Genomic DNA, 139,790 nt, shown 5'->3' on the forward strand with positions numbered 1-139,790 from the left:
CTAGTACATAATACTATACAAATGCTAATTGTTTATTATTATTGTTATTATTATTATAAAATGAAGAACAGGGGAGTGTTGTGGTTTTCCTGGTGTCACATAGTTAAGTGTGTGAGGAAGGATTCCAAACCAGTTTTTCCTACCTCCAAGTTCAGAATTCTATATGCTATATAATTGAATTTTTTGTACACATGAACATTCAAAGACCATCTAGGAAAGTTTTACAATAAATAAAATTTGTATTTGTAAAATGGTAGAAAAATTGCTTTCTATGTATTATGTCACTTGTGATGAGGTTACTAGCAGAAACAAATGAGAAAATAGTACTCTAACCAAGGAAATCAAAGAGATCTTTTTAAGTAAACATGTTTTCCCCCAAGTCTATCACTACTTCTCATATTCATTTATCTAGATATAATCTGCTCTCAAGTCCTAACATTTTAGAGATGAATGCAGATTTAAGTGTTTTGAAAAAATACTAAAAAGAAATATAATGTTAGATCAAAGTAGCATCTGAGCAACTGGATACCCAAAAAGAAATTTGTCTGAACTTTTAGCCATCTGAGTCAGTTTCTGATGATTTACACAAGAGTTGCATTATAGAGGTACCAGTTGCATCCTGTATTTCATTGTAGTGGGCAATTAATAGTAGTCACTTTTCTGTCAGTTCTATGTCACCTTCCATTTTTCTCCTGGTGATAATGGGATGATATTCTCTGTTTTAGACTTTTTACAAATACTCTAAGAACACTTGTCTTTCTGAATGATGTTTCTCATCATTCTATTTTAATTCATCAAACAAGTATTAATGGAGCATCTTCTGTCTCCAGGATTCTGTTCCTACTTAGGTTTCATGATATTATGAGATACAAAGAGATCTTAAAGGAGGGAAAGGCACCCACATGTGCAAAAATGTTTGTGGCAGCCCTTTTTGTAGTGACAAGGAACTGGAAATTGAGTGGATGCCCATCAATTGGAGAATGGTTGAATAAGTTATGGTATATGAATGTTATGGAATATTATTGTTTTGTAAGAAACGACCAGGAGGATGATTTCAGAGAGACCTGGAGAGACTTACATGAACTGATGCTAAGTGAAGTGAGCAGAACCAGGAGATCATTGCACATGGCAAAAGCAAGATAATACAATGATCAATTCTGATGGATATGGCTCTCTTCAACAATGAGATGATTCAAACCAGTTCCAATTGTTCAGTTATGAAGAGAGCCCTCTATACCCAGAGAGAGAACTATGGGAATTGCTTCTCTCTCTCTCTCTCTCTCTCTCTCTCTCTCTCTCTCTCTCTCTCTCTCTCTCTCTCTCTCTTCTCTCTCTCTCTCTAATTGGTTTTGATCTGATTTTTCTTATGTGGCATGATAATTGTATAAATATGTATACACATATTGGATTTAACATATTTCTACCATGTTTAACATATATTGGACTACTTGCCATTTAAGGGAGGGTGTGAGGGAAGAGGGAGAATTGGGACACAAGGTTTTACAAGGCTAATGTTGAAGAATTTTCCACACATATGTTTTGAAAAATTAAAAAAGCTTTAATAAAAAAATAACACAAGATGTTATGGGATAGACTTCTCCCCTAAATGATCAAAAGGCAAGGAATCTGAGATAGGTATCTGAAAAGGACATTAGACTGGGGCTAGTTTTGCTAATAGTCTCATAGTCAAGACTAGAACTAAGGAGTCCTGAGTATAAAGCCTTGCTTAATTGTTTAATACTAAGTAAGTCCTTAAGTGGGAGCTAGGTGGCACGGTAGATTGAGGATTGGGCTTTGAATCAGGAAGATTCATCTTCATGAGTTCAAATCTGCACTCAGACACTTAACAGACCATTTTTATCTTGATTGCCCCCAAAGGGAAAAAAATAAACAGCAATAACAAAACAAATTAATCTTTCTCACCTTTAGATCATTGAAAAAAATTAATTTCAATTGGAATTTCCGGCATAGAATCAGGTCACAGAGTATGAAATTCAAACATTTCCTGGTTTCTCTGAAATTACCACTAGAATATGATGATTTCTTTATTCTGTCAGGAATAAAACTACCTTTGTCATATATCATAGGACAAATCACCCTCTTATCCCCTGGAATACAATAACCTAGGTCCATTCTATCTCCTATAAACTAGGTCACTTGAGAGAAATGAGTTAAAACTCAGGAGGAATGATTTATACTCTTAAGTTTGCCATTAATTAATCATGAATTCCAGCAAATCATTTCCCCCCTTTTCTCAGTTTCCTCCTCTGTAAAATGGTTGGATTAAATGATTGCTAAAGTCTCTTTTTAGCTCAGACAACCATCTTTAATCTTCTAAAATATCTTCTACTTCTAACAATCCATATTTTGTGGTCTAAGGCTTTCTGTGTTCAATGTTTTAGGTCATGCCCTCATCACCTCATACCTAGGAGATTTTAGTGGTGTTTTCACTAGTCTCCATGTATTTATTTTCACTATTTTTATTTTACACATAGCTATTAAGGTAGTTTATCTTATACATAAAAATGACCATGGTACTCCAGTACTCAACAAATTCCAATGACTCCTTTTTATCTCTAGAATTAAAATGATTTCTATCATACATATATTTAAATAATTCATAAATATACATACAAACATATGCCCACATGGGTATATAGATATAGATATATAGATATTAAAGCCCTTTACAATTTGGTTGCAACCTATCTTTTTAGTCTTATATATTCTTTCCTCTCTGCACTCTATTGGTCTAGTCAAACTGGCATTTTCTTTGTTCCTTGCACATGGCACACCAGCTTTTCTCCTTATGCCTTGGCTCTAGCAATCTCCTGTGTTTAGAATGTAAGCAAGTTAACAACATTTCTTAAGTACCTGCTCTGTGCCAGGAATTGTGCTAAATGCTGAAAATACAAAGAAGGGGAGAAAAGTTGGATTTGGTAGTCTGAGGCCCCTTCCCATTGAAGATAATCTATAACTTTGGGACAGTTTTCCAATATCTTCAACAAGAGTTTTTAGTAGGAGAAACACTATTTTCATTTCCCTTTAAGTTGATCCACTGATCCTGGAAAATTAGTTATCAGTCCCAAACCACCCTTCTGTCAGGAGGGCTCTTTTCAACCTCTGCTAAGAACTATTTTACTCAGAGGATGATCCAGATATGGTTCCTCTCTTTACAGAAGCAGGGTGGACCTTGGCACCCCAATCCATTCCCACCTGTTTCTTTGATTAATGACTTGATACTATAAATAAACAGAGGCATCAAATGACTTCCTTTTGTTGAGAAGCTCTCCCAGCTGCTGACAACCACATCTGCTCTAAGCTGGAAGAAAAGCAGGTTTGGTTGAGAGCCATAACAAATAAATCAACCCATTCTTTAACAAAAGCAAAACAAAAATGGTCACTTGATGACATTGCCCATGGGCGCCAACTCAAGGGATACAGAAGGCAGAAAATGCAACTGAAATGCTGAATCCAAAGACCTTTTAGGCTATGATATTATTAATGATTATCAGTTACTATTTCCTCTCACACTCTAAGTCCTAGTCTAACTGTCCAATTTTGCTATTTTTATAAGTAAATGATACCCCCTTACTCTCCACTTGTGGATAGACTACCTCATGGGATCTTAGGTTTACAGTCGGAAGGGACATTAGACGATATTGACTCAAATGCTCTCATTTGACCTAAAAGGGAATTGCGACCTGGGGAAATTCAGTGACTTAGAGAAAAGAATGGTCTCGGTATATGGTGGAAGATGATGAATATGAAGTCAGGTTGGGGGGGGGACTTAGTGATGATGAAGAATTCTGTGTTTTGGCTTGAGGGGGAGAATGAATACAGAAGGAAAGGGGATTCTGGAAGGTACCATGTTAGTAACTGCAGCCTCAAGGGGTATGCTTGCCTTGGACTCCATCCCCATAATGGTCATCCTGCCATGTGGGGGAGTACATGTGTGGGTATTTGTCACTGTCAGCGTTTATGGTTTGGTTATTGGTACCTCCTACACAGTTTATGCCAGTGTAAAACAAACAACGATGAAAGGTAGGAGATCAAATTCTGTCTAATTCAACTTACTTGAATTAGGGCATAGTTGAGCATGCTTCCATTTCCTGAAGAAGAGAGCTGGAGGCTAGGTGGGTGGGTGGGCATTAAACAATTTACTGTTAGCCTATAAGAAAAGTTTCATTTAAGAGCCTGGCAAGATGTCAGTTGCCTGTTATATAAAGCTCCACAAAGTTAAATCAACCAGAAGGTTGATTACCAAGTTCTTTTTGGAGGGGAGGGAGAACACAACATCTTGTCAAACCAACTTGTTATTTTTATTGTCATTGTGATTATGAGCAAGTAGGTAGCATGATGGATAGAATGCTGGTTTCAAGAATTGTAATCTTGCCTCTGACAGTTATTAGCTCTGTTACTTTGGGCAAAACATTTAATCTCTCTCAGCCTCAGTTTCTTAATTTATAAAAATGGGAATAACAATAGCCTCATTCTCACAAGGTTGTTAAAGCAAATGAGATGATTCATCTAAAATACTTTGCAAATTGAAAAACATTCTATAAATGATAGTTATAATGATAATGTCTTGCACTGTGATTTACTCAGTGTAGGGAACTCTTGAAAAGGAAGATCACAGTATCCACTCTGCAATCTATGATCTTAATGAATTGATTGGGGCAATGAGAAGTTACATGTCTTTCTAGTATGTGTCATGGGCAGAGGTGAAAACCAGACTTTCTTGATATAGAGGTCTGTCCTCTAGCTTCTGATTGCTAACTTCCTTCCTAACAATCTCCTGAAACAGTGTGTTATTTATCCCCATTTTACAGATAAAGAAACTGAAGTTAATAGAATTTTAATGATGCGGGAATGGTCAAAAGACTAGTATGCTCAAAGGTAGAATTTAAAATAAGGTCCTACCCTAGTCAACCAATTGAAAATACATTTTTTTCTTTTTTTAATATTTTATTTTCCCCCAATTACCAAATAATTTATTAAGCAATTACTGTGTACCAAGTATTTCACTAGACCCTCTTTCTACTAGACCAAACCAAAGGGCAACATAGAATGGAAGAGATCAACTCTGTACTAGTCCAAATGAAAATACCAAGAGGGGATGTGCACCAATAGTATTAAGGAATGGTTATTCTTCAATTCAGCTTGACAGTGTTTCTTGAGTGTCTTCTATGTGCATGGCACTGAGCTCAGCACTGTGAGAATAAAAAGATGAATAAGGCACGGTCTCATTGCCAAATTGCTTGTAATTCAAGATAAGCAACCAGCAACAAGAAGAGGTCACTGTACTTTGGAAGACATAACATATTGATACATTTTCTGTATATAGCTGGGACAGTTGAGCCCTGTCTCCATTTGGCTTCTGAATTATAAACATTCATGTGGGAACTGGAGAAAGTCCTTTTTATTTGAGGGGGAAAATCAGGGAGGAAATGCCACATTAAATCTCTTTTTTCTGCTTGGTGGTCTTGGCTTAGTTAAAAAGGCAGAGAAAATCACACGCAAAGTATTTCCCCCTCCTGAATTTCCCTGTATTGTGTATTCAATGATTTTTCCTTGGCTCAATTCAAGTTGATTCTGTGAGACTATAGCTACTACAGACTTAGTGACATGATGAGTTGAGGCAATTATTCATTAAAATTAAAGAAAAAAACACCCAAACAACCAAAATACAAACCATCCTCCAATCACCTAGCTATGGAAGCAAAACAGGATATTCTGGGTTTAAATTGAGTAAACCTGCTGTTTACCCTTTTAATCAAGTTTAATCAAACAACTAACACTCAAGCTCCTCATTCTATTTTACTTACATGGGAACCATCTAAATAAAGTGGTGCTTCCATCCTAATAATGCTATCTGATTGATTTATGAAGAACTGTCATATCTATAAGCAATGTAAACTGGAGGAGGGAGAAGTGACGTATTGGAAAGCAGTTAGGAGAAAAAAAAATCTCAATAATTTTGAATCCTTGATCATATAGAATAAAAGAGGTAGGTAGATGGCACAGTAGTGTAGAAGGTCACAGATAGTGGGGGAATTCTAGATGAGGTATACACCCAGAGGGAATCTGCTACCAATGTCTGCTTCTGCTCCCCATCTCCCCTAAGGGCTCTGAGCCTTCCTGAGAAGTTAGGTGCGGTGACAACCTGTGTTGTAGTTGAAGCAGAGTGATACTAGATGGCAAAGAGTTATCTACATACAATAGCAAGTTGCTTTTTGAGCAGTATACAGTTAGCCTATGTGCAATGTTGCTTTGGTTATATAAGGATATTAGAGTATATAAGGGTGAGAGAATTTGGAATAAATGGACTCCATGTTTTGACCATCCATGTGAGTCTTGCCTCATCCCTCCTCTTCTAAAACCAAGGACTTGGGCTGGTACTGAGATCCTCCAGAGAATTAGTCTGAAACAACAGAATACAGCAGAACTGGGCTTGCAATCCAGAAGATGTATCATTTTAAGTTCAAATCCAGCCTCAAGCCCTTACTAACTGTGTAACTCAAGTGTAATCACTCTGTTTACCCCAGTTCCTCAGGGTATCTCAGTTTCTGTAAAATGAGCTGGAGAAAGAAATGGCAAACCACTAAAGTATCTTTTTCAAGAAAATCCAGTTGGGATCATGAAAAGTCAGACATGACTGAAAAATGACTGAATAATAGCAACATAGAATAAGAAGCTATTTAATAAGCATAAATGTTAAGTCTGATACCTAAGTTTAAAAAAAAACACTTTCTCAGGCTCAAGATGAAGGAGGTGGTTTTATATAACACTTTATCTGAAAAAGATCTAGATGGCTTTTTTGGTAGACTGTAAGATCAACGTGAACATTGTGATGTGGTTCTGGAAGCAAGAAGATGGGCAGAGTAAACTGGACTAAAGAGGTGATAGGTTGCCTGTTCAGAGGGCACCTGAAACATTTGCTGCAGTTATGGGTACCATTTTTTAGGGAGAATATAGCTAAGTTAAAGAATAGTCAGAAGATGGCGCATTCAAAATAGTGAGGGAGCTCAACATTCTGCCATATTGGGATCCACATAAGGAATTTGGAATGTTTAGCATAGAGAAGGGAAGAATTATGTAGGACCTGAGGGCTTTCTTCAAGGGCTTCAACTGGGCTGCTTAGCTCTGGTAGCCTTGGTACATGAGGGTAAGACTAGAAGAAGCAACTGCTCATTATGAACAGGAAAATGCAGGCTTCTAAAAGTGAAAAGTGTCCAAGAATGAAACAGACTCTCTTGGAAAATCATGTGAGTTTTCCTGCATTGAAAATTTTCAAGTGAAAATGACATAACCATATAAGGTGTGTTGTGTTCTAAGACACTTTTTCTAGATGATTTGACATAATTTCTAATAGGAGATTCTAGTTGTATCTTTGTTCCAAGGCTGAGCTTTTTAAAGAATAAAGTTGGGTTTTTTCTGATAGTCTGTTGAAAATTTGCTTTTTACATATATGCTTTTAAGTTAGTACTTATTAATTTATCAAAATCTAATAAACATTTATTACATACTTACTATGTGCCAGGCATTCTGTCGGCTAAGCCCAACAATGGAAAAACAACCAATGCATGTTCTCAAGAAACTTGCATAGCACGCAAGCAATTCTATTACTTCCTTCTTCTGCATCAGATACTTTGTTGAATACTAAGGTTACAAAATCCAGAATGAAATAACCTTGACCTGGAGGAGTTTACATTCAAACAGGGAAGACAGCAGGTAAATATATCAGAACACATTAAGCTCTTAACCACATGTCAGGCACTGTGATAATAGTTAACATTTATATAGTGCTTTAAGATTTGCAAAGCATTTTATAAATATTATCCTATCTGATCCTGAAAATAACCCTGAAAATTAGATGCTATTATTATTCCCATTTTACAGATAAGGAAACTTAGATAGAATTGGAGTGACTTGTCCAGGATTACAGACATAATAAATATCTGAGAGCAGATCTGAAGTCAGATCTTCCTGATGCAAAGCCTGGTGCTCTGTCCATTGCACCTCCTACTTATCCTTTTCTTTTCTATATATTCATTTTCTAAGGGTATAAAGAGAGGGAAGAACAGTACTCTGACTTAAAAGTCTAATGGGAAAAGCAACATCAAAATAATAATGTACATATATACATATGGGGGCAGCCAGTTAGTATAGTGGAGAGAGTGCTAGGCCTAGAGTAAGAAAGACTCGTATTCCTGAGTTCAAATCTTGCTCCAGACTCTGATTAGCTCCGTGACTCTGGGCAAGTAACTTATTCCTGTTTGTCTCGATTTTCTCATATATAAAATAATCTGCAGAAGGAATTGGCAAAATATTTTAATATCTTTACCCAGAAAACCTCCAAATGGAGTCACAAAGAGTTGGACACGACTGAAAAATGGCTGAACAAAAAAATAGAGACATAGATAGGACATACATAAGTAGTAAGCAAGATAATTGGAGGAGGAAGTGTAACAGCGTTTAAGAGAATAAGGAAAAACTTCATGTAGAAGTGGATCTTGAGCTTCATTTGGAAAGAAACCAGAGAATGAAAAAGGCTGAGGTAAAGAGAGAGGGCATTCTAGGTATTGGGTCCAGTCAGAGCTAAGTTTCAGATTCCAGAGGGAGAGTGTCGTGTTTGTGGAACAAGGGCAATATGGATGAATCCATGAGTATTGGAGGAAAGTGACATGAAAGTTCAAGTAGAAAGATTTGAAAAAAGATTTGAATACCAAACAAAGTTTACTTTTGATTCCACAAGTGTTTGGGAATCAGTGGAATTTATTGAACAGATAGGTGTCATGATCACAACTGTGCCGTTAGGAAAGTCAGCTTGGCAATTATGTGGAGGATGATTTGGAGATGGGATGATGCTCTCAGAAAGAGGACTAATTAGCAGACTATTGATAGAGTCCAGATGAGAAGACATGAAGGTCAAAAGAGGAACTGTGAGAGAGAGATTGTAAAAATAACATTGACAAACATTGATAAATGGTTTTTGAATCCCCCCTCCCCAATAATGATTCTTCAAAATACTCTAGAATTCACAAGAGACTTTAAAGATGATCACCATTCCATTCTCTCCCCTTCCCCACTAAAGAATAGTGGACTATTCTTTAACTTATTTATATTCTCCCTTAAAAAAGAACTTTACTGCTCAAGTTCTTTGAGAGCAAAGAGATAGTTTTGTTTTCTCTTAGATATTAATGCATTATTTCAGGTTATCATCCAACTACTTTAAATGTTACCTTGTTTCTATTTATGTAGATACAAGTAGTCTCCCCATTAGAATATAAACTCTTTGAGGGTAGGAGTCTTTTTTATTTTGTCTCTATCTCTAGAGTTTAGCATAAAAACTGGTATAAATAAAGTGCTTAAAAATGCTTTTTGATGGATTGTTTTTGTCTCTTTATCCCCATAGCTCAGGTACACTAAGTACTCAGTTCTTATTGAATTGAACTATATTCTAAATTTCAAGTTGTGAAGTTGGGGAAATTGAGCTCTAATGAAGCAAGAAGAGGTTTAATAATGAAGATGTTATTTTGGGACATGATGCCTAGGATTTAAATTAAAAAGAAGAGGATAGCCAGATTTGGTAGAGAGCAAAAGTCAGGGTCACAGTGAATGTCATTTTGTTCCTATATGATTGGACTCTTTGTGTGGAAAATACCATCCATTATCAGAGGCCAGGGCTAGTCCCTTATTTTCAGGGCAGGTAGCTGACTGCTCAGAACATCAGCTTGACCAGAAGTTTCATTTTATGGGGCACCAAGGATGTTCATTAATTCATTCTGCTTCTCCAATCAGTGCAAACTTTTCTGCAAAGCTAGAAAGAGATAGCAGAATCAGAGCTAATATGTTACTTTTAAAAATATAGACTTTAAAAGCAAAAGAAGTACACTTGTGATTCTAAATTCAAAGGCAGAAATTTTTTAATATATTTTATTTTATTTTATAATAACTTTATATTGACAGAATCCATGCCAGGGTAATTTTTTTTTTTTACAACATTATCCCTTGCACTCGCTTCTGTTCCGATTTTTCCCCTCCCTCCCTCCACCCCCTCCCCTAGATGGCAAGCAGTCCTATATATGCTAGATATGTTGCAGTATATCCTAGATACAATATATGTGTGCAGAACCGAACAGTTCTCTTGTTGCACAGGGAGAATTGGATTCAGAAGAAAATGAAAAACAAAAATGCAAATACTTCACATTCATTTCCCAGTGTTCTTTCTTTGGGTGTAGCTGCTAGTGTCCATCATTTATCAATTGAAACTGAGTTAGATCTCTTTGTCAAAGAAATCCACTTCCATCAGAATACATCCTCATACAATATCATTGTCGAAGTGTATAATGATCTCCTGGTTCTGCTCATTTCACATAGCATCAGTTCATATAAGTCTCTCCAAGCCTCTCTGTATTCATCCTGCTGATCATTTCTTACAGAATAATAATATTCCATAACATTCATATACCACAATTTACCCAGCCATTCTCCAATTGATGGGCATCCATTCAATTTCCAGTTTCTAGCTACTACAAAAAGGGCTGCCACAAACATTTTGGCACATACAGGTCCCTTTCCCTTCTTTAGTATTTCTTTGGGATATAAACCCAGAAGTAACACTGCTGGATCAAAGGGTATGCACAGTTTGATAACTTTTTGGGCATAATTCCAGATTGCTCTCCAGAATGGTTGGATTCGTTCACAACTCCACCAACAATGCATCAGTGTCCCCGTTTTCCCGCATCCCCTCCAACATTCATCATTATTTTTTCCTATCATCTTAGCCAATCTGACAGGTGTGTAGTGGTATCTCAGAGTTGTCTTAATTTGCATTTCTCTGATCAATAGTGATTTGGAATACTCTTTCATAAAGGCAGAAAAATTTTGAAAAATTATTAAGCATCCATTCTGTATAAAGGACTTCCTTCCATTAGACTGTGAGCTTCTTCAGGACAGGGACTGTCGTTTACCTCTTTTTGTATCCCTGGAGCATAGAATAGTATCTAGCACATAGTAATCATGTAATAAATATGTATTAACTAGCTGCTAAATACTAAACAGTTCCGGTCCTGTTCTTGGCTTTCCACAGGTAATAGAAACAGAATAAACTCAGGCAATCAATAATCATTTATTAAGCACCTGCTATATGCCAAGTGCTGGAAATATAAGAAGAATGGGAAAAAAAAGAATCCTTAATCTCAAGGAGCTCCCAGGTTAAAGGACCATTCACAACTTATGATATGAGGGCATTTTTAAGATCATTTAATAGAGGATTTCTTGAACTTTTTTCACTTGCAACCCCTTTTCACCTAAGAAATTTTTATGTAATACTAGGTATATAGGTATATAAAATAGGTACACAAATCAAACATTTACTGATAATAAATCATAAATTTGTGAATTCCACATTCAGTTGTGAAACTCCATATAGAGTTATGACCCACAATTTAAGAAGTTGGAATCTAACCCTCCCCCATTTTTTTTTACTAAAAATTAAATTGAGACCCAGACCAGAGGAGAGGATTGCCTTAAGTCCTATGGCTAGGTAGTAAAAGACTTGGACAAAAACCTAGTTCTATCTTTTATACCAATTTTCTTCTCGCCACTGAAGAAAGAAGAGAAAAATTCTATTGGTAGCTAGAAATAAATGCAATTTTAAGCAATTAGTAAACTGAGCTTGCAGAGACTCAAACATTCTTGGCTTTTGAGGGAAAGACATGACATAGGGAAGCTCAGTTGACATGATATATTTGATCTTAGGTCTAACATTCAAGAGTTTCATGAAATCATTCTGGAAAAAAATTAATTCACTTGGCTATCAATAGTGTCAAGACAGCTTATAAATGAGTGATAAAGGTGATGGGGCTGTAGGAAAGGATGATGCATTTGTGTGTTAGGGTCGTTTTGTAGAATTGATGGTCAATGCTGGGATGTTGGCATTCCATCAGCTGTAATTTGACAGTTTCACTGGGGGAAATACACTATGTACCTTCTCTGTGAATCCAAAGATAATGGTGGGTGGAAAAGTGATGTGAACATCTGTTATTCTAGCTAAGATGTGGATGATTGCAAGTATTGACGAGAAACCAAATGAAAGCTAAGGCTGAATGAAGGTAAAATGTCAGGTTGAGACAATAACTTGATATTCCAATCTTGATAGGGAAATATAGATGTCAGTCAATCAATCTGAATGAGAGATTTAAGAGAGAATCAAATTGGTAGGCAATAAAATATGCCCAAAGGATGTCAGCTTTCTTACAGTGGCAAAATGATGTTTATTATTCAAAATGACTTGTGGCTAAGAGCTCCTGTTTAACACCAGCTAGTGGTGGGTAAAGAATTATTGAGAAATTTTTCATTAATTTCCCACTCTAGCCTTCCATACTGTTGGACCGCATTACATAAATGATGAGATTATGGCTGATTGAACACAATGGGTTGTAAATGTGGGATATAATGTGTTTCAGACTCTTTCAACCTTACTATCATCCACTGGCCATAGATGACAGAATAAAGAATGTTCCTGCAGAATCTCAGTCTTCCAGCTGCCACAAAGCCAAAAGACCAAAGAATCCTGCACATGGCCCCAGTCTGGGAAATATTCCCTCTTCTCCTCCAATCTACTTCATTTGATCAATGTAGAATCATAGGTTTATGTAACAAATTGGGAGGCAATAAAATGTGCCCAGAAGAAGGCAGCAGGGTTGGAAGGGACTTTACAGAGATCCAATTCAATCCCTTAATTTTATAAATTTTATAAAAGGAGTCTCAGAGATAACAGGTGATTTGCCCAATAGCAAGGACAGAGTAAAGATTTGAACTGAGGTCCTATAAGTACATATCCAGAAGTTTATCCCCTTGTTCTCTAATTCCTTATTAACAATGCTGATGAATTAACATTTGGACCGTTGTATCTAGGGAAAGCAGAAATCCTGCTAGCTTAAATTAGAATAATGATCCATCTACAAAAGATGTTCTATCACATTATCTGACCTCAGAGGCCAACAAGTCTAACTGGTACCTAAGAAGGAATTACTTTAACTTTAGTTTCTTGTTTCCCTCCCTCTCTCTCTCCCTTCTTCCTTCCTTCCTTCCTTCCTTCCTCTCTTTTTCTTTTTCTCTTTTCTTTTTTTTTCTTTTCTTCTTCCCCCAAAATAAATAGTGAAGTGCTACAGAAGACCTTAGGTCAAATCCTGTCACAAGTTATGTGAAACTAGGCAAGTCACTTAACTTTTCTCTCAGCCTCAATTTCCTCATCTATAAAGTGAATATAATAATAGCACCTACCTTCCAGGGTTATTGTGAGGATCAAATGAAATAACATTTTATAAAGGATTTTTATAAAACTTAAAGCATGAAATAAATCCTAGCTATTAATGTTTCAATTTTGAATCCTTTGTGTCTTATGAGGTTCTTTGAAACAGAGGAGGCACTTAAATGTTTGTTGAATTTCTTGGACCAAATTGGAATTGTCTTTGATAAATGGACATCCAGCTTTTTCCCTGAGAGTTTCAAATGATGGTCAATCTATTGCCTCTTGAGATGGCTCATTATGCCTTTTTGGAAAGCTCTGACGATTACTTTTCTTTATTTGGATGAAAATTGGCTCTCTACAGTTTTCACTTGTTACTGATAGATCTTTCTGATATCTTGTATCACGCCAGCAGCCACGTAGAAGCAGTCTTGATGTCACGTTCTTGAGTGGCTGTGACACTGAATTCTGAGGATCTCTTGTCAGTGGAGCCCAGTCTTTTAGCATGTTGGGAAGACCTGGAGCACAGACCAGTCAGGGATTGTATGTCCATTACCAAAGGATCCATGTGCTAAGTTTCAAGAGACTCATCACCAAAAAAATTTAAAAAAAAAAAAAGATCAGAGTGGGTCTTGACCAAAGTAATTAATGCTGACTGTCTACTAACCAATAAATTGGTTGCATGTTTTCTGTGGTCAGTGGAATAACTCTCCACTGGATGAAATTATGTATAGTTGAAGGTTAGAAGTTTCAGTAGAAGTAATGAGCACATTGGGAAGACGGATGGTTGTTTTTGTTGAATTTTCCACTCTTTCTTGAGCATCTGCTATATGCACAGCAGTGTTGGGGAATTAAGGATGAACTTTTCAGTTCAGTTCAATAAGCACTAATTAAGCACGTATTATGTGCTGGGAATTTGTATAAGAACAAAAATGAAATGGTCTCTGTATTCAAAGAGCACATATTTTTAAACAAGCTTTTATATAGCACCTACTATGTGCCAGGGATTAGGTTAAACACTTTACAAAAGTTATCTTATTTTCACAACAACCTGGAGGGAGGTGCTATCTCTATTTCTACTAATAAGGAAAGTGAGACAGATAGAGGTTAAGTAACTTGAAGAATCACACAGTGAGTATCTGAATGTCTGGAATCAAATTTGAACTCAGATCTTGGTGACTCCAAGCTTGGTGATCTCTCAACAAAAATATTCCCCCCTTCCAACAAATACAAAAACAGAAGTTTTGCAATGTTGCATGTATATGTTTTGTAAATAAAAAGCTATAATTTTAAAAAGGGGAAAAAAAAACTATACCACCTAACAGCCACTATTTGGAAAGAAACAACATATCCATAGAAAGATAAATATAAAATGTGTACTAAATAATTGGTCTGAAGGAGATAGGGAAAAGCCACTGAGGGAATCAGCAAAGGTCTCTGAGACTTGAAGGAAACAGATTTTTTTTTTAAGTATTAGATAAAATCATAGTAGGTGTGCAATTATTCCTGACCTGTAAGTCTTTGAGGCTGACCTAAATCCATAGTTATTTTCATTCATTGACATGTGATAATATTTTATTTAATGTACAGAGTTGTGTTTTATTGTAATCTGAGTAGAGTTATGAAAAATTAGTTTTTCCTTAAAAGAAATGATCTTTTTTGTTCTTGAACTTGACTTGTCGAGTTTTGTTTTTTTTTTTTTTTTGATGGAAGGGGAAGAATTTCCAATAGATGTCAAATTTTCTCTTCCTTGTGGGTTTCAGGTTCATCCATCTGAATGCCACGTCTCTCCTCAATGACTCCAGCTCTTCATCTTTTGAAGCCTGTGCTCTAACAGCCACCTACCCTGTTCATTTCCGGTTGCTGTACAGCTTGCAATAAACATGGCCCTCTCATTTCACAGGCTCTGTGAAAAGCCTTTATATTCTCATAACTTGCAGCCCCAGCTCCGATCCTGTCTCTGCCTTGTCTTTGATGTAATGAGTTCTGGCTGGTTGGTGCCAGCCTGCTTCATGTCTCCTGTCATGGTTTCTTAGCTGTATTCTATTCTCTTGACTGGGTTTTTTCCCCTAGGAGAGTCATTGTTTTTTGTTCATTTTAAACACAACCTTTTGAAACTGTAGCAGCCTAGATTTTAAGATTCCCAAAGCCAACTTGGAAAGATATGATGAAGTTTGCCTCCTGCTGCTGATGAACTCTTGCTGTTTCTTGGTCCCATAATGTTGGAGGGGTGGTCATAATGGGCATAAGAGGGATAGTTCTTTTATTTATTTATTTTTTAATTTTGTAAACCTTGTTTCCATCTTGGAAATGGATTCTTCTGTAAAATTTTAATAGGGGAGCTTTTAAATACACAAGTTGATCACCAAACAAGCATTTATGAAGTGCTTAATAGATGACTGGCTCTAAATTCTGGATGTGCACACAAAAAAGTCAAGAGCAGTCCCTACCTTTGTGGAGTTTATATTTAAATGGAAGATATAACATGAAAATAATGAGGATATATACAAGACATGTATAGAATAGATGGATGATAACATGAAAAAGAAGTTCCTAATATGATGATAATAATTTCCTAATATGAAAAAGAAGCTGAGGAAACTTGGAAAGTCTTTTGGTAAAACATAGGCTTTGAGATGAGTCTTGAAGAAAGCTGGGGAAACTGAGAGGTGGAGGTGAGCTGGACAGAGCATTCTAGATGTGAGGGATGTTCAGTCCAAAGGCACCAAATGGAGTGGTATGTGTAAGGAAACAAAAGCATGAAGGAAATAAAGGATAAGGGGTAATAAAGAGTCACTGGAGGTGTGTGTGTGTGTGTGTGTGTGTGTGTGTTCAATGACATGGAAATGAAGCAAGATGCCTAATTAGGCATCTTAGGAGTTTTCTGCAAAAGTGCAGCTGAAAAGTAATGGGGTCTTGAAATATGATGGTGATGATATGAGTGAAGAGAAGGGGATGCCTGGGATATTTGCTATAAAGGTACCAATTAGATACAGAGAGGAAGGAGTAGGAGGAAGAGTAAGGAATCGAGGATATTCTCAGGTTTAGCCTAACCATTTATAAAAAGAATAAAGGCCCAAATTGAGCTGCAAGAGGATGTATATGTAACCTGTTTAGGGGGTGTTTCATTTTATTAAGAATCTCTGCTACTTAATATATGTATGGCCTTGGCTAAATCCCTCAGTAACATGACCAACAATCACTTTGGGATGGATAGTCTAAAAAAGTGGTGAGCACATAGTATTGTTCAATTGTTTTTTGATTATGTTCGATTCTTAGTGACCCCATTTGGGGTTTTCTTGGCAAAGATACTAGAATCGACTGCCATTTTCCTCCAGTTCATTTTACAGAAGAGGAAATTGAGACAAACAGACTTATGCAACTTGCCCAGGATCACATAGTTAGGAAGTGTCTGAGGCCAAATTTGAATTGAAAAGAATGAGTTTCTGATTCAGCACTGTATTCACTGTACCACCTAGCACCTCTGGAACACAGTGAGTGTTTAATAAATGCTTACTGATCATTGATAATGGCATAAATGCATATAGGTATTTGTTTGCATATACATATATATTTTTACACAAATAATGACAGTTTAGAGAATGATGGATGTAGAATTACCTCTGGATTTAAAATTTGCCTCTGATTCTTGTTTGCTCTGGTATCCTGGGCACACTGCTTAATTTCTAAGTGCCACAGGTGCCTAAGACTAGACATTGTGGGGAAAAAAAATATGGCTAATCTGCATTAGGGGGTTTCTTTATTGGGAGGCAGATCCTTCCTCCAATGAAATCATGGGTTTTGACAACAAAATAACAACCCCCCTTCCAACAAATACAATGAATCTTATGAGAAAATCTCTCTTTCTCCTCTCTTTCTCTTTCTCTCCTCTCTCTTCTTCTACCTCCCTTCCTCTATCTCCCCTTCTCTCTCTCCATCCATTCCTGCCTTCCTCCTTCCCTTCTTTCCTCCTTCCTTCTGTCCCTCCCTCTCTGTCCCTGCCTTCTTCTATTTCTCCTCCCTTCCTCTTTCTCTCTTCTTCCCTCCCTCCCTCTCTCTCTCTCTCCCTCTCCTCCCCCTTTTCTTTATCTCTTTTTGTCTCAGGTTATTCCAAAAAGCCTTAGAGTACTTTTAAATTTTAATAGCTTCTGTGAAACTGCATATATGTATGTGTATGGATATTAACAATCCTCTATATGTATAATGTATTGTGTAATATACATATAAGTTCTCTATATGATTATATACATACTTGCTGTTCACATTTATCATTTATAATTTGTTAGCCTCCAGGCACATTTAAAAGTATCAGAGCATAGATGAAATGCCTTCTCCACTGCACTAAGTGGTGGTATTTGGCCAGGTCTACACATTCAAAGCAATGTGGGAGATAGACACAATTACCCTTGCTAATGCTTGAATGGTCTGTGTAATTGGGACCCAGGAGTGCTGGCTGTGGAATGCTGTTTAATGCTATCTGCTTCTGCCCTGTTGTTGTCATTTGTTTGGAATATCTCACTGTATTGTAATTAATGATTTGCTTGCACCCTGAGGCTTTCTTATGAAATGGCACCGTTTTGCAAATTGAATAGCAAATAATTAGGTAGGTGATCTTGTTTATGAATAGGATGCATACAGATACTTCTGTGTGTATTCAGCATTATGTGTTTGAACCACATGTTCTCAATTTATCAGGATAGTTACAGGGTTATCATTGTGGAAAGCTCGTTTTTTTGCAGAAAAGATAAACATTAACAGAATATTTTCTAATCTGGAGCGCCAGAAGCAGTAGGGAGGTATAATGGAATAAGAGCTGGTCCTGGAGGATGGGATGAGTGAGTTCAAATCTGCTGTAGTGTTCCATTTAATTCAACAAACACCTACTGTGTGTCAGGCACTGAGGATCTAAATTCAGAAAATCAATAAATAAAACAAACAAAATCCCTGCCTTCCACAGGCTTCTATTTCATCATATTATTAGTTAATTGTGTTACATAAATCTCTGAGCTTCAGTTTACTTAACTGTGAAATGTGAAAAAAATGAAATAGGATAATAATATATTAATTTGAAAATAATTTACATTTTCACAAATTCTATAAAGCTTGCTGGCTGCCTGCTCCTCACAACAACTGATACTGCAATTTGATAGTATTGCTGTAAGAATAAGGAAGATGGGACTCCATGAGGTAAAGTGACTTTCTCTAAGTGAGAGAAGAAAGGAGAGAGGGAGGAATAGGAAAGAGAAGGAACAAAGGAAGAAAGAAAAAAGAAGCAAGGAAGTGAAGAAGGAAGAATGGAAGAGGAAGAGAAAGAAAGGAAAGAAGAAAGAAGGAAAGCAAGAAAGGAAGAAAAAGCAAAGAAAGAAAGAAAGAAAAAAGAGGAAGGAAAAGAAGGAAGGAAGAAGAGGAAAGAGACAAAGGAAGGAAGAAAAGAAGGAAGAAAAAAATGAAAGGGACATATATTAAGAACTTTCTATGTTTTAAGCAGTGTGTTAAATTTTAGGAGTACAAATGCAAGCAAGTGAGACAATCTTTTGCTCTTGAAGGGATAGGGGAGGGAGAAGGTATATGAGAGGACAGGTGGCCAAGGAACACAAGGCATATGTGTATAGGGCAGATGGCAAGATTCCTGAGATGAATACACTATACAACATGGACTGAAACTCTGTAGATAATAAATTGCATATACGTGAACTCCCTCATCTATTAGGGCAGTTCAGCCCTGGACAAAGTTCCAAAATTGATTAACTTCCCCAAGGAAGGATAGGATGGATCCATAGATTCTGGAGTTTGGTTTCAGAGAAGGTTACTCTAAGTTCAGAACAGGGTGCTGCAGTAAGACAAATGGCAAGTTGTACAGCGTAGATGAACATAAACATATGTTTTGTATCTGAAGTCTCTTAAATTTAAAATCTAGTTCTCCATCTCTTCTGTCAAGGGATGAAAGCAGCTGGTAAACCCTAAAGTGCCATAGAAATTATTATTAAAGACAAAGTATTCATGGGCAAATATTAAAAGGATTAAGGCTAAGGAAGAACAATGAGGCAATATATAATTTAGAAAAAAATTAGCCTACTTGGGGTAGGTACACAACCCCAGGGGGAAAAGAATAGCAATTAGAAAATCTCACTTTTAGATCTCCTTCTGTCTCATAGTGGTTCTTTATCCTTGGGCAAATCTCCTTCCCTTTGTGAGCCTATGTTTCTGCATTCATAAAAGGATGAGCTGATCATGGACTCGATATTCTTTTGAGTTTACATTTGCCTAGCATTACCTATGCTAGACAAAATGGTACAATGGGAAAAAATCTGATTCTGGACTTAGAGGTGATAACTACTTGCTTTAAAAGCATTTATTAAATGCTTACTGCATTCTGAGCAAAATGCTAAATTCTGAGAAGATGTAATATTAACTTTCAAGAATTAGATCCTAATGGAGGAAGAAAACTCATGAAAGGAGGTCAGAGGAGTTATATTCAGAACCCATTTCTGATATCTTTTATGTGATTTTGACCACTGGCACTTAATTTCTCAGCATTTCAGTTTCTTTATCAGCCAAAAACAAAAAAACAAAACAAAACAAAAAAACCTCATCTCAGTGGACTTGAAGATCCCTTTTAGCTTTCAATCTGAGATCTCAAAAATGAAAGGGAGTTGGATCTCAAAGAGATCATAAAAAAGGGAAAGGAACCCACATATGCAAAATGTTTATAGCAACCCTTTTTGTAGTGGCAAGAAACTGGAAACTGAGTGGATGCCCATCAGTTGGAGAATGGCTGAATATGTTTTGTTATATGAATATCATGGAATATTATTGTTCTATAAGAAATAATCAGCAGGATGATTTCAGAAAGATCTGGAGAGATTTACATGAACTGATGCTGAGTGAAGTGAATAGAACCAAGAGTAAATTGTACACAGCAACAACAAGATTATATAGATGATCAACTCTGAAGGACTTGGATCTTTTCAACAATAAAGTGATTCAGGCTAGTTCCAAGGATCTTGTGATAAAGAGAGCCATCTGCACCCAGAGAGAGAACTGTGGGAAATGAATTGTAGATCAAAACATAGTATTTTTACCATTTTTTTTTTTTTGCTGTAGTATGCTTGCATTTTGTTCTCTTTCTCATTTTTTTCTTTATAATCTGATTTTTCTTGTGCAGCATGGTAACTGGAAATATGTAGAGAAGAATTAAACATGTTTAACATATATTAGATTACTTGCCATCTAGGGGAGGAGGTGGGGGAAGAGAGGAAGAAAAAATTTGGAACACAAAATTTTGCAAGAGTGAATATTGAAAATTATCTATGCATATTTTTGAAAATAAAAAGCTTTAATTAAAAAAATGAAAAAAATGAAAGGCAGTATTGCACAACAAAATGAGCCCTGCATTTAAAGTCACAAGTTCTGGGTTCAAATCCTACTTCTAACATGAACTAGCTATGAGACCTTGGACAAATCACTTAACTGATTCACTTTCCTTATTTGTAAAATTAAGAGCATGTAGTGAGAGAAATCCCCTGTTAATTAAATTAATTAGTTAAAAATTAAATTAAATTACAAATCAAAATATAATTAGCAAATGTTAGCAAAGTAAATAAAATATAATAAAACATAGATAATGTTAATTTGTGGTTTTCTTACTATGTTGCCTGTAGGTGTTTTTTCTATTTGATTTTGACTCCACTGACTTAGATGAATTAAGTTCCTTTAAAGATTTAAATCTATTGATTGATATCAGTTCCGGTGAATTTGTGATGAAGAGAGCCATCTATACCCACAGAGAGGACGATGGGAACTGAATGTGGGTCATAACATAACATTCTCACTCTATTTGATGTTATTCACTTGCATTTTGTTTTCTTCCTCATTTTCTTTCCTTTTTGATCTTATTTTTCTTGTGCAGCGAAAGAATTTAATCTAACTCTTTCCAACTCTAAACTCTGTGCATTATGCAAAGTAGTCTCTTTATACTCCAAATGTAAACAAAATATTATTCCCTTCTGGAAAAAAAATGAAGTCTTGATTTGATTAAGAATAGCATCATTGAATACTTGTAGTGGATGCTTATGTTTAACAGATGGTTCATATCCTCTCTTCTCTCTCTTGTCCCCCACGTAATGGATTCGATTGGAAGCCTCTCTGCAGAGGGATAACCACCTTTTCTCTTAGCCTGAGTGAGAAGGCACTTCTTGAGCCAAACACAAAGCCCGTTATAAATAGGCAGTAATGACGATACTGAAGTTAAGGAGATTTCATTCCATTAAAAACTTCACTCAGAAATGTAGAGAAGTGCTTAATAATTAATGGATATGATTTAAGTCCATTTGATACTGATGACACTTTTCCTATAAATATTACAGGAACATTTAAATTTTTATCTCCCGTAATTCTAATGAATGAATTTTCCTGACCCTTACTGAAAATTATACCTGTAAAGTCGGCAATTTACTGATGATTGCTGGGGCTATTAAAGAGGCTTGAGTTTCAAAACATTTTCACTTCATTCATGAGATTCCTGTAATACTTTGGAAGCCAAAGTTTAAAGCTGGGTATGGTAGAGCTGATTCTACTCTGAATGGGATTAACCCATCCAAGCCTAAAGGAAAGTGCTTAAAGACAATACACTAGGTCTCTGTTCTGGTGCTTCCTCTTAACTATGGAATCTTGGTTAAGCAGCTCCTTTGGGCCTTAATTTCATCAACTATTTAAGAGGAAATAGCAAAAAAATTAAATAAATAAAAGAGAATTAGCAGATGGGTAAATGAGGGAAAGAGATGACTGTCAATTCACTTTATTTGATATAGTGGCAAACAAAAATGAATGATTGAATGAAAAAAAGCATTTGTTAATTGCTTGGTATATGTTCTGTACTATGTACTGGAGTTTACAAATGTCAAAGTAAAGACTCACCTATTCTCAAAGAACTTATGTTCTTGTTCAGTCATTTTCAGATATGCTTAACTCTTTGTGAATCCATTTGGGTAATTTGGGGAAAACTTACATGGGGGATTGCAACAAGGCTCTGATGGTTTGGTTTGTAAAATTATAGGCCAAGCAAATGGGGTTGTCCTGGGGAAAGATTAATATACCTTATCTAGAATCAATGAAAAAATTTCTTTGACCATAGCTTCCTGGTTCTAGAACTAGGGGGAGGAGGGAACTAGAAAAGGTAATGGTGGCCAGGGAGTTGTGGAAGAGATGGCCAGAGACCAGGGAGCATGGAGATTATCTAGTTAAATTATTTCATTTCACATTTGAGAAAACTGGTTTTGCTACCTAAGATCAAACAGACAAGAATTAGAATTCCTCTGAGGTCTCTTTTTTCTCTGAGATTTTGAGTTTCTGTGGACATTGGCCTTGGTGTTCAATCCAAGCAAATAGATGTGTATTAAACATTTGATAAGTGCAATTGCACCAGTTATTGAAGATATAGAGAAAAAAGTTATTCAAAGGTATTTACCCTCATGGAGCTTCCTTTCTACAAAGCTGAAGTGATGCCAAATATAAATACTAGATAATTTGAGGATAGAGGAAGAAAAGTAGATAATATTTTAAAATTGCCAAGACTCTGACAGAGCCTCTAATCTATTTGGATCATTTTACTTATGAGGAAATTGAGGCGCAGGGAAACAAAATGACTTGGGGAGATGGTAACACATGAATCAAGTTACAGAACTAGGATTTTGATACACTGTCTTTTTTTTTTTCTAATTGATCATGATATCCATTCACCATACTTTTTTTCCCTTGGAAAATGTAGGTGATTTTTATTTCTTTTCTTTTAAATTATTAAAACTTTTTATTTTCAAAATATATGCACAGACAATTTTCAACATTCACTCTTGTAAAACCTTGTGTTCCAATTTTTTCTCCTTCCCTCCCATCCAACTCCTCTCCTAGATAGCAAGCAATCCAATATATGTTAAACATGTGCAATTCTTCTATGCATATTTCAATACAAATCATGCTGCACAAGAAAAATGAGATCAAAAAAGGAAAAAAATGAGAAAGAAAACAAAATGCAAGCAAACAATAACCAAAGAAAAATTAAAATATTGCATTCCCATTCAATCCCCACAATCCTCTCTCTGGGTGCAAATGGTTCTCTCCATCACAAGACTATTGGAACTGGCCTGAATCATTCATTGTTGAAAAGAGCCACTTCCATCAGAACTGACCATCATATAATCTTGTTGCTGCTATGTACAATATTCTTCTGGTTCTACTCACTTCACTTAATATCAGTTCATGTAAGGTTCTTCAAGCCTTTCTGGAATCCCACTGATCATTTCTTATAGAATAATAATATTCCATAACATTCATATTGCCCAACTGTCAATCATCCACTCAGTTTCCAGTTTCTTGCCAATACAAAAAGGGCTGTTATGAACATTTTGGCTCATGTGGATTCTTTTTCCTTTTTATTATCTCTTTGGAATATAGATTCAGTAGAGACACTGCTTGATGAAAGGGTATGTATAATTTGATAGGTCTTTGGGCATAGTTCCAAATTGTTTTCCAGATTGGTTGGATCAGTTCACAACTCCACACAATGTGTTGGTGTCCCAGTTTTCCCATAAACCTTTCAACATTCATCACTATCTTTTTCTGTCATCTTAGCCAACTTGAGAAGTGTGTAGTGGTACCTCAGAATTGCCTTAATTTACATTTTTCTGATCAATAGTGACTTAGAGCACCTTTTCATATGACTAGAAATGGCTTCAATTTCTTCATCTGAAAATTGTCTGTTTATATCCTTTGACCTTTTATCAACTGGAGAATGGGTTGTATTCTTATAAATTTGGGTAAATTCTCTATATGTTTTAGAAATGAGGCCTATATAAATTTTCCCCAAATTTACTGCTTCCTTTCAAATCTTATCTGCATTTGGTTTTGTTTGTACAAAACCTTTTTAACTTAATGTAATCAAAGTTATCCATTTTGCATTCCATAATGTACTCTAGTTTGTCTTTGGCACACATTCCTTCCTTCTCCATGAATCTGAGAGGTAAACTATCCTATGTTCTTCTAATTTATTTATAGTGTCACTCTTAATGTCTAAATTATGAACCCATTTTGACCTATCTTGGTATAGGGTGTTAAGTGTGGGGTAATGCTTAATTTCTGCCATACTAATTCCCAATTTTCCCACCAATTTTTGTCAGATGGTAAGTTTTATTTGGATTTACCAAATACTAGATTACTATAGTCATTGTTTCTTGTGTCTTGTGAATCTAACCCTTTTAGCTGATTGACTACTCCATGTCTTAGCCAATACCAAAAAGTTTTGATGCCGCTGCTTTATAATATAGTTTCAAGTATGGTATAGCTAGAACACCTTCCTTTGCATTTTTTCATTAATTCTCTTGAAATTCTTGACCTTTTGTTGATCTAGATGAACTTTGTTATTATTTTTTCTAGCTCTGTAAAATAATTTCTTGGGAGTTTGATTGGTATGGCACCAGATAAGTAGATTAATTTAGGTATAATTGTCATTTTTATTATATTAGCTCATCCTACCCATATACACTTGATATTCTTCCAATAGATTAGATCTGATTATTTGTGTGGAAAGGTATTTGTAATTGTGTTCATATACTTCTTGACTTTGTCTTGTCAGGTAAACTCCCAAATAGTTTATATTATCTACAGTAATCTTAAATGGAATTTTTCTTTGTATCTCTTGTTGCTGGACTTTGTTGGTAACAAAGAAATGCTGGTGATTTCTGTGGAATTATTTTGTATCCTGCAACTTTGCTAAAGTTGCATCCACCATACTTTTTGTACAAGGTGACATCAAATTTGATCTTGAAAGGAGTTAGGGATTGTAAAAGGTGGAGAGGAGGAAGGAACACTTTGCAGGTCCAGAAGCTAGGTTGGGCAAAGGCAATGAATTTTGATTACCTAAATTATGTGGAGGGGAGATCAGGTTAATTGTTGCATAAAATGCTTGAAGGAGGAGATCTGGGATGAGTCCAAGAGACATAAAGTAGGAAATGAAATAGTAAGTTTGGGCAAGAATTGATCCATTTGTTTGCATCACATCATTTCTGAAGGGAAGTTAATATGAAATAATATTGGAAGGACAAGCAAAAGACAAATTGTGGAGGACTTTAATTTTCAGATCGAATTATTTGTATTTTACTCTGTGGCCTATAGGGGACCAAAGGAAGACTCTAGAGCAGACATCTGTCTTAAGAACAGACATCTGTCTTAAGAATATTAAGTCATCAGCTTAATGTCAGATGATAGATTGGTTAATGTTTATTGATTATGTCCCTTCACCAATCAATTGACATTTACTGAGCATTCTTATATGCCAGGTACTGTGCTAAGCATGATGATTGAGAGACTACTGAAATGGTGCAGGTAAGAGGTGATAGGGACTGAGTGCATAGAGAGGAGATGGACTCAAGGTATTGTTTTAAGTGTAGAATTAATAATACAGCAATGAATTTGGTATGGAAGGGAAGGAGGGAGAGAGAAGGTAGAAGACACCACAATTGGGAACTTGGGTGACTAAAACAGTGGTTATTCATCAGCAATAATATGGAAAATTTCAGGAGCTATGATACAGTGGAATTTTTTTTAGTGGTGGAATTAATGAATTGTGATTTGAACATGTTGTATTTCAGATGTTGATGGGACATCTGGGTAGAGATGTCTTGCAAGTTTTGCAATGTGGGATTGTAATTAATATCAGTGTCAGGTTGTCTATAAACATACACACACACACACACACACACACACACACACACAGAGTTTTTCTCCTTCTGCTTTGAACTCAAAATGCTATGGGATTCAGTATTATATATTATACACTATGGTTGAGTAGTCTGAGGGATCTCCCTAACGATTTCTTGAGGCAGGTAATTCCTCAGAATACTTTACTCTCATCGAGGGTAACATGAAAGATCCTTTAAATGAATGCTTCAGCTGGATGATGCAGATGGCATCTTAATTCCATGCCAGGTGTCCTTTAGAAATCACAACATTCTCCATTTCTTTTGTCAAATTTAGAAATCTGAAAGTTGTTGCTTAAAAAACTGTTTTGATATGAGATGACAATCCTAGGAAGTTAAGGACAAAAGCTGGAATGAGCACTCATTTTATCCATTTAGTTCTGAATTGGTTTAGCACAGAGCCTAGCACATAGTATGTGATTAATACATGATTGTTGTCATCTTCAAAGACCGATTTTGATTTTAAGAGGTCTCTTCATGATAGTGAGATTGCCTGGGAATCAGTATACCCAGTTCTGCCAAATTGATAGCTCTGCTTCTAGTCAAACCTTGGAAGCCATCATTGGAATAGTTTTTGCAGAGGGTACTTGTGACCTAAGCCATCACCTCATCAAGTATTAGTTGTGAAAGTGTAGCCTGGCAACTCCCTTTACAGCAACTGAAGCCCCCACTTCCTCAACAGCCACAGTGACCCCAAGAACCAAAACAAAAAGTTCTCACCCAAGTCCTTGGTATTATTAAATGGTTCAACATCAGAAATGAATGTGATTTTTATCAATATAAATGATATTAAATATTGTGAAAAGTCACCAACTTTTGCCTCTGTATCCCAAAGGCTATTGGTCTTGTCCATCTGACTTACAGCAGGACCTTCTTATATAGTTTGGATAAACTTCTAGATTGTTCTGGACCATAATAAGAAAATCTGAGAAGATCACTATCTCAGAATTTGATCCTTCTCCCTATATTTGAACTTTAAGAAAGCAGGAGCTATCTTTGTTTTCTATTTGCATCTCCAGTACTTAGTCCAATGCTCTGGAATTGGTAAATAACTAAAAAAATCCCTATTCATTCATGCGTTCATTCACTTACTCACTCATTCATTCATTCATCCAGATAAAATGTGGAGCTTTTGAAACCTTAAAAGCTGTCTTAAATGGCACCTTGGTATAATGGAAAGAGTACATTATTGAAAGTACTTTGGTTAAAATCTCACCTCTGGCACTCACTACCTTTGTAATCTTGGAAAGTCATTTACCTTTCTTGGAGCCTCAAGGGATAGACTAGATGGACTCTTTTGCCACTTTTAGCTTTACAATCCTATAATTTTTGGCGGGCATAGGTAAGATGGCCCTGCTGGGCATTAACAAAGTTTTCAGAGTTGTTTCTCAATACAGCCTAAAAAAAACTTCTCCTTTGTCCTTGGCCATTCTATAGGCTGCCAATGCTGCCCAGCTCCATGCTAACTCTTCTTTGCTCTTTGCAGTCAGTAAAAGGCTACCAGCAAAATATTCTCAGAAATCCTAATTTCATTTGAAGCTTCCTTATTGTTAGGTTGGCTCCTTCTACCACCTGTAAATGCTTGTTTTAATTTTGTATTGCTAGTCATGGGTTGTTACCTCTCTTTCCTTTAGTTGCCTCCTTCCTGCTTTCCAGATACATGTGTGGGACCCAGACTGTCATCCTGATGGAACAGCTCATGTTTCCCACCCCCATATGCTTCTGAAGTCAAATCAGGAAGTTTTGCAAAAAAAAAATGGCATTAATTGGCCGAGGTTCATTGTGCCCTTTTCTACTTTCCTTTGAAATGTTGTGATATGTCACCATTCACACTATCAACTAGACCCATTAAACATAAATCCTTCCAGGTTAAATATTGATGTCTTTTCTGAATAACCTTTTATTTTAGCCTTCCTACTTTAAAAACAGTTCCTTGTCATGCATACCTAATTTAAAAAAATATCAACAATTGTGGATATAGCATTTTAAGATGTGCCAAGGAGTTTACCTATATTAACTTCTTTGAGTCTCAAAGGTAGATACCATAGGTATTACTTACTTTTTGGGTGAAGAAACTAAGGCAGAGAAGCTATATGCATATTTCTCATAAATAAGAGGCAGGCTCAAAGGATTATAACTATGGAGCTAGAAGGGCCTCGACAGTATTTTAATTTAATCTCATTTTACAGATGTGGAAATTGAATTTTTCAGGTGAAATCATGATGACGTGTTATGAAAGAAGCAGCAGGATTTGAACTCAGGTTTTAGAATGAATTCTAATAACTCTAGAGCTGAATATTTCTTTAGACGTCATACTTTTACTGATGAAAAAACTGATTTATAGAGTTTAAGTGACCTAGACAAGATCATAGCTATAAAAAGTAAGAGAGGTCCTGTGACTACAAGCAGAACATTCTTTCTAAGACCAGTGCTGTAATCATTGCTCCAAGCTGCCTCTTTGACAGAAAGAGAAGAAAAACTTTGTTTTTTAAGCAAGGATGCCATGCAAACCTTGTGAGAAAATCCAATTCTAATAGAGTAGAAGGTTCAATATTCATATATATAGATTTTTTTTTCATTAAAGAGCTAAAAACAAAAGGTGGTCATGGGATTAGAATTAAGTGTGCCAGAGAAGATCGGGTTCACCTTTTGTAATGTTCAGGGCAATCAGCAGTGGAACAATCTATTTGAAAATTGATATGTTGGGAGAAAAAAATCTATATGATGGCCTCAGAATGCTTTGTAAGTGAGGCTATAAGTGGTTATACTAATATGGTCTGATGCACTCTCTAATCAAACACATTACCACATTATTCTCTGTAGCCCAGAAAGTTTCCTAGCATGTAAGTGGTTTTTAAATACACAGATTAAGTCCCTGTCTTGGTTCCATTTCATCATCTCCCATCATTCTAGGATGGTGTGTTAGTTCTCACTGGGACGCCTGGTTGTGTTGTAAGTAAGTGATACACTATTGGATCAGAGATAGTACATCTGCTGTAACAAGGTGTTTACCTTGTAATCTTTGGCGCTTAATCAGAAATCCTGCTGGATTTTTATCTTTGTGAGGAGGGATTTTGTCTCAGTGGAGATGGAAGAAGGCAAGTGGTAGGGAGGATACTCGCTTTGTTGGATAACAAATGGAAATATTTTCTCCAGAACACTCAAATGATTTTGGTGAAGATGACTTAAAAGCATTTTCAACACATGTCAAATACTGATTTATGGCTGAAACTTTATACCTACTTATATTATACATGAATTGAGACTAGTATCATGTGAAAGGTCCTTGGTGAAACTTGAAACTATTTGAAACTTTAAAGGTAAACCTTACTTATCTAGTTTCAGCTTTAGTTTCAAGTCAGAGTCTCAGACAATAGCTGGAGAATGCCCAGATGAACTTTGAATTTGTTGAGTCCTTCTGGACAGAGCCCAAGGGAATATTTGTGATCTTCCATAATTCTGACTTGAAACTAAGCGATGAGTTGGAAGAGCCATAAATAACTTGAATGACATTCAGTAAGGACCAATGCTCAGATAAAAATGAAGAATGGGTGGCTATGCAGAAATATGGCAGAAAGAAATATGGAGGCCCCAGATTAGGAGTTAATCATCAGTTAGTGTTGTAGCTCGATTGTTTAAAAAGTGGACATGATATAATGTTTTTAACTCAGGGAGGGGACCAGAATGGATAAGTCATGCACTCATTTACAGTTTGCATTGGTCACAATCTGTTCAATCTAAGATAAGACTTTACAGATAAGGTGATAAAATAAATATGGAAACTATCCCAAGGAGACCATTTAAAAAATTTAAACACTAAACCCAAAATGTGAACAGAGAATACATAACAGAAAATACAACCTTTGAGTATGTAAATTAAAGTAAAATAGTCATTTAATTTCTGGAGAAAAGTTTGGCCAAGACAAACTAATACTTTATGAATTATATTCAGGTTCCCCTCCTCTTTTCCTTTATTTTTCTTAGGAACAAATGAAAAGTAATTGATGGGAAAAACAGAAGTAAGCTTGATATAAGATGAAACTTTCCTCATAATTAGAATTTTATCCAATAGAGAACAGGCTACTTGAATTATAGATACAGAGCTCTAAATGTTGCATAGTTTAACAACCATGGTCCATTTTTTTTCCTGAAGTTCAGTTAATGTTAACTTTTGAAATTATCCGTGTTCTCCCTCCTTGATGTTGGTCATAAAGATCTTTATGTTCAGAGTTCATGAGATGGTTGTATTTTATTTAGCATAAATTGAAGAGAAACTTTCATTAATTTTTGCTAAATTGGATAATTGTAGATGCCTCTTAGATGAGATCCATGACTGCTCTTGACTTTAGCCCATCAACATAGAAAAAAAAATAATTAATAAAACAAAATAAGGAGATGAAGAATGCATACTATGGTATGTAGCTGAGAAGGTTAGAACTGGTTTAAGATATGTGTGACTACACTTTATTACTATATCACTTTGAAACTCATTTTCCTCACTCATACAACTATTCTTAAACTGACTATGCTTATAATGCTTCTGTATTATACTACATCTACATCTGTATCTATATCTATACCGACAACTACATCAACACCAACCTTTTGGGCAGATCTTGCTAGCGTATACTGAAATAATCGTAGTCAAGGGGAGAGGCTCAATATTTTGAACAATCATAGGTTCCCTGAAACAAAGACCCATTCTTTTAAAACAACACTTTTTGGGCTGCTAGTTGGTATGGTAGATAGAGCACCAGCCCTGAAATCAGGAAGACCTGAGTTCAAATCTGACCTCAGATACTTAACACTTCCTGGCTGTGTGACCTTGGGCAAGTCACAACCCCAATTACCTCAGCAAGCAAACAAACAACCCCGCCAAAACCCCAAATCCCACAACATGTTGCTGATAAATTGTTATATTGTTTTGGAATTGTTCAATTAAATTAACATTGAATATTCTGAAATATATTATGATAGAAAATCACAGTTTCCAAAGCATTTAAAATTGAGTGTTAGCAAAAAGCAATAAAAATATTCAGAGTAAGTATGTATCAAGTATTCAACCAAGAATTATATATGTGAAGTGAATAAATTATTTCATCAGAGATATAAATATATCCTGGAAAAGATCACATGATAAGAGTAAGGGATAACCAAAACACAGCTAGCTCTATTGGTACCTGCACAATATCAAGAAATTTAAAAGACTCTTAATCTGTTGAATAGGTTCCCATAGAGAATTTGTGAAACATCTTGAATGATTGCTCACCAGCTATATACTAGACTGGGATGCTTTTAGATCAAGTTTCCCCATGGTGTGGACAGGAAGAAAAAAACTACATTGAGGAAAATGCTATTTCTGTCATACCATATTGATACAGTAGCTATGATTCTACAGTATACATATTTATATGTGATATTTATTAAGCATTTCAAGATTTATAAAAACATTCAGCGTTTAAGCCTCAAAACAACCTCCTGAACATAGATGCTATCACCACTTCCATTTTATAAAGAAAACTGGGACTGAGAATGGCTAAGTGACTTAAGTCACAATGGTAGTGAGCATGAGCTACTCAGGATTCTATTTAGTTTCTTTAATCAATATCCAGTGATCTATTTAGTCTATTTCATCAATATATTTTAATGATTTTAAATTATTTTATATATCATTTTTATATTTTATATATTATGTATAAATTACAAATAATAATTTAAATAAATTTAAATAAATAAATTGACGAAATTCAATCCGACTGAATTCAATCCAATTAAGTGAAACGCACTGCATCGAAGGCACAATATCAAACAAAACTAGTTCCTATCTTCAATGAGCTTGTATTCTACTAAATGAAAGGAACAGCACGTAAACCTATAAATGTATACGTGATCATTTGACACAATCACTTGAAAAGGAGGGAGGGAGCTTTGACAATTAGGGGGTCAGGGAATGCTTCTTACAGGTGCTAACACACAAGCTCAGACTTTATATCCATTAACTAAAATTAGGAGATGTGGGCTAATTGTTTCAGTTTATCCCACTCCAGCTCCCTTCATCCCAATCTGGTTGCTACTTGGGGGAAATAGCACAGGCTCTGCTGCACCGTTAAAGTTACATGCTGTCAAACATCTATAGCATCCATAAAGGTCGGAAGTGGGAAATGTTAAACCGACATTTCTTTCTGATGAGTGTGTAGGTGCTTTTATTGGGAGAGAATGTCAGGTAAATAGAGGGAAAGGTTAAAAAGAGAGCTATTATTTCAATAGATTGCACAGGGTAAATATCTTGGTAAATCTTAATAGACTCATGCTACGTTCTGACACAAGTGGAGTTAAGCTGCCAGGAGAGAGACACAGAACTTGGGATAAGAGGAGATCTTGTCTTGCTATCTTTCTTCTTGAGCCATTAACCCCATCATCAGATGATGTTTGACTATTGTTGGAGTGAGGGAAATTGCCATGGCCATTCTTTATACCCTCTTAGCTTTATCGATGACTGGCAGGGCCCAAAATGAGCTGCCTCGAGTCTAGATTTCTTTATCTACAGGAAGCAATAGGTTTTGAATTACTGCTGTAAGAGATTGTCATCTACTGTAATCCATAAGAAGGTTGAAGAATACCTAGCTGCTCTCACAATGCACTATAATAGAGGGCTGCCATCAGAACTTGCCTCGCAAGGTGGATGTGTTGAAAGAACTGCTTAAATAACATTAGAGTGGTAGGAGGGAGGAAGAGGCAAGCAGTCTTACCTACTTAACTTCCCAGGTCAGAGGCGAAGCATTTTAAATCAGGCTAATGATTACCCTATAATCAGAAGCCATGATATCTGGTAAGTAAGAGAATTTAGTAGCACTCTTTTAGCCTGAGCAAAAAATAGCTTAATAGGTTCTTTTTGGAAACAGATGGTCCTGGGGTCAGAATCCTGACTTGATAGGACAAATCACTTTATTACTTTGAATCTCATTTTCCTCACTTGTAAAATAGGAGCATATGATAGTATCCGGCTCACAAGATTGTTTCAAGTTTTGAACGAGATGATGTATATATAACAAGTTACTGGATAGAGGGGGTTATTTCTCAAAATATGCGGAGAGAACTCTTGAATGTTACCAAGCAATGTGGGAGCTTTGGTCATTCTGTTTCTAGAAGTAAATGTTAACATGAAATATAAGGATCTAGCCCTGATACAGAGCACATAGAGATATTTTGTGACTATTTCCCACCTACTCACTATATAGTAAAACAGAGTGGCAAATAAATAAACACATAAATAAAATGAATCAATGTTTAAGCAAAAATGGAGAAATGCTCTCAGCTTTTCTTGCTATGTGACCTTGAGCATATGGACATTTAAAAAGAAATTCTATTTTGTTTTGTTCTTTCCTGTTGTCCTTTTCCTACTAGATTAGTAGGGGAGATGTAAGAACCATATAAGTTTGGAAAAGGAACTACCAGAGAGAAAGTAATAAGGAGGACTGGTAGAAACTGCCATATTTCTTTCAGATAAGTGGGGTGAGGGGTTAACATGGCCCTGATCGCTAATCTTGCATAACCTAGCTAAGCAGTGAATCAGCCTGGCAGCCAGGAAATCATGTCCTGCAAAAAAGGGGATATATTTAATCAATTGATAGCGTCACATCTGTAAATGAATTTGGTGGAAAGAATGTTTGTATTAAATGCACTGATTAAAGAGGTATATGGAAGAATGCATTCTCCGGATAGCATTTGTATGTCTGTGTTTGTTACACTTTCTTTAGAAGTAGGGTTTTCTAAAAGCTTATTGATATTATTTCCTTATCGATTACCATAGACATATAAATTGGTTAATAGATACTGAAGCAAAAATACCTAACAGGTACTAGGACAGATATTAGAGGAATGCACTAAAATGGGAGCTTGAGCCAGTAGCATTAAAAGAGTTACATTGGCCCTCAGGGATACCCTTAGAAGCCAGAAGGGAAGATACAGTCAATCCTTTTCTGGGGACCCAATGTACTCTGTGTGTCTTTCCCTCACAGAAGGAAATCTCTGTGTATATGAAGTGCTTTGCTCATCTTTTTTTAAAAATATTTTGTTTTACAATAAAAAGTCGAGAATCTCAAGGGAATTAATGAAAAAAAAAATCAAATGAAGGTGGTCTAGCTGTACCTGATCTAAAATTATATTATAAAGCAACAGTCACCAAAACCATCTGGTATTGGCTTAGAAATAGATTAGTGGATCAGTGGAAAAGGCTAGGTTCACAAGACAGAATAGTCAACTATAACAATCTAGTGTTTGACAAACCCAAAGATTCTAAATTTTGGGATAAGATTTCATTATTTGATAAAAACTGCTGGGATAACTGGAAATCAGTATGGCAGAAATTAGGCAAGGACCCACACTTAACACCACATACCAAGATAAGATCAAAATGGGTCCATGACCTAGGCATAAAGAACGAGATTATAAATAAATTAGAGGAACATAGGATAGTTTATCTCTCAGACTTGTGGAGGAGAAAGAAATTTGTGACCAAAGATGAACTAGAGACCATTACCGATCACAAAATAGAAAATTTTGATTATATCAAATTAAAAAGCCTTTGTACAAACAGAACGAATGCAAACAAGATTAGTAGGGAAGCAACAAACTGGGAAAACATCTTTACAATTAAAGGTTCTGATAAAGGCCTCATTTCCAAAATATATAGAGAACTGACTCAAATTTATAAAAAATCAAGCCATTCTCCAATTGATAAATGGTCAAAGGATATGAACAGACAATTTTCAGATGAAGAAATTGAAACTATTACCACTCACATGAAAGAGTGTTCCAAATCACTATTGATCAGAGAAATGCAAATTAAGACAACTCTGAGATATCACTACACACCTGTCAGATTGGCTAAGATGACAGGAAAAAATAATGATGAATGTTGGAGGGGATGCGGGAAAACGGGGACACTGATGCATTGTTGGTGGAGTTGTGAACGAATCCAGCCATTCTGGAGAGCGATCTGGAATTATGCCCAAAAAGTTATCAAACTGTGCATACCCTTTGATCCAGCAGTGTTTCTATTGGGCTTATACCCCAAAGAGATACTAAAAAAGGGAAGGGGACCTGTATATGCCAAAATGTTTGTAGCAGCCCTGTTTGTAGTGGCTAGAAACTGGAAAATGAATGGATGCCCATCAATTGGAGAATGGCTGGGTAAATTGTGGTATATGAATGTTATGGAATATTATTGCTCTGTAAGGAATGACCAGCAGGATGAATACAGAGAGGCTTGGAGAGACCTACATGGACTGATGCTAAGTGAGATGAGCAGAACCAGGAGATCATTATACACTTCGACAACGATATTGTATGAGGATGTATTCTGATGGAAGTGGACTTCTCTGACAAAGAGACTTAACTGAGTTTCATTGGAGAAATGATGGACAGAAACAGCTACACCCAAAGAAGGAATACTGGGAAATGAATGGGAACTATTTGCATTTTTGATTTTCTTCCCGAGTTATTTTTACCTTCTGAATCCAATTCTCCCTGTGCAACAAGAGAACTGTTCGGTTCTGCAAATATGTATTGTATCTAGGATATACTGCAACATATTTAACATATATAGGACTGCTTGCCATCCTGGGGGGGGGAGGAGGGAGGGAGGGGAAAAAACGAAACATAAGTGATTGCAAGGGATAATGTCGTGTAAAAATTATCCTGGCATGGATTCTGTCAATACAAAGTTATTATTAAATAAAATAAAATTAAAAAAAAATAAAATATTTTGTTTTATTTTATAATAACTTTATATTGACAGAACCCATGCCAGGGTAATTTTTTTACAACATTATCCCTTGCACCCTCTTCTGTTCCGATTTTTCCCCTCCCTCCCTCCACCCCCTCCCCTAGATGGCAAGCAGTCCTATATATGTTAGATATGTTGTAGTATATCCTAGATACAATATATGTTTGCAGAACCGAACAGTTCTCTTGTTGTACAGGGAGAATTGGATTCAGAAGGTAAAAATTACCCGGGAAGAAAAACAAAAATGCAAATAGTTCACATTTGTTTTCCAGTGTTCTCGCTTTGCTCATCTTAAAGTGTAGGAATGTCAATTGTGACTTTAAAAAATGAAATCAAAGTATGTATTGTAAATAGGGTATGAGAAACTTGAATTTTGGGGAAAAGGTAAGTTATGAATTGAGTGCTAGAATTCACCTAATCTAATGCTCAGAGCCTTACTCTGCCTCCTAGGTATCCAGTTGGACTTTAGCAGAAAATACCTAAATTACCGTATACAATCTGGAAGTCTAGCTACATTCTGAGGCAAGCAGGGAGGAGCACTGATAGGATCCCCTAGTCCTTAAATGGGCCTTTTGTTTAAGTGAACTTTATTACCCTTATCCCAGGTAGAGATCACTAGTAGAATTCTTAGCTGGATTTTTTGCAAAATCATCATAACCCCTAAGTTATTGGATCCAATCAGAAAGCCAGGTTATGATGTCAAATCCTGGAGATTATCTATAAGAGATCTTTTCTAATATTGTAGATCCCCGCTAACTCTTTTTAGGGTGCTAAATCTCTTTTGGATTAGCCTGCCAGTAAATGGCATATTTATTTTTCATACTTCTTTTCTTTCATACTACTTTTGGGGTTAGTTTGCTTGCTAAGTATCAAATAGCTAATACTTATAAGGACTGGAAATTTCTCCTAGGGTTAGCTCTGTAATCCCCCTTTTGCCACATCTTAATGGTGTCTCTGCTAGGGAATGTGTCTTTCCCTTTTTTAATTGCTAGAACCCTTTTTCCTTAATAAATATTATTATGGATTTAACTCATTCTTAACAGCATAATAAAAATCATTGCTCTTTGATTTGGAGGCTGTCTAAGCCTTGAGATGACTTGCAACAATGGCCTGTAACCCCAAAATATTTTTGGCATATCATCCCATACTTCATCATTTTGGTGGCCTGCTATGGGGAGAATCTGTACACCCTCATATCTCAACAACCTGAAGCAACAATTGCATCTGATGCTATAAACACAATGTGAGATGTGGCAAGAAGGAGTAAATGCACTTCAGGCATGAGAGATGGTTTTTTATAAATTCATGAAGGCGTGACATGAAGGGTCATTCCCCCTGGGAAAAGCTTATAATCCAGTTTGGCTGCAACATAAAGTTCATAAAGGAGAGAATGTGTAATACGACTGAAAAGGTACCAAGAGCCAGGTAGTGAAGAGCTCAGAAAATCAGGCTATCTGCTCTGTATTTTCACTTTTCTGCTTTTCCAGTTTTCTTACACTTTACTCTTATCCACTTACTCTATGATCCAATGACACAGGTCTCCTTGATGTTTCTCCAGCAAGACAATGCATCTCTCAACTAGTCATTTTCATTGGCCTGAATTCCCTCCTTGTCTCCTTTTTCTGGCAAGTCCAACTAAAACCACATCTTCTGTAAGAAGCCTTTAAAGATCCCAGTAAAGCTAACACCTTTTTTCTGAAATATCTCCAGTTTGTCCTGTATATATCTTGGCATTCCTGGTTGTTTCCATGTTGCCTCTACCACTAGTTTGTGAACTCTTAAAGGAGAGAGATTGCCTTGCTTTCTTTTCTTTGCATCCCTAGGTGTTTGTTAGCATGGAGCCTCATATCTAATAGGTGCTCGATGAGTTCTTGAACACTTGATTATTTCTCTGTGATATTCTTTACTATAGACTATTACTCTGGAATACCTGCCCTTCTCCTTTTGACAAATTTCTTCTAGTGTTTCCACTTTGGGGAAGGGCTCATGCTAGCCAATCTTCATTCCTCTCTTGGCTTCTGAATCTGGACTTCAATTCTATGCTCTGTCTCTTGGTATTTTCACTTTTCCTCTGTCTTCCTCTACAATTCAGGTTTATAGTTCTCTTTTGTTTATTGTTTTCCCTTATTACAATGTAAGCTTCCAACACTTGATACCACAGCTGGTACTTAGGAAAGACTTCATAAATGCTTATTGCCTTGTCTATGTAATACTGTGTACCTGTAATCTTCCTTCTCTTCTTCACAGAGAGGAAAGAAATATATTTCATCATCTGTTTTCTGGGACCAACATTAGTAATTTCATTTCATCCGGGCCTAATTACATTTTTGTATTGTTTTCATTTACATTATTGTAATCTCTGTAGTTCTTCCTGGTTCTGATTTCTTCACTCTGTATCACTTTTCATCATCTCCTGTTGCATTCATCTGTCCCAATTTGTTAAATTATTCCCTAGGTTACAAGAATCTATTTCATTTTCAATTTTTGACCTAACACAAAGGGGGCTGCTAAGGATAGGTTTGTGTGTGTGTGTGTGTGTGTGTGTGTGTGTGTGTGTTTCCCCAACAACTAGTCATTTAGCCCCTGCTAAAAGAGCTTTAGTGTAGGAGACTCTATTCTAGCCACAGGCAGCTTATTCCAATGTTATGCAACTCTAATTGTTAGAAAGAATAACAGTCAGGCTGATCAATAGTAAGGCTTCATACCTTGGGAGAAAACAGATCAGAATTCAGAGTGCTCACTAATTTAAAAAGTGAAAAATAGAAATGTAATACCAGCGACATGATGGATGCCTTGTTGAAATATCATGATAGATGGAAAGACAAACATAAATTCAGGATGTTGTACCATTGCGCCTGGGATATTTATATGCGTGTACTCAGAGGTGTGCTGGAATCCATTCAAATTGGCTCTGAGAGTCAATTGTTAAATTTTCACTGTGTGCATTTATAGCTTAGATATCAGCAAATACTATAGATCAAGATTTAATCTATTATTTTATTGATTTTCTAGATTTAATAAAGTGATTGAGAAATAATAATGCAGATTAAACAGAAAACTTGTTGTACATACATTGTTTCTGAGATTTGTGAAACATTTACTAGCTGACCTCTGGGTATATTATACATCAAAATCATTATTCTCTAGTAGATGACTTACAGGATTTAGAGAACACAAATCTCATTTCAAATCTTGACTCTGATATTTTCTATATGAACTTGGGAAATTCACTTAAGCTATGTGTTTCAGGAAATTCTTTAAAGCTTATTTCTAAGTTACAGGTAAGTTGTAATTGTGTTATTAGAGAGAACTCCTATACCTGAAGTTCCCTACATTAATGAAATCAAAGACCTTTTATCTATTTGTCTTTTTTTTTTTTGGTAAGGTAATTGGGGTTAAGTGACTTGCTCAATTAGTAAAAGTTTAATTTCTGACATCAGCTTTGAACTCAGAACCTCCTGACTCCATAGCTGGTGTTTTATTCGCTGTGCCATCTAGCTGCCCCATCTATTTAAGAAGAGTGGCCATCACTTAGACTTAATCACTTACCTCTGCTCCAATTAGCCCCTCAAAATGCTGTCCAATACCTTGATGGCTTTGGCAAGTGAAAAAATTCTTTTGATTGATTTACACTCAGTCAATAAAAGTATGGGCTATTTTTCTTCACATCCTCAACACCTAACACAATACCTGATACATAGTAATAAATGTTCTGCCTGATTTATAATCACTGTTTGTTGAATCGAAAAATTGTGTTAAATCGTGTTAAAATTAAGGCAAGAGAGAAAAGCAGAGTTCCATATTAGGCACTGGGAAGAACACCCACAAATGTGTTCTCTTTGGTAGTTTTGAAGTTTTCTTCCCTGGGAATGGAAACAAAGATCCAAACAAAGGATAATACTCATAAACCAACCACTCAACCACAACAGGACAAAAAGGAGAGGAAAAAAAGGAGTGTGGGATGGAGAAATAGAACTTTCTTTTGGAAGACCAGTTCTCTGATTCTATAGTATGTCTAAGAAGGGTGATGTGTATTTAGGAAGTTTTAACAGAGGAAACAAGGAAGGTCACACTCCAAAAAGGTAGCATGCTACAATCATTTAAAAGAAAAACAACATATCCACAAAAAAAAACTGGCTGAACATGAGGTTGGAACAGCTGTTTGTTAGTCTAGTTGAAATTCTTTCATCCACCCATCCATTGTTCTCTTTAAACAACAGAGACGTGATGTGAGTTTATTCACCCTAATGAAAAGGGTTGAGTTTCTCCCCCTATAAATTGTTTTCAAAAGCCTTGATGATTCATAAGATTTGCACAAATACATTTAGAACTGGAAAAAAATTAAAAAAAGAGATGTGTAAGGCATTTGGAGTACAGTCTGCCCCTGGCATTATATAAAGGGAGAGTGTGTGCTAAAAATATTTTTTGTATGCATTTACGACATTTACCCTCCTCATTACCAGCCTCCCCCGACCACCCTTAAAAAAAAAGATCTGAAAAAGGAACTGTCTGTAGGGTGGGTGGGAGTGCCAGCCTGCCTGGAAGCAGGGGGATGTAAGACATGACCTTTCAAAGTTCCTTTCAGTCCCATAATTCCATGGGTTTATCTAAACACTGTTTATGAAGGCGTATAAAATATGGATGAATGTTAAAGTTCTGAAAGCAGATGAGACCCACCAACTCGCATCTTGTTGCAAAAGAGAAAATTGAATTGCTACCTCCATCTCCTGCCTTTCTCATTTATTTCATTCAGGGATGCGGGGGATGGAGTGAGCATCAATTCACAGATGAAATTCAGCTTGTAAAATAAAAAGCTGGTGGCCTCAGCTCTTTTCCCCTGCAGAAATCTACATTTTTTCTTTCAAATTATCTGGCCAGGTTGATGTTCTACTGGAAAGAGAATTCCAAACTTCTTTTCTTCAGGCAATTTCTTCTCAATAGAGCTTTTGAATGGAAAGACTCAAAGGTTACCCTATGCTCAACACCCACACTTATCCCCCAGCCTTTTTGTGGGATCCCAACTACTTTAGCTCTCTTATCCAAATTTTCTATCCACAGACCCAGCCTATATCTTCCACTTACACAGTTAATTCTGAATCAATTCAACCTAATTCTATAAACACTTATTAAATGCTGTTAATTCCTTGAAAGCAAGGACTGCCCCTTTTTTGTATTATCCATACTTAGCCACTTTTCGTAACTGCTTGTTGACTGACTATGCACCCAAAGATTTTCTAGACCTTGGAAGAGATCTGAAATGTTAGATAAGACCTTCTCCTCTCCTTATAAATCACTTGATGAGATGTATTAAGCTTTTCTATGCTGTGCATTGGGGATATAGATTCACAAGTATGTCTCACAAAAATTACATAGCCCATATACTCAATAAACTTATATTCTACTGAGGAAACACAAGGAATACAAATGAAAATGTTTTCAACATTACATGAATTAATTATTAGAAGGAAAGACAACTAATATCCATGAGAATAAGCTAAGACTACCTGCATGAGGAAACATGTCCTCTATGCTTTGAAGAAAGCTTAGAGGTTCTTGAATCAGAGATGAGGAAATACTTTTCAGCTCCCTGAAAAACATTTGGATCATATTCAAAAAGTAGTAAATCAATTGGACTCGAAGAGAGAACGTTACATGGAATTAACATAGAAAGGCAAGTGGGAATCTTGTGGTAGAACATCTGAAATTCTCTGCTGAGGATTCTCTTTGGCCAATGAGAGCCATTAAAGATATTTAAGTAAGGAGAAACAATGTCAGATCAATGTTTTAGGATATATAAGTAGGGCAGCTGTGTGGAGATTGATTTGAGAAAGTGAAGAGAATATGTCCTTGTTATGATTCTTACAAGGTACTAAGACAGTGGAATTGATAGAGACAATAATTATGTAATTTAGTATGGTTCAGTATGATTGATCTGATCCTACAGGGAGATGTTATGGGCCAAAACTTGAAACAAAGTACTAAGTGGAATTGAGGAGATAATGATTAAATCTAATTTAGCATTGATTTAATCCTACAACAAATAATGGTTTCCTAGTGATGTAATGATTGGAGTATACTCAGTGCACAGCATATAAGCAAGAAGCTCTCAGGGCCAGACACAGAAGCCCACAAGCCCACTCTCGGAGGCCAAGTCAGATTCATTCCATATTCTATCTTTGTGCTGGCTGGAGACATTCAGAGGAGGAGAGGGTGAAGCTGACAGAGGCAAAGGACTAGCGGCAAGAACTCTTGGAATCAAGGAGAGAGATAGGCCTCCAAGAAAGCTAACTGGGCCCAAAAAAGGAGACAATAAAGGATTTGGACTTTAACTCCTGGCTGCATTTGAGGTGATTATTATACTGAACTGAAAGGAAGGCTGCCTCCAGAAGCCCCCCAAGAAATCTGCTCCCAGAGAATGTTATATTTTAGAGAAGAACATTGCATGTCCTTGAGACTTGAAGGAACCCAGAGGAGCCTGGAAGTAGGGAGGAGGAGGTAGAGCATTATAGGCTTGAAGGACAGTCAGTGAAAGGACAAGAAATTGGAAGATGGAGTGTCTTGTTCATGGAGGCCAGTATCACTGGATCAATAAGCATATCTATATGTGTGTGTGTGTGTGTGTGTGTGTGTGTGTGTGTGTGTGTTTGTGGCGGTGAAGGTGTAAGAAAACTGGAAAAATAGAGAAGAGACACATTATGAAGAATTTTATGATTCAGAAGATTTTATATTTGATCCTGGAGATGATAGATAGCCACCGGAGTTTATTGATTTGGTGTTGATATGGTTAGATCTGTGCTTTAATAAGATCACTTTGGGTAGCAGAGTGGATGATGAGCTGAACTGGAAAGAAAGTACTAAGTGGAATTGAGGAGATAATGATTAAATCTAATTTAGCATTGATTTAATCCTACAACAAATAATGGTTTCCTAGTGATGTAATGATTGGAGTATACTCAGTGCACAGCATATAAGCAAGAAGCTCTCAGGGCCAGACACAGAAGCCCACAAGCCCACTCTCGGAGGCCAAGTCAGATTCATTCCATATTCTATCTTTGTGCTGGCTGGAGACATTCAGAGGAGGAGAGGGTGAAGCTGACAGAGGCAAAGGACTAGCGGCAAGAACTCTTGGAATCAAGGAGAGAGATAGGCCTCCAAGAAAGCTAACTGGGCCCAAAAAAGGAGACAATAAAGGATTTGGACTTTAACTCCTGGCTGCATTTGAGGTGATTATTATACTGAACTGAAAGGAAGGCTGCCTCCAGAAGCCCCCCAAGAAATCTGCTCCCAGAGAATGTTATATTTTAGAGAAGAACATTGCATGTCCTTGAGACTTGAAGGAACCCAGAGGAGCCTGGAAGTAGGGAGGAGGAGGTAGAGCATTATAGGCTTGAAGGACAGTCAGTGAAAGGACAAGAAATTGGAAGATGGAGTGTCTTGTTCATGGAGGCCAGTATCACTGGATCAATAAGCATATCTATATGTGTGTGTGTGTGTGTGTGTGTGTGTGTGTGTGTGTGTTTGTGGCGGTGAAGGTGTAAGAAAACTGGAAAAATAGAGAAGAGACACATTATGAAGAATTTTATGATTCAGAAGATTTTATATTTGATCCTGGAGATGATAGATAGCCACCGGAGTTTATTGATTTGGTGTTGATATGGTTAGATCTGTGCTTTAATAAGATCACTTTGGGTAGCAGAGTGGATGATGAGCTGAACTGGAAAGAAACTAGAGGGAGAGAACAACCAGAGGTTATTGGGATAATCTAGCTATGAAGTGGTGAGAACTTGTAAACAAGATGATGATAGAATTAGATGAAAGTTGAGGGAACATTAGAGATGTTCCAAAGGTTAAAACATTTCAATTTGGCAACATGTGGGATAAGAGGAGGGAGAAAGAGGAAGGATTCAAGGATGACAAGTTACCAGACTGGATAATTGGAAGGATTGTGATGTCCTCAATTGTAACAGGGGAATTTTGAAGAGGGAAAGAAATGGAAGGCTGAGATAATGAATTCAATTTTGGATAGGTTGAATATAATATGTTTTTGGGACAATTAGTTCAAGATGTTCTATAGGCAGTTGGAAATACGAGATTGGAGGTTAGGCTAGAGATTAGTGCTGGATGAATAGATCTGAAAATCATTTGTATAGAGATGGTGGTTGAATTCTTGGGAGTTGATGGAGATTACCAAGTGGAGAATATATATACGGAGAAGAGAAGGGGGTCTGATACAGAGCATTGGGGGATTTTTATGGATAGAGCCAGGGAGACTGAGGAGTGGTCAGACAGATGGAAGAAGAAAGATAGTATGGAAACCTAGAGAAAAGAAAGCATCAAGGAGAAGAGGGTGATTGACAGCAGCAAAGACCAAAGAGGGGGTAGGAAAAAAGAGAAAGGCCATTGAATTTGAAAATTCAATAATAATAAAGAACAATTTTGCTCCTGAAGCAGGAATAAGGAAGCTTTTCCCTCTTTTCAGTAGAGGGAGAAATACTCTGTACACTGTCAAGACAGGTTACCTTGAATAAACATAGGATTCAGTTTTGCTGAAATATTTTTCCTTTTAAGAAAGGAGGACTCATTTGGTGGGTGAGGATTCTATGTAGAAATGACTAAAATATAAATAAAATAAGAAAACAAAACTTGTTATTTAAATAATAAAATATGTTAAGAAAATATCTGCAGAACAACAAAATTATATGACGATCAGTTCTAATGGACGTGGCTCTTTCCAACAATGAGATGATTCAGATCAGTTCCAATAATTCTATCATGAAGAGAGCCATCTACATCTAGAGAGAGAATTGTGGGGACTGAATGTGGACCGCAACATAGCATTTTCACTCTTTCTCTTGTTGTTTGCTTGCATTTTGTTTTCTTTCACAGTTTTTTTTCTTCCTTCTTGATCCTATTTTTCTTGTGCAGCAAGATAATTGTATAAATATGTATACATATATTGGATTTAACATATATTTTCACATTTTTAACATACATTGGATTACCTGCCATTTAGGAGAGAGGGTAGAAAGAATCTGGAGGGGAAAAATTTGCAACACAAGATTTTGCAAGTGTCAGTGTTGAAAAATTACCCATGCATATGTTCTGTAAATAACAAAAGCTTTAATTAAAAAAAAAATACTTGCACTGTTCTCCTCATCTCCTCTCATTTCATTTTTAATTTTTCATGGCTTCTTTCTTAATAATGACATAAATAAATAAATGACAGCTTCTTTCAGTTTGTGTTCCCTCTGTGGCCTCAGTGCTCCTTAAGTGTGAATATCCAGGGAAATGTGTTCAGTCTGGATTGCCTCCTTTATAGCATTCTTTCCACTAGCCCCAAACTGAAGGACAAAAGGCCCAGCTCATTCTTGCAAATTGTCCTCACTTTTGGAAGCTGTCCTGAATCCTATGTACTATGGTTTCATTTATATTCACAGTTTATTTTTGAATTTATTAGCATCAAAACATCATATGTCTTGGAAACCTTCCCTGAAAAAGGAATAGGAATTTCGTGGTTCCCCAACCTGCTACCCATTTTAGTAATTGTAAAGGCTTTACATGCCTGAAATAACCAGGCTGTTGTATTCCAGAAGCAATGGGTAGTGTTATACTTAGTATTGACACGTAACTGAAGACAAAATCTGCTTTTGAGCTAAGAGAATTCTGTGCCACATGCTCAGGACTAATGTAAGAAAAGAATAAAATCCCTCAAGTAAAACTCTTATTTTCTACTTTTATCCCCATGTTTAATTTTTTTTAAATGAATGTGCTCTTTAGTTGAACATGTTGGGTGACTAGACAGATTGTCTGGTCACTGAAACTGCATAGATTTTTTTAATAGAGAGGAAATGTATAAGGTATGAAGTTAATGAAGGAAGTCTATATCAGAAATAAGGAATCCATGATAACCTGAAAACATGTCAAAAGAAAAAGCGAGATAGGAAAAGGTTAGGGATCAAAATCATCGGGTGGGATCTTCCCTTCAATATAAAGATGATAATTTGCCCACCAGTGCTCCTTTGGCTCATGTCTTCTCACAAGCTCACCACCGCAATATGCAGGAGACCTTCCTTGCTTTCTTTTAACATCATGAGAAAAACAGCAGAATATTCAACCTGTTCAATAAATACCAAAATATTCATAGAAGTTCTTACCAGGATTGCAAATGACTCAAAGTAGGTACCCATTTATAGGAGCATGATTGCACCTACTCTGGAGTATGAAATATACTATTGTTTTGTAAGAAAGTTCATATGTGAGGATTTCAAGGAAATATGGGAAGCCTGCATGAAATGACCCTCAGTGAAATGAACAAAATTAGGAGAACAATACACACAATGATCCGAGTAACATAAATGTTTCTTGTTGTTCAGTTGTGTCCAACTTTTCATGATTCCATTTTGGGGTTTCTTTGCAAATATATTAAAGGGGTTTACTATGTTCCTCTGCATATCGTTTTGCAGATGAAGAAACTGAGGCAAACAGGATTAAGTGACTTGCTTAGGCTTATATAGCTAGTGAGTTTCTTAGGTAAGATTTGAACTCAGGTCTTCCTGAGTTCATGCCAGAACTCTATTCTGCCATCTAGGTACTCATCATAAATGAGAGTAATTAAAAATAACCAGACATTGGTTTAGTGTAATAACCAGTCTGTTTCTTGGAGAAAAGATAATGAAAATATGCATACCACTCTACTCTCAGTAGAACTGGGTGACAAGGGAGGCAGAATTGTGCGTGTGTATTATCAAAAGCAGTGGTTATTGTCTTTGCTTAATTAGTGTTTCTTCATTACAGGATAGGCAGTTCTAATAAGAGGATAAAGATGGGACTTTGATATCTTCCAAATCATGTTCCTGAGGTCAGGAACTGTTCTGTTTGGGGCTCTGAATAATCAGAAAAACTTACTAAAAAACAAAAAAAAATGAATGAAATGAACAGGTATAGAGAAGCAAAATTTAAAATAAAATACAAAAGAAGGGGATTTTTAGAAACCTTTTAGAAAATTTGAAATCAATTAGTTAGTATAAATGAAAAAGCATTTTTAAAGTTTTTACCATATGCCAAGTTCTTTGCTATGTACTTAGGATACAAATCCAAAAGTACAGAAACACAAACATTTTTGGATTTTGCATTCTAACACAGTTGTAGAAATGCTATGATAATTTTTGTTTTCTTTTTTAAATTTTTCAATAGGATTTTATTTTTCCAACTACATGCAAATATAGTTTTCAACATTTATTTTTCTAAGACTTTGCGTTCCAAATTTTTTCTCCTTCCCTCCCTTCTCTTTCCCCTCCTCAAGACATCAAGTAATCTGATGAAGGTCCTTCCCTCCCTTCTCTTTCCCCTCCTCAAGACATCAAGTAATCTGATGAAGGCTAAATATGTGCAATTCTTTTAAACCTATTTTCATATTTGTCATGTTGTACAAGAAAAAATGGAGCAAGAGGGGAAAAAAACATGAGAGAAGAAAAAAAAACAAAGGAAACAAATACAAGGTATAAATACTATATGCTTTGATCCATATTCAGTTTCCATAGTTTTCTCTGTGAATGTGAATGGCATTTTTCATCCCAAGTCTATTGATATTGCCCGATAATTTTATTTTAGAAATAATAAAGGCATACTGGAAGAGCTGTATTCAAGTCTCATCTCTGACAAATATCAGCTGAATGACCTGAGTATATTATTCAAACTGTCAGCATCCCTGGAAATATTCTAAAGTTATAAATTTGTTAATATGCTTTAATGGAAATAGTTTCCATACTAGTAATTATCCATATTCTGAGATTATAGGTCTGGACAAACAAAAGAAAACCAAAGAAAATAAAATATGGTATTAACAGTCATTTCTCCTGTTGTCTCAATTCAACCTTACAAGCAACTAAATCCCTCCTTTTTTGTATAAATACAAACTATACATAGTTCCAATAGAACTGTAGCCCATATTTTATTTGTTTGCTTCATACTCTTATTCATAAGAACAACAGCTTATGGAGCTCTCTTCAGTTGGTCATTCTCTCTACAGATGCAGAATATGAATCAATCACATCTGCCTGTCCTGTGAGTGTGCCAAAATCTCTTAATTTGGCACAATCTCTTAATTTGCCACAGGTGATCCACTTATTGTAACAAGGACCTTTTCAGAATTCTATTGCCATGCCTTGAAACCAATGTGTGTGGGCTTTCTAGCCAACCAAAAGATCTGATGGAATTATATAGTTTGAATGCTGGCAGACGTCTTAGAGATGTCTCAATTTAATTCAAAACATTTATTAAATACCCACTATGTGTCAAGCACCATGTTAAATGTTGGGTGAGAAAATAGGTTTAAAGGACTCGGACAAGGTCATACTGGTAGTTTGTAACAAAGGCAATATCGAACCTGTTCATTCTCTTTATTCCTCACTGCCTTTGCCTTCTGTCCTTTTGTAAAAATGCACCTTTCTTACCCAGCTGTTGGCAATGTGTATTATTAGCATTCCTGAGGGGAAGTGACTCCTGGTTGTAGCATGCTGATGACAATACTTCCTGTCCTACTTTTGGTTGGGAGGCAAGATTAATTTATATGCTGATTAATTTGGGGGGGAAAGAGAAGTCATCCTACTCCTTTCCCTTTGCCATAGATCTCATTTGTTTTTAATCAATTTTCTTTAACCTTTATCCACCGAAGTAGAAGGCACCTGCATATATTATTTGTTTGCTTCATACTCTTATTCATAAGAACAACAGCTTATGGAGAGCATGTCAGAAATTAGCAAACTCACAGTGGAGGTACCGTCAGAGCAAGGGACAAATTCTAAAGATGATTTCTTTTTACGTCAAAATTAATGCTTAGTGATATTATTTATAAACCTTTAGAATGTGTATTGTGTATAGGAAAGTGTCATGTGAATATAATGCTGCTTCCCATGAGACAGTGTGGTGTCTTAGAAACTGCAGTCAGGATATGTGGGCTCAAACCTGGACTTTGTATCTAATAGCTGTGGGAGCATAAGCAACTCATTTAATTTCCCTGACCCCAATTTCTTAATCTATCAATGCTTCAATACATTAAGGACATAGGAACTTCAGCTATGAGAGAACTTGTTCCACAAACCAGATTGCAGCCCTTCTGTAACTGAAGAGTGTCACCAGAGACTTGAGAGAGATTTAGTAATTTGCCACATCTCACCCAGCTTGTAAATGTTGGAAACATGATTTGAATACTTATGATATGAATATGAACTTATGATATGAACTTAGATATGAACCTAAGTTTTCATTGGATCATATTTTTAGAGGAGGAAAAGGCCATGTTTTATAGATGAGGAAACTGAGGTTCAGAATGTTAAATGATATGTTTCAGTGGCACAGATAATACCAGAGCTGGAATTTAAGCTCATCTTCCTGGCATCAAGAACAGCAAACTAGGCAGCAGGAGAATCTGCTTTTCTTTCTTGATATAGAAAAGGATAATGACAAAATTTTGAAAGATTAATTAGTTTAAGATGGAAGCCTGAAAGTCTAGGGTCTGTATCTTTTTGATGCCTACTCTTATTCATAAGAACAACAGCTTATGGAGCTCTCTTCAGTTGGTCATTCTCTCTACAGATGCAGAATATGAATCAATCAGATCTGCCTGTCCTGTGAGTGTGCCAAAATCTCTTAATTTGGCACAATCTCTTAATTTGCCACAGGTGATTCACTTATTGTAACAAGGACCTTTTCAGAATTCTATTGCCATGCCTTGAAACCAATGTGTGTGGGCTTTCTAGCCAACCAAAAGATCTGATGGAATTATATAGTTTGAATGCTGGCAGACGTCTTAGAGATGTCTCAATTTAATTCAAAACATTTATTAAATACCCACTATGTGTCAAGCACCATGTTAAATGTTGGGTGAGAAAATAGGTTTAAAGGACTCGGACAAGGTCATACTGGTAGTTTGTAACAAAGGCAATATCGAACCTGTTCATTCTCTTTATTCCTCACTGCCTTTGCCTTCTGTCCTTTTGTAAAAATGCACCTTTCTTACCCAGCTGTTGGCAATGTGTATTATTAGCATTCCTGAGGGGAAGTGACTCCTGGTTGTAGCATGCTGATGACAATACTTCCTGTCCTACTTTTGGTTGGGAGGCAAGATTAATTTATATGCTGATTAATTTGGGGGGGAAAGAGAAGTCATCCTACTCCTTTCCCTTTGCCATAGATCTCATTTGTTTTTAATCAATTTTCTTTAACCTTTATCCACCGAAGTAGAAGGCACCTGCATATATTATTTGTTTGCTTCACACTCTCATTCATAAGACCAACAGCTCAGGGAGAGCATGTCAGAAATTAGCAAACTCACAGTGGAGGTACCGTCAGAGCAAGGGACAAATTCTAAAGATGATTTCTTTTTACGTCAAAATTAATGCTTAGTGATATTATTTATAAACCTTTAGAATGTGTATTGTGTATAGGAAAGTGTCATGTGAATATAATGCTGCTTCCCATGAGACAGTGTGGTGTCTTAGAAACTGCAGTCAGGATATGTGGGCTCAAACCTGGACTTTGTATCTAATAGCTGTGGGAGCATAAGCAACTCATTTAATTTCCCTGACCCCAATTTCTTAATCTATCAATGCTTCAATACATTAAGGACATAGGAACTTCAGCTATGAGAGAACTTGTTCCACAAACCAGATTGCAGCCCTTCTGTAACTGAAGAGTGTCACCAGAGACTTGAGAGAGATTTAGTAATTTGCCACATCTCACCCAGCTTGTAAATGTTGGAAACATGATTTGAATACTTATGATATGAATATGAACTTATGATATGAACTTAGATATGAACCTAAGTTTTCATTGGATCATATTTTTAGAGGAGGAAAAGGCCATGTTTTATAGATGAGGAAACTGAGGTTCAGAATGTTAAATGATATGTTTCAGTGGCACAGATAATACCAGAGCTGGAATTTAAGCTCATCTTCCTGGCATCAAGAACAGCAAACTAGGCAGCAGGAGAATCTGCTTTTCTTTCTTGATATAGAAAAGGATAATGACAAAATTTTGAAAGATTAATTAGTTTAAGATGGAAGCCTGAAAGTCTAGGGTCTGTATCTTTTTGATGCCTACTGGCTGTTTGACCAAGAGCAAGTCACTAAACTTTATATCCCCCCACTCAAGACAACTCAGAAAATGCCAATATGCCTGGAAGATTCTGTGAAATCATAGTTTTTGATACACTAACAATGAGAAGAACAATAATAGCAATAATTACTACTCAACAGGATGATTATGAGGAAAATGTTTTGAAAACATTAATGTACTATATAATTATGAGTTATTATTGTGGTCTACTAAATGAACACTTGAAAATTTGAAAAGGAGTTTGAGGACACAATTTAAGAATTCTTTGTAGTTAGTATGTGTGTCTATGCATGTGTATGTATATGTCTATGTTTATGAGAAAAAATGAGGGAAATGGTGACTACTTTGGGGGCAAGTTAATTATTATATGCAAAGTTTCAATAAAATAATAATAATCAAAGAAAATTCTTTTAAAAAATCACTCAACCCCTCACTCCTCCACATTTACTAAAATTACCAAGACTTGTTAATCCACTCAGGGCTCTCATTCTGAAATCAAGTTTTATAATTGGCAACTGAGATGGAGAGGTTGTTAGCCTATCTAGGTTGCTCCTAGTCCTCAACTTTGGTCTTTCCTAACTTTTGACTAGTGGGTATCCAAAATACTTCCAAGTACATCCTATTACCTCATTCCATTTATATACTTTAACCAAATAGCCTTTAGATATCTTCTTTCCAACTTCTACCAGTCCTGGCCAGCTCATTTTCTAGAGGGTAGCTGCTTAATAGCACCTTCACAAGATTCTAAAGATAAAATGTCTCAGGGTCAGTGTTCATTCATACCCTCATTCTGATGTGTTCCTCTCATATCAATTACCAAGTTAGTATTTTCTCTCTCTCATTGATTGACCCAGTGATTGACATTCAGATTATGATTTAGCCAATTTTGTTAATTATATTGACATGTTTTATTGATAAAGGACTATTTACTGAAAAGATATGGCAAAAAGGAAAGCACAAAAACATTTTTCTATCTCACCATAGGTATAATATTCCTTTCAATACCCAAGCCCCTAAGGAGAATGGGCTCAGACTTAAAGTAGTTGCTACAAAGTATTGACCCTCCAAAATTAACTTTTAATAAGACATAATCATTGCATGAAGTCATTCCTATATCTGTAAAACACAGAGTCTCATCACTGAGCTAATATTAGCCAGAGCCAAATAGATTGCTTCTCAGGGCTTTTTGGGTATACCAAGTTTGGCTGCCAGCAAACTCTAGTTTTTATTCCTCTAACTAGTGGCACTTTTGACTTTTCATAGTACGTAAGATCTGTTCTTTCTCTAATGAATGCCCCATTATCTAAGAGTGGAAAAAAGACACAATGAGATGGAAAAAAACACAGTCTCAGCATGTTCATGGTAACACATTAAAATTGAGGTAGGGAAGATAAGACACTATCCATACCTTTCTCTCTATAGACAGAGCAATCTTTGCCTCTAGCATCACCAGAAAAGAGAATGATTTAAGCCAAGTGATATCTTTTTTGCAAACTCAATTTGGGCTCAGTAGACAGCCCAAAGACCTCCACTTCACCATATAGTTAGAACATAAAATATCTTTTCATGCTTTGCAGAAAAGTCATTCTATTCTATAACATATAATCATGAACATTCAGAAGCAGTCTCATCATATGTGCATGCATGTGCTCAGGACTGGAGCTTCTTTTGCCAAATCTTCTATTAGGAATTATATGTATCAGTTATTTGTTGCAGTAATTTATTGAATAATTTGAAATATTGCAAAAATATTCCAGTATTCATTGAGTAATTTTAGTTCATTTATTGAGTAATTTAAAAAGGTTGAGGAGTAGGAATGGAGTTGGAATGATTTTCCTATGTTTTTACATATTATACTTATTTCCTTTTACACTTTCCCCCAAAAAAGTCTCAGGAGAAATGAATGCTCAACAAGTTCAGTAACTGATGTTCTGAAAAATAGGGAATTCCTGTCATTATACAGGATTTAGGGGAATTGTACAATGGGAATTATAGACAGATGTTAAATCTTTTTTTTTCCCAATTGGAATCTGAGAGATTTTTCCCCTAACCCTCTGAATAGCCTTTCTTTGATTGAGATTAATTGTCTAACACCTTTTACTTTTGGGGGTTAGTTTCTGAGCTCCTACTTCTTACAGTATTCCTTGTATGGTTCTTTTTGAGAAAGTAATTAATTTGAGCCTTGTGCACAATCTCTCATTGCTATAGAGGGACAAAGAAAGAAGTTTACTCTAGTCCAGACCAAAGTTTTACCTTCAATTCAAAAGTTACCAAAACCTTAAAAAGCTATTCAAAGGCTGGGACTGTGTTTCTCAATTCTTTGTAGTCTGATATCAGCATTGGACACATGGTTTTAGATACTCAGTATTGTGAGGAATACTGGAAGATGGGAATCCTCCAAGTCCAGGTAGAAATCAGAGACAAAAGCTTGCTGAGAAAAACAAAGAGGATTCCAACATTGCAGCAAGTGCTTTTGGAAAGAAAAGATCAGCATCGATGGATAAGCATTTTTTTTTCCTGTTTCTGGCTCTATTATACATTTGGATGCTTTATTGTCCTAAACTAGCTTTTTCTATCATATGGATTTACTTTATTTTCTTCTGTCTATAATTCGACAAATTCCACTAACATGATTTAAACATCTTCTATATGCCAAGTACTGTGGTAAGTAGGGCTAGGAAGCACAAAGATGAAAAATGGCTCTATCCCTTCCCTCAAGGAATTTTCAGAATCCAGTCCTCTGCACAGAGCAAATTATGAATACGGTGGGAAGATCACTTGATTTACTATTAAAGGATCTTGTTTGGATATGAGTCTGTAATTTTCAACCTGTGTGATCTCAGTTTATCAATCACACTAGGAAATTGGATGACAAATTCTAAGTCTGTTCCAACTGTAAGTCCTTTGAATGAATGAAGCTAGAATTTAGGGGCTCAAACATCCAAAGCAAACAAAACTAAGCAATAGGGACTTTTTAACCAAGCTTGTATGCATTTTGCATGAATTTATATCTTACAAGTTGTTTCCTCATAGTAGAATGAAAGGTCCTTGAGAGCAGAGATAGTTTCATTTTGGTTTTTGTATCACTAGCCCTAAGTAGAGCATCCAGAGCAAAAGGGGTGATTAATAAATATCTGTTGAATGAATGAATGTAGCCCAAATCTTTTGTTGTCTCTGCATGGATCCTGGTGAAAAAAATTAGTATGGAAGAGAACAGTATCAGAATTTGTGGTCTATGTCATCTTTTTTGTTTTTAAAAATGAGGAAATCTCATTTAATCATGTATCTCTATAATTATTTTAAATGTATAAAATAAAACATAGGATTTCAAAGGAAAACAATTCCAATAAAAATAAAGTATGGATCAATTCTCTGTTGCTTGTGCAAATTTTAGCCTAACAAATAACACCAAGAAAACACATATCCTCTATCAGCCATCATACTCTCTATATGTGGCTTACATAAAATGGATTACAGTAAATGGTAAAGTTGTTAATGATGTAGATAACTTCACTTACCTTGCAGTCTACTTTCCAGAGATGTCCACTTTGATAATGAGATTGACACATGCATTGTCAGAGCTAGTTCAGTGTTTGGGAGGTTCCAAAAGTAAGTGTGGGAGAAGGGAGGTACTAGACTGTTTATCAAACTGACGGTCTACAGAGCCATTCTGGTGACCTCATCATTGTGTGCCTATGATACCTGGACAGCCTGCCAGTGTCATGCCAGGAAACTGGAATACTTCCATTTTAATTGTCTTAGGGAAATTCTGAAGATCACCTAGCAGCATAAGATCTCAGACACAGTTGTTTTCTTGAACTAAACTGCCAAGCATTCCAACTCTACAGTAGTAGAGAGCACAATTCTGTTGGATTGGCCACATTGTTCTAATGCTAAATGTATATTTGCCAAAGAAATTATTTTACAAAGAACTCACAAAGGGCAAGTACTCACAAGATAGTCAGAAAAAGTGATACAATGACACTTTCAGGGTGTCTTTAGAACTGATTGCATGACATGGGAGACACTGGCACAGGATTACCCAGCATGGCATGTCTTTATGGGAGAAGGTGCTGTGCTCTATGAGCAAAGCAGAATTTAATTAGCCCAAAGGAAACATGAAATACACAAAATTAAAGAAGCCACCCCAAATACTTATAGGGACTATTTGTGTCTCTCCTGTGGCAGAGCATTCTGAGCTTGTATAGCCAACTTGTTCAGCCAACATCAGACACACTAGACTCTAACACAGTGATGTCATTTTTGTCATCTTAGAAAACAAAGGCCAACCAACCAACCTCATAATATTTTTTACAAAAAGTTCACATACTTCAGATTAAAAACCTTTATGGTAGCTGAGCATCTCAAGAGTAGGAAAAGATGACTTCTTATTAATTTGAGTTTAGAACCTATCTCCAAAGTAGAATATGCTATCCTCTTCCTAGAAGTCAGATGATTGTAACTCAATGTAGTCTTGGAATAATTTCAAGATGGATCTTGTTCTCTCTCTTCTAGTTGAGGAAAAGTAGAAAGTAGAAGTGGATACAAGCCATCAGGAAGACTCAAGGATTTGGTTTAGAATGTGGTCCCCTCTGGAGTTCTTTCCATCTCTTGCTCAGGACTGTTCTATTCAAGTTGTTAAGTCAGTGTGGGAAAGTCAAGTTGTGTTCCAAGGACTGAGTTAAGAGATAACTTCCTCTAGAAAGACAGCTAGCTCTTTAAGCCCCAAATACAATAAAGAGAAAACAGCAGAAAGATAGATGTTACTACCTTGCTTTCTCTTTGCTCCTGTGACTATATTCTCTAAAAGACAGCAGCCATTCCTAAGTGATTTTATCATTAAAAAAAGACAAGAAAGTAGACCAGTATTAGACCATTGGGTGATACAGTGGATAGAGTATTTGTCCTAGAGTAAGGAAGACTTATCTTTTTGAATTAAAATCTGGCCTCAGACACTTACTAGCTGTATGACTCCAGGCAAATCATTGAACCCTATTTGTCTCAGTTTTCTCAGCTGTAAATTGAGATGGAAGAGATGGCAGTATCTTCACTAAGAAAACCCTACTAAACAATAACGAGAGGCCAGTATTTTTACCATAGAGTATTCTTTAAACATGTCATTGTACATATGTGTACACACGAGCATCAGAAGTTTTCACAGGATTTTTAACTTTGTGTCCAGCTCCATGTGGATTTCTGTGAGAAAGTCCTACCTTCATTTTGATTGTTATTGAATATCAAATGATAAGCAAAGCCTGAATGGAAAAGAGAAGGATATGGTTGAATTTACTTTTCTTTTTAAATATGTGGCAGATAGGAAGGAGAAGGAGATATGAAGGGAACAGGCTAAGTTTGAAGCATTGTTGACTATTGAGTTCAAAATCTTGAGAAGAGAATAAAGAATTATAGGTTTCTGCTTGGTTTCTTGAGGTTAGAACTAGATCCAATTGGTGAAAATTTTGACTCAGTTATGGAAAATAATTCTGAAAAATTAAAAGGTCCAACAATGGAATGGTTATAATAGAAGGAAGTCTGAGCAGAGACTAGATGATCCCTTTTCAGTAATGTTATAGTGGAAGTTCTATGTTGGGTATATAGCTTCAGCATTTAACCCTATTTGCCTTAGTTTCCATCTGTAAAATGAATAGGAGAAGGAAATGACAAATTGTTTCTGTATCTTTGCCAAGAAAAGCTCAAATGGGATCATAAAGAATCAGAATACAGTGGTAAGAACATCAGCTCTGAAGTCAGAGGTCCTGGGTTCAAATTCTATCTTTGATATTTCCTTCTGGTGTAACATTGGATAGTGTCAATAAATTTCTGTTTGCCCCAGTTTCCTCACCTGTAAAATGATTAGATTGCCTATGACTATGGTTCCTTCCAGTTCTAGATCTATGGTTCTATGATTTTAATCACTTAATGTAATCAAGCCCAGAGAACTTGAGTAATTTCATCTTTCCTGGATGATCAATAACAGATCTGTTATTCACAGAATCATGGAATTTGAGATTTGGAAGAAATGCTTAGAGTCACCTAATCTAACCCATACAAGAAGCAATAATTCCCACTGTGACACACTTGCCAAGTGATCATCCAGCCTCTGCATGAAGACTTCCATAGAGTGAAATCATGCAACTTTCAAAACAGTCCATTCTGTTGTTGGATAGTTCCAGTATATAGGAAATGTTATCCTTAAGTTGAATTAAAATTTGGAATCTATGCTTTCTGAATTGAAAATCATTGTTTCTCATATAGTACCACAGCTGCCTCCATCTGGAGGTATTTGAAATCTCAGTTTTAAATTTTAAACGTTCTCGAGCATTTGGTAGTTTGGGTTCTTCCTATTTCTATGGCAAATTATTCATAAACATAAGTACATTTTTGCATAACTTTCTGTCTCTTGTCACCAAAAGTCTCTGCTGGGTTTGACTTTATGAATATTACTAATGGGAGTGACATAACTTCAGAGTATGAATATTCTTTTTTTAGGCCCTAAAAGAAATAGCTGGTATCAGTTTGACCTTCCTGCGAAAGGCTAGCAGATGACATCACTGCATTCCATAAATGAGGATGTCACTTCACGAGTTCTTTTCTCAAAGCCAAGAAATTAACTCAAAATATTTTTCTTCAGATAAGTGAACATGCTTGTCATGGCATACTTATGCCTGTTAAATCTTTCTATGAAATATCTCATAGAAGAATATGTAAATATTTTGACTGCTCATGCCGTTCATTGCAGCCTTCCTAGGATGACACATGGTTCTCCCTGCGCGAAGCGGGCAGCAGGGGGGTGGCGAAGTCTTGTTAATGCGTGAACATTGGATCCACACACAAGTGAATTTTTTTTCTAAAAAGTAAGAAAAAACCCCTCCATGGATTTATATAAATGCCAGAGCAGATGAGATAAGTCTCCCTCAAATAGGTGCCGTTGGGGTGCTGGACTCTGACTTTAACTGAGACAGACCCTGAGTTCATGGTACATTTTGTTTCAATACCTTCTTTTTCGGACAGCAGAAAAATAAACTAAGGCTCAGAAAAAGGATCTTTTGCCAAATGAACATTAGCAGAGATCTCTCAAAAGCAGATGTTTCTTTAAGGAATCACTTCCTCTATCTTACATTGGTGACCTTAGCTTTTCTAATAGCCAATATATCTGTGGTCTCATCCGAAGGATGCAGGTGGGAATGCCAGTTATTATTCATATCAACAACAATCAAGAATTATGTTTGTTACGTCCCTGCAAGAAATGTGTCAAGAACTGTGCTAGACAATTGGTGATTCAAATACAAAAAAAGGAAAGAACTCCTCTTCCCCCCAGTGATAGTACATTGTGATGTAGGAGAAACCAAATGCATTGTGTCTTACATATGCGACACAAATATAAAGTGAATATGTACAAAATAGTTACATAGACAAATGCAACTTAGTTTTGGAAAGGAGGATGTTATCAGCTGCAATTCCTGAAGAGGTTAGTGCAGGGAGAGAGGCGTTCTATGGGGAAGAAGTCAGGAGAGAGTACAGTCTCCTCCTGTACGAATGGATGGGCACAGAAATGGCCATCGAATGACAAAGTTGAGAAACAGAAAGAAGGTAAGTTTGGTTGGATTAAGGAATACAGAAGGGGATGCAAATCTGAAAAAAAACTCAGAGTATAGGCATGTTGATTAGGGTTTTAAAAGCTAAATAGAGGAATTTTCATTTGCTTCTGGAAGCAATAAGAAAGCACTTACACTATGCTGAGTACCAGAGTCAAAGGGTCAGATCTGTTATTGCTGTAGGACATGTAGTCATATCCCCTTCATTATCCGATTTGAAATCTTCTTGGCAAAGATACTGGAGTTGTTTGCTATTTCCTTCTCTGGCTTATTTTACAGGTGAGAAAACTGAGGCAAATAGGGTTAAATGACTTGCTCAGGATCATACAGCTAATAAGTGTGTAAGGTTGGATTTGGATTGAGGTTTCCCTGGTTCCCACCCTGATGGTCTATACACTGTTCTATTTAGTTCCCTATATAAAAATTTGTGAGTCATATGTATAAGAGAGGAGAGGGACAGGAAAAGGAGGAGAGAAATTGGAGGCAGAGACAGAAATAGACAGAGAGAAAGAAAGAGAGACACTCAAAGTCAGAGATGCCAAGAGAGAGATAAGAGAGAGATGAGAGACAGACACAGACACAGAGAAAAAGAGAGAGACAAAGAGGCACACAGAGACAGACAGAGAGACAGAGGGGGGAGGAAGACAGAGGGAGGGAGAAGGAATCAGAGAGACAGACAAAGAGATAAAGAGACAGAGAGACATACAGAAAGAAGAGTAAACATCTGAAACAAAAATGAGTCCAGGACAAAATCTTAGGGAGTAACTACAATTGTTGAGTGTTATGTCAAGGATGAAATGGATATGGAAAAGGAGCAGAGGGACAAATAGGTAGTGAACCAGGAGGGAGTAGTGTTATTAAAAACCCAGAGAGAAAGGATCCAGGAGGCTGGGGCAGTCAGTAATGTAAAATGCAACAGATAAATCAATAAGGACTCAGAGTCAGAATAGGCTATCAGATTTGGCAATTAAAGGATTACTAGTAACTTGGAGACAGAGCAATTTCAGATGAGATTGGAAGGCGGGTTATAAGGGCTAAGGAACAAGGGGGAGAATAGGAACTGCAGGCAGCAAATATAGACAAGTTTTTCAAGAAATCTGGGTTAAGGGGAGCTAGATGGTGCAATGGATAGAGCACAGTCCTTGGAGTAAGGAGCATCTGAACTCAAATTCAACCTCAGATACTTAACCCTTTAACTTTGTTAAACTGTATGACTCTGAACAAATCACTTAATCCCAATTGCATCACAGCCAAAAATGTTTGGGTTAAAAAAAGAGAGGATAAAATGGAATGACAGCCTGAGGTGAATGGAGTATTGGATCTAGAGAAGTTTTTTTTTTTTTAAAGCTTAGTGGGTGACTTTAAAAGCAGTAGGGAAGGAACTATCATAACAGTCACATATACCATTCCATATCATATATAATATCAGTCTCTAAATATATAGTGATATCAATATGAATATATTAAGCTTATTATAAATCAACATGTTGATTATATTTAATATATTAGTATATAATTAATAATATAATATAATAAACCACATATTACATACATATGTGTAACAACACAATGTAGTACAACAACATGATATATGAATGGACATTATAATTTCATGTAACAACTTAAATATAACATGATAATTAATATATATCAAAATTTCAATATTATAGGATCTCCAAGTTGGAAAGGACATCAATTAGTGACCGAATCCAACTCATAACTGAAAAAGAATTGTCATCAATTAATAGAAAACATTTCCTGATGTTCAGCTGATGTCTTTCTTTTTCCAACTTCTTGTCACTGCTTCTAAGTATATATTAAAGCTATCCAAAAGGCAATGGGCTGCCAAAGACAGAGTGGACTCCCCTTAATTAGTATTCTTCAAGCACAAACTAGCTGCTTCTTGGGTCTATTTTAAGGGGACTTCTTTTCAGGTAAAAAGTGCATATAAGGTATAAATGGCTATTGAGTTCCCTTCTAATTCTGAAATCCTGTCATATCTCGGGTCCAGATTTATATTTTTCTTATAAATCTTATAAATAAGAGCTTAAAACAGCTCATAAGTTTGGAATTGAAGCGGACCTCAAAGGTTACTCATCTAATCCCCTCATTTTATAGACGAGAAACTGGGTTCATAAAGTTTAAGTGATTTTTCTAAGTCACTTAAGTACTGAATAATAAATGGCAGATCTTTGACTTCAATTCAGGCCCTCTAATTCCAAAATTTATTGCTCTCTTCCCCATTGTCTTGTAATTTGAGGAAACTGAGGACCCAGAGAATAAAAGGTACTTTTCCCTTATGAGAGGAAAAGTTAAGATTTTTTCCAAGATACTAATACTTCATTTCAATGGCTTTTGATTTCAAAAAATCTTGTCTAGATTATTTCTATCATTGTATGTGAGGCATTATTAATTTATTTTTACTGTTAAAAAACATTTTTAAACTAGATCTATACTTTCTTTGGGCTAAAAAAATGATGGGAAGGAAACTTTTTACCAATGAAGATTACCAATTGCTCTGCAACTTAAAGTGTTGCCTTTGACACTAAGAGGGTCAGTGGCTTGTTCTGTAAATATTCAGAGGTCACATTTGAATTGAGCTCTTTTGATTCAGAAGGCAGCACTTAAAACACTAGAGGAATCTAGATAGTGCTGTTCAGATAGCTTGGACTTGGAAGCAGGAAAATCTGAGTTCAAATGCATCATGAAACACTTACTAGCTGTATGACCCTGCACATGCCACTTAATCTTTGCTTTCCTCAGTTTCCTCATCTGTAACATGGGGATGATAATAGTGCCTATGTCCTGATGTTGCTGTAAGGAGTTTAACACACTGTCTAGCATATAACTGTTATGTTAATTATTATTATTGTTATCTACACCATCATCATTAATACTTATCATCATGCCCAGCTATTCTGGGTATTCTTATTTCTCTCTAAAGAATATACTTCAAAAATTGCACATGTTTAACCTATAGGGGATTGCTTGATGTTTTGGAGAAAGGGGAGATAGGGATAAAATTTGGAAGATAAGGTTTTGGAAAGGTGAATTTTGAAAACTATTTTTGCGTGTATTTGGAAAAATTAAAATACTGTTAAAGATAGGAAAAACAAAGAATAAACTTCAAGAACAATGTGATCTATACTTTCTGGGACAGAAATACCCGCCTTTTATCCTTTAGCCTATTGAAAAAATATCGCTTAGTAAAATGAATGTGCAACAAATACTTAAAAGTCCTGGGCTCAAATATGTGTATTATTACCTAATATGAACTTGGGTCTCAGTTTCTCCAACTTGACCTTAGTTTCTTCAACTGTAAAAAGTGTGGGAAGGTACCATCTAGATGACTGCTTTTGAAAACCTTCTGAAAATAAGCTGTGCTGTGTATTTTAGAGAAATGATTTGTTCTTGATTATATTGACTTTCCAAGTCAAGAAGAGTTCCTGTTGCTTGTTCTATGAAACTGAGTCCCCACTGGACCAATTGATGCCTTCACACTCTTGCTTGATTGGCAACCACTAAGTTTATACTAAGTTGGGGGTGACTTGTGTTTCAGAATTAGACATCAGTAGAATTTTATTCCCTTTCTGAAATTAGTGCATTCTGTCCACATCTTTAGAGTTCTTGACTTGCACAGATCAAACCAATTGACATGATTACAGCAAGCTGGAGTACTTCAGAAGTACATAAACAGCACACTGGTGCATTCACTCCGAGTGGGGATTGCATTACTGAATTGTGCTGATGAAAACGAATCTTTCATGACTGAAGATGTGGTATGTAATTTAGGTATTATCCCACTAACCAACATTTATCTGACATTTCACTTCTTCCAAGCCTTCCATAGTGATTTCTCCTCTGGGAAACCACATAGAAGGCATAAACAGAAACAGGATCCTATGAGCCAACATGATGCAGAGGAAATGACACCAGATGTAAATTCAAAGGAGCTTAAAAATTTAATCAAGTTACTATGTGACATTAGACAAGTCACTTAAGCTTTTTTGAAAAAAAAATCATTGTAATATTAAAAGACCAACATAAATAAGTATCTTATAGAGTGAAGAATGAGGAGAAGAGAAGAAAAGTGAAATACTTCTCAGCCACTAGGCTTTGCAATAATGGGAAGTAGTTTGACAGTCATTTGAACTTTTCTACAGTTCAAGCTGGTTCTATCCTTTCTTTCTATAGAGGACAATAACAGTAACCACTGGTAGCACTCCTAGTGGCTCTTAAATCCACTCTAACTGTTTCTGTACTTGGCCTATCTCTATTGCCATAGCTCCCAATCAGACTCTCTCTGGAGCCAAAAAATATGTTCTCCCAACCTTCCATCTTCTCTTTACATAAAAATGGGGGGAAATGATAATCCTCAGCTATCATATAAACTATTTGCTCCAATGAGTTGTCAAGTCCTGGCTACTTATCTGAAAGTTGTTACATTTGGATGATTCTCAACAAATTTTATCTCCTTTTAGTCATAGATATTAATTTTTTTGCTTGATAGGATTTTCTAATCTATTAAGATTAGAACAGGATTTTTCTTTCCTTGGTACTTAAAACTCAACTAATGTTTTTTTCCTGAAATTCTTGATTTCTATTTTGTACTTCTAAATTTGTAGATTTTGTATTTTTGAGTCTAGTCATGCCTTTCCTTCAAGCTTTCATTTTTTTGCCTATCGTAGATTATATTAGATTCCTATAATTTACAAAATAATCCTTCTGTCTTTTCATTTTCAATCTTAATTTGGTCTTATATTTCTTTTTCAATCAATTAATATGATCAATTTTTATCATTTTAGCTCAATTTTATATATTTTTAAAAGCTCTTGTTTCACATTTTGTCTCTCCTTTGACTTTCAAAATGTCTTATTTTATTGTTTATTGAGAATGATAAAAATTGTCAGTTTTGTAGATTTTCAGAGCTACACAGAATTAGTATTAATTTTTTATTGCTATAAGAATTTAGAGGTATATACATTTTTCTCTAATGACTTTTTCCAGAAAATTTGTTGTATTGTCATCAATATTTTCATTGATATAATTAATTTTCTCTCTGATCTGTTTTCGAATCCATTTACCATATAATATAACATTTTTTAGCCTTCATCTAAATGGTTTTTGTTTACATTTCATTTATTGATTATAATTTGTATTATGTTGTATTAAAGATGTTTTTTGTTTATGTGTTTATTAATTGTATGTGGCCTATTATAATTTTATAATGGCAGTTTATCATATTAGAAACAAATATGCACTTATTAGATTGTTAGTTCTTTGAAGTCAGAGATTGTCTTTTTGCCCCTTTTTGAAGCTCCATTACTTAGCACAATGTCTGGCACATAGGTGTTTAATTAAAGTTTATTGAATGGGCAATTGATGTTTTCTATCTAAATGTTTATATCTACCTGTTTATTGATCATTCATTAATATTAATACTATTGTATTATCCATGTTTTAAAGCCTGTTGTAGTTTTCAAATATGTCATGACTTTATTTTAAAGTTATCTGATATTATGATAGCCATTTTAAAAAAATTCAGCTAAAACAAATTCAAAATCATCTCCTCATTTGAGTTATGTATGAATATTTATGTTTCCACTGGGACTCTTGTGTGTAACTAATTATTTTGGATTTTGCTATTTAATCTATTCTGGTACCCTCTTCAATTTTATTTATGAGATCATTCAATTAACATGCATAGTTATAGTTGTTGATTTTCTCTCTCCATCAAATCTTGTTAAAATGTTTCTTCTTTATTTTTAAGAAAGAAAAAAAATCAGCATTCATTGTACTCATATTTATTTTGCTTTGAACAACCCTAATCTCTTATTTTCTTCCTTCCCTCCCAGTTCTGTCAAATCACAAGCACTTGACCTTCTTCCTTTCAAATCTAACTTTTGCAATTCTTTTGTTTCTTCTTTGTTTTCTTTTTCAGACCTGTATATATTAAGTCATATGTGGTCCTTAGTTGCAAGCATTTTTGTTTGTTGATATACCATATCCCTAGATTTTCTTTGATTTCTCATTTATAATAAAAAAATTTTTTTGGCATAATTGGCATATAAGCTATCCTTTTCTGGCATCTGACAATATTTGTTTCTGTGACCTAGAAAGTTTTATGCTTGGCAACTATATTCAAGGTAAGGTGAGCTTAGGATTGCTCCCTGCCTTCATAATGTGTATTCTATTAATCTCTACTCTTTTTGTTATTTACCCATCATTCTGGAACATGCCTCAGAGCATGGAGCCTTCTTATCCTGGAGCATGCCCTCACCATTTTAGCAACACTTTTCTCATCATTATGTTTCTTTCAGTGCCTTCATTTTAAAGTTATCTGATATTATGATAGCCATTTTAAAAAAATTCAGCTAAAACAAATTCAAAATCATCTCCTCATTTGAGTTATGTATGAATATTTATGTTTCCACTGGGACTCTTGTGTGTAACTAATTATTTTGGATTTTGCTATTTAATCTATTCTGGTACCCTCTTCAATTTTATTTATGAGATCATTCAATTAACATGCATAGTTATAGTTGTTGATTTTCTCTCTCCATCAAATCTTGTTAAAATGTTTCTTCTTTATTTTTAAGAAAGAAAAAAAATCAGCATTCATTGTACTCAAATTTATTTTGCTTTGAACAACCCTAATCTCTTATTTTCTTCCTTCCCTCCCAGTTCTGTCAAATCACAAGCACTTGACCTTCTTCCTTTCAAATCTAACTTTTGCAATTCTTTTGTTTCTTCTTTGTTTTCTTTTTCAGACCTGTATATATTAAGTCATATGTGGTCCTTAGTTGCAAGCATTTTTGTTTGTTGATATACCATATCCCTAGATTTTCTTTGATTTCTCATTTATAATAAAAAATTTTTTTTGGCATAATTGGCATATAAGCTATCCTTTTCTGGCATCTGACAATATTTGTTTCTGTGACCTAGAAAGTTTTATGCTTGGCAACTATATTCAAGGTAAGGTGAGCTTAGGATTGCTCCCTGCCTTCATAATGTGTATTCTATTAATCTCTACTCTTTTTGTTATTTACCCATCATTCTGGAACATGCCTCAGAGCATGGAGCCTTCTTATCCTGGAGCATGCCCTCACCATTTTAGCAACACTTTTCTCATCATTATGTTTCTTTCAGTGCCTTCATTTTAGAAAGAGGTCCAAGATAACTTTTGTGGCTTTGTTTCTGATTTTCCAGATTAGGATCTAGGGTACTTTCCACTTCCACCTCAAGACTTTTGTAACCTTGTGTATTATCTTACTTATAAGGTAAGTGTGATGACTGGGTATTTTAAAATCAGCTGGAGTTGGAATTCAGGTTAAGGGAAAATCTTTAACCTTTATTCTTTTTGATGTGAAGGGGGATTAGCAATGTGAGCAGCTGCAACAAGACGCCAGCCAGCAGTCTCTTTCCACTTCTCTCTCTGCCCCTCCGCCTCCATCCACCAAAAGTGTCATTTCCTATACAACACATCAGGACTTGCACAAAAAGTGGGCGGGGGCCATTCTTTCTCCAAGCATATATATTAATAGAGTATGGTCCAATTACTATTTAGCCTCACGTGCTTGGGACCTCAGTGCGTCAACTCGAGCTTCAGCCTATTACAGGTAAATGCCTTGAAAGCAAGAACTTTTGTTTTTCTTGTATTTATATCCCCAATGTTTATCATAATGCCTAACACATAATATATGTTTAATAAATTCTTATTACCTTTCCTCATCATAACTCTCCTCATTCCTTCTCCCTAACACAATCCTTCCTTCACAATAAATAAATATAATCAGGCAAAAGAAATTCAAATATTGATCATGTATGAAAATTCTACCTTCTGTAGGAGGACTTTTCCATTATCTTTAAACTACTAATGACTTCCCCTTTAAGGTTAAGTTTTATTTACTTTGTATACATCTTAGATGTTGTTTTTAATGTATTTTTTTAAATCTCTGGTACTTGATATAGTACCTGGTACATAAGAAACATTAAAACATTAAAAAAATTATTGATTCAGATTGGGAATCAGAAAAACAGCTCAATTTCTACCCTACTGCCTTTGTGATAACAATAAGGAACAAGTCTCAGAAACAACATCCTTGAATACATGACCATTCTATTTGCCTTTTATGTTGCGGACCCCCATGTATCACATTTTAGAAAGGTTATTGATGGACTGATGAATGTTCAGAGAAGAACAACACAAAGGGAAGGAGTTTCAAATTCATGACATATGAGGATAGGCTAAAGCAACTAGAAAATTTTTTGTATATTTGAAAGACTACCATGTGAAAAGAAAATTTGATTTGTAATGTTTCTGACCCAGACTGCAGAACTGGGAGCAAAGGGTAAAAGTCACAAAGAGGCAAATTGGGGTTAAAAATGAGAAACACTGTCCTAAAAAAAACTATATAAAAATAGAATAGTCTGATGCAAGAAAAAGTAGATTCACTTTCACTGGAGGATGACTAATTATTTAGCATTTTGTAAAGGAAATACTCTGGAGAGTGTTGATATAGCATAAACTGATTAATCTCTGAAATTGTGTGACATTTTCACAGTTGTACATATGTAAGGGCAGAGGGGAAAGAGGATGGAATTTGATTCAGTCAATCAATTACTCAGCCACACTTAATTTCAATATATTGATCAAATGAGGACATATCTCAATTGATTTAAGGAATCAAAAGTAATAACTAGGTGTGAACAAGGGTGGAAGTTTTTCTCCATTGGATAAATAAATCAAAAGCATTTCAACCAGGAATGATTAAAAAGTCTGAATTGTTTAAGGTGACTCAGTCAAGTCTCTGTGTTTTGTAAAAGACAAAAAGGATCTCAGAATCTTGTACCTTAGTACTGGGAACCTCTAGTCAACCTCCTTAAAAGGAACCCCTTGAGGGAATGGAGCATGAAAAAGAGTATCTAAAATCATAGCATGCTTACCAAACTCACAAAATTTGACTCCTCAAAATATTTATACCTTTTGGCCTGGGACTTGATATTATTTGGAGGCAGAAAGGAAAAATCAAAGTGCTACAGTGTCCTAAGTGTCTCTATACAATTGTCTATACCCCCAGAGAGGCAGTCAAAAACCAGTTCATTTTAATCTCAGACTCAGAATATGGTGGTTACTTTTGGGAACCTTTTTGTGCCTTACCAGTGGAACTCCCTAGACAGAACTAAATTATTTATACATTTTCTATGCTATGGAGAGTTAAAAATTTAACCATTCTCCATTTAACTCAATATTACTTAGGAATCTTATACATTTGGCCTCCAGTTATATTTACCAAAAAAATAAGACGAAAAGACCATCCACTGTTGTAAATAAGACTTTTTTGTATCCTGGCTTAAGGCTAGATTTTCAAATCAGGCCAAATACTGTATAATAGCCTTAACTGGCGAGATCTCTTGAGTGCATGACCTGTGTGACATCCACATGTTTAGAAACTGAGATAGCAAAAATGGGAGACATTCTGGCCACTCATAATTATTATATTTCTTGAATTCTAGTAATTTATTGAAAAGGAAAACAAATCAAGTTACTCAGGCTCTTCATGAATGAAAAGGTACTAGGCACTCTAAATGCAAATCATTATCCTTAATCTAAATCATTGCTGTAATTATATTCCGCCTCCCCATCTCATCTTGGTAACATTGCTGTCAAGGCATTGGTATAATAACCCGCTGATAAAAAGTGTTCTCCATTGTAGATAGACTGGTTGATTTTTAAATATTGGAGCTTGAAAAGAATCTCAATAAGGAATTTCCTCTATCTCTGTTGTTGATTGGAAGAAATAAAGACATCACAGCAAAAACCTTGAAGATGATATGCTGGGTTGTGTTAACCTCTAAGTAAAGGTTACTTCTACTCTTTCTTGAACCAGATAAAACTTCTCATTGGAGGACAACATATCATTTTTCTTGAAGGAAAATGACATTTACTTGAATGAAAACTGGCTTACCTATAGTAAATTTTCTCTTACCATCTTCCAAACTATATAGATTGCCTTTGATTTGTTTATACAAATATACTGTTTGATGAATAACTATTCCTTCTTTCATTGTCCTTGATGCTGAATATCAAGAAAAATGAGACTTAAGTTCTGTAAGCAAAGATTCAGCCTTTGTGGAGATGTAACTTATAGAGACTCCATCCTCAGTCCATTGAAGCTTCTTTTGTAATGACTTAGAAATGTCCAACTATGGTACTCTTTTCAGTAGATTAAGGAGGGGGCATGAATTCCCTAACCCCGTTCACACTGGAAAGCAGGGGAGCACTGGTTCTTATGTTGGTTCAGTTAAGTATCATATAAAGTTTTCTACATGTGAATATGATGAAGCTTGTAGGGTTAGATTCACATATAGTATGATTGACCTCTTGCAATAAATATAAGTACATGGTGCTTTCAGATATCAGGCAAAGGTGACTCACTGCTATGTCAACAATGGATATCATCTTTTACCTTTGCAGATTTCTTATCAAATTCAATTCTAGGTAGAGTAAAATGATGGAGAGTGGTAACTTTGAGGATTTGTCTTGGCTGTAAGTCTAGTTGATTCTCTGGTTGCGGTGTCGACTTCTTGTTCAACTTGGCTACTAACACTATTGGCTCTGATGGTCTCTGATGCTGACTCTGATTGCTAAAGAGACCTCTGATGGATTTTTCTGACATTTTGAAGCTAACAGGTTTTCAGTCTAGTCAGGTACATCTCCAAATATTCATTCACCTAAGATTAGGAAAGAAGAAAGACAATACAGACAAGAGGAACCGTGTATAGTCAGGTATGTCTCTAAATACTCATTCACCTAAGATTAGGAAAGAAGAAAGACAATAGAGACAAGAGGACACATGGAGACTAGATAGGGGAAGGCTTCTCTCATCTGGCAGCTCATAGCAACCAGTCATCCTTACTGGAAAGTAGCCAGACACGATCAAGAGATTGTCAGCTGGAACCTTTTGTACACACCCCCAATTCTACCTCCTCAGATGATTATAATATCCTTTATCATCACAATACTCTCTCCTTACCAAGTCTCCATGTGTTGGATTAGAGACAGACATAAAATATTGTCAGTCCTCTATATAACCCATCAACAATGACTGGGTCCTTCTTGCCTGGGAGAGGGGGATGAAAGTGGGGGAGAATAAAATAAAAAAGGTGCACAGCAGAGAACAAAAGAATATTTTACAAGGAAATAAAAGATAATTCATGAATATAATTTCTTCTACTAATATGTATACATATATTATTATGTATACATATAATTATATGTATATATATATATATATATATTAATAGAAGAAATTATATTCATACACACATACATACTTTCTTGAACTGGTAATTTGTTATATATTTTGAATTCTCCCCAATGCTCTGCTGGGTACGTGGAACAATATTTTGTTTCATTTTCTTTTATATTTCTTTTCTTTCTTTTTTCTTATTCTGTTTCTTATCAGTAATAGTTGTTATTTTCCTCTGTAGGGAGAAATTTTTTGGCTCAGACAACTCATATTAAACAAATTTACCAAACCCATTTAGTTTTCTAACATGTAGATTGTTTTAGGAGCCTGAAATTCATTATCCCATACTGTAAAGCATGAGAAAGGAAGGTAGATGAAACATTACAATATAACTTTTATGATCTTTAAGCGCCAGATGAAAAGGACTGCTGGAGCTACAATTCAAATAAGAATTCCCTCACCTTCTTAGCACTGAATATTTTTATTCCAGTCCTCTGGAATTTCATGAGTGTTTTCCCCTGTCTTCTCACTGAAGTTGTCAGCTTTACTCATTTCCTTACCCAAAGAATCAAAAGCTGATAAACAGTCTTTATCTGTTGAGTGTCATACTTTATAAAAAAAGAAATATTTCTCCTCCAAAATTAACTCCTATGTAAATGAACCAAGAGTTGGTGAATATGTCCTGAATCAGTTGAGTCAATCAAAAATATGTTTAAAGTGATTATTATGTGTCAAAGAAACATAGAAACACAGAAGGAGTCCCTACCTTCAAGGGAGTGTGCATACTATTATGCAAGAGATGATACATTTGCAAAACATACAGCTATAGAAGAGAAGGGATGTAGTCTTAGGCTAGATCAAGTAACTGGAGGGACCAAGAAGAGCCCCAGTGGAAGATGGTATGTGAGCTGAGTATTAAAAAAAATACAGAGATATTAGTAGGTAAAGGTGAAAACAGAGAATTGTAATGGGCTTGAAACTCTTGAGTTGATGCACTGAGGTCAGGACAGCCAAGCACTTAAGACTAATTACTGATTGGACAGTACTCTATGGGCATATGCTTGGAAAATGGCCCTTCCCACTATCCTGTGCTGGCTCGATGATTGGTGTATACAGAGAATTGTAGGAGGGACTAGGGGGTGGAGTAAGACTAGCCAGAGTCACTTTGGTGGTAGACGAGGGAGAAGGCAGTTGCGGAAATTCTGCTTCCATCCAATTCAATCATACCTCTAAAGACCAAGAATAAAGACTAAGGACTTTTGCTTATCCTGACTCCGGCTGATTCTAAGGTATCCAGGGGGCTAATGCAGTCACCACAGAGAACATTTTGGGAATTCAGACAAGTATTGGGAAAGAGAAGACAAGATCTTGCATATGAGGAAGGGGAAGTAGACCAATATTGCTGGTATTCCCAGCCCAGGAAGTAGACAGAGAGTGATAGTTTAAAAAAGACTGGAAAAGTAGGAATGGGCCAACCTTAAAGTGTCTAACATATCAAAGAGAGGATGCTATATTATTCTGGAAGAAGGAAGAAGGAAGGAATGACTGGAGTTTCCTGAGCAAAGTTAAAACTCTTAGAGTAGACCATCAGTAAAAGTAATTTTTAAAAAATTAAGTCATTTTTGGTGGGGTCTTTAAATTGGTCTATCCATATGGGAAAGCAATTTAGAATTATGTGAAGAGAGTGACTAAACTATTTATATCTTCAACCTAGAGATTCTCCTAGTAGGAAGATACTCAAGGATATAGGAAGACCCCACATATCTCCAAATACGTAAAGCAACAATTTTTTTTGTGATAGCAAAGAATTGAAAACAGCAGGAGCCAGTTGCCTGTGGAGTTTCTAATCAAATTGTTTGATGTATAAATGTAAAGAAATGTTTTTGTTCTATAAGAAATGGAGACTATTTTGGATAGACAGTATAAGGGAAGACTATTATGAACTGATTCAAAATGAAATAAGTGCCACTAGAAAAACAATTTACACAATAGATACAATCATGCAAGTGGAAAAACAGCAATAAATCTCCCCAAAAGAAACTGGAAAGAACCTATTCCAGTGTGAAGTTGAAAATGGGCATTCAAAGAGTTGAGGAAACTTGCTAAATCCTGTTGAAGACATCTCAGAAAGGGGACAAGAAGGAACACAACTGCTACATTGCTACCTATGTGAACTTCAGGGAAGCATTATTCTTTTCTGGGTCTCAGTTTCCTCATTATTAAAATGAAGGGTGTAGATTAGAAATTCCCTGATATATTTCCCAGTTTTTGACCTTGGAATTTGAGGGTGCCTGTTACAGCTCTCACTTGGGAGCAAAAGGAGCCAGGAGATTGTCTGCTGGCTGATGATTTCTTATTTTGGAGCAAGTTTGGAGTGACTCAGTGTCATTATAAGTGGTATCACCAATAGGGTGTGCATGTTCCATTAAGAATCAAGTCATATTCCTCTCTGCAATGGAGCCAACTGCAACAACACAACTGCATTCCCAAGGTGCAATGACTAATACTTGGAGTGAGGTCTCTGCATTCCCTTTATAGATCAGGTGCTAATATACACTGACATAGCTGCTCACAGCACAGAAAATTAATACGAATGCAGTGGGCTAAATGGAGTGCCACTCTGGAAATGCAAATACTTTGAGGCAAACAGGAAGCATTTTATGGCTTTCTTTAGAAATATTCACTCAATCCCTTTGAAGCTAAAAATAAGACACTGAAAACTCCATTAAAGACTCATTTTTTTGTGTGTGTTGTTGTATTTTTCCTTCTACAGTCTGTACTGAAAGGAAATCATTGTGTTGATGAAAATAAAGATATTTCCAGAAAGGACCAGTTGGGATTAATTCATGGACAAATTTGATTCTAAAAATCTTGTTTTCACTTAAAAATGATTTTTGTGATTTTTTTCCTTTATAAATATTCTAAGGTGGTATCTTCAGAAGAATCTCATTGTTTTTCTTAAAGTAAAACAGTAACAACAACAATAATAAAAACTAACATTTATATATTACTTTAAGGTTTGCAGAACACTGTATACCTCATTTATAGTTATATCAATAGTACAAAGGTAGATACTATTATTTTCTTCATTTACAGATGAGGAAATAGGTTGAGAAAACTTGTCAGGGTCATACATTAATAAGTGAGGAAGGATTTGAATTCATATCTTCTGACTACAACTCCAAAGTTTTATTTACTCTATCCAAAATGACATATTAGTTTGCATGGAAATTACATCAATAAAAATACCATGTTGCCATTTATGTGGCATTCTAGTTTCCAAAGTAACTTTACATGCATTGTTCAGTTATGTATGACTCTTCATGATTACATTTGGTGCTTTCTTGGCAGTGATGCTAGACTGGTTTGTAATTTCCTTCTCTGGCTCATTTTACAGAAGTGGAAACTGAGGCAAACAGAATTAAATGACTTGTCCAGAGTCACATAAATGACTGAGAACAGATTTGAATTCACCTCTCCCTGACTCCAGGCTCATTACTCTTATCTACTGTGTTACCTAGCTCCACTCACATATATTATCTCATTTAATCTTCACAATAATTATGTAATTTCAGCAGGTATTTGTCACTTTAAAATTCAGAGTTGAAGTGATTTGCTCAAGGTCATTTGTCTAGAAAATGGGAGACCTGGGCCTCAGACCCGGATATATGGCCTATATGTATGGTGTTTTTCATAGCAATACTGAAACTTTGAATTATGGAGATCTCAAAAATTAGCTCAGCAAAACTTTCTGGAAATTATTTTAGGGTTCTGAAAACATCTTTCTTTAAGGGAACAAAATGAACATGTAGTGTCAAATGATTCTCATTCAGGACATTTTTTATCAGAGAGATGTTGCTCTTTTCTTTTCTACCTCCCTCCCCCTCCCTCCTTCTCTTTCCCTCCCTCCCTTTCCCTCCCTTCTTCTCTTCTCCCTTTCCTTCCCTCCCTCCCTCCCTTCCTTCTTTCTTTTGTCCCTCCCTCCCTCCTTCCCTCCCTCCCTTCCTCCTTTCTTTCCTTCTTTCCTTTCTACCTTCCTTCCTTCCTTCTTCCCATAAATATTTCTTAAATACCTATTATATACAGAGCTATACTAGGCTCTTAGGAAGATAGGAAATGTAAAAATACACACACACACACACACACACACACACACGCACAGATCCCTTCTTCTTAGGAACACACAAGAAGACATTAATAGTGTAATAGTGGTGATTATAAATGCACATTAGGAATTGGCAACTTCATTAAGAATGTAAAAAGTTACTCATTATGTGAGGTCCAAAGATCCTTACCTACCAGATGGAGAAGTTTTTCTTAAAGAGATGGAGCTCCGTATCAAGCTATTCTGGACTTTTAGAGAAATAGAAAAATTACTTCTCTAATTTTAAATCTGTTAACAAGTCTTTATTGAGGAATTGTTCTGTATCTATCCTTGAATTAAATGGCATTGCAGATAACAAGTAGCCATGAATTGTACTCTTTATAAGCTTATGTTTTTGGGGGGTAGGGCTGGGAGACTGATACAGATTAAGTAACTATAGAAACATAGAATAAAATTTATAATTAGACATTAAAATAAGGAATATACACTGAAACTATTATTAAATTTCAAAGAAGAAAAAAGTCAATATATTTTAGAAATATAGAAGACTTTATGGATGGATTATAACTGGATGTAGGGCCTGAAATGTAAATTGGATTTGATTGATGGAAAAATAGAAGGGGAATATCCTAAGGAGACAGAATCTATTCATTAATCAACAAATATTTGTTAAAAACCTGCTAGGCTAGTGGAGATACAAATATAAAAAAAATTAGTCCTTGTCTTCAAGGAACTTATATTTAAATGGTTTTATGATAGCATAACAGAGGCATAAAATGTATTATACATTTTACATTATTATTCATGTGTACAAAATATATCACAGTTTAAAAAGTGTTTTCCTCACAATAATCTAATAAAGTGGATTATAATGATATAACTTTTATTTTGTAAATCATAAAGGCAACTGATATATAGGGGAAATGACCAGTCAACAGAAGCAACATTAAGAATGGAATTTAGCTGATATGTGATGGAAGGGACTGACTAATGCGGAGCCAAGCCTTAAAGCATGCTCAGATTTGCCCTTCTCTGTGGGTCATATAAAGTATGAGGAGAGATACCCTATCTACTTACAATCCAACACATAGAGTTTTGGAAGTCTTTCTCAGTCACATGTGACTGGTATTGTGTGATGACAAAAAACCTAATTGGCCAAAGAATCAGAAGAATTGTTGACTCTGGAGGTGTTGAGATGGATTGGGATTTTCATATAAAAGGGATAATCTATTAATCTTTTCATCTCTTTGCCTTTTTGGCAATGAGGGAGCCAAGAACCACTAAAAGCTATTCTATCTCCCATTTGTCTCCTAAGTGTCTATGAGCACATGGTCCCTTGTTTCTCTTGGATTTGTCCTTTCCTTATTATAGGTAAATACATATTCCAAAATGGGAATGTCCAAGCAATCCTTTATTGTCAGCAGATTCATCAGAGTCACTAGTGATCCAACCGGAACCTTTTAGTGGTAGCAGAGTTCACTCAAAGTAGTAACAGTGGATGTCAGAGTAGCACTAGTGAGTGACAGAAGTGTTTGGTGACAGATGTGAAAAGTCAATCAATTGTAAATAGCAATAAATTGAGACAAAAATGCTAGCTTTAGACTCTAGCAAAGCAGAAATTCTTGATCCCTAACCAAGAGCTACACCTAAGGGGAACTTCGTGAGGACCTCACAAGGGAACAAAAGTTCTCGTAGGTCCATGAATTATAAGGTATTTGTTAGCCCCACATTTCCTCTACATATATGCTTTACTACTTTCATGTTTTAAGTTTGAACCTTTATTATCTTCATGGACCTTGTAGGCACAAAGGGGCAATTCCTTATACTTTGGAGAGATTATCCCCTCCCCCCCCCATTATTCTTACTCTTCTTTCTTGGTCAATCTCTTTTGTAAGAGTTAGTGGATTTTAATTGAATATGATTTATAATGAGGTGCACATGAGTGGGGAAATCAAGAAGTAGTATATTGGAAGTCAAAACTCTTTAGAATTATCCTTTGAAGACTGGACGGGACATGGGAAAGAGGAATGATTATTTTGAAATGGTCTGCAGTTTCCTCTCTGGGAATCAATCTTACCAGGGGGAGTAGCAATTTGGGAAATGATCTTCGAGATCCTGCTACAGATTTATGATAGAAAAAAGGAAGAAAATTAGGCATATAGAAATAGCAAAGTTATAACATGCATATCCAGCAGTCTGCTTTGTACTCACATAGTGTCTAGGCACCTAGAAGGAAGAGATCTCATGTTGTGGGGTTCTCCCCATGTGTCATTCATGGGAGGAGATTGACAAGAGTTTCAGTGATGAAATGACCCAAATAGATTGTGACCTAGATGGGCATCTCCATAATGAAGAAAGTAGTGAATTGTGGACATATTATAATATCGTTTGGTTTAGGGATAAAACAATCATTCTATTGAAATCAATTTTTTAATTGTTAAGGATTGCTGAAAAAGATGTATTTTTGTCTCTGGTTGAACATATTTCACTAACTTGAGGATATAGTTCTAAATTTAGGACTAACTTTAAAAGTCTGAACCCTGAGGGCAAGACACCCTTTTAAGAAAGATAATTTGTGGTTTTCATAGCCCTTCCCTTTGACTGAGTCAGAGCAATGTTTCCTTTTCTTTTTGCCCCCCTCTAAGCACAATTTATAATGGAAAAAATATTTTGAATTAAGAAAATGTTTCCTGATATTAAAGTGTGTGTTTTATCTAAACACACACACACACACACACACACACACACACACACACACACACAAAACACAATGTTTAAGAAAAACATCCAGAAGTTCATCAGATTATAGATTTAAAACCAGAGTGGACCTTAGAGATTATTAAGCCTAACTCCTCATTTTATAGATGAGGAAACTGATAACCAGACATATATCATGACTTTAGAGGTCAAAAGCCAATACAGGTCAGAAGGCCAGCTCTCTATCCACCAAAAGATCATGGTTCGTGAGACTGTATACAATAGAAGTATGATACAAGAAGAAATATTAATAGAATCTAGTTGTCTGAATGTAAAGGATTAAACTAAAAGGGGAAATAAGACAAAGTTTGTACAAATAATATAGGTTATGGAGAAGAGAAAAACCAGAGTTCTTATTTTTCCACTATCACTTGTAACCTGAGTAACTTTTGGCAAGTCACTGAACCTATCAAGACCTTAGTTTTTTCTTTGTAATATAAAGTCAACTCAAGTAACATTAGAGTTCTTACTAGTTATGTACTGTATTAAAGGTTGCCCTGTTTTATGTACAGATACAGAGCTCTAAGTAGAAGTGAGCTACATCTAGGAGGGACCTCATTCAAAAGCAAGAAAAGGCATTCCAAGCTTAACAAAATGGTCCTTGTATGAACAACTTCCCAAGATTTTTTTAGAGGAAAGCTTAGAAAGTTCAATAGTCAAATACCAAATGAATGTCAGCTATTTCTATGGGATTAGAAAAGAAACTGTTTTAGTATGAATTTACAAGAAGGGATTGTAAATTCTCTAAAAGTAGGACCCTGCTTATGTATTCACTCCTGGATAAGTACTTTCCCCCTTCTCCCTCCCTTGACATTATTATGTATTTATTTTGTATTTACTCTCCCCAATACCCATTGTGTCCCAACATTATAGAGTGGAAGCTTCTTGATTTCAGGAACAAATTGGTTTTTATGTCAGTATCTTCAGTGATATATAAAGTAAATGGCACTTAGTAAGGAAGATCTAAGCAGATCCCATGTGTTTCTTGTGTATCTCTACCCCAAGTTCTCCATGCTCCATCTTTCTCACTCAGCAATTTGAAGAAACTGAGTTCAGAATTGAAAGGATTTGCTCAAGGAAGAAACCAACAGAGCCCGGGGTTAAATTACAATCTTATTCTAAACTTAACGCTTTCCTTTCTATTATCTCATAACATGCTTTCCCCCCACTACTTACAGAAATATTGGTTGATAGAGTTTCATATGATAGAATTTCATTGACTATTATTTTTGTTCAATCATTTAAGTCATTGCTAACTCTCTATAACCTCATTTGGGGTTTTCTTGGCAAAAATACTAGAGTGGTTTGCCATTTCCTTGTCCTGGTTATTTTAGAGATAAGGAAAAGGAGGCAAACATGGTTAAGTTACTTGCTTAGAATCACACAGTTAGTAAATGATGCTGGATTTGAACTTATATAGCTGTCTTGATGTTTTTGATTGGTGTTTTATACACTGTGACACCTAGCTGACCCTTGATAATTTTATTATTATTATTATTATTATCATTATTATTATTATTATCTGACTTTCACACAGTATAAACGATAAAGTGCTCATTTTTCAAAGAAATTTAATAAGTAAAATATTTTATAAGCTCATAATGATATATGGTAGTTAATTGGTGTCCCTTGCCTAAAATCTCAAACTGTATCTTTTAAAAGTTACCTAAAGGAGTGACCATTTTATTGGATAAATATTATATTGGATAATTATATCATGTTTATCCAGTGGAATTGTTCTCTTTTACTTCAAACAGAGTGAAAAAGTTATTTATGGCTTCCAAATGGGTAAAAAAGGTAAAAATACCTTTTAAAAACATGAATAACTAATCATCTGTGATTTTATTCTATGACTATATTCATTGATCTGGATGATGGTTAGAATCCAACCTCTCTTTCCTTATGTGTATTAATGTACAAAATAATATTTGAGTAGTACATGACAGGAGCAACCAATATAAATGTGAAGTTTTAATGGGAAACATCTATCTCACTTCATACCTACTGTGAATTTTTGCTGCAAAATAATTGCATTTGAATTTCTTTTATAGCTTTGTTTGAATAATTTATTCATTCTATGTGTTTTTTTTACTAGTTTAGCAATTTTTATAAGGAATATGCATCCCAAAATTCCTTAGAATAGTATTAAAAATTGGGAAAAACAGTATCTTGCTCTATGTGTTGTATAACATTTACTCATTCCAAAAATGAATATTTTGATTTAACCTGCTTCTTTGAGTGAGAGACTATTTATTCAGTAGGACCAATTTCCCCAGGATTTTTGTCAAGTTCTTATCTTTGTTCTTAGGCAGATGATAAGTAATTAAGTATCTTCTCAGCATTGTGTGTGTGTGTGTGTGTGTATGTGTGTGTGTGTGTGTGTGTGTGTGTGTGTGTGAGAGAGAGAGAGAGAGAGAGAGAGAGAGAAAGAGAGAGAGAGAGAGAGAAAGAAATAGAATCCATCAGACAAGTAAACATTACCAGATAAGATAGTACCCTTACAATTCCATATTTTTATTCAATACAATGGAACTTAGAGACAGCTAGATAGACAGCTACATAGACATCTAGAATAGAATGCTGGGACTGAGATGAGGAAGAACTGAATCAAATATGATCTCAAATACTTATTAGTTATGTGATCCATGGTAGGTCACTTGAACTCTGTTTGTCTCAGTTTTCTCAATGATAAAATGGAGAGAATAACAAAATCTACCTCACATGACCTCATGTGATCATAAGGATCAAATGAAATATTTGTAAAATATTTAGCACAATGCCTGGCACAGAATAGCAGCCACATGAATAGTTATTCCCTTCCCCAGAGAGAGAGTGCGAGACATAGTCTTTACCAATTGCTCCCTATTGCATTATTCAAATTTTTTTTTAAGCAGGACTAATAATACTGCATTAAAGATACTTTGACTTTATCATGTAGGATGCCTTTGGACTGGTCTGAAGGAAGTCTCCATTTAGGGAACTTTATTTGAAGGATGATCCACAACAGAGAGAAAAAAAATAATATTTGTGGGGCAAATGACATTCATTCTTTGCCATATTATGATTATAGCTGTGAGTCATAGGTTATTGTTATATATAGAGGTTTGGGAGTATGTCTGGGATTCTATTTGAGAAATCAGATAAATATTTACATATTTTAAGAGATAGCTTTTGAATATCTGCAAAGTAACTGGTAGGATAAAAAAGATTATTAATGACCAATGGATAAAACCACAGGCAGGCAGATTTCAACACATTATACAGAATACAATCCCCCCTGTCCCACAAGAACAGTGAATTCTTTGAGAATAGAAATATTTTAGCAGTAGCTGGTAGATCACTTTAAAAAATATTATAGTGGAACTTCATTTATTTGATGGGATATTTCTTTTTCAAATCTAGGGTCATGTGTCCACAAAAAGAGACATCAACCTTCTTTTCCATTTCTGGATATCCCTCCTGGTTGAAGACAACTGATCAGAGTTAATCTTCTAGTTAAGAAATTGAAGGATTCCAACTCAGTGAAAGTAACTATCTTATATCTATCTGAAGTCAGACAAAAATATCACAATTTATCTTTGATTCCACTCTTAACAAGAAAAGAACTGATATGGAGGAAATTTCTATGCAGGCTAAATGGACATGTTTGGAATTTTAAGTGATGCTTAAGATTGTTTTTCATTTGAAGAAAGTGAGTATTGGGGAATGACTAAATAAGTTGTGGCACATTAATGGGATGGAATGATTATTTTGCTAAAGAAAATGATGAGAACACAAAGAAGCATGGGAAGACTTTTATGTATGGATGAGAGATAAATTAAAAGAATAAGGGGAATAGCATATGAGACTACAGAAACAAAGGGGAAGAAGAACAATAAAAAAAGAAATCAAATGCTATATAATTATGATCAATAATTACCCCAAAGAAGAAGGAAGAAGCTATACCTCTTTTTTTATAGAGTTGGAAGATTATGAAAATGGAATATTGTGCATGCTATCAGGCTTGTTGATGTGTTGGTTGGTTTTGTTGAACTGTGATTTTTCTTTATTTTTATTCTGTATGACAAAGGATAGGAAGAATATACTTGAAAATATATCAATCGTTATTTGAAAATTTTCATAAAAAAGAAATGATATGTGGGAGAAGAGTGACTATCAATTTGAAGTCAAAAATAAAAAAAAAATCTGAGAGAGACATTTAGAATTTTAGGAAGAGAAAAACAAAACTTCTTATAGCAAGAATTGTAAAAAGCTTAGCAGTAACAAAACAGAGAGATACTCATCTTGTTCACAATTATTTTGCATCTCTGAGAAGCAATATAGAGTAGCAGAGAGAGCTCTAAACCTGAAGCTAAAAAGACCACAGTTCATGTCCCAGTTTTAAGACATGTTTTCAAATCCAAGTCTTCTTAATTCAAGTCAAGTGCCCATCTAGAATATCAAGCTGCATCTCAAAACAAAGGCTGAATTCAGCACCAGAATTATATATCAGCTGTTTGTAGTTTCCATTTGACTGGGTCTTATAGGCCCGGAATGCAATCAGAATAGAAACTTGACCTGTGATTTCATTAGTATAAAGAATTCCCAAGTGAATTACCTCTCTAGCAACTTTTGGGTCTATAAAGCTGCCTAGAACATCAGGAGTTTAAGTGACTTGCCCACAACTGATAATCAATATGTTGATCTTATCAGCTTATTATCAAAAAATAATTCAAAAATACTTTGAAAGGATGGGATTAGCTTCATGGTTCTAGTGGCAAGAGTTGCTAGGTTCAAATCCGAGGGGACCCTCTGAGAATTGGGAGTCATTCTCAATCTAAAAGTCTTGATTCTAACATGGCCTATGGCCAACCAAAGCCTTTAAGATTTCATTGATATTCTCGATCTTCCAAATGAGGACAAAGCATCTATAACTCTTAGTCATCTGCTTCCTGTAAGTGGCTCCCAGCCTGTGTGAAACCCTCTGAAAATGAAAATTTATGGGTTTTTTATGATAAAAGAATGAGATTTACAAAGTTACATCTATCTTCTTAAGAAAAGATGATACCAAATTAGATATCAAGAGCAAATGGCTTTGTTATTATCTAATTTTATTTTTAATTTTCCACTCATAGTCCAGGTTCTTCTCATTCTCTAGCAATTTACAATGTGCTAAAAGTTGTCCTTTATAGATGCTTCTTCTATCAATAGAGACTAAGGAATTCATTACCACCAAAATGACTGTCTCGATGTAAAGGTCAGACACATAGTAAAGAAGCTGCTTGTATATTCTGCTGTCATGAAACTTTCATTCCCACAAAGTCCAGCACGGCTTTTGTGGAAGTCTCTGGGTTCTCCATTTATTGCTATTATAGCAAACTAAGAGAGTTGGTTATTGTAGACTTGAGCATTTTGAATTCTGTGTATTTTTCTTTGCATGTCATAGTTAAAGATAGAGCTTAATTTATACATTTTGGATTTTTATAGATGAACTCGGCAAGCATATGAAGTGGAAATTGGAAAAATATTTCTGGCAAGATCATCGCCTACCAAATTCTTTCAGTTAAGTAAGCAAACATCAGAAAGAATACTTTGTGGAACACGAGTGAGTGATATTGCTTCCTAGTATGGCAACAGTCCAACTGAAACAATTAGAGAGAGTTGCAGATTATTGCCTTGGATCAGAAAAAAAGGTCATATGCGTGTCATAAAGACAAACCAAAAAAAGATGTAAATGAAATAAGGACTAGCAGAAGAAAAAAAATGAGCATTTACCTGGCTTGTTCCTGCCTTGATATCCTTTTTTTGGCCAGAGACAGTTTGAGTTTTAGAATATCACACCTTATTGTAGGTTCATAGGCTTAGACCTGGAAGGAATCTTGGAAGCCATATAGTATAATCCCTTCATTTTAGGAGTGAGAAAACTGAGGGCTAGACCACTAAAATGAGTTTTTCAAAGTCAGTCCCTCATAATTATTCAGAACCAGCTCCTTTTACCACAAAAGCAACATTCTCCTATCCCAATTCAGTTTTTGAAATGTGTAATATGTTTTCTTTTCATATTTTTGCAGCATTATGGGTCATTGCTTCATTTTCTTTTAAGTTTCCCTGAGCTACAATTTTGAAATGGAAGGAACAGTATGCAACAAATGGCAGATGGCTCCATGCTCATGGGAATAAATAATAGCCAAATTAAGAGATAGTTGTAATGGAAGGATCAGATTGGGATATAACAAGCAGAAATGAGGGTCAGGCCATGGCAAACCAATTGGTCTTGGAGCTCATGGTATTTCAATTTGTGAAGGGCAGATCCATTAAGCAAAATTGAATGATAACATGACCTGATCAAAGTAGTGGGTCAGTAGGATGTAGGAGATGACTTCAGTAGTATTATGGGAGCAAGGTATCACAGCATGGCAATGCCATAGAAATTCAAATGTAGGAAATCCAGCTCCTAGACAATATATTGGTGCTAAATATGTGAAAAAGAAGCTATTGATGGGAAAAGATAGAATAAATTGGGAAATGAAATATAATTCTGAAGTTATGATCTGTGAATTGGGACAGGGTGAAAGATCCTGAACTGACTTTGTCTTTTAGTTGTATTTCAGCTTTTGGAAAGAAATATAATTGGAAAAACCCTGAACAGAGTATATATTGTCAGCGAATCAAAGCAAAGGACAAAACTGGATAAAGAGAAATGAGTATTCAACTACACGCAATCCATTTCTCTGCATTTCAATGAAACAATTACTTATGAAGCATTTAGAATACTGGAAAGAACTCTAAGAGCAGATGGGTCATCCTAAAGGATTGAGTATATGGTGGGGAAAACCGTGGAAAGGGCCAGGGATAAGCTTCTAGGGACAAGAGAGAGAGAAGGACCTAATAATGTAACCGCTAGAAACAAATTCTAGAAGAAATAGAGAATGATGATACCAGGGAGCCTAAGTGGGAAGGCCAAATAGAAGCTTTGATCAAGAGAGGGATATGACTTTACATATCAAACAGTGTCAAATGCAGTGAGTAGGCTAAGGAAGCTTACAATGGAAAAGAAGCCACCAGATTTTGCCAGTGTGTGGTAGGTAATCATTTGGCTTATGATTAGAATCGAATATCCTATAAGAAAATCCATGTCTTGAAGAATCAGACTAATAATTCCCTAAGGAAATGTTTTCTTGGGATAAAGAGTTGACCAACAGTCACAAATAGGGATAGTTTTCCAAATGTTAGAAGCATTAGATTGGTAGACCATCACATTACCACCACCATCACCACAAGCAAAAATAACAATGATAATTCATGTTCACATACTCTTCTAGTTTACAGAATTCCTTCCTCAGAACTCAGTGAGGTAAGCAATACAGTGTTATCTTCTTTTTATACTTGAAAGAAGTGATTCAAAGAAGAGTTATCTCTTCTAAACTTCATTTCTCTTGAGGATAGCATCACCCTTTCAATCTCCCAGGTTCATAACATTGTAAGCATGATTCTACATTGCTCAGTCCTCCCCCCCACAGTCCTCAGACTTGATCAGTTGTCAGGTCTACTCATTTGCACCTATCTCTTCCTTTTCACTCACACAGTTCACATCCCTTGATCAGGCCCATTAACTCTCTCCTTAAGAATTTCGAAAACCTGCTAATTGGTTTCCCTTCTTCAAGTCTCTTTCCCAGTCCACCTGGCACATAGCTGCCAAAATAATTTTTCTTAAGTGCAGGTCTCATGATGTTTCTTCCCTAGTCAACAAAGTCCAGGAATACCCTTTTGTCTCCAGAATCAACATCTTTTGTTTTTGTAAGCCCTTTACCAACTGACCTTAACCTCCATTTCCTATCTTATTATATATGACTCCCCTTCTCACATTTTCCATTTTAGGTGAACTGACATACTTACAGTTCATCTAATTAGATGCTATAGCTCCTATCTCTGTGCCTTTTAGCCTAGAATGTATTGCCTGACAGACTCCTTACTTCTTTCAAGACTAGTCATAAGCCCTTCCTCATGAAATATTTACTGATGCCTCCCACCCTACTACTACTGCTACTACTACTACTACTAGGATCTTCCTCTTTTTGTATTTATTTTGTTGTTGTTCAGTGATTTCCCATGCTTTATGACCGCATTTGGATCACTAGAGTAGAGCAGAGTAAGATAAGCTACAGCTTATTTTACAAATGAGGAAACCAAGATAAGCAGGATTAAGTCACTTGCCAGGGTCACACAGTTAGTAAGTGCACATACTTGTACATACATACATTATCTCCCTGAGTAGAATGTTTCATTTTTTTCCCTTTTTTTACTTTCTCTCGTTAGTGCCAACATACAGGAGACACTCAATAAATGATTATTTATGACTTGATTTAGTGACTTTCACACAATCAAATATGTATGATTGTCAATTCAGGAATTCCAGATCTTTTGACTACATGTTTAGTGCTCTTCCAAGCAAACCACTCTTCTTCTGTGATAAGTCTGTGAAGGGGTACTGGTCTTCCCTTTTGATCTTTTTAGCTTCACTGTATCTTAACTTAGGGCAGCTAGGTGGATAGAGAGCCAAGACTAAAGCCATCAGAACCTGAGTCCAAATCAAATCTTAGGCAGTTACTAGCTGTGTGACCCTGAGCAAGTCGATTCACCCTGTATGCCTCTGTTTTCACATTTGAAAAATGAGCTGAAAAAGGAAATGACTAACCACTTCAATATCTCTGCCAAGAAAATCCCAAATGGGATCACAGAAAGTTGGACAAGACTGAAACAACTGAACAACAAAATCTTAAGTATTGTCATTCTTTAAAACAAAGGTGACTATTGTGTGCATGTCTGCATTTACAAAGAGATATGTCACTATGTATATTCAACAAAAACTAGTTTCCAACACTTTCTGAAAGTTTCAGAAGAATCTTGAAAGAAAAGACATCCTAAAGACTGAAGAAGTCAGATATTTCTTTATGGAGATTCAAAACATGACTTGAAGAATCATGAAAAACTAGACCACAAGAAGATATCTATATAAAGCAGGACCATATCTTTGGTTTTTATGAGTGATTTGACAAATTAAATTACCCATATGTATAAATTGAGAGCTTTTTTGGATTGGACTTTTATTGAACAAAGCCCAATTCTTCGGGTTAATGTGGACCTCATAATCTGGATCATAATGTTGATCATTCATTTTAAAAATAAGTATTCATATGAATGAAATATGTTTAGTCAAGTAACTTTTATTGTTATTTTATGAACTTGTTAGCATAAGAATGGATTGTTTGTAAAGTGCCCACACTTTGTTATACACAGGGTTAGATATTCTGTCACAAAAACAAAAGTCCTTGCTTTCAAAGGATTGAGATTCAAAGAGCAGAAGAAATCAGCATATGTACTATAATGGGAACTACAGATGGGAGTTTTGTCTGGGGCATCACAGAATTGGTGAGTATAGTGATAGAGGAATCAAAATAATAACAACAAGAACAATAGCTAATATTGATATAATATTTAAGATTTGCAAAGTAGCTTTCTCTTTCTTCCCTTCCTCTTTCTTACCTGCCTGCCTTCCTTTTTAAAAAATACTATTTTATTTTATCCTTACAACCATCTTGGGAGGTAAATGCTATTTATTATTATTCCCATTTTGAGATTAGGAAACCAAAACAGACACAGATTAAATGACTTGTTCAAGATCATATAAATATTAAGTATCTGAAGTTCAGCATCCAACATTCTATTTACTGGATCAGCTACGTGTCCCCTCCCTCTCTCCCCCTCTTTCTCTCCCCACTCTTTCTCTTTCTCTTTCTGTTTCTGTCTCTTGTCTCTCTCTGTCTCTCCTCTCTGTGTCTCTCTCTGTGTCTCCTCTTCTCTTCCCCCCTTCCAGAACCATGTTGCATTAATTCTCCTGTGTTTGCAATCTTAAAACCATTCCTGACTTGACTCTTGCTTACCTTCCATATCCAATTACTTGTCTCCTTTTTTTCACTCTATCTCAATGTCATCTCTTTACAAGTCATTCCCTTCTCTTCACTCATATGGTGTGAAGTGCTTAGTTATTGCATAAAGTGCTGGAGTTGGGGACTGGAAGTCTTGCATTCAAATCTTGCCTCAGATACAGATATATGATCCTGGGCAAACCATTTAAATCTCTCTGAGCCTCAGGTTTCCTCATCTGAAAAATGAAGATATGGAATTAGATAATCTCTAAGGTTCTTTCCAGTTCCAAATTTATGATTCTATTGTCCCTTGAGGGCAGCTAAGTGGCACATTGGATTGAACACTAGGGTTAGACCTGATTTCAAATCCCACCTCAGACACTATCTGTGTGACCCTAAACAAATTCTACTTGCCTTGGATTTCTCATTTGTAAAATGAGCTGGAAAAGAGAATGGCAAACTATTCTAGTACCTTTGCCAGGTAAACTTCAAATGAGATCACAAAGAATTGGACATGAGTGAAATAGCCTGAAAAAACTGAAATGATTCCATCATCATTCTCTGAACTATCGTGAATAACTTATAAATGAATTCCACGTCCAATCTTTCTCTTTTCTAATCTATACTCCATACTATTATTAAAATAATCTTCCTTACTTAATAACGGCCTACTTTTGACAACACAAACTTCAATGCCTCCAGATTGCTTCTAAGATAACATCAATGTTCTTCAATTGAGTAGATAAGTTTTTTATTATCCAATGCAATTCTACCTTCCTAGATTTCTTTCCCATTACTGTGCCCCCTGCTCAAACCATCCCAGACAAACTGACTTACCAGCACTTTGCCCAAACTGTGTGTTCTATCTTTGGCCTCTATCAGTCTCCATAAAGAAATACCCGACTTCTTCAGTCTTTAGGACATCTTATTTTGTTTCAAGGATCTCCTTAGCCATCATTTTCTTCATCAAGGGTCTATTGGTCTCCTCCGCTCCAACCAATCATAATCTTTGCTTCTTTAAATATTCATAGAGTCCAATCTTTCCTTATCTTCTTTCACTCCCTACTTTGTATGACATCATTCAATTCAACAAACAATAAGTACCAATTATGTGCTGTAATGCTGGAGAAACTGAGGCAAGATAGAGATTAGAGAGTTTTCAATATTTTATTTGGATTTCTGAGAGGAAGAGATTTTCTGGAACCAAAGGATCCATTTTGGTCCCAGGGCTGAATCAGATTTTTGTCTCAAAGAATCCAGTATCAAATGTGAGATTCCAATTATATATATAGCAATGATATGTGTGTATATATATATATATATATACATATATATATATATATATATATATAGCAATGATATGTGTGTGTGTATATATATATATATATATAATATATATATATATATATATCAATGATATGTGTGTACATATATATATATCAATGATATGTGTATATATATATATCAATGATATGTGTGTGTGTGTGTATATATATATATGGCTCTTAAGTTATCAGTGTGGACAAAGGCAGGGGGATGGAGTCCAAACTCTGGTGAGTGGGAATTTCCAAGAAGGGGACCATCAATCCGGTTCTGACAGGTTAGGGGGTAGACCATAAATTCTTAATAACTTAGGAGGACTTAGGAGCCAGTATGTCTGCACTCCCCCTTATCTTGAGATTATACATTTACAGTTTATAACCTTAGAGTAGCCAGCCCTAAGTTATCTCAGCCCTAATGGTCAGGAGGGTGGGTATGTTGAAACCAGGGGGATTGAGGCAGAACAATTAAGGGAATTGAGGTAGAACAATTAGGAAAACCAAAACCAGACAATTTAGGGAAACTGAGGCAGGGCAATTTAGGGGAACTGAGGCAGGACAATTAAAGGGAACTGTGGCACAATAGTGTTAGTCAAAATCTTGAATGCTGGAATTACAAAGACAACAGAAAATAAAATATTTCATGGACCTAGTATTTAGGTGGAAGCAGCATGTGCACAACAGAATAAAGAGAAGTTAACATATAAAATAAATTCAAGGGGGATCTAATACAAAGAGTAATTTATTATTAATAGAACTGGATGTAGAAGGCACAGCAGAAGTTAAAGAAAGAATGGGCCAAAGGTGCTGGGGAGTGGAGAGGTATGAGGGAGCATGGAGCAGAGGTCAAGGAAGAGAGCAGTGGCCAAGAAGTCCTATTGCTCTGAATCTTGGGGTTCTGTGCAGATCCATCTCTGTGTCCTCACATTCCTAAAGAAGAATATAAATTCATGGAGGATAGGAGTTGTTTCCTTAGAAATCCTCAGAAAATAGTACCTGGAACATAGTAAAGATTTAATAAATATTCTATGAATTGAGTTGAAGTTACCCATATGTGTTGGAGGTAGTCCTTCAGTCTCTCTCACTCATTAAAACATGTTACAAGCACTGAAGCAGTATTCCAAGTTACCCATCTGTTATCCTTCACTCTCATTCAATAACTGGCCTGCCTTCTTTTTGATCATACATTTCCCAGATGAAATCCCTGCTACCACTTCTTATCCAGAGGTTAGAACTTTGTTAAATTGAAACAAACCCCTGTGGTACCCTAGGTTTCTATCAGGCATATCCCTGAGATTATAAAAACAACCACATCCCAGACCCCCTGGCAACCCTTTTTGTACACCCTGTCTAAAAGTGTCTTTGCTGATTTCTTGAGAAAATTTCTCCTTTGCAAGAACAGTATGAATAGCTTGGGGACTAGATCTTCCCATGACACTCCAACATTACTTTTCTTGCATTTTTAAAGTCTCTCTTATCTATTCACACTGTCACCAAGGGAATTTTTCTAGTGGATAAATATGATCAGGCTGTTTCCCTATTCAACAAAGTCCATAGACTCCTCCCTATTACCTCTAGGATCAAAAGAAAACTCCTCTTTCATTTAAAGCTCTTTAGAACATGGTCCCAAATTAATTTTTTCAGATTAATTATATATTACTCCCTTCATTCACCCTGCCCTTATTACCACAGTTTTCTCTTCCACATTTTGAGGAAGGTGGGGAGGGGTGCAGTGACCCTGCACTCTGGAACATTTTGTTTTGACTTTTCCTTTGTCTTAGAGAAAAAGTCTGAATTATTATGGGATTAAAAGATAAAAAGATAATATTATTATAGAATATTACATATATATTTTGTATATTTCCAAGTTTCTGAACTTTTTCTGTGTCATCTACTGGCCTTTGTGTGTTGTGGGCAGCTTCCCCAAATCTCCCTCCATTTTCCCACTTAATTTTTTTATGCTGACCTACAATATATTGAAACTACAATGGGCAAAGTTGTAAAGTAGAAGAGATAACTGGATTCCTCACAAAAGATGCTCCAATCTTCATGCCTGGAATCCACTCCTTCTTCATCTCTGTTTCAGATAATACGTACTTGGCTGGAAAATTCAGCTCTGGTGTGATGTTCAATGTAAAGGTTTTTCTGATTTCATCAACTGATAATGCTTTTACACTCTCCCCCCCCCCCATCACCTTGCTACACACACACACACACACACACACACACACACACACGTATAATATTTTAATCTCTTCAAATAGAAGGTGCATTTCTTAAGTCTTAAGGCCAGGGATTATTTTTTTCCCCTTTTGAATTCTAAGATAGTAAATATTTTTAAATACTTGTAATTTGATTAATGAGGAATTTCTCCCCCATCCCACTTCCCAGAAAAAAAAAAAAAGATGACTATAGTGGAAGAAATGGAGAAATATGACACCTACCCAACCCTCTCCCTTGTTTTCTTTAGTTACAATAAATTTAGAGTCTCCTATTTGTCATTTGTGGAATTTCTCTGTCCCTTTCTTTCTCTGCTCCAACCCCCAACCCCCAATTCTAGCTGCCCAGTGACTTTGGAGAAGGAACAGTTGACTCTTTTTTATGGGAGGCCCTAGTTAATGCCTTTTGAGAACTCTGATGAAATCTCTAGTCAAGATTCGCTGATATTCTAATGGTGCATATTTGTCCCTGCTAAGAAAACCTCCCTCTCTGTTAGTGTGGTGGGAACAAAAGAAACTATAAGGAACCCTCCCCTAAAGCGCCCCAGACTAGCAATAATTCTGTAGTCAATGGAACAGGAATTAATATTCCCCTGGCATGGGGTTCTCAGTGTATGGATTGATGATGGATGGGGGTGTTTGCATTCTGAGCCAGAGTGTTTGCCTACACCTAAGGCTGTCCTGAGGGATTTGTTGTCATTGCATTTGCTTACAGATTGGAATTTAATGAGACTTTGTTTAAATCCCAACTTAGAGAGCTGGGGATCTTGTGCATTTTTATCTATGGCTCCCCGCCTACAATATTCCCTAAAGAGTTTAACAGTGCAGGTGGTTGGCTGGCTGGCTCTTTATGGAGAAATGAAAATGGAAATTGATGGGTACCAAAGACCAGGTACTACTAACTTGTCCTTAATCCTCAAGGTGGAGGACAAGACTTAGGGCAGGACTCATAAAAGGAAGCTAGGTTTGAATTTCCCTGCCCTGAGACCAAGGGTAATAATAATAATAATAATGAATGAATGAATGAACAACATTCATGTAGTGCTTACCATATGTGAGGTACCATGCTAAATAAATACTTTACAGATATTATCTCATTAAATGCTCACAACTCTTATTGTTGTTGTTGTCCCATTATTTGAGTCTTGCTTGATTCTTTGTTATCCCATTTATTGTAGGAAAAGAAAATGGAGTGGTTTGTCATTTTTTTTTTCTCCATCTCATTTTACAGATGAGGAAACCAAGTAATTTATGTAGGGTCACTCAGCTAGTAAGTGTCTAAGGTCTGGATATATATCTAATGCATCATCTAGAAGCCCCTCCAACCCTGTTAAGTATGTATGTATGTATTATTATTATTCTGATCTTACAGAGGAGAAAATTGAGGCAGACAGTGGCTAAGTGACATGCCCAAAATTACACCATCAGTAAGTGTCTAAGGCCAGATTTTAACTCAGATTTTCCTGATATGTTCAGCACCACTCTCTGTCCACAACCTGATTTAGCCATCCCTAAGTAAATTTAATCATTGCTGCTTACAAATAAAGATACGTGTGTGCCATTTCTTTCATTAGTTGTACATGTGGTTGCAAAAAAGGGACACTTTATAATGATTTCTTAAGAGTATATATAGAAGTGGTTCTATGTTTACTTCTTTTCTTGAATGAATGGTATAGTTATAAGAATGAAGCGATCAGCTACCGATGGTATAGTGAAAAGTTCTGAAATAGTAGCTAAGAAATGTGAGTTCTTGTCCTGACTTGGCTACTAAGAAATTGTGTGACCCGTGGAAAGTAATCATTGAACAGTAATCCATCTGTACAAATGAGGGGTTGGTGGTATTATATTAGTATTCACTAATCTAAACAGGCTATAGGTCACTTTGTGCCTCAGAATATGTTAAGCAAAACAACAAAATCCTTCCCTGTTCTTCAGTTTCCTTATTAGAAGAATCGTGAAGTTTTGCAATTGTCAATACTGAAAAATTACCCATGCATATATCTTGTAAATAAAAAGCTATAATAAAAAAAAAAGAATTGTGACTCAATGATAAATCTAGGATACATGTTAAGGCTGGTGTTAAAGATTGTGGACAGTGAAGGACTTTGAAAATTTTGTATTAGAAATTGGAAGAGCAGAATCCACAAAGTGATAGGATTGACAGAGTGTTAAGAGTATTGAATTGAAAAGTTTTAATTTCAAATTTCACCTCAGATACTTGCTGATTATACAAACCCAAGAGATGGACTCTGTCTCAGTTTCTATACCTATAAAATGGGGATAAAAAAACAATATCTACTTCTTGGGGTTGTTTTGCGGTTCCAATGAGATAACAGGGAAAGACTAGTTGTTAAACCTATTTTGATGATAAAAATAAGTCCAATTTTATATCCTCCCAACTATTGCACAAAATAGGACACCATTTTCATATTTAGAGGATTTATCACTACTGCTGACATTTGTTCATGACATTTTCTCCTTCTTCTTGTCATACTGAATACCACATTTTCAAGGAACAGAGTTTGGGCAACTGTCGACTAGATGGTCTCCAAGGTCCCTCCTCCATGTCCCATCCTACACAAATCTAGAGACGATTCTCAGCAGAAAATGCAAGATTATAACTAACATTCATAAATTAGGCTCAGTCTTGATTGCTCAGTCATAAATGTCATGCCATAACATGTCCTAATATTTGAGTAATTATGTATTTGCAGATCTTTCTTTCCCTTTGGGAAATCTCTAAGTGCCCAGGCAGGAGGGCAGAAGGGGGGTTGGGGGTGGGAGACAAAGAGGGTATATTTTACTGATTCCTATTCTGTGAGACCTAACAGCAGCATAGTAGATGAGCTGCAAATAACATAGCTTCAGGGCTGTGAAGAAAACATGCATAATATCTACGGTGAAATTAACAGCTTTCACCATTTATAAAAACTGGAACAGTACAGATCCCATATTTCTAGATTTGCTATTCTTGGGAAAGGAAACACACACACACACACACACACACACACACACAGCATATTCTGATCTGATACATTCGATTAAAATTGTCTTGCTTAATTTGTTTAGACCAGATGGGGATTGCTTGGGAATTTCTCCTTTGCTGCTGTCTACGTCCCTCCTCTTCCCTTCCAATAGGAGTGAGGTTATTGTTGTTCAGTCATTTCAGTCATGTTCGACTCTTTGGGACCCCATTTGGGGTTTTCTTGCCAAGTATACATGACTGATTTACCATTTCATTCTCTAGCTCATTTTACAAATAAGGAAACTGAGGCAAGTGGGGGTAAATTGCCCAGCATCACACTGCTAGTTGGTGTCTCAGGTTAGGTTGACTGATTTCAGTGGGATTCAATGTAGTATGGAGTTCTGGAACAGTGCCCCTAATTGTAGGTTGGAAAGGTAGCTGTTCATTTCTTCTAGATATTTAGTTGTGTGGTGAAAGAGCCAGGATGAACCAATCAAGATACTACACATACTTCATTTCCCTATAGGCTAATTACCATGGGATACAGTAATAGTTTCAGATTCTCTTTAGGAAATCGGAAAAAATTCTATTGATTGAGTTCAATTCAAGTGAGCCAGCTTTAGTCAAGACAATATGACCACCTTCATCCCTTCAGCCTACACCCTACCAGCTTCACTTACTCCTGGTTACTTATGGGTGCTCAAATGACTAACTTTAGGGACAGAACTGCCATTTCAGCCCCTTCTAAAGGTAGCCAGTCCTGTATTCATGGGAAGATAATAAAGCCAATTGATATTCAAATAAATATACCCCTCCTGTTCCCATCTCTGCATATTAATATCCTTCAGGGTCCAGGCAAAAAATTGGCTTTCTGATTCCATGTCTGATGCTTTCAGTTGGAAATTATCTGACCCCAATATGCTTAATAATCTTATAGAATTTGGATTCTATTCATTTAAGATACATCTCTAAAAAACACGAGTCTTATCATCCCAGGCAATGGAAACCTCTTGAAGGCAGGATCCATTTTATTTAATTGTATGTTATTCTTCTAGCAGCTAATTCAACATCTTATACAAAGTAGAGGCTGTAGAACTATTTCTTAGATAAAGCAATGAAGATAGATTTAGACAAATCTCCTATCTCCTTCTATATACATGTTTCTAGCCTTACAGTTAGGTGATATAGTAGATAGAGTGCTAAGTCTGGAATCATGAAGACCTTAGTCAAAACTAGCCTAGTGACTTCTTAGCAAGTAACTTAATTCCTCTTTGCTTTGGTTTACTCAACTTTTAAATGGGTATAATGATAGTATATTCCTCCCAGGGTTGTAGTGAGGATCAGCTAAGATAATATTTGTAAAGTGCTTAATAGAGTGCCTAGCATATAGTAGATGCTATATAAATGCTAGCTATCATCATCATCATCATCATCATCATCATTAAAGGTAACATAATGTAGTGGAAAATATGTTGCATTTGAATTTAGGAGAAACCTGGGTTCAAAAACTTTCTCTGTCACTTATTACTTTTGTGAGATGGGGCAAATAACTTCACCTTTTGGGGCCTCAGTTTCCCAGTCTGTAAAATGAGATGGGAGAGCTTCTGAGTTCCCTTTCAATTTTATATCTCTAGACCTCTAAAGCTTACATTTATTGATCGTGTAAGGGAAATAGAATGTAAATTTCTTGAGGCTAGGTACTGTTTTTGCATTTGTTTTTCTCTATGCTTAGCACCTAACACTGTGCCTATAATTGAATTGATTTAATGTTCAATTGATATATAAAATACTTGCCTGGTTTTTCTCAATATGCTTAACAAAGACAGAAAGAAATGAGATGGGACCATTTTAGAAACATTTTCACCAAGGATCAAAGCCCCAAAAGTTTCGGGCTAAACTGTTGCTCAATGGAAAGAAGGCTCGATTGAGTGGAAGACAGACTTATTCCAAATCTGGCTCTTCTTTTTACTACTTGGTTGATGATGGGTGAGTCATTTGAGTTTTTTGAGACTGAATTCTAAGATTGATTGATGAGATTTATAACATCAGATATCTTGAGATAGAAAGAACTTCAGAAGTGATTTAGTCCAATAATTTCATTTTCTAGATGAGAAGATGGAGACCCAAAGAAGTCAATTGATTTAACTAAAGTCACAAAAAGGGCAGATGCAGGATTTGAACTCATAGTCTGTGTCACCAAGGTCAACACATTTTCCACTGCCCCATACTCAGTCTCTCCTAAGCAAGGGGACTTCCAGATATAGTGCCTCTGATCCATGAGCCAGAATATTATGATTTTGTTTCAACTCTTCTAGTGGGCTCTTGTTAAAATAGACTTGTTCTTTAATGCACTTCAAATAGGTTCTGTGCTTTTATTCGTGATCATGCTGTTGTGAAAAGTGAAAGGACATTAAATGACAATTTATGATTCAGTTGATTATTGATGTCTTTATTTTCATGCCATCAGCTGTAAATGAGCAAAGCACAAACACCAACTAAAGATAGACATGCTGAAATATCTTTGGCTCCCCTGTAAGAAATCCCCAGCAGGTAGTGAGTCACCCAGCAATATGGGTTGTTCTATGTGAAATCTCTGTGTGCTCGCATTAGAGCTGAGTCACGCAAAGGAAAGGGAAGAGTTGGAAGAAGGCTTGGAACTCCCCGAACATACCTTGGATTTAAAAACACCTGTGCTATATAACCTTATATGTAGCCCCAGGGATGATTCAGAGGTTTTAGAACATTAGGAGATATTTTCTTCCCTGTAACAATAGTAACAAAGAATATATAAAAACAATTTTTATGTGTCAGGCCAAAGACAACAAAAAGCTCTCAAACAGTTTGACATTCTACTGCAAAACACAATGTATCCACCAATAAATAAATCCCTTTAATATATTAATTTAAGGAAAAGAAGTTCCTAGCCTGGCCATCCTTATGACTTTATTCCTTTCCTGCTTTTACCTTTGAGGTGCTAGATTTTTCCAACATGTCTTAGTTGCCTTGGACCATGACTCTTCTCAGTGATGTCTAGTTGATGAGTTCCTCTCAGAACCTTCGTTTTTAAGAAGTGCCCTAACTAGTCATGTTTATTGCTCTCTCCTCTTCTCTTCCTCCTCTATTTCTAACTGTCCAGACTTAGTTTCATCTTTGTTTTATGTGTTGCCTTCTTTCATTAGAGTATAAACTCATTGAAAGCATGGACTTATCCAAAGACATACAAATAGTCAATGGGAGAACTTGGATTTGAATCCAAGTACTCTCACCCCCTCTCCCCCATTCCCAATGCAAGGCTCTTTCTACTATACTAGAGCTTCTTAAAAATTTTCCACTCTCAGCTCCTTTTTGCCAGAGAAAATTTTACAGAACCCAATTAATATAGGTCTATAAAGTAGGAATACAAATCAAGTATATTGATAATACATCATAATTTCATGACCCCAACATTTGTTTATGAGACTCCATATGGGGTTGCCAAACACTTATTAAAAAGTTGGGTACATATAGATGATGTCTTTCTTCTCTCTCTCTCTCTCTCTCTCTCTCTCTCTTTCTCTCTCTCTCTTTCTATATATATATATATATATATATGTGTGTGTGTGTGTGTGTGTGTGTGTGTGTGTGTATACATATATATAATTGTGACATCAGTGGGAAGAGTGGTTGTGAGGAACTGGTACATAAACCTGGCACAAAATGAGAAGGACTCTCCACTGGGGTTCATGGTGTATATGACTGACAAGAGTGGCACATTGAATTTCTCTGCAAAGGTCTGGCTAGGAAAGCTGAAAAGCTGCACTGAACTTGATCTGTCTGGTATTATCTTCCAGATATTCATTTAAGTGTTCACTGAGACCATACAAAAAAGTTTTGAAAATCACTCGGTAGTATTTTGCAGCTATCTGTTCCAGTGGGATGACAACTGGAATTGAATGGCAATCTATTGTAGTGATTTCCTGATGATAAGATAGTAGGAATCCAAGACGATTCACTCAAAAGCAGGGTCAATTTGCTACTGGGCCTTGTTAAATGAAAGGCCTAAAAGAAAGCTTTACCTTTTTCCAATTTCATTTCTAGATTTCCCTTACAATTCTTTAATGTTTGGTAGGATTCTAGATTAGTGATGCGTATTTAATTTAAAGACCCTTCTTAACCTTTGCCTCACCATATTTTTTAATTCTATTTTCTAATCGGCCCCAATATATATTCTCCACCCTATCAGATCCTTTCATTTACTATCCCATGTAAATTAATATTGAGGCATTTAACTTGGAATTCTCCTTTTGTTTGTACCAATCCTATCCATTCTTTGAGGCCTAGTTGGAATCTCACCTTCTCCTGCAAAATTTCATTAGGTGTTGAAGTTTTCTGTGGTCTCTCTCTCCTGTAGCTCCCTATATAACATAATGGTTCCCAAAATGATATTTCAATTACATATTAATTCATACTTTTCTCTAATGGATAGTCATGAAGGACTGAGTTTCAATACTGCGTTAAACACTAGAGTGTTACCTCTATCAATACTGGGTTCTTCAGTTTAGTGGAAGCAGAGATCATTTTCATCTGGGCACATCATAGAGGGAGTAAGAAAGATTTGAGCTGGGGCTTAAAGGATGTCAATATGCAGGGATAGGAGAAGGAAGAGTGGTTGATGCCTAGAAAGCTGTTGGTGTTCATTATTATCATTGTCCATTGAATTTAGGCTTGGCCAGGTAGCTCTGACCCTGAAGACAATCTTCTAGAATGATTCTAGTAAATATAAGTACTTTCTAGAACTCATATATAAATAGGAATAAATGGAGACAATGGCAGTAATTACTTTTCAGGATTATCAAGAAGACCAAATGAGATAATAAATGGAAAATGCATTGCAGACTTTAAAATGTTATGTAAATTTGAACCTGTATTGTTGTTATTCTTATTATGCTTTAATAGGAACATGGAGGACCTCATTTCTTCTAAGAGTTGATACTTAGGAATCTTTGCTCATTGGTTGAAACTTTCAGCCAACTCTCAATACATTATTCCCAGTAGGCAGTAGTATATCTGCTGAAATACTAAAGTGGCTCCATTACATTTTGAGATTCATTATTGGTAGAAATTGGCTTAGAGGTTAAAGGTTAAAAAAACAGCATGTCTTAGGGTAGAGATGAGGTCTTGTCAGAAAAGCTAGAGAGACTGGAGTTGGGAAATGGGAGATGAGGTTAGAAAATGGAAGTGCTTTAGTATCCCTGACAGAAGATTTAGCAGGACTCTTTTAACTCTGGAGCCAGGACATCAGGCTTCAGCAGATCTTCAAGAAACATAGAAGACAGGATACTGGATTTAGAGTCAGGAAGATATGATGCTTTCAGGTCTTGACATTTGGACAAGTCACTTAACTTCAATCTGCCTTAATTTTGCAAAATGAGGCTAATGAGAGCACTTACCTCACAGGCTCGGTGTAAGGATGAAATGAGATAACCCATATAAAGAGTTTTGAAGACCTTAAAAGGCTATATGAATGCTAATCATGAGGCAGAAAGCCCTAGAACCTAAGCTTTTTATCACAAACTGAATTCAAAGATAATTTTGTCCCTAAGTATATATTGTAGGGTTATCATTCAACAAATCAACAAGAATTTATGAAGTGGTTGCTCTGTTCCCATCACAGTGGAAGTAGGTGGTGAGAATATACAGAAAACTGGAAATAGTGACTGGTCTCAAAGAGTTTGAATTCAACTGGAGGAATGGGGCATTCAACTGGAGTAATGATGCACTCAGCTGAAGGAATGGTATATTCAAAAATATAGTATATGTCAGATGATTTTCCAAGTTGGAGACTCTAAGAACTGATGTGGGGAAGTAGAGAAAGTTTCATGTAGGAAGTGATCCTTTAACTAAACTTTAAAGGTAGCTATGGGGCACCAATAAGGGTGCCTAAGGCACAATCTAGGCAAAGACATGGAGTTTGAAGATGAAAGTCATGAATGAGGAATAACAAATAGTTTAGATAGTCTAGAGTATAGAGTCCTTAAAGAAATACAATGTGTGAAAGAAGCCTGAAAAATTTAGCTGGAGGCAGATTGGGAAGCATCCTAAGCTAGTGAAGATCTTTAGAAGATTCAGTCACAAGTCTTCCTGAGCCTGGAAAGCATTACTTCCATTTGTATATGGAGTCTGAGAATTGATTCTATTGTCTGGTTATGTTCCCTTGTTTTTTTGTCTTGGTATTATATCTCAGTTAAATGGTTTGTTACTAGATATATGGCTGCTGTCTGGTCTATGAGTCAGTCCATCAACAACATTTATTCAGTGTAAGTATGTGCCAGGCACTATGTTAAACATAGGAAAACAAAACAAAACAAAACACTCAAAAGATACGCCTCTCTCGAAAAGCTCAGGATTTAATGGGAGGAGACAATATGCAAACAACTATGTACAGACAAAATAGGTACAGAATAAATTTGAGATAATCACCAGAAGGTAAACATTAGCATTAAGGAGATCAAGAAAGTCTTCTTATAGAAGGTAAGATTTTAGTGGAAACAAGAAAACTTTTGTGAATAAAAAAATATTGGAATAATAAGTGAAAAATGCTGGAATAGGGGGGGACTACATGAAGACAATTATGCACAAATAAAATATATCACAAACTGGAGAGAATCAGCAGTGGGAAGGCATTCAAATTAAGAGGAATTGAGAAAAGTTCCTAGTACAAGATGTGATTTTAGATGAGACTTGAAAGAAACATCTATGAATACAAGATACATTGGAATGAGGGTTATAGTCATACATTGTATAATTATGATAACCCTAAACACCTCATGCTAAGCCAGGAGTGCCAAGGACTTGTGAGTTGAGTAAGATTTGGATTACATTTGATATGTGTAAATCTTCTCTAATTAGATGGTAACATTCCCTGAGGGTAGAGGCCACTTCTTTGTCATTCTTTCAATATCTATTTATTGATTATCTAAATGTGAGTGAGGACCTGTGCTAGGTGCTATGAATAGTACAAAGATTCATAATATAAAGCTCCATGTCTCAGAGAATTTGCAATCCAGAAAAGGAAATGAAATTTAGTGCTACCACAAAATAGGAGAAAACATTCTAGTACAAGTTAGCATGAGAGAAATTAAATCCACAAGAATGGTCTTATTCAGCAAGTGTTATGTATGGATTCAAAGGAGGGAGAGAACACAGCTGACTATAGGAACCCTGAAATATAGTCCATAATATTAAGATTTGTACTAAGCATTTTCCCTCCTTGAGAATTTTCCAGATCACAACTGAGATCCTGCCTTTGATTTAATATCATTTTATCCTCCTTTTTTTTTTTTTTTTTTTTTTTTTTTTTAATTTAGAGTATTCACAGCTTAATAGTGTTGTGTGACAGTTCCCTTTTAATGACTGACCTGGTTTCCTAATTGTCCTATTCAGTTACTCTGCCTCAGGTTATAACCATTCCCTCTTAGTGTTAGGATAAAGGTCTTATATCTTAGACCTTAGGCTATAATCATTCCCTCTTAATGTTTGATGGGATAAAGGTCTTTATCCATTTTAGACATCATTAGAATATCGAGAGCCTCTCTAGTACCTCCCATTATGTCATCCTAGTGCCTCCTCCCATTAGGTCATCCCCATCCAGGTACCTCCCCCATTATGTCATTGTTCTTGTTACCCTATAAAAGAATCTTGTATGTGACATTCTCTGCTGGATTCTTTGAGACAATAGTCTCATTCAGCCCTGGGACCAAATCATGGATCTATTTGGTCCCAGTAAATCTCTCCCATTTAATAAATTATTAAATATTTTCTAATCTCTGTCTTGCTCAGTTTCTCCAGCATTACAATAGATAGAAAATTCCATAGGAACTGAAGTTAGATGAAGTGTCTTGTTTCCTCCATTTACCATGTGATCCTAGGAAAATCACTTCTCTATGAATCTGTTTCTTACAGATTTACAATTGAGGATTTACAAAATGAGGATGACACCCATAGTGCCAATGGACTTCCTAGACTTGTTTTGAAGATATAGTCAAAAAGCCACCATAAAGTACTTTGGGTGACTAGATCAATGTCAGCTAGTACTATCTATTTATCATATACTAATTTAAAATACACTTATCTGCTTATATAGTATTTTACCCAATGGATTGAAAACTCCTTAAGGATAGAGACTCCTTAGCTTCTAACATGGTGCTTCGTATGTGATAGATGCTTAATAAACTGAAAGAATGCCAGACAAAATGTTTGCATTTGCTTTGTATATAAATATTTGAGCTATGGGAAGATTTGGATTTAAATTCTGTCTGTGATGTATACTGGTTAGGTAATTTTGAGCCAATTCCTTAACCTCTTTCTCAGTGTTACAGGAAACATTTCAAATTTTAGCATAGGGGAAAGACTCTTATTGATAGAGGGAGTTAGTTGTCTGTACAATTGAAATTACAGATTCGGTGTCTGTAATTTGCAAACATATATGTATATGTTTTTTCCTCCTGAGAATATTTCAATAGACATTTATTAAGTGGCTACTAGGAGACAGGCACCATGTTAAGCACTGAGAACACCAAGAAGGGCAAAAAACAGTCCCTGATTTCAAAGAGCTCAACTGTCCAATAAAAAGAAAACATGTAAATGACTATGTACAAATATGGTATATGGCAGGATAGGTTAGAAATAATCAACAGAAGAAAGTTAGTGACTCTATTGATAAGAGACATGCAAATTAAGACAATTCTGAGACACCACTACACACCTGTCAGAATGGCTACGATGACAGGAAAAAATAATGATGAATGTTGGAGAGGATGTGGGAAAACTGGGACACTGATGCATGGTTGGTGGAGTTGTGAACGAATCTAATCATTCTGGAGAGCAATCTAGAATTATGCCCAAAAAGTTATCAAACTGTATATATCTTTGATCCAGCAGTGCTACTACTGGATTTATATCCCAAAGAGATACTAAAGAAGGGAAAGGGACCTGTATGTGCCAAAATGTTTGTGGCAGCCCTGTTTGTAGTGGCTAGAAACTGGAAAATGAATAGATGTCCATCAATTGAAGAATGGTTGGGTAAATTGTCATATATGAATGTTATGGAATATTATTGTTGTTTAAGAAATGACTAGCAAGATGATTTCAAAGAGGCCTGGAGAGACTTACACGAACTGATGCTAAGTGAAATGAGCAGAAGTAGAAAATCATTATATACTTCAACAACGATACTGTATGAGGATGTATTCTGCTGGAAATGGATTTCTTCGACAAAGAGAAGATATAACTCAGTTTCAATTGATCAATGATGGACCGAAGCAGCTACACCCAAAGAAAGAACATTAGGAAATGAATGTAAACTGTTTGCATCTTTGTTTTTCTTCTCAGGTTATTTTTACCTTTGAATCCAATTCTTCCTGTGCAACAGGAGAACTGCTCAGTTCTGCACACATATATTGTATCTAGATATACTGAGACATATTTAACATGTATAGGACTACTTGCCATCTGGGGGAGGGGGAGTGCAAGGAGGGAGGGAAAAGTTGGAACAGAAGTGAGTGCAAGGGATAATGTTGTAAAAAATTACCCAGGCATGGGTTCTGTCAATAAAAAGTTATAATTATTAAAAAAAAGAAAAAGAAAGTTAGTGAATTTAAGGGAAATCTGGAGAGTTTTCTTGCAGAAGGTAAACCTTAATTGAAATGTGACAGAAGTCAGAAGGTCGGAATGCAGAGAAATGGGGGACAACTAGCAAAATGCATGGAGTTGGGAGATGTGTCTTGTTTGGAGAAAAGCAAGGAGGCTAGTGTCACTGAACTGAAAAATAAATGGAAAAGAATAAGCTGTACGAAAATTGAAGACGTAGAAATTGGATGGATAGCCATGTTCTTGAGATATTGATTGCTTCATTACTAATGATGTGGTTGTGAGCATCAAATAATGTGATTTGGGGAAACAATTGCTAATTAGATTAAGGTTCAGACACTGAAGGCTAGGAGTTTAATTGTGAAGAATTCACAAAGGCCATTCTCTTCAACAAAAGGCAGGTTTCATTAAGACAAAATGAAGAGATACAATAAACATCAGGAATGGTAAATATGAAATGGATTTGGAAGAACATATAATTAGCAAGGAAAGGGTTTTTGAACAATTAATGGTGGAAAGGAAAAGTTCCCTAGTGGAACTCATAACTAATGAGGAGAAAGCATATGCTTCATGTTGTGGGAGTATGACCTTAACTGATAGACCAAACCTATGCCCTAAAAGTTAGCTAGCTGTAATAAGGAGAAAAATACCATTGAGGCATGGTGGGGAGAGGGGGGAATGAGTAGAGAGATACCATATGGCACAGAAGAGGGATGAGGAGAGACTCCATGAATGCTATGACGGATCGACTTAAAAGGGATTCAACAAAAATGGCATGATTTACAGGGGAGGTTTAACCACAAAGTATGGCATAACTTGGATTTTTGACAACATTGCAAGGGTGGGGCTGCCTATGACTTCCCCCGAGGGTAGGACTATAAGATTGAACTGATCCCCATCACCTTCCCTGTTTGCTTTAAGGAGTAATTCCAGCAATACTTCAGGCTTTCTCTACTAACTTCACTTAGTTACTCAGGATCTCATCAGTAACATGGTGTTTGGTACATAAGATCATAGATTCAGAGCTATAAGAGGCTCAGAAGCCATGTAATACAAGCCTCATATTTGACAAACGAAGAAACTGAGGTCCAGAGATGTTAAATGATTTATACAGGGACACACAAGCAAATATCAAAATCAGATTGCATCCCAGACCTTTTGATTTAGAAGTCAATGCTCTTTCCATGGATCATTCTGACCTCTAATTGGCTCTTTAAAGTGGGAATGAATTTGGAGAAGAGAAAGCCTCTTAAAGTCAAGGATGGAAGGTTCCAGGTACAAATAAACAGGGAACAGATGAAGGCTCAAATACTGATAAAAAAAGGGAATAAGAAATGAAATTGTATGACCACATGGGACTTGATTTGGTGATTGATTAGATTCACTGTTTTCCGAATGATAAGAATTGTTTTTCAGGGATTGTTAGAATACTTACAGTGTTAACTCACTGGAATCAATAGAAGCAATGCTTATGTACTTAAGTTTACACCTTTGAGAGTTCACACATTAGCTCACACAGAGTTCACAAGTCTGGGAGATTCACAAATCAGGAATCCATAATCCCACTCTTGGAGGAGGAGTCAACCTTTGAGTTTACACCTCTAAAAGTGCATATAAAAGGAAGAACCTCAGTCAGGAGTCAGTCAGTTGGAGAGATTGAAAAGCCGGAGACTGCAGTCAGGCAGAAGGAAGGATTCGGAAGAGAAGAGGCTGAAGCTGGCAGAGGCAAAGGATAAGCAGCTCTTGGAACCAAGGAGGGAGATAGGCCTCAAAGAAAACTAACTGGGCTATTTGGGAAGAGACAATAAAGGACTGTACTTTAACAGCTGGCTGCATTTGGGGTGATTATTACTTTGAACTGAAACTAAGTTTGCCTCCAGAAGCTCCCCAAGAAATCTGCTCCCAGAGAACGGTCATATTTTAGAAAAGAAGAGAACACTACAAGGGATCAAACTCTTCTCCCTGTCAGCCTAAACACCACCTTGCTAGCAGCATCCCCTTTAAATTCAACCCTAGATACTTTAATGCTTTTTTATGACAGTGACTGATATTTATTTATAAGCAACTGGAGGCCAATCTTGTTCTAAACTGGAATACTGCTCACCAGTTATCACCACCTCAAACTGAAATTAGCATTTCTTAACTGGATTCCAGCATTGTCTTTCCTGCCCTCTGCTCCTTGCATGTCTGAGTGACATAAGATAATGTGATTAATTACTCCCATTTTCCTTCAGCAAATCTTAATTTCTCAGTCTCTGATGGCATAGATGGTGTCACCTACCAAGAGATAAATATCCTGTTAATAATTGTCCCTGACACAGAGCATTCACTGTTATGATAATCCACACAGCGACAACCTGGGGTGGAGCAATCTAAAAGATTACACTGTTTGGAACAGCAAAGGAAGATGGAATGTCTCATTCCTATAAAAGACATTCTAGTGCTGAGTCCAGGAAAAGTAGTAGACATTGTACTTTTAAACTCCTAGGGCAGCTCAAATTCAACTTCTACCTTGAAGAGCTAAATCAAATCAACAAGAATTTATTAAGCACTTATTATATGCCAGACATTGTGGTGAATTTTAGGGATAAAAGTAAGATAAAAAGAAATTCCTGTTCTCAAATAACTTACATTCTAATGGAATATATAGAATCCCTTTACAATCTCCCAACATGAGCCTTTCCAAACACTACTTCGGTATCTCTGGTAACAGTAATTTCTTTTATATTGAGGCAGCCCATGTCCATTCTGTAGCGTTCTAATTATTTCTAAGCTTTTTCTTAGATTGAGTCAAAATTTGCCTTTGCAACTTCCATATTTTGCACTAAATCTAGTCCATCTTCTCCCTTCTAAGTACTTGAACTATTCTGCTAATTGGTTCCCAAACCCATTCTTCTAAGGCATTGTCTTTGTACCCTTCACCAGATAAACTCTTCTCCTGTCTGACATATAAACGGTTTTCCTAATGTCCAAACGTGAAGTTTGATCAGTGGGATTATCAGCTGTCCCATTTGTGGACTCCATGCCTTATCTAATATACAGTTTAAGATTATATTTGCTTCTTTTTTTTTTAAGCTGTCATATCACACTGCAAAGTTATATTGAATCTGTAGCCTCTTAAAACAAGCAGATTTCTTTTTACATAATTGCTCTCCTGATCTTCACTCTGACTATCAACTTAATTAGCAAGTTAGAAATGTTGCAAATCTAAGAATTTCCTAAATAATTATCCTAGAAACTTAACCTCCTTTACTTTAGTAGGGAACTGAGAGGAGTTAGGATTGTAGGTATTGTTATACAACTCATTGTTTTGCTTATTAAAAAAGGAACATATATAAAGATATAATAATGATAATATGTAATAATGATATAAATTTAGTTTGTGGTTCTCTATGGCTTCTAGATATTTTTTCCTGCCCATTTAATTTCTATGCAATTATTTCTCACATTATATTAATCAAAAGCCTTGATCAAAATTTGGAAGCTGGATTCTGAAAATATCGCAGAAGAAAATTAAGAAAAAAAGAAAGTCTAGTCTTTTGTGACCTTCAGTGTGAGAGAATATGAAGTTAGATCTTCCCATTTCAAGAATGAGAAAAATATCTATTAAAATAAAGAGGCTAATGTCAGTGACCCTAGCCGTCTCACTTAAAGTGCAATTTTACTTGTCTGGCCTTAAGAGTCTTAAGGATGTCATCAGGAAAGATAACTGAGATAATTAGAATGACATTAAGATTTTTCATTTGATGGAAGTTTTCAATAACTGATTCATGAAATATAGGCAGGAAAAGAATTCGGGAATTTCACCTGGTCCAGTATTTTTCAATCACTGAGGCAATGGCTGTATGGCAATTATCACCACTGGACTATTTGCTCTCACACAATGAGCCAGCCTGGGGAATTTGAAAAACAAAAATAAAAACAAAAAACATTACATTGAGATTCAGATGACTGGAGTTCTTGAGCCAGTGTCCCATCTTCCCAGTCATGTGAGCTTTGGAAAGCTATCTGAAGTATCTGATTATTTTTCTTTTGGAAAATACAGTTTTGTTTTGTTTTGTTTTTGCAAAGCAATTGGGCTTAAGTAACTTTCCTAGGGTCATACAGGTAATAGATGTTAAATGTCTGAAGTTGGATTTGAACTCAGGTCTTCCTGACTTCAGGGCTTTATTCACTGAGCCATCTAGCTACCTCCAAATATTGGTTTTCTTTTTCACAAAAATACGTGGTATTTTTGTTGACTTATCAATAGGTTTATAAATTTTAAAAATATTAAATAAATAAATATCCTAAAATTTGTTAGTTTTCATTTCTAATACAGGAATGGGAAAACAGATGGAAGAAATAGATTCTTTACTGATAAAATCCACACATGAACCAGTTTCCTGTAAAAAATAAAGGAGAAGAAAGAACCAAAAATACCTCTAAAATGTTTAATTGAGGTTACAAAGACTATGATTGTTGATAGGTTGTTGTTCTTTGTTATTGAAGAGGATCAAAATGTATCACTATGTTGGAATCAAGTTACAGTGTGTCCCACTGTGGCTGATCAGACCAATATGCTTGGAATGCTCTGCCATAGTAGGACACAAATAGCCCCTATGAACATTTAGGGGCGGGGAGCTTCTCTAACTTTGCACATCTCAATGTTTCTTTTGAGCTAATTCAATTCTGCTTTGCTTTTAGAGCACAGCTCGTTCTCTGATGAGGGCATGTCATGCTGGGCAGTCTTGTGCCAGTGTCTCCCATGTCATGCAATCGATTTTAAATTCGTAAAAGATTCCTTGAGAGTGTCTCTGTATCACTATTTTTGACCACTTTGTGAGTACTTGCCCTATGTGAGTTCTCTATAAAATAATTTTTTTCTGAAAATGTACATTTCTTTTAAATTATAGCTTTTTATATAGAAAACCTATGCATGGGTAATTTTTCAACATCGACCCTTGAAAAACCTTCTGTTCTAACTTTTACCCTTCCCTCCACCTCCTCCCCTAGATGACAGGTAGTCCCATACATGTTAAATATATTAAAGTATATCTTAATTTAACATGTATGGGTCTACCTTCCATCTGGGAGAGGGGTTGGGGCGAAGGAGGGGGAAAATTAGAACAAAAGGTTTTGCAATTATCAATGCTAAAAAAATTACCCATGCAATTACCATCTTGTAACTAAAAAGCTATAAAAAAGTATATGTTAAATACAATATATGTATACATATTTATACAATTGCCTTGCTACACAAGAAAAAATTAGATTTAGAAAGAAGGTAAAAAATAACCTGGGAAGAAAAACAAAAATGCAGGCAAACAATAACAGAAAGAGTGGAAATGCTATGTTGTGGTCTACACTCATTTCCCAGTGTTCTTTCTCTGGGTGTAGCTGGTTCTGTTCATTACTGGTCAATTGGAACTGATTTGTATCCTCTCATTGTTGAAGAGAGCCACTTCCATCAGAATTGACTCTCATATAATACCGTTTGCAAATTTACACTTGGCATTTGAACAATGTGGCCAGCCAATGGAATTGTGCTGTCTTCAATGGAGTTGGAATATTTGGCAGTTTAGTTTAGGAAAGGACCTCAGTGTCGGATATCTTATCCTGCCAGGTGATATTCAGAATCTTCCTAAGAAAATTTACATGGAAGTGATTCAGTTTCGTGGCATGGTGCTTCAAGCTTGGTGAGACATAGAAGACCCTAAGATCATCTATGGCATTTCAAATCATCACCAGTCATTTTGACTCTATCTTGCCACTGGACAGTGATAGCTCTGGAAGAGAGTGAGGATGGTGATTTTGTGCCAGTCTGCCTCATTTAAATCCAATTTATGCAGAATCAAAAGAACTGGGGTTTCAGAGATGATTGACTCAGACACTTCTAGCTAATTGATCCTGAGCAAGTTATTTGACCTTTTTTCTTTTTAGCTTTTGTTTTCTTATCTGTAAAGTAAGGATAATAACTGTATCTACCTCACAGGATTATTGTGAAGAATGAAATAAAGTGCTTTGAAAATCTTTAATTGCTTTGTAAATGCAACTAGATCATATGGAATTTTGGTTATAACTCTTGGAATTAACTATACAGTAAGTTACAGATTTAGATAGTAGAAAGGGAGAAAATCTACAACTAGGAACCCCTAGGTATTTAATGTCTTGAAATAAGGCTGAAATAAATCTTTGACCCTGATGGGAAGTAAGTGAAATAACAACGAATGCATAATGAGATTTCTGTAAGAAGGGAGCAGAGTATAGCAGTTCTGCTAAATCAATTGCCACTGGGAGCCTTTGGGGATAATGTTTCCCTCTGTAAAAGCTGTGATAATTCTGTGACTGTTATAAGACAGCTACAAAGGAAACTATTCTTATGTATATGGTAAATCCCTTAAGATATCATCTCTATCATTTTCAGAAGCAATTGAAAGGTTTAGTGACAGACATATTGAATGGACCTCATTTTTCTTCAAAGTACAACTATGTAAGCCCCTTCCTTATGCTCAGAATTGAAAGTTCTCCCTTTTTCTCCTCCTCCTCCTCTTCCTCCTACTCCCCCTCTTTCTCTCTCTCTCTACTTTCTCTTCCCTCTCTTTCTTTCTTTGCCCCCCTCCCCATCTCCTTCTTTTCTTTCTTCCTGCCCCTTATTTATACTCTTAGCCTTAGATTTTCCCTCTCTGTCTCTGTCCCTGCCTCCCCTCTGATTTTCCTCTCTCTTTCTTTTACACACACTTTGCATAATTTCTAAATAATCTGTATTTATTTGTCTGTCTATATGTTGTTCCTCCCACTTCTACCCACAAGAATATAAACTCCTTGAGGATAGATAGAGGCTTTCATTTTTGTCTTTGTATTATTCCTAGCAATTAGCAAGATGTCTTGTATAAAATAGGTAAATGGGTATTTGATCAATGTTTGTGGAATTAAATTGAATTTGCTTTTTAACTTCTGTTTTCTGTCCTTAGCTCAGCAATGAAGCAGTAGTAAGTAATCTTATGTGGAGAGGAGAACATTTCTTTTGATTCAATGTCAGGAGGAACTGGAAGGGATTGACATAATCTAGTCAAGTAAGTGAGTGAGGCCTTGAGAGGGGGAATTACTACTGTCCAGGATCTTTGCCAAGACTAAACCTAGATCTCCATATACACAATCTAAAGAACTTTTCTCCTGCATCATATGTAAAATGCTCATTTCCAGCCTATGAGTAGTTCTGTGTTCTGATGTCTCAGAAACTCAGTGGTGGGTTATTTTAAATGACTTTTTACGGCAGCCCAGTTGACCAGAATCTATTTATTATCTCAATGAAAATTGAGACACTAGGACTTTGAACCCAAATGATAAAAATCAAGCCATGATGGTTTAAATTGCTTGTTATTATACGTCGTGGAAAGAACACTATATCTGAGTGCTTGGATTAAAATCTTAATAATTTTGTGATATTGGCCAAGGTGCTCCATGCCTCTGGGACTTAGTTAAGCTCCTTAAGGACAGGGATTATCTTCTGCCTGTTTTTGTATCTCTAGTGCTTAACATAGTTTTTGGTACATAGTAGGTGCTTAATAATTATTTATTGAATTGAATCAAATTGAATTGTCTATAAAATAGGATAAGTTAGTCAAGGCTCAAACATTTTTGTGTGATAGATCCCTTTGGCTGTCTGGTGAAACCTATGGAGTCTAAGAGTACCTTAAATTCAGAAAATGAAATATGATATGATTACAAAGAAAAGTCAATTATACTGAAATAATATCAAAAACATCTTAAATATTATAAATATAAATAAATATGCTAAATAAGTTATGGTATATGAAGATAATGGAATATGATTGCTCTATAAAAAAAGAGAAACAAGACAGTTTTAGAAAGGGCTGGGGAGATTTACATGAACTGATGCTGAGTAAAACAAACAAAACCAGGACTACATTATATAGTAACAGCAAGAATGTGCTATTATCAACTATGAAAGATTTGTTTTTTCTTAGTGGTTCAGTGATCCCAAGCAATTCCTATAGATTTTCGACAGAAAATGCCATCTTCATTCAGAAAAAGAACTATGGAGGTTGAATACAAATCAACCATGCTATGTTTACTTGTTTTTTTTCCCCCTCTCCCATGGTTTTTCTCCTTTGATTTTTCTTTCTCAAAAGGATTCATAAAACAATGTATATTAAAAAGAAAAGAAGAAAAAACTCAATTATATTGAAATAATATCACCAACATTTTAAATATTATCCAAAAAATGTTCATAGACTCCAAGTTAAAAGCCCTTGATCTTAGATTCTCTAAATTGTCTTCCAGTCAAATCCTATCATCCTCTGGGGATAATTGAACATCTTACAGGTTGTCAAACTGAGATTACACTCCAGATCTCCCAATTCTATTTCTTTTAATTCAAGTCAGAATAAAAATGGAAGAAGTGTAAATAATGAATGCTTTCCTTTTTTTTTTTTTTTGCAAGCACTTCCAGTAATAAGACTTAATTAAGTGACTCAACTTTCCCCACTAAACTATTAGTTTCTGGACTGATGATAATGATGACTGAGGCATAATAGAGGAAATGATTTTCTAACCATAATCACAGGGTACTGGCATGAGGGAGCAAGAAAAGTTGGCCATAAAATAATCAATAAAAAAAAAATTAGTCATGTGAATGAAAATATAGAGAGCATGCTTATAAAATTTTCAGGTAACATGGAGATGGAAAGGGAAATTAGTATATTGGATGACCAAGTCAAAGATCAAAAAGACCTCAACAAGCTCTAATAGTGAGCAAAATCTACTAATTCAGGGAAATATTCAGGGGAGATAAAAATAAAATCCTACATGGGTTAAAAAATAAAACAAAACAAATCTTTAATATGCAAGTATAACATATCTCCTTGTTGGCTTTTATATACTGTATTATAATTATATCATTGTAAGTGTGAATCTTGTAGAATAGGTGCCAATCTTGTAGAATTATATTAAGTACTAAGTACTTGTACTGAACTAGAGAATTATTAATTGCCATGCTAAACTAGATAACCATTGTATTATCAATTCCACTGAGCTAACAGCTTGTAAGAATCCTTGTTTCAAGGACAGAATTCTCGCCCATTACAAATAAGTGTGTAATGTGGGTTTGACAGAAGGAATGGCCTATCACAATGAAGAGGAATTTTTCCTCAGTTTAAGCTGAGGAGAAAGTGAACCAGATAAAATTAGAATTTCTGTAATTTTAGTAATTTCTGGACACATATTCCTCTGAATCTGAAGAAAGATATTAAAAAAAAAAAACTTTGCCAGTAGTGAGTTGTGTTTGTTCAATTAATTGTGCTCCTTGAGTAGAACATCTACCCTATGCCCCATCTGACTATACATTCCCATTATAAAACAATGGTATGGCATGACCATCAAAAAACTCACACTATTTAGGCAGCAATAAGAAAGTCACAGGGTCTAGAAGAGGCATTCTTACTTATGTCATAGATCCATTTGGTGGTCTGGCAAAGCCTATGAATCCCTTCTCAGAATACTGTTTTTAAATAAGTATTTAAGTATCAAATGAATATTCAAATAAGTCTTTAAATAATAAGTATTTCAAAGAAATGGATTGTCTCTGACACCTCAGGCTGAGTTGAAATTTGATTCCATATCTTTGTCACTCCTAGTCCAGCACTTTTGAGTGCCATCATGGCACCTAAATGTAGGGAAGATGGATCATTGTCTTCATGAAGGTCTGCCATGTTGAAGAAATGGTTGCCTTGATTTTAAAGGGCGAATTGGATAGAAATTACAGAAAGGCAAATTTGGACTTGAGGTAAGATTTGGGCTTGTATATGTTTCCAAGTGAAATAACTTTAGAAGTCAGTGACTTCCTCCCTCCTGAGATTTTGGGATAAAAGCTAGATTACCAGTTTTGGAGTTGCTATGGAGGTGAAGCAAGCTTTCTTAATTCCTCCCTTGCTCCCTCACTGCCTCTCTCCCTCTCTCCCTCTCTTTCACCTTCCAATTTTTTTCTCTCCCTCTCTCCCTCTTTTCTTCCTTTCCTCCCTTCCTCTCTCCCTTCTTGCCTTCCTTCCTATTTTTCTTTCCTTCCTTCCTTTCTTCTGTCCACATAGCGTATCAAATCCTTACCTACTGATTTAAAAGCTCTTTTTTTCTTTCTCTTCTGTACCTCTGAACCCTCCTGTAAATGGCTGAAACTCTGAATAGGTGCATTGGAATCAGACAACTGATCACTTAAGGCTAATTACTGATTGGAGAATACTGTATTAGCATATGCTTGAAAAATGGCCCTTTTCACTATTATGTGCTGGCTCGATCTGTATACAGATAATTATAGGAGAGATTAGGGGGTGGAGTAAGACAAGCCAGGGTCACTTTGGCTGTGGAAAAGGAGGAGAGAGGAGGTTTTGGAGAACTCATGGAGTTTTCTTCTATTTCCTTTACTTCTCCCTCTAAAGACCAAGGACTTTTGCTGATCCTGACTCTGGCTGATCCTGAGGTCAACAAGGAGCTAACTTGGACTTCACACCCTCCCAAGATATCTTGGGGTTTGGTGGCTAGATTTCTTTCTAAAGGACCAGGCCTTAAAGCAAAACCAATCTGATTGTCATTGGCTACTAATGGGTCCTAGGCCAAATCCCATTTGTCATTGTTTGAGTCCAGATTGACTCAGATTGAATGTAAATAGCAACCATTTCTGCTTAGACCCAAAACCCTGAAGGTCTTTGCCTCCCAGATTCATTTGTTTATTTTTCTAGGTCTTTTTTTTTTTTTTTTTTTTTTTGGACTAGATGAAAGAGGAGATTCTTTGCCTCGATTACTATTTAGCCTTAATTACTGAATGTGTGCAGCTTCAGTCAGACTAAGAACTCTTGAAGATATTAGCAGGCCGAGATTTTCTATTGGATTCAATCTGGCCATTGGACCCAAATGGTTCTGGAGGGGAAGATGAGGCAGGTGACTTGACACAGACTTCCCTCACTTATATCCAATTCACCTGCTAATGTTGTGGCATCCCTTCCCTGATGTCGTGGTTCTCTTCAAGAATGAAGGACAAACAATAAATATACCTTCATTTGCAACAACAACATCATAAAAGTTAAGCAAAAATATACAATATAATGACCATGTCACCATAATCTCTTTCTTCCCTTTTCTCCTTTTCTCTTTCCCTTTCCTCCCATTCTCTTTCTTCTGTGTCTTTCCTCCTTTCCTTCCTCCCCAACTCTGTCTCTCTGTCTATATCTGTCTGTTTCTTCCTCTGTCCTACTCACCCTCTGAACTAGTTTATCATTTTTTTCTTCGTTGAGAGAATAGAGTTATATTTCATTGCTTGTTCCCTGGAGAAATCATTAATTTTTCAAAATTTCTTTCAGGATTCAGCATTCTTCTAATTATCTTGTCATTTACATTGTTGTCATCATGTCTTGTACTGTTTCTCTAGTTTTGCTTATTTTATTCATTTTTAGTTCCTATGCATCTTTCCATATTTGGCATTTCTACTTACACAGGAATTATATACATGAGTTTGTTCAGTTACTCCACAATTGACAGGGACCCAGCTTGTTTCTTTTTCTTTATGACCTCAAATAAAAAGGCTTTGAATATTTTGGTATATATGGCATCTTTGTTTCTGTCTGTGACTTTCTTGGAATATATGTCCAAAAGTTGAAACTTTTACATAATTCAAAATTGATATCCAGAAGAGCTGAATAAATTCCTAGCTCTACCAAGTCTATTTATAAGTCAGTCATGAAACATTCTTCTATGCCTTTTTTGGCTAACTTGCTACTTGCATCAGTCAATAATAGTCAGTCAATAAACATTTATTTAATGTGCCAGGAATTTGGCTAAGTTAGGGATACAAGTATAAAAAAGAAAAGCAGTTTTTGCTCTCAAAGAGCTTACAATCTAATAAGACAATTACAATCTTTTGTGACAACACACCAAAAGAAGTTTAAGGAGAAGGATGTAATGATCCTTCCAAGGTTTCCAAGGTTGTAATGTTCCATAATTCATAGCTTATTGCTACAAATATTGCTACAAAAGAGTTGAACTTACATAGCATGTGGTAGTTGGGAGACATTGGAAACCTTCTTAATTTTCCAAATGCATTATTTAAAGACTTTTATTTTACTGTTCAATTTCTGGTTTCAGAACACAATCCATCCAACATATCTATCTGATATAAACAGATAGATAAGACTAGCTAGATTATTTATCAGTCCAGCTAGGTGTCAGCATTCTAGTCAGTAAGCATTTTTTTTATATTTTATTTTATTTTATAATAACTTTTTATTGACAGAACCCATGCCAGAGTAATTTTTTTTTTACAACATTATCCCTTGCACTCGCTTCTGTTCCGATTTTTCCCCTCCCTCTTCCACCCCCTTCCCTACATGGCAAGCAGTCCTATATATGTTAAATATGTTTCAGTATATCCTAGACAGTAAGCATTTTTAAGAAACGTGCTTTGTTATTTTTTTTTCTCAGTGGATGTCAATTCTCTTCATTATTACTTTGGTTTTTTGGAGAGTAAAACTCTTTGTAGTATTCTAGGACCTTTTGAAATGCATGTTATGAAATTTGCAAATAAGATAAGCAATTTTCCCATCAATTAGAAATCCTTTAACTTTTTTGGGAATTGTTACCTGAAAAGTTTAATTATGATGATATTAGGTGGAATCTATTTTTCCCCTTCTAGTTTGTTGCCGTTACTCAAAGATCATCAGATAAAATTCTCTCTGCATCATATCTGCCATATCTGTTTGATATTAATGTATGTATGGGATTCGTCCTATATGAGGAGAGTCTTCAAGGTTGCATTTGTGTTCCACAAAGTCCAATGATTTTTTTTTCTTTTCTTCTTCTTTTTTCTTTTTCTTTTTCTTTTCTTTTTTCTTCTTTCTTTCTTCTTTCTTTCTTTCTTTCTTTTTTTTTTTTTTTTTTTTCTTTGTAAAAATCTGAACAGAAGTGAGTGCAAGGGATCCGATGAGTTTTTTTTTTTTTTAAATCAAGGAGTGGTGCATACAGTGGGATTTAATGCTCTCCACACCTCCTAGTCAATTGTGTGACCATAAAGATATGGTTCACTAGAGAAAATAGGTGATAAAGCTTGGCTGCTCCCTCATGTTTTAATTAGAGATACCCTTGGCCATTCTCATAAAATTTTTATAGACCGGAAAAAAAAGAAATACGGGTGGGGAGTTGTTGATGTCTTCATGGTTACTTTTGAGGAGAGAAGGAATAAAATAAAAATATTGTGATGAAAAGAAAAACAAACATCTTTTGCAAACTTCTTTATTTGGATGTAAGGATTTTAGAGGCCATTTAGTTAAATCCCCTTATTTCTCTCTCTCTCTCTCTCTCTCTCTCCTCTCTCTCTCTCTCTCTCTCTCTCTCTCTCTTTCTCTCTCTCTCTCTCTCTCTCTCTCTCTCTCTCTCTCTCTCTCTCACACACACACACACACACACACACACACAGAAACCCAAGGCCCATTATTAGATTATAAGCTCCTTGAAGTCATGAACTTTTTGTTTTTGTTTTTGCCTTTCCTCATATCCTTAGTACTTAGCACAATGCAAGGCACATACATAGTAGGCATTTAATAAATCTTGGTTGATTTAACTTGTCTAAGTTCACACTGATCATAAATCTGAGAGGTGGCCTACTAACTCCAAAGCCAATACTCTTTCTATTCCTTTACTCCAACACTTCTTTCTTAAAGCTCTTGAATTCGATCCAGAATTGTGACTCTTCTAGCACATGTGCTTTTGATTTCATGACAAAATCATAGACTGTTAGAACATGAGGGCATGTGTCAAACTCCCTAGTATCTTAACAAGAATTCTTTCTGCAAAATCTCCAATGAATAGTTGTTCAGCTTCTGATCAAAGATTTTTGGTGAAGGTAAACCTTCTACCTCCTGAAACAACTCATTCAATGTTAGATAGTTCCATTAGCTAGAAAATGATTCCTTACATCTGAGTCTAAATCTGCTTTTCTGAAATATCTATCCATGATTCTTTAATATGTTTTCTATATTAAAGTAGAATGAATTGAATCTCTCATCTACAAGTCATCTAGATTTAACTAAATTTAATAAGAAGTCTTTAATTTATATGAAACTCACACTAATGTCCATTCTACATTAAAGGATACAATTTTCATTGTTGAGCATTGTCACAATGAACAGGTACTTGTAAAACTCAGTGGAATACTGGCAGGCACACTGATACCCTTCCCAGAAATTCAGCTTCTTAGAAGCTTTTTTGGCCAAAGTCACCAATTAGAGATCTTTATGATAAATTGACTGTAAAACCATGATGTCCACAAAAGACTTCATTGGGTGAGTATTACATTTGGTAATTATTTCCCCAGTGACCTTTGTGGCTGTATCTCTTTGAACAATGGAAGAATACTATATTTAGATTCAGTGACTGCCTGCAATGTTTCTTTTAGGAACACAGGAAGTTAAAATGATTGACATTTCAAAATTTGTTGTTCTTGAGCACAAAGTACAAGAGTCTACAACATCCAATATTTACCAGAAGATCAAATTTGGACTTAGTGTTACTGGGGGAAAAATCCTTTGTAAACCAAAAAAGTGCTTGACAAGCTATATTTTCTGACTATGTTCTGCTGTCCTTTCAGAAACTCATCCTGAGAGTGAAAGATAATGATGTCTCATATACAAAACTGGGCCGAGAGCAGAATCATAATGAAAATAGGTACATTCCCATAGGATATTGCAATTATAATGTGCTCGTACACATGATCTTCACAAGAATCCATGATTTTGTGACTATAGTTATTATTCTCATTTTATAGATATGTAAACTGAGATCCAGAAAGGTGAAGTCATTTGACCAGGAATATAACAGCTAGAAAATTGAAAACCTGGACATTAAACCCTCAATATTGTCTCTAATTAATTTAAATTCAGTGGTTATTCAAGTTCCTACTTTATGTTTGATATTAGGAAAAATAGGTGTGACATGGTCTCCATGAATTTATCTCTAACAAAGAAATCGAATCTTTAAGCAGATCTTACATTTAACTGCAGTTAATAAACATTCACATTTGATTTGAAGGAAGCATCAAAGTCCCCTTGTCCAAACATGTTTTCTCCATTGCTCCTGCCCCCAGTGTCTGAAGTTTTCACATTAATTCATTCCCTTGGGTTATAACATTGTAAGCAACTATTAAAATGCAAATGAAAAGCTAGTTAAGTTTATCATTTTCCTAGAAGATAGTAGACCCTGAGGGAATGACTGGATTATAAGATAGATAGGTTTTGATGACATTTTGATGGGAGGGCAGGGAAGGAAAGACCTGGAGTAGGAGGTATTGCCTGGCCAGGAGAGAAATTATTATGGGACCAATGGGAGATGCCCTTGGGAGCCCTTTAGGGAGAAGAAATTAGAATGTGAGTTTTGAGACAAAGTATTGAAAGAGGCTTGAAAAAGATTTAATTGCTTGATGATCTTGATCACAACTGACTTTGCCTCTAAACTTTGATTTCTAATAAATTTATGCTTTATATAAACACTGATTGTAAGAATGAAAACTGAACTGAACTATTTGGAATTATTCTATTCTATTCTTTGTCATATACCGAGTCACCAGCTATAAATTATTGAACACCTTTGGGATTAAGGATGGTAAATAATCTATCCTAGTGTTTTTCTAAATTTTGTTTAGAAATTCCCTCTGGCACCCCATAGTCAATGAGAGTTTTTGGGGACATTAGAAGTCAGGACTTAACCAGGATGCAGTCCATCATTGTGGGAAAGATATGAAGTTTGAAGTTCTGATGCTTCTGCTTATTAAACTATGTCACCTCAAACAAGTTATTTGATTTCTCTTTTCTGTTTTCTTATTTGTAATTGAGAGGATTGGTCTAGATCAGAGTTGTCAAACACATAACATCTCTAAGTTTAGCTCTAACCAGACTAAGAAATTATTGAGGAAATATTTAATAAACTAAAAGACATTTATTATAATTTATAATTAAATTTGTTATGAAATAAATTGTAGATATTACTAATTATGAGTTTTTTAAATTAATATGCTGCTAAAGAGATCTTTATGTATGGCTTAGAACAATTTCTAAGTTATATTCCATTTGTTTAAGTGATCTCCAGGTTGTATTCTAGGGAGGACTAGTTCATTTGTTGTATGGATTGCTGAACTTTTTTTTTCAGGGCTGCTCATCTGCCTTTGATGTTCTCTTTTCCCAGCTTTCACTTGTGGTTCCAAGAAGCTGGGAAATGTGTAACAGCTACATACCCCAATAAAACCATCTCAGCAGATAGGTTAACTCAGATTGAGGGTGACTAATAGGCTTTAAACCTATTAGTGAGTTAGGGGAAGATTTGCCCCAAGCATATGGAAACTTTCTTCAGTGGAGGGGCAATTTGAGAGCAGTTGGTTTCAATAGCCATGAAGGTGTTGGAAGGCAGGTGTTGTGGAGCTATTAGAGCTTGGTCAGATAATGAAGATACCAGAATCATTCATTGCATACTGCACCATTGTCAATCATTTTGATTTTTTTGTCTTATTACTGGACTTTAATAATGCTGAGAGAGGAAGGTTGCCATTCTACCTCACTTAAATCTAACTCATAGCCAAATCAAGATATCACTAGTCCTCTTCAAAAATGAAGGACAAATATTGGCTAAGAAACTTGGTCTTCTTGCTTTTCCTTACACCTATAGGACTCTCATTTCTAAGCCTTTGCAGTACCTGACACTATTATTTCAGCTCAGACACTCAGAATCCCTTGATTCCTTCTAATTTCTGCTCAAACAATACATTCTACAAGAAGCCTTTTCTAATCCCTCCTCACTATATGCTTTCTACCAACATGTTACCTTATTTTTATTTGGTGCATGTCTTATTTATTGCATATTATCTCCATTGACAGAAAGATTGTAAACTTCCTGAAGTCGGGGTCTATTTTATATTTTTCTGTTCCATTGTCCACACAGTTCCTGGTATACAGTAGGCCCTTAAAAAATAATTTACTGATTTATTAGGTTTATGAAAAAAAGATTTGTATGTAATATCCTGAAGTTTGTCATGGAAGAAAACCTCCCCATTTTCCTAAAAATAATAGATTTTACTTGGCATATTTGGCATAAAGCTAAACTTTGAAAATACATAAATCAGTGTTCATGGAAAGGAGTTCAATGGGGAAGTGCAGTGACTAGGAAGATGAGGATTTAGCCATATCTCCAGAAAGATAGGATATAACTTCAACTTAACCACTGGAAGTAGTGGAGAACCTAGGGTTGGGTGACATGATTAAACTCTGTTCCCACAATAGAATTCTATGATTAGAATCCTGATGAGTCAGATCCAAATTCTGAAACTTTGAGGAAGAAGAGATTGAAAATGAAATCAGGAATTAAGATAGGGCTTGGGCCCAGACCTATTCTTTTATTAGGTCTAGGGACCTCCAAGGTGAAGAAACTTTTTCCATCAAGGCAGGTTGATACCTTCTTTTTAAGCCATACAGGATTGCCTAGAACAAAGGCATTAAGTCACTTCCCCCATTATCCAATCAATAAGTCAACTCCACTTCAAATTCTTGAAACCAGGTTCTTGGAACTAGATTTTTCTTCTCTAAAGGCTAATTCTCTATCCACTGCTTCAAAACTGGGGAAAGATTTAAGTAATAGTCTAGAGGAAAATCATGTGTTCAACATCTTAGATCTTAATGAGACATGAGATGAAAATATTAATTTATATGGTATTCTAGAAAGTCAGATGCAGTTTCATCCCTTTTTAGATCATGACATTTTAAATCCATGCACAGAAAACTTACTGCATTTCCCTCCTTCCCTTTCCCCTATCCTTTTTCTCTTCTCCAATTAAGCATTCATTCTTCTGTAACTGATCCCTTCCTGTTCTGGTCTTTCTTGTACTATACTACTTAACTCTTCTTTGGATATTCTTCAGCTTAATAGCAGAGATATGGAACTTGAATGGACCTTGCAAACCATCTAGTTCAACCCACTTTACTCTATGGATGAGACAACTGGTCCTCAGAGAGATGATTTGATATGTCCAAGGAAATACAGGAAGGAAGTGGCAGATTTGGCATTTGAAATGAGGTTCTCTGATTTCACAACTGTCATTATTTGCATTTTATTACATGTGGACCAGCCAGGACAGTGCACACAGTAGGATTATCACTTCAGTGTTTTCAACATGATGCCCATTTTAATGCCTGTTTGCTTTACTTTTCTCAATTGATGTGTTACATTATTGATTGAAATTGAGTTAGTTGGAGTCCATTGAAGCATTGAGATGTCTTTGCACGGGAACTGCTGTGTGATCCCATCTCACCTATCCTCTATTTTTAAAATTGATTTTTTTTAATCCATTGGAATTTCACATTTATATGTTTTAAAATTCATCTGATTTATTTTGACCTAACATTCCAGGTGGTTGAAACTGCCACCCAATTATATCAACTGTTTCTACTAGTTTTCAACTATCAGGAAATTAGAAAAACATGCCGTTGATATCTTTCTCTTCTACTTTCCCCCACCCTCAAATAGTTATTTGGAATTGAAATAGAATCAGTTCTTTCTGCTTATTTCTGGAAAAGATATGTCAGTGAATTGTCTTATGACTCTACCTCCCATTCTTGTGGCATTCTAGATCAAAACATCCTTTCTTAGCTATGCTTCTTTTATATGCATTATCTTCCCTTATTAGAATACAAGTTCCATGAAAGAACTATCTCCCTTCTGTCTTTGTATTCCCCAATCTAACATAATGCTAGAACATATGTTAATCACTTAATAAATGCTCATTCATTCATATCAAGAAAGGAGGGAAGGAAGTAAAGAAGAAAGTAAAATTTTCAGTATGATAATTGTTAGACAATACTGGCCTTCCAAGTTTCACAGAAGTATGTTTTCTAAACTTGGCCTTCTGCAGCCCAAACTTTAGAATAACTATTTTTTCCTGCTGGATCTCTCCCTGATCTGGACTGGATTAATGCAAATCGATGATATGTTTTTCCTCCAGGATGAAGGTACCATTTATCTTTGATAAGAGTATAAACGAGCCCTCTTCAATGCCCCATGTTCAGATTCTTTTCAATTTCCTGTGGTAATATATCAACTCTCCCTGTCTAGAGAAGACAGTTCCTAAAATTTCTCAACTTTATGTTTTCTCTCTGAAAGCTGGGCCTCGTATTTCCACTATAGGGCCATCACTACCTTGTTGAAGGTATCTGCCACTAGATGGACAACTAAATATGTGATCTGCCTCCCAATGCTACATCTGCTCATAACTAGCATACTATAAACATCTAAGAAGATAGAATTGGGGGTTCAGATACATCCTGATAAATATGGTTAGGTTTCTACCCATTCCTTTTGTGAGTTAATTTCCTGTTTGATGTTACTTTATAGTGGCTTCATGTGTGTTGATATTTAATGAAGCATCCCCCTCCCAACCCCCACCAAAATAAAAAACAGATGAAAGTATTTTTTTTCCTTTACAAGCCTTCATTTAAATGGAAAAGTTAAGTCTTATATTCAGTCCAAATGTGTATAGGGAAGAAAACAGCTAGGAGAGCTTTAAATATTAACAAGAGGAACACACAGCTAAATGATACGGGGAAAAGTGAGAGCGTAAATGCTCAGAATTGCTTTTAGTGGGGAAAAAGCAGCCAGCAGTTGTTGAGAGCTAAAGATTTTTTTTAAATAGACCCAAGTTTAATTGGCAGGACTTGGCATCATTTACAGGAAAATATATTTTATTTATTTTGGTTTAAATATATTTCCAAACACTATTCTAAAATACAGGTCTGGAATGGGGGCAGGATAACACTTGAGTGGTTCAGGAGTTAAATTGCTAGTTACTCTTCCTCTGGTTTAACTCTGATTAAACTTATAACTTTGATTTATAAAATCAATAGAGTCCCAAGAAGAATCAGGTTATTCCAAAAGAGCGAAAATTTAGACAGTAGGTTGTCTCCTAAAAAATTTCTTAGGTTGAGAATAAAGTAGGAGTTGTAGGACTGTAATGGCATAAAATTACCTACAGATCATAGGTTTCAGAGTTCTTTTTCTTTCTCACTAGCTGCAGAATTGTTAAGTTGGAATAGTGCCTTGATCCCCTAGACCAGTAAGATTGGTCCCTTTCATCCCCCTAGACTTTGTATTTCTTAAATTCACTTATCATGTAACTAGTACATTATAGGTCATATAGAACCATGAGTTAACAATTTTCATAGATTGCATAAGCAGTATGAAAAGTGTTCACAAATCATCTTAAGTACATTTTATTGATATCTTTTACTTTTATATCATGATACTTTCTGCAATCTTCCCACCTACACTTCCTTAACATAATGATTCCTTTTATTAGATTTCAAATGTCTCCATCAGAATTGGAGTTTATTTTTTCATTTTTGTCTTTGCAACTTCAGTGCATTGAGTGCATTTAGTAGGTATTATTTAATCTTTTTTTTTTTTCTTTTTCTTTTGTGAGGTGACTTTTTTTTTTTTTGATAAGTGACTTCCTCAGGGTCACACAGCTGGGAAGTGTTGTGTCTGAGGTCAGATTTGAACTCAAGTCTTCTTGACTACAGGGCCAGTACTCTATCCACTGTACCATCTAGCTGTGTCTTTTTAGCAGGTATTTAATTAATGCTTGTGGATGGATTAAAAAAAAAGAAGCAAAAATGGATCTAATAAAGTAATCAGATATGATGATATACATGTTGTCCTAATAATCTTGAGTCTCTGCCAATAAAAGTGAGCTATGTTAGGTGGCAGCTAGATGGTGTAATGGATAGAGCATTAGCCCTGGAGTCAGGAGGACCTGAGTTCATATCTAGCCTCAGATACTAAATTAGATACTTAGATACTTCTTAGGTGTATAAGTGTGGGCAAATCACTTAACCCCAATTGCCTCAAAGCAAACAAACAAACAAACAAACAAACAAATAAATAAATAAATGAAAATAAAAAATAATAAAAAAAGAACTATGTCTCATTATCCCTTCTTTGAGATCTGCATTACTTTTTCAGGTACTCAAATTATTTTACTTTCAGTGATCTTTTCATTTAAATTGTTTTTATTATGCATGTTTTTGTATACACTTTAGTACAGAAATTCATGTAGTGGAAAAAAAATCTTGAGGCTGCTGATTGGAAAGATATATTTTTGGAAGGAGAAGGGTGAAATTAGGCCTGAGTTGAGCCACATTCCTTTATTATTTCTCTTGTTTCTCTTTTTATATGTTGGTATGATGAAATCTGGAATTATGTCAATATGACAGCCAATGGAGCAAATTGCAACCCATTATAACTATAATTTTAAAGAGTTGACTGAGGAAGAAAGCAGTTAACTGACTTGTTCATGGTCATACAACTAATAAGTGTCAGAGGCAGGATTTGAATAACTTATCTGTGGCCCCAAAAGCAGAGTAGACCATTCAATTTATCAACCTGCTTCTTTCTAATTATTTTTCTATAAATAATAGGTAGTGGAGTATGTAGAGCACTGGCCTTAAAGTCAGGAAGACTTAGTTTCATGTGTTGCCTTTGATGTATATTGGATATATGACTGTGGGCAAATAATTCATCTTCTTTTTGCCCCCAATTTTCTAAGACTATAAGTTTTATAGGTAGATGTGTCCTCACTGGAAGTTTCCAACATGACTGAAATGACGGATTTGGTAAAATAAAACAAGCAAGTTTGATGAGTCTGATCCAAATTCTAGGACTTTTAATGAGAAATAAATTGAAAATGAAAACAGAAATTACAATGAGACTTGAAACTGTACCAGTGATTTAATTAGTTACAGGTAATTTCAAGGGGAGAATACTCTTTCTACCAGTGGAGGTTGACACAATATGATCTTTTCCATATTGGTATTTTTTCCAGTAATGTAAACTGCAACTCACCCATACTTGCTTATTCTATATCAGTATTGTCCATTTTCCATTATGAGTTTCTCATGGGAAAATCATTAAACTGGTACCATCTCATGATGACTCTATGTCTGACATAGGGAAAATGCCTATGGACCACTCTCTCTATTTGACCAGTACATCTTTCTTTTTAATTCTACATTTCTTTAATGATATTGTTTATGCAACTACTATTCTATAATGTTTTATTTGTAAGTACTTGCACCTTATACTCCTCTATTAGGTAATGAAGCAGCATCTTGACTTAGTCTACTTCACCTTGCAGATTAAGAAACTGAGGAGCACAGAAATGAAATGCCTTATTCAAAGTCATAATGCCAATTGTTGGCAGGATGAAGAAGATCTGACTGTTGTTCCATCCAGTATTCTTTCCTCATTCTGCCTAACAGAACAAGAGGGAAAAATGAACTAGGGATGTTCTGATATATTTAATATCTATATTTAGAGAAAACGCCCTTAGCCAATGTTTTTACTAGAATGATTGCATTGTATTCACAACCAATTCAGAATCTCTCAGAAATAGTTTCTTTCTCATGTGAAAGGGATGATGAGCATTTCAATTTTGTCTTGAAATAATATTTTCATTTTCATGGCTAAACATAGTAACAGGGTAGAGCCTTAGTCTAAACTTAGACATTAATAGTCAGAGCTGTTAAATTTGTCGTTAAACTAATTCTTTTTCCTGAGAGCAAAACTCTTGCAGAATAAGATGAAACAATCTTTTGTGAGCTGCCAAAGCTCTTGCTGTTAGGTCTATAATTTCCAGAAAATGAAGAGGGTAGTGTGCCATCCTTTTCCTCTTGTTCACAGATGATATATGCCCCATGCTTGACATGAACATTTCCATGGAAAGGAATGGTGGAATGGAGCATAGGAATGGGAGCAACAAGGGGGAGTGGCATTCTCCTTAATTAATTAGGCATATAGTAAGGAGTTAGAATAGTTATTTCCAAGGAGACCAATAATGTCAGCCCTAGTCTGAGAACGTAATATGTTGCATATTATATCGCCCACCCTAATGTGGGTCTGTCAGGAAAGTAAATTGTTTGTTATTCTTCTCTGACTCACTTACTCTGGCTTCCAAATGTAATTCCAAAATGCATAATGAAATGGTCTTCAAGTATAATGGTTTATTCTTGGTTTGCTTGAACTTAGGCCATATTTCAGCACACTATGGATGGAAAGAACTTTATACTGTCTTCTAGTCCATCAGCCCAAATTTCTGCTTTGGACAGGACCACCCTTACAATAGAGCATTCCAAAGTAATTGAGATTTGCCCTATTTTTAAAGGCCTCCAAAGAAGAGCCTCTGGCTCTCTTGGTCATTTTGCTTTCCCCAGGAAAACCGATGGTCATCATTTTGTAGGCCTCATATCTTAGGGCAGCTATATAATGTTTGGATAGCTATATGAAGTATGATTTGGAGAGAAAATAGATTTGAAGTAGGCAGTATGCTTAGGAAGCTATCACTTCTAATTAACGGAAAGAAGAAGACTGATACATTTATTTTTCTTTATTAAAGCTTATTAATTATAAAACACCTGCATGGGAAAATTTTCAGCATTGGTCCTTGCAAAGCCTTCTGTTCCAAACTATTCCCTCGTTCTTCCCCACCCCCTTCTCTACATAGCAGGTAGTCCAATACATGTTAAATGTGTTAAAATATATGTTAAATCCTATATATATATATATATATATAATTATCTTGTGGTACAGGAAAAATTGGATCAATAAGGAAAAAAACTGGGAAAGAAAACAAAATGCAAGCAAACAACAAAAGAAAGAGTGAGAATATTATGTTGTGGTCCACACTCAGTTCCCACAGTCCTCTCTGGGTCTAGATGGCTCTTTTTATCACTGAACAGTTGGAATTGGTTTGAATCATGTCATTGTTGAAGAAAGCCACATCCACCAGAATTGATCGTTGTATAATTTTGTTGTTGCCATGTATCTTCTGGTTCTGCTTATTTCACCTAACATCAGTTCGTGTAAGTCTCTCCAGGCCTCTTTGAAATCATCTTGCTAGTCATTTCTTAAACAACAATAATAATCCATAACATTCATATACCATAACTTATTCAGCCATTCTCCAACTGATGGGCATCCATTCAGTTTCCAGTTTCTTGCCATTTTGACAAAAAGGGCTGCCACAAACATTTTTGTACATGTGGGTCCCTTTTCCTCCTTTAAGATCTCTTTGGGATATAAGCCCAATAGAAACACTGCTGGATCAAAGGGTGTGTACAGTTCGATAGCTTTTTGAGCATAGTTCCAGATTGCTCTCCAGTGTTGTAACAGGGGAGCCCCCTAGACAGTGGCTGCTGGAGATTCAACCCAGCAGAATGGATCATCTTGTGTGAGAGGATGAGATAAGAAACTGACAATAAATAAAGTAGGAGTCCTTCATTTGCTATTTTTTCAAATAGTTTATATATTATAATAATGGAGTTAATTGTTCTTTAAATGTTTGATAGAATTCACATGTAAATTCAGATTGATGCATTTATAAGGGATGATGGTTGGTTATAGAACCTGATTGTATCAATTTCTGTTGAGTTGATTTTTGAGAATATCAGATCCTTCTAAGGATTCCATAAAGTGTAAAGGATATCGCGTTACTTAGAAAGGATAGAGGTCCTAGTTGGGTTGGTAGTGATGGCAGCAAAATTAGATACTCTAATTTTCAAATGTTTAGTTTGGAGATAATGTGATACAGTGGCTAGAATGAACTCTATCTCTAAACTCCATGCATTTTTACTGGTTTCCCTATGCTTGGAATTCTCTTTTTCTTTAGCTCTGTCACTGGATTTCTTAAGGTCTCAGCTAAGTTTTGCCTTTGTGAGAAGCCTTTCTTGGTTCTCCTTAATTTTTGTGCCTTCGCCCTTAGATAGTCCCCTCCCCATATCTTGTTTGTCCACAGCTGTTTGCATGTTGTTTCTCTCCTTCCCCCCAATCTATTTCTCTGTTGTGAGCTTCTTGAGGGCAGTCATCTCCAGGTCATAGAGTTAATAAGTGTCAAGTCTCTGAGGCTGGATTTTGCAATTTACTTTTAAATCTCCATTTGAGGAAGTAGAATTCAAGACAGAGATATTGTTATATGAAAAAGACTGAATGGAAGATCCTGGAGTCAGGCATTTTTTCATGAAAATTGGTCATGATGTGGTATTCATTATATGTGGAAGTTTCAAAGGTATTTAGGGTCAGCATGAGGGATGGAGGCATGTGGTGAAACACCACATAGAAAGTGAGGCAAGACTGATCAAAAGGAGATTTGAGTTTCAGTTTTCTTATTTGTAAATTCTGTAAAATAACACACCTTCCTCATAGAGTTGTTGTGAAGATAAAATGAGGTAGTATTTGTAAAGCACTTTGTAAACCACAAAATATTTTTTAAACATTGTTGATATTATTATTATTATAGTAATAGTATGTGGTATTTGAACTCAGATTCCCTGATAATAAATATAGTGCTATTTTTATTGTTTCAGCAATCATGAAGAGTTTTCATAAGTCTCCTAAGGTTCTATGATTTATAGATTCCTGGAAAATCTATTTGCTACATTGAGGATATTCTGTTTTTTGAAATATTTCACAGGGAGCAGTGCAGCTCTAATGTAATCCCTCTTATCTTTCACTTTTGAATTGTGATCAGTCCTCTACTTTTCAGCCCTTAACTATTTTTGATAGTATCTTTTATGCCCCTCCTCATGTGTGAGTTATATTTCAATTTGCTGTTGCCAACACTATTCACTTGGTTTTTTTTCTATTTGCCTCTTGGGTCTTCATAGACATGAGGCTTGGTGATCCGTGGTGTTCCATCTCATTCCTCAAACCTCTACTTATTTTCTGGGAAGTGCAAGTTATGATACTAGGTAAAAAGACAACAAATATCCTGCCCTCAGTGTTGCTTTTCCAATTGAGGGCACAATAAAAACCATATAAATACAATTCAGAGTAAGGAATGGGGGGGACTAAAGATCAATTCAATAAAGATTTATTAAGTTCCCTGCTATATACCAGACACTTTGCTAAGTGCTGAGGATGTGATTAATAAACAAAAATCTCTCTTCTCAAGGAGTTTACAATCTAATTAAAGGGGAGGGGAAGAGACTATACATAGTAGAAGGCAGAAAGCAAAGAGAGAAGAGTGGGAATGAAGTTCTATGGTGTTAGACTGAACAGCAGATACAGAATGGATTAATCCCAGTACAGTTTCTGCCTTCTATAAAGGAAGGCATGAGGAGGAATTTGGTATTCTACTGTCCTATCAGAGGGGAGAGGAGGCTAAGGAAAAAAATGTCAGTCCAGGCTTGAGTAACAGCCTGGTGATGACACTTGGGACAATGAGTTTAATCTGGGAGGTGAAACCAGGCAGAGTAGCAGATAGAGAGTAGAGGTCAAATCTCCATTAATATCAAAGAAGAGGAAAAAGATCTAATCATATCAAGAATCAGTGAAGGCTTTCAAAAAAAGTATTATTTAAATAAAGTTTCGAAAGAAGATAAAATTTCTGAAGGACATAGATGGAAAGATAGTACATTTCAGGTACAGGAAGTACAACTTGTGCATTTTGTTAAAAAATAAACAAAATAATATTATGAAGAATGTTTTATTATGTAGAGCTCCCTGAGGTGAATTGATTTGGAACTGTCCCTGGGTGTCTGTTGAAATGGAGGCAAACCGGGTTAGTGATTTGTTTACCATCATAGTCATTTGACCAGATTTGAACTCAAGGAGATGAGACTCCTTGATTCCACACGTGTCACTCGACCCACTGCACCACCCAACTGCCTCTCAGTGTCTGGGACTATGTTCCAAATGAACTGAGTGACTGATTCTTGAGAGGATGGTCCCTCGTACAAGGGGGTACCACTTTGTTATGCCTATAAACACAAACCAGAGATTTGACCAGGTTTTTGGGACTTCTTTCAATCTTATTTCTAAGATTGGAGAGAATGATAGAACTATAAACAGACCTGTGAACTTAGTGAGAACATTCATGTAAAAAATGTCACTATCCAGGACATATTGATGCCTGCCTGGGCATAGAAGATATGACTGTCAGGATCCTTTATATAGACAACAGACTAGAGAAGCACTGGGGAAGAGAGATAATATCCTGCAGAAACAAATGGGAGTATATTCTCACCAACACAATTGAGCAGAATTCAGGGAGAATGTTTAATCAATGTTAAACCTATGCAGGGAACAGAGATTCAGATTCTCCAGGTATTGTGATCCTAGAATGTAACTTTCTAGCCTAAGAGGGGAGATTCTTTAAAAATCAGTTTTTATTGGTATCCTAATTTTTTATATCATGTACATTTCCCAGTGTATCACCCTCCCTATCCCTGCTAGAGAGCCATCTTTACATCAAAAAAATTGAAAAAAAAAACATTTTCACAAAACTAATGAAAATATAAAATTTGTGACATTATATGCAATGTAATCCCCTACTTTTGCAATGAAGAGGAAGAGATGCCTTATCATTATAAACTTGTAATACTTAGTTTTGATTGCTTCATTATCTTATTTACATTTTTGGAGTTGGGTATATTGTTTTACTGATTCTTTTTACTTCACTTCACATTTATTTATATAAATCTTTCCACTCATTTATATATTAACCACATTCATTTTTTCCTATAGAACTATATTGCTTGATCATATTCTGTCCCACAACTTGTTTAGCTATTCTCTATATATGGTAAATAACTTTTTTAAAATAGCAAATTTTTTCTACTACAAAACATGCTGCTACAAATACTTTGATGCATATAGATCTTCCATTTTTGGTCATTTAACCCCTTGTGATGTAAGATTAATAGTGGTATCTTTGGATCAAAAAGAATGGACTCATTATAATTCCAAACTGAACCTTAACTAAATTGATTAGATCAGTTCATAGTTCAAATGTGATTTTGTATTTCATTGAATTTCAACTTAAGATATATTGTAATATCTGCTATAAACTGGATAATACTTTTATAATACCAACAGTCCATTCATATGCTTACTTTGCTATAACTCTTCCAATGTTAGCTTTTCACATCTTTTTTCATCTTTGTCTATTGCTTATTTGCCTCGATTATTATTTCTCCAATTATTAGTGATTTTAAAAATTAGTTTGCAAACATTTGAAGAACTATTTGTTATTTTTTGAATGACTTCTCTATTAAGGAATGATTTTTGCTCTTACATTTTTGTAGTTTCCTATATATCTTAAACTTTTATCAGATGTATATGGCACAGAATTTTCCCAGTTGATAATTTTTCTTTTCAATTGGTTTTCATTAATTTTGTTTATGAAAAATTACATATTTCATATATATACTCATTTTACCTTTTAAAATCACTTTTTTCCTATTGATATGTTAAGATTTCAACTCTTAGTCATAACTGAAAAAGTCACTCAAAGTGCCTTCTATTTTTTTAATGCTATATTTTTTAATATTTTGATCACATATATATTTTGAGTTTGTTGTGGTATATGGTGTAATATGTTGGTCTCAAACTAATTTATGCCATTTTCTTTTTTAGTTTTCCCAGTAATTTTTCCTCAAAAAGTGAGTTGAAAAGAGATTATTTTGAAATAACATTACCTAGGAAATGAGAATCTCCTCTCTTTTACACAAGAGACTGGGATTTAGGAACATTGTCTATGTACTTTCCTTAGTCTCTCCTGTTTTGAGGGATCAGTATTGTAGGAAAAGACGTGGTCTGATCTCCAGAGTCTAGACTCTACTTCTCAAGGGAGGGCATTGTAGAGTAATGCAAATGATTTTGGTAATGATAGAATGGGAACTCTAAGGATACTCTATTATTTATAAAAGTATTTTAAAATACTTTACAAAATTTCAGGGTGGTAGGGTTCATTCATATTAATCTTTCTCCCAAGTATTCCCAATGAATATAGATTGTTCTCTCCATATAGGTAAAACCCTAATATCTTTTCCTCCAGATCACAGAGCCAAGGACTGAGGGTCTGGCGATAGTATTCTGAGAATTATATCTCCTTGAACTTTGTTCTGTCCTCTTTGAGACCAGGTAAGTGATAACTGGATTTCTCTCACACTATTTATCCACTGTGACCAGTCCACTAGAAATAATTTGTTTTGGGGGAAAAGATGCTGAACAACAAACCACAGAATAAATTAACATAAATAAATCAAACAAATGTGGTGAAGGCTATCAATAAAGGCCTAGATGAATCTGACATTGGATAGGCAGTGTCAGGATGCCCCATGGTTGCATTGGGGCACCTCTCCTGTTTCTCAGAAGGGCAGGCAGCTCATGTCAACTAATTACTGGCACAGGATGTCTTTTTTGTAGGAAAATATGTCAAATGTCACTAGCACATTAACACTTGTATTATTTCCTTATAAAAAAATCCATAGCCCATTTAAGAAATAAAATTAATATTAAATATTCCATTGGCTGAATCCCATGCAGACACTAATGGTAATTTGGAAAGAACCTTATATTTTATAACTTTGCCAGTGATTTTTCTTTTCTTCACTATGAAAAAGCAAAAAAAAAAAATCTCTGCTTGAATCTCATTCTCTCCTTTTCTTTTTCTCTCTCCTTCTCCCTCTCCCTTTCCTTTTCTCCCCTCATTGTATTTCATTTAGTTTCTCTGTTTTCAGTTCTTTCTGTATCTCTCTGTCTCTGTATCTCATTTAGTCTCTCTGTGACTCTGTTTCTCTTTCCCTCTGTCTCTTGCTTTCTCCCTCTCATTTTTTGTTCCTATTCTATCTATACCATTAACAAATCTCATCTCATTTGCAAACATCTTGTGCATTTTTTAAAGTATAAAGTGGAAGATGAAGGCACTTATCCATATAATCCATGCAAAAGTATATTTTTGAGCCAAGTTCAGGCAGATGATAACTGTTGTTTGGCTGAGGATGCAGCCTTGATAAATTCATGGGCTACACAGGTAGATAATATGCATAACACCATTAATCCCAAATAGATAAAACTGAGAAAACACTAAGAGAGTCTTAATGGTATGGAAGTTACTCAAGTATAGTTCCCCACTTTCTGTCTCACTTAAGCAATACTTAAATGTGTATAAATTTGCATTATTTCTGAAGATATTTATCTTTGCTTAAGGTCACTTGTCTGACAGTGGAGATTAAGGTTGACAAATATCTTGTGATAACCAGACCAAGGTATAATTATCCCTATAAAATTTCTGGAGTACTTTGTAGCATAGCAGGGCCAATAGAATATTAGAGAAATATTTTTATTAAGCCTAAGACAACTTAGGAGGAACATAGGAGAGGTTTGTATCACTGCATGTACATACAAGCCCAGAACATGGCAGGATACCCCTTCCATAGTGGATCTTAAAGGCAGATATGAAGCCAGCAGCAACAACAGCTCTTAGCCCAGATATGGTAAGGAATTCAGACAAATGGTCAGAGAGAGACTAGGGGGAGACTTTGCTAGAAGTGGGTGCAACTGGTGCTGATTGGAAGTTCTATTGTTTATAAGGTGTTCTGGGGCATAGTTTCAGGCAGAGAAGAATGCGTGTGATCAGTCACAAAGGAGCAGAGGCCATTGTCCCAATACTAGGACCAAAAAAAAAATACTAGCAATTGTAATTGAAGGGGTGTAGGGATGCTTGTAGGGGGAAAACCAGAGTGCAGATCATAAAAACAGTAGCCATATATCTCCTAGTGTATCAGTACCTTGGAAGCACCAAAAATGGTGCACACTTCCAGAGCTATTTCTAAAAACAGCACCACACACACAACTAAAGCTAGTAAGTGCCTCTCCATCTCTAGATAAGTAGAACTCAACTTTAACATAAAGTTGAAAGTCATAAGGTAGAAATGATTGAGCAACAGCAAAAATAACTTGACCATAAAGAGCTTCATGTCTCAAGTGTCATCAAATAATAATAATAATATCAACAATGTTTAAAAAAACATTTTATGATTTACAGAGTGCTTTACAAATATTACCTCATTTTATCTTCACAACAACTCTATGAGGAAGGTGCATTATTTTACAGACATGAACTTAAAAGAAGATAACATTGTAAAAACAGTTATAAGCAAAGCCTTAAAAACAAATGCTAATTAGAACCATGAATTCCTAGAAGAATTAAAGAAAAAAATGAGTGGTAGAGAAAAATTGGGAAAAGAAATTAGAGTGATACAAGAACATTAAAAAAAATAATTTACAGCTTGGTTAAAGGTGTTTTCACTGAAGAATTCGTTGAAGAAAAGAACTCCTTAAAAAGTAAAATTGATCAAAGAGGAAAAAAGGTACAAAAGTTTGCTGAAGAAAATTATTTCTTAAAAATTAGAACTGGGCAAGTAAAAGATGATGACTTCATGAGACTTTAAAAATAATAAAACAAAGTCAAAAGAAAGAAAAATTAGGAAAAAATAAGAAATATCTCACTGAAAAATCAGTTGATCTGGAAAATAAATTGAGGAGAGATAATTTAATAAATAGTTGACTATCAAAAAGCCATGATACAGAAATACTCCACACATAATATTTCTTTTTTTCTTTTTTTTTTTTAATTATAGCTTTTTATTTACAAAACATATGCATGGGTGATTTTTTACCATTGACCCTTGCAAAACCTTCTGTTCCAACTTTTACTCTCCTTCCCCCCATTCCATCCCCTAGATGGCAGGTAGTCCAATACATGTTAAATGTGTTAAAATATATGTTAAATCCAATATATGTATACATATTTATACATTTATCTTGCTGCACAAGAAAAATCAGATCTAGAAAGAAAGAAAAAAACCTGAGAATGAAAAAAAAATGCAAGCAAACCATAACAGAAAGAGTGGAAATGCTATGGTGCTGCACATAATATTTCAAGAAACTTTAAAAGAAAACTTCTTGATATCTTAGATCAACAGTATAAAATAGATATTCAAGAATCTATTGATTGCATTTTGAAAGAGATCTCAAAATGAAAATTCCCAGGAATACTATAGCCAAGTAGCAGAACTTCCAGGTCACAACATATTGCAAGTAACCAGAAAGAAACAATTCAATTATCATGGAACCACAATCAAGATCACACAAGATTTAGTGGTTTCCACATTAAAAAATAGAGGGCTTAGAATGTGATATACTAGAAGGAACTAAAGTTAGAACCAAAAATAAGATACCAGCCAAACTGAATATAATTCTTCAGGAAGAAAAAAATACATTTAATGAAATAGAGGATTTTCAAGCATTCCTGATGAAAAAATTGAATAGCAAATTTGGCTTTCAAATACAAAACTCAAGAGAAACATAAAAAAATTAATATGACAAAGTAATCATAAGAGACTCAATGGAGTTAAATATTTTTATTCCTACATGGGGATATGATATGTGTAACTCCCAAGAACTTTATCTTTATTAGGGAAGTTAGAAGGAGTCTACATAAACAATAGACCTGGGCATGAGAAAATTAAGTTGGGATGATCCCCCCAAAAAATGTAAGGGTGAGGAAGAAAGATGCCCTAGGAGAAGGCAGAAGAAAGAAGTAGAATGGAGATTTTCTCACATAAAAAAACATGTAAGGAAGAGCTTTTATAGTTGAAGGTGAAATGATGTGGAGTGGAGGACAATATTTGAACTTCACTCTCATCAAAATTCATCAAAAGAGAGAATGTGTGTGTGTGTGTGAATATGTATGAGTATGTGTACTCAGTTGGATACAGAAATTCATATTACTCAATAGGCAAATAGGGGAAAGAGAGAAGAAATGTGGCAAGGCTCAATGTGATGAAAGGAAGGACAGATTAATAGAGGCAGTGTTCAGAAGCAAAACATACTTTTTAGGAGAGACAGGAGAGAGAGAGAGAGAGAGAGAGAGAGAGAGAGAGAGAGAGAGAGAGAGAGAGAGAAGAAAACATAATGGGAGGAAATACATAGTTAGTAATCATGTATGTGAATGAAATGAACTCAGTCATAAAATGAAAATGGATAGCAGAATGGATTAGAAACCAGAATCTAACAACATTTTTTTTTTTTTGGTATAAGAGATATATGCAATAGAAAGCCTGACACATGATTAAAATAAGGGCTAGAGCAGAATCTATTGACTATTGAAAGATATGAAAATGGAGTAAGAACTACCAGGAGATCACTGTGCAAATAATAATGATCAACTGAGAAAGACTTGGATACTTGAATCAATATATTGAACCAAGACAATTCCAAAGGACTTATGATGAAAAAAATGCTATCTACAGTAGGTAAAACCCTGATGTATAATTTTCTCATTTTATTTTTTTTGCTACAAACAGCTTGTTAAATGTTTAAAAAATAATGAATTAGAAGAAAAAGAAAACAATATACATGATAGTTACAGTCCACTCATTTAAAGGAAAATTTCATCAAAAGATAACATAATTCAGATCAATGACCGATCTCAATTCCAGAGGGGAAAAGGACCTATAAATGGTACCAACTGAACTGTGCCTGAAATTGTGCTAAATGCTTTTTAGAAATATTGTCTCATTTCATTTTCAGAATAACTGTGGGAGGTAGTTTTATTATTCTCTCCTTTATAGTTGAGAATATTGGGGGAGAATTTTTACTGCAGCAACTCTTAAGGAAGATCTATAAGATCATTCTCATAAAGAATGGCATCATTCTTTTGATTACAGTTTCCAGAAGGTAAGAGTGTGTGTGTGTGTGTTTGTGTGTGTGTGTGTAAGAGAGAGAGAGAGAGAGAGAGAGAGAGAGAGAGAGAGAGAGAGAGAGAGAGAGTTTGTGAGTGAGTAGTGGTAATAGATAAGCATAAGTCTCAGGTAAAGTTTCAGGGCCAATGGCATGGGTAGGTGTCTAGATAGGATGTGAAGCAGAACATTGGTTGGTCTGGAGCCAGCTAGATAGAGTGTCTATAATTCTAGATAAGTCTTCAGTCTAACCAAACTCTTTTAATGCAAGATTCCTGTACAGAGAATTGTGGAATTGCTGGGGTAGGATCAACAGTGCAGCCTCTGATCCATTTGTTTCACATTCCCAAGAGGGCCCCATATTCTGGTGTGACTTTGGGCTATTTCCTGATGACTCACTGGGAGGAAGAGAAATGAAAGCGGAGGCTGCGTAAGCACAGCCTCGTGGGGGGAAAATTCCTCTTTAAATCAATTGGATTTTCTGAGTTGTTGTTTTTTGGAAATGAGATCTAACTCTCCTGTAGCTTTCATTTAAGGAGCTCAAAAATCTTTGAAATTCGTATTTATTTTTATCAGATACCTATAAAGTTGGTAGTTCTGAAGCATGACACAATTCAACAATTAAGTAAATAAAAACAATGATACTGATGATCATAGATAATAATATCTATTATTATTAGATAATAATGTCTAACATTTACATGGGATTTCAGGATTTGCATGGATCTTTTTGATCAATTTGAGTTTAACAACAAGTCTATGGGGCTGATGATACTATTATCCTCATTTTACATTTAAGGAAACTGAGACTAAGAGGTTAATTGACCTATTTAGAGTTGTATTTCTAGTGTTTGAGGTTGGATTTGAATTTAGTTTTCTCTGATTCTAAGTCCAGTGTTGTATGCATAGTACCACCTGGCTACTTACTTTATAGTTAATATTAGTATATCAAGAAGTAGAAGGCATGATTAATGAAATATTATACTTAGGGTTATAGAAAAATTAAAATCCTGATTCTAATATTTATTAAACATTCACATATTTACTATGTGAAAAGTCATTTGAAATTGTAGATAATCCAACCTCTGAGTGCTTCTGGCAGTACTTTCTAACTTTTCTGTTAAGTTACAGATGAGTTGCAATCTGAATTGATGTAGGTCATTTCCATACCAAGATTTCCACCAGCCAAATATATCAGAAATCCTTCAAATATTTACAGAATAATAGATGAAGAACCCCATTTCATATAGTGGTTAACAAAATATATTTTTTAAATAAAGAGCGACACTGGGGGGAAGACTGTCTTATTTTATAATCCATATATACAGAATTATTATCCCTTTATTATATATAGATTAAAATGAGGCAAAAAGAAGTTAGATTACTTGCTTAAGCCTACATAGCTACTAAGTACTTAACTTGGATTCAAATCTAGGTCATAGTATTAAAGATTACTGGATGCTTACCAGAAGGAACCTTGGAGATAATCTGGTTAAAACCCTCACTTTGCCAAAAAGGCCGAGGTGCAGAATGGTCAATTGACTTTTCCAAGATTTTAAATAGACTGAATTGTAGAGGAAGAATTCAAACTGAGACTTTTTCTCTATTCCCAAATCCCAACTATTATCTTCATTCCAATATGTCTTGTTATTCTTAGGATCAACACGGTAAAATGGACAAATACTTTAGATAATGTGATACAATGGAAATAATGTTTAGCTTGGAATCCTGAATTAAAATCTCAGTTTTCTCATCTATGAAAGTGGTTCTCCTAAATGACTTACTAACATCCTTTACAGCTCCAGATCTATGGTTCTGCGAACATAATTTTTAAAGTATAAGATGTCCCAAAAGTTTTAGTGCCAATTTAAAACTTCTCTCAGACTTTTGAAGACTTCTGCTTCAAAGGTTTTTTCTTGACTTAGAATCCATGGTACTAAGTTCAAGTCATAGAATCCATTATGCCCTGTATATCTGACAAATAGGCACCCTCTTTTCCACTAGTCTCCCCAGTCTGCCACGCTGTATTGAATGCTTTTACCCATTTTGTTAGTTACCCAATGAAGTTCAGGGACGATGTATCAAACATTATAGAAAAAAATACCAAGAAAATCTGCCCACATAGATAGTCCTTGCAGAATGGAAAGTCCTTGTTTTCCATCCAATAAAATTTATTGGCTCTGACAGTGGGTCAGTGAATTAGACAACAAAGACACAAGAGCAGCCTCCCTATTTTCTGTATGGAAATGTTCATTCCCTGGGAAAGTTCACTGCCAATATATTAGAAATTGAGAAAATGTGTTTCCTCTCATTTTCCATGGGGAGATAAGGAATCATGGGAAGACTGTACTGATCAGGTAAACTCATCTCTCCTATTATTTACAGCTTTCAGAAGAGTTAGTACATAAAAATTTAGAATCCCATGGATGATAATTTGAAAGATTGGGGTATAGATTGCAAAGCTGATTTTATTTGTCCCATCACTGGAAAGATTTAGAATAGTATTAAAAATGAGTCCGTGATGACCAATGTTCTTTCTGAGATGCATTCTCCAATGAATCAGCTTGCTCATGCAAATATTGATTTTCCTGAGTGATTTAGCAATGATTCTTCCTAAACCATTCATAATAATAATCATAATTGTAATAATAGCCACAAATTGTACATTTATGCAGTGGTTTTAGCTTTAGAAAGTGTTTTACATACATCCGTTATTCATCTATTCAGCTTATCTCTTTTGGGTGTGTAAGTATGTTGTAATAGATATAATTATTTTATCTATGAAAAAAATGCAGAATAAACTTTTTTTTGGTAAAAATGAAAAGATAATTTTGTGATGGATCTAATTTATAACTTAGTCAAAATATCTGCATCAGGATCAAACATGAATTATGGTCTTGATTCTCTTCTTTAATCCTTCCTTGTTCAGATTGTTGACCTTCTTCATTTTTCTATTTACATATCTGATATCCACCTTTCAGGATGCAGCTTAAGTCCTGTCATTTTGGAAACTCCATCTATAATAACCTAACTATTTTCCTTTCTTTGAATTCCTAAAATCACTTAAACTCTTTTCCCTAGGTTTCTTCATTTGTAAAATGAGAGTAATGATAGAATTTATTTCCCAAAGTTGTTGCAACAATAATCTGAGAAAATATTTGTGAAGTTCTTTGGAAAACTTAATGTTATATAAATGCTAATTGCTTTTATTGTTGTTTCTATTATTTTACATTTTCCACTATATCCATTACGTGTACCTCAAATTATTGTTTATCCTTTGTGTACCAATCATAAAATAAAAGTATGTTTGCCTCCATGCTATATTATAGAGAAATCACATAAGGTAAGAATTCATACAGAGGTCAGATGAAGGAATATATAGGACACTTTCAAGGTCTCTCTGAAGGACTTTGGAATTAATTGCATGTAGCAGGCTCTGGCACAGGACCATCTAGCATACTCTGCTCATATCAAAGAAAATGAATAGTAGCTCAAAATGACTGTGAGATACACAAAATTAGCAACATTTTTACTCTAAATCTTCG

The 139,790-nt window shown here is 35.5% G+C and overlaps 1 pseudogene; it reads right to left on the bottom strand.

The window, feature by feature from the left end:
* Positions 1-13,661: 13,661 nt before the first annotated feature.
* Positions 13,662-97,156, bottom strand: LOC127541525 (centromere protein O-like; annotated as a pseudogene).
* Between the last annotated feature and the right edge of the window lie 42,634 nt (positions 97,157-139,790).

This window comes from Antechinus flavipes, chromosome 6 (assembly GCF_016432865.1).
Source record: "Antechinus flavipes isolate AdamAnt ecotype Samford, QLD, Australia chromosome 6, AdamAnt_v2, whole genome shotgun sequence".
Classification (NCBI taxonomy): Eukaryota; Metazoa; Chordata; class Mammalia; order Dasyuromorphia; family Dasyuridae; genus Antechinus; species Antechinus flavipes.